General features: G+C 37.1%; 9 protein-coding genes across 15 annotated transcripts; 5 read left to right on the forward strand and 4 right to left on the reverse strand.

The window, feature by feature from the left end:
- Nucleotides 1-6,500: 6,500 nt before the first annotated feature.
- Nucleotides 6,501-7,763, forward strand: LOC307146675 (outer mitochondrial transmembrane helix translocase-like; the record flags this gene model as incomplete). Its single annotated transcript, XM_079850883.1, has 4 exons — nt 6,501-6,587; nt 6,704-6,725; nt 7,363-7,563; nt 7,675-7,763. 4 exons carry the CDS (start codon nt 6,501-6,503, stop codon nt 7,686-7,688), a joined length of 324 nt encoding a protein of 107 aa, XP_079707009.1. The 3' UTR covers nt 7,689-7,763.
- Nucleotides 7,764-15,170: 7,407 nt separating this feature from the next.
- Nucleotides 15,171-21,182, forward strand: LOC307146916 (outer mitochondrial transmembrane helix translocase). The gene is made up of 10 exons (XM_079851259.1): nt 15,171-15,364; nt 16,351-16,538; nt 17,791-17,889; nt 18,005-18,125; nt 18,216-18,416; nt 18,667-18,773; nt 18,877-18,966; nt 19,093-19,143; nt 19,221-19,345; nt 20,700-21,182. Exons 2-10 carry the CDS (start codon nt 16,365-16,367, stop codon nt 20,818-20,820), a joined length of 1,089 nt encoding a protein of 362 aa, XP_079707385.1. The 5' UTR covers nt 15,171-15,364; nt 16,351-16,364; the 3' UTR covers nt 20,821-21,182.
- Nucleotides 21,183-21,779: 597 nt separating this feature from the next.
- On the reverse strand, nt 21,780-29,996 carry papss2b (3'-phosphoadenosine 5'-phosphosulfate synthase 2b). Of its 2 annotated transcripts, XM_079851258.1 has the most exons (13): nt 29,773-29,996; nt 28,441-28,555; nt 28,013-28,248; nt 27,776-27,914; nt 27,135-27,253; nt 25,999-26,112; nt 25,589-25,700; nt 24,417-24,622; nt 24,180-24,315; nt 23,831-24,099; nt 23,486-23,715; nt 22,540-22,712; nt 21,780-21,868 (listed from the first exon to the last, which is right to left on the reverse strand). In XM_079851258.1, exons 1-12 carry the CDS (start codon nt 29,797-29,799, stop codon nt 22,571-22,573), a joined length of 1,845 nt encoding a protein of 614 aa, XP_079707384.1. In that variant the 5' UTR covers nt 29,800-29,996; the 3' UTR covers nt 21,780-21,868; nt 22,540-22,570. The 2 variants fall into 2 exon arrangements, with proteins under 2 accessions (XP_079707384.1, XP_079707383.1); XM_079851257.1 differs by lacking the exon at nt 21,780-21,868 and having other exon boundaries at nt 21,933-22,712.
- A 1,381-nt stretch (nt 29,997-31,377) lies between these two features.
- On the reverse strand, nt 31,378-36,089 carry minpp1b (multiple inositol-polyphosphate phosphatase 1b). The gene is made up of 5 exons (XM_079851591.1): nt 35,384-36,089; nt 34,608-34,802; nt 34,378-34,475; nt 34,028-34,158; nt 31,378-33,067 (listed from the first exon to the last, which is right to left on the reverse strand). Exons 1-5 carry the CDS (start codon nt 35,955-35,957, stop codon nt 32,689-32,691), a joined length of 1,377 nt encoding a protein of 458 aa, XP_079707717.1. The 5' UTR covers nt 35,958-36,089; the 3' UTR covers nt 31,378-32,688.
- A 13,155-nt stretch (nt 36,090-49,244) lies between these two features.
- On the forward strand, nt 49,245-68,937 carry cyth3a (cytohesin 3a). Its single transcript, XM_079851346.1, has 13 exons — nt 49,245-49,521; nt 58,258-58,340; nt 58,838-58,902; nt 59,000-59,066; nt 59,185-59,303; nt 60,252-60,332; nt 61,070-61,182; nt 61,747-61,895; nt 61,985-62,096; nt 64,016-64,092; nt 65,129-65,200; nt 65,651-65,805; nt 66,919-68,937. The coding sequence occupies exons 1-13, from the start codon at nt 49,497-49,499 to the stop codon at nt 66,989-66,991; spliced, it is 1,191 nt and encodes a 396-aa protein (XP_079707472.1). The 5' UTR covers nt 49,245-49,496; the 3' UTR covers nt 66,992-68,937.
- Nucleotides 68,938-70,379: 1,442 nt separating this feature from the next.
- On the reverse strand, nt 70,380-82,849 carry usp42 (ubiquitin specific peptidase 42). Of its 4 annotated transcripts, none has more exons than XM_079851342.1 (19): nt 82,753-82,849; nt 80,859-81,109; nt 80,522-80,731; nt 80,325-80,435; nt 79,897-79,996; nt 79,694-79,761; nt 79,422-79,492; nt 79,254-79,336; nt 78,871-78,982; nt 77,560-77,700; nt 77,371-77,471; nt 77,111-77,264; nt 76,365-77,003; nt 76,155-76,249; nt 74,696-75,628; nt 74,020-74,279; nt 71,309-71,478; nt 70,996-71,046; nt 70,380-70,875 (listed from the first exon to the last, which is right to left on the reverse strand). In XM_079851342.1, the coding sequence occupies exons 2-18, from the start codon at nt 81,097-81,099 to the stop codon at nt 71,026-71,028; spliced, it is 3,510 nt and encodes a 1,169-aa protein (XP_079707468.1). In that variant the 5' UTR covers nt 81,100-81,109; nt 82,753-82,849; the 3' UTR covers nt 70,380-70,875; nt 70,996-71,025. The 4 variants fall into 4 exon arrangements, with proteins under 4 accessions (XP_079707468.1, XP_079707470.1, XP_079707469.1 ...); XM_079851344.1 differs by lacking the exon at nt 82,753-82,849 and adding an exon at nt 82,594-82,611; XM_079851343.1 differs by lacking the exon at nt 82,753-82,849 and adding an exon at nt 82,037-82,056.
- A 1,475-nt stretch (nt 82,850-84,324) lies between these two features.
- On the reverse strand, nt 84,325-94,304 carry eif2ak1 (eukaryotic translation initiation factor 2-alpha kinase 1). The gene is made up of 15 exons (XM_079851347.1): nt 93,803-94,304; nt 93,005-93,172; nt 92,774-92,910; nt 92,601-92,638; nt 88,948-89,047; nt 88,784-88,864; nt 88,581-88,677; nt 88,373-88,433; nt 87,922-88,282; nt 87,738-87,834; nt 87,406-87,512; nt 85,645-85,774; nt 85,373-85,452; nt 84,979-85,212; nt 84,325-84,859 (listed from the first exon to the last, which is right to left on the reverse strand). Exons 1-15 carry the CDS (start codon nt 93,972-93,974, stop codon nt 84,740-84,742), a joined length of 1,983 nt encoding a protein of 660 aa, XP_079707473.1. The 5' UTR covers nt 93,975-94,304; the 3' UTR covers nt 84,325-84,739.
- A 411-nt stretch (nt 94,305-94,715) lies between these two features.
- pms2 (PMS1 homolog 2, mismatch repair system component) lies at nt 94,716-102,218 on the forward strand. The gene is made up of 16 exons (XM_079851411.1): nt 94,716-94,774; nt 94,909-94,990; nt 96,166-96,305; nt 96,390-96,476; nt 96,970-97,072; nt 97,235-97,418; nt 97,491-97,658; nt 97,826-97,923; nt 98,071-98,170; nt 98,262-98,346; nt 98,964-99,116; nt 99,196-100,036; nt 100,475-100,642; nt 100,728-100,828; nt 100,915-101,084; nt 101,268-102,218. The coding sequence occupies exons 2-16, from the start codon at nt 94,977-94,979 to the stop codon at nt 101,409-101,411; spliced, it is 2,556 nt and encodes an 851-aa protein (XP_079707537.1). The 5' UTR covers nt 94,716-94,774; nt 94,909-94,976; the 3' UTR covers nt 101,412-102,218.
- Nucleotides 102,219-102,390: 172 nt separating this feature from the next.
- On the forward strand, nt 102,391-110,694 carry rsph10b (radial spoke head 10 homolog B). Of its 3 annotated transcripts, none has more exons than XM_079852288.1 (18): nt 102,391-102,679; nt 102,768-102,843; nt 103,234-103,302; nt 103,437-103,610; nt 103,699-103,784; nt 103,879-103,999; nt 104,107-104,283; nt 104,356-104,488; nt 107,642-107,766; nt 107,863-108,052; nt 108,154-108,247; nt 108,329-108,408; nt 108,531-108,676; nt 108,759-108,866; nt 108,942-109,085; nt 109,891-109,945; nt 110,360-110,501; nt 110,580-110,694. In XM_079852288.1, exons 1-18 carry the CDS (start codon nt 102,426-102,428, stop codon nt 110,644-110,646), a joined length of 2,241 nt encoding a protein of 746 aa, XP_079708414.1. In that variant the 5' UTR covers nt 102,391-102,425; the 3' UTR covers nt 110,647-110,694. The 3 variants fall into 3 exon arrangements, with proteins under 3 accessions (XP_079708414.1, XP_079708415.1, XP_079708416.1); XM_079852289.1 differs by having other exon boundaries at nt 104,356-104,476; XM_079852290.1 differs by lacking the exon at nt 110,580-110,694 and having other exon boundaries at nt 110,338-110,399.
- The last annotated feature ends 4,342 nt before the right edge of the window (nt 110,695-115,036 follow it).

Here is a 115,036-nt window from a genome sequence, read left to right on the forward strand (position 1 = left end):
GGACACTATAGTACACTCACAGCCTTAAAGGGGGGGTGAAATGCTATTTCATGCATACTGAGTTTTTTACACTGGTAAAGAGTTGGATTCCCATGCTAAACATGGACAAAGTTTCAAAAACTAAGTTGTACGTTTGAAGGAGTATTTTTGTTCCAAAAATACTCCTTCCGGTTTGTCACAAGTTTCGGAAAGTTTTTTTCGAGTATGGCTCTGTCTTACGTAAGATAGAGCGGAATTTCCTTATATGGGTCCTAAGGGCACTTCTCCGGTAAGATCGCGGCCGCGCGCGCACTCGTAGACTAGAGCAAGAGAGTGAAAGCAGTTCACCATCAAAGCGCCCTGCCCGGCTTTTGGGAAGTCAATGTCACCAAAGAAGTGTGTTTTTGGTTGCCAGGGCAAGGCAACCCTGCACAGATTCCCAAAGAACCCAGCGTTAAGGGAATAGTGGATGGAGTTTGTTTTCCTGAGCATAAACGGAGTTGTGTAAGACTGTTGTTCCCTGCATTTCGACGATGATTGTTTTATAAACAAAGCCCAGATCGACGGATTTGCAGATCGTCTAATGCTTAAGGATCGAGCAGTCACAATGATAAAGGTTCGCGGTCGTGCGTTGGAACCGGACGGTGAGTAAAACTGTTTGTTGAACAAATGTCTCTGTGTGTTGTCACTAGCTTGGCGCGTTAGCACAGCTAAGCTTCGCCCACAGGGCCCGCCCCCAGCCGCTCGTTTTTTTCCGGAAAGACTCGGTACAGCCTATCTTTCTGTTAAAAATTTAATAAAACAAAATACTTTTTGGAGATATGAAGGATGCAATATTACTCTATAGGTACTCAAGATTAACAGGAGATTGAGTGAAAATGAGCATTTCACCCCCCCTTTAAATGTTATACTACAGCATATTCCAGTCAGTCACTCAACCTCTGTTATGATGCCTACTGTTTCACTGGAGGATAGAAATGTAGCAATTGCATTATTTGGGGAATTTTTAGAAATATATCTATTTCGGCTCTGCAAGGTTATTGAAGGCAACAGTCAGGCAGGATATGCTATTGCTTCCTACAATAATAGTTTATGTGATCTGCAAGCTTATTCACAAGGTTCAAAGCAAAATGAACTCATGTCTCACACTGCACACCACCCACAGGGACAGACTTGAGGTGCGTTCCATTCGACCGTAAGTTGATTGCGAAGTGGACTTCACAGGGTATTCCGCCATCTTAAGTGAAATTCCAGTCCGAAGGGAGTGAACCAATTCATTTCAAAGGGTACTGAGAACACCATAGGGAATAATGGAACATCGATACATCACTCTACAGGAAGTTGATCGCAGCTGTCATAGTCTGACCAGTCTGACTTCACGATGGAGCAGAGCCGTTGGAAGAGTTTTTAAATGGCTCTGTGACAGAGGAGTTTACAAATGCATTTGAGTATTCATAAACATTTTGTTGTTGTTATACAAACTAGAATATTTATGAATGGTTATGGCAATGAATGTTAAATGTGCATATTCTATATGTAAACAAAGTAAAAGTGTTGAGAAGCAGCTGAGGCTCATTATTGTTAGTACATTAAAGAAACAAGATGAGACCGCTACAATTATTAAAGGGGTGGTTGATTATGATTTCACTTTTCTAACTTTAGTTAGTGTGTAATGTTGCTGTTTGAGCATAAACAACATCTGCAAAGTTCCAACGCTCAAAGTTCAAAGCAAAGGAAGATATTTGCTTTTAAAGAAATCGTTTTTTAAGGGAGGGACTGGTAGGGACTACACAACATTCCTCCTGGGTTAGTGACATCACTAACCCTAAAATTTACATAAACCCTGCCCCCGGGAACTCGATTTATAGATTATCATGACAGAATATGCTAATCAATGACTAGAAGATATTAAACTCCACATCAGCTGCATAAATTCTTCAACTAACCATTCAGAAATGCCCTGTTGCTTTCTACATGTAGTCACTTCTTCTTGAGTCTCTCCATCATTGTCTGGCTCCGGTTTGAACATAAAAGGCTAAAAGTTTTTGACATTTTCAGTGCATGCCTGTGTGAGGTAAAAGGACACAAGCTGTTGAAGCTCTGCCCTCTGTGCCGGGAGCAGCAGCTCATTTGCATTTAAAGGGACAGACACAAAAACGGTGCGTTTTTGCTAACCCTCAAAAAGTGACAACTTTAACATGCTATATACAAATATATGTTGGGTATTTTGAACTAAAACTTCACATACACACTCTGGGGACATCAAAGACTTATTTTACATCTTGTAAAAAGGGCATTATACCACCCCTTTAATCAATCAACATTTTCAAATATGTCAAATATCAAAAATTTATTTTCAAATTGAATAAAAGTTACTGTACAGCTTCAAATCTGTTAATAGTCAATTAAGAGCTGCAATAGTCAATTAAATATACAAGTAGTCTATGTAATAATGTAGAGGATATTATGTGCTGATAAGGTGATTGTGCTCGCCCCAGGGTGTATATGTGTGGTATTTTATCATGAACGCACACACAGAAGATACACTCTAAAGGTTAAGATACAGGAAGATATGATGCATGTTCTTCTCTTAACTCCGCTTGTTAACTGTTCGGGAAGTTTGTAACTCGCCACCCAACGTCCTTTCCGACGTCACCAATAAGTTTGTCGCTGATTGGTTAGATCTCCTTAACAAATAAACATGTTTTAATTATATATATTAGATACATGATGTTTTTTTGTATATTATGTATATAAATGCTAGTGTGTTTTCTTTGTCTCTGCTTCTCCAGATTCAAGTGAGGATTAACCGATCAGCACTGGCTTTTTACTGGAAGTTAAAAATAATAAATAAATAAAAATTCTGTATTATGCAGGCCAGACTAGTAATTTGGTGAGGTCAATGTGTAAAGAAAGACTACGCGCCTGCGCACATATTCAAACACACATAGCCTACCTATAGACCAGGGTTCACCAATCTCGGTCCTGGAGGGCCACTGTCCTGCAGAGTTTAGCTCCAACCCCAATTAAACACACCTGAACCAGCTAATCAAGGTCTCATTAGGCATACTAGAAACTTTCAAACAGGTGTGTTGGAGCTGGTTGGAGCTAAACTCTGCAGGACAGCGGCCCTCCAGGACCGAGATTGGTGAACCCTGCTATAGACTAAACACATATGCATGTGCACACCGTCAGTTTTCACAGATTCACGTTTTTGAATTTTACACAGAGATGATAACGTTTTTCAAAATCTTTCAAAACTTGCACCTTGGAACCTATTTCAAAATGTGCATTCTCGGGCCACCAAATACCGTTGTCTTGCAAATGAACGGCCAGAACACATTAAAAGTTTTCTGTTTTCAGTTAAACCTGTTTTCGTGTAAGCGGACCCAAAGTTAATAACTTTTTTTAAACCAACATTTTCCCATTCAAGTAGCATGACTGAAAATACTAAAGTAGTAAACGAAATAATTAGTGCCAAGGTGGCCGCCTATAGTGAATAGACTTGCCTTGAAAAGGGACTATATCATGTAGACAAGTCATCACAGTTAAAGGCTATAGTTCGTGCTCTTGCACACACTTCTCTGCTTCTGTGGAAAATGACATAAACATTTCCTTATATTAAAAGCAGCATTACGAAAAAGTTTTCTTTGCTCAGTTTGGATTGTATGACAACCGGTTTTTCTTGTTTGAGGTGACAGTTGCTTGATAATAACTGAACTAGGCCTAATGTTTATTTCCTATAAATATAAAAAACTGGAACTCACTACAAGGGTATTTTTGTTTGTAAGAAAAAAAAAAAAAAAAAAGTGAGGCAAAATTGGCTCTTTAAATAAAGTTTATTTTGAAGGTTTTTTTTTTTTTTTTCTAACCACATACTGTAGCTTTTTATTAATAATGATAATTTTGTTTTTCTTTTGCAGGTAATTGTGAGAGGATGTTATTAAAAGATTCCATCTTTTTATTGCCTTAATTTAGAAAATCGCCTTTAAAGTTGTCCATTTATGTCCGCGATTGTGCTGCATTCATTCACAAAAATAAATGTTTTATATATTAGGAAATTTACAAAATATATTCATGGAACATGATCTTTACTTAATATCCTAATGGTTTTTGTCAGAAAAGAAAAATGGATAATTTTGACCCGTACAATGTATTGTTGGCTATTGCCACAAATATACCCGTGTGACTTGTGACTAGTTTTGTGATCCAGGGTCACATATCACTCACCCTCTCAATATCACTCACTTATTTTACAATAAAGTGGATGGTTGATGCTATTGATCTTACAAGAAAAAATAATAAAATTGAGGCACAAAACCAAAATATCCACGTCCAAGACTCCAAATATTATGCCAAGGAAGGGTTTGGTGAGTCTGTCAGTTTGTATAAGTACTTCTAAGTGTTAAATACAAATATGTTATGTCCTGCTCAGCTCTGAAATATACCGTTAGGTAGAAATTGTGCTTAATGAATACAATATCTATAAAATTATCTTTAAAAATCAATATCCAGTAATGATTCAGAAAATAACTCAATTAATTACTCAAAGCGTTTGGATCCTCAAATGTAGCCGCTTTTTATTTGATTATTTTCCTTGTCATATCATTCCATTATTTGCCACATGTTTATTAAATATAATACAAGTTTAAAAGACTTAAAATACTTTTTTTACAGTCATACTTAATGGATTATGTTGCAAGTATTAAGTATAACTTTTGACAATTCTTAGCATCACCAAAGGCTGGAGTTTAATAATGTGAAGTTTTGTTGCCCCCTCACAGTGTCAGGGTTCTGCCCTGACAGTCTTGGCTCTGTTCAATGTTTCTTTGTTTGTCTTGTGCCTGAGCACATGGCTTTGTCTTTGTTTGTGTTGACCATTTGCTCCTCTTGTACTGCCTCCTTGTTTCACTTTACCACACCCACTTGTTTAGTCCTTGGGTGCTTCTCATTTCTTATTTGTGCATCCTCGTTTTCTTTCCTCGCGTCTCAGCTCCACCCCCGAGGGAAGGCTGCAAGGAAAGAAAATGAGGACGGAGTAATCGAATGTAACTTTTTTTATTGGAATACTTGCATTTTGCTTTTATTGGAAAACATTGGAATACTTGATCACTCGAGCATCACTTCACTTCATCAGCAGCGCTCGAAGGATCTGCCCTTATGTTGTTGAAGTTTGTTTATTTAAGAAATTCATAATAGATAATAATAAAGAAAGATACCCTGTTGAAATATGTGAGATGTGTGGTTTATATAAACTGCAAAGGTAAAGTATAAATCAAAATTATTGTGACCGATGTGAAGGGGGAGGAGAATTTATACGTGCGTTTAAGTCGATAAAACTCTTTCGCAAAGGATACATCTGTGTATCCTCATGACTCCTCATCCTCCTCACTCCTCGATCCTCGACTCCTCGCGGTGCAATTAGAGAATTGCAATGTCCTTCAAGATGGCTGAGCTCGATCAGTTTCCGGGTCATAGGATGGAGGACGGAGGAGCAAGGAGACGAGGAGGGATATTGAGAAGCACCCCTTGTCTGGTCCTTGTTTCACTAATTGTGCTCACCTGATCCTCATGTGCTCTGATCCCTTTAAAAAAAGGTACAAAAGCTGTCACTGGGACAGTACCCTTCAAAAGGGTTCTAATATGTACCATTTAGGTACCAATATGTACACGTTTGGTACCAATATGTACCTTTGAGGGACTTATATGCACTCTTTAGGTACAAAGGTGTACCTTTTGAAAAGGTACCGCCACAGTGACAGATTTTGTACCTTTTTTTCTGAGAGTCTATATTGTGCTCCTTTCACTTGTGTCTTTGCTGGTTTGTTGCGTGTGTGAGATTTTTTGCTTGTCTATTGATCTTTTTTTTTTTTAGACAGTGTTTCCTGCCAGTTCTAGTTTTTGCATTTTATTCTTTTGAGTTTGCTGTAGTCTAGTTCTAGTCTTTTTCTCTAGTTTTCCTAAGCCTTATTTTTGGTCTCTATTTTTAATTCTTTTTTTAATTTCTTTTTTTCTCTGTTTGTAGTTCCAGTTATTTATTCTTAGTATTTTCCTTTTTGTTTATCATTGATTTATTTTCTATCTGCAGTTAAATTAGCTTAAATTATTAACTTAACTTAAATTATCTTTCTCTCTTGTTGTGTTCGTTCCTGTCCTCCATCCTGATCCACCCTGGCTGCTGCTCCCTAGACCAGGCAGTAAGACTGATACAGCTTCAGTTGCAGCTCAAAGTTTCCAGCCTCTGGTTCCTCAAACTACTGCCTGATTTCCAGTGTTGTTATTATCTGGTGCTACTCCATCTCTTTGGTTCTTCTGCCTATAGCTTTGCCCGGGTCGGATCTCATCGTGTCTTCCCTTTTTCCTGTTGACTGCCCTGTCCTACTGTTTGGATTATCCTCACTCCTAACCATCACTATTATGCCTTGTTTTGTCAAAATTAAATCCCTTGGTCATTCTGCATCTGGGTCCTCTTTCTCCATAAGACTGCCGTGACAAAGCCTGACACACAGGCAGAGAAACTCATGCGGCAGATTGGAGTGCAGAATGTGAAGCTTTCTGAATATGAGATGAGTATTGCAGCTCATCTTGTGGATACGTTGACTATGCAGGTAAGGAATGATGTCACCATCTGACTTTATTTACCAGTAGTTATTTGTCTCTAAAACAGTCAACTTTTGTTTTGTTAAGAGAATGCAAGTTACACAAATCATTTGTGTGTCCACAGATTACATGGCATGACATTGCAGGTCTGGATGAAGTCATAACTTAACTGAAAGACACTGTTATACTTCCGATCCAGAAGAGACATCTGTTTGAAGGATCTATGAAAGTTTTTCTATAAAGTGTTTCTAAGCTCAACTCCAGACTTTATTCTGAGGTGGTTTGCCTGTGAAGGATTCCAAATTTAAGAATCTATTTCAAATATGCTTCCTTGCATAACATCACGGTAAAGAATATTGTATTTAGTGTTTAAGGGTAAGATAATGATTCTGCTCAGCAAAGTTGCCTTTCCTGTTTTCTCCTTATTGTCTTTAATGGCTCTTGGAGTCCCAGTTTCACTCAGACTGATGGGATTAGCACACGAATGATTCGTCTATGCAATTTGCAATGCAATAGACTTATGCTGCTTGAATTAGGATTGGCCAGACCCTCAGTCTAGGGTGTGTTACCTAAACCTGTATACTCCTTTACATGCTTTGTTTGAATTTGTCTCCACCTTCAAAAGTCCCTCCTCCTAAAAAGCCTATAAGACACCATGAACAATTATGTACTTCAGACTGTTTGGAAGAAATGCAGCAACGTCCTCAAAGAATATAACTTCTTGAACGTATCCCAAACGTCTCCTGGTTTTGCTGAAAAAGTTTACAACACCTGTCATCTTAGGTGTGTTGCTGTATGGGCCTCCAGGCTGTGGGAAAACTCTTATAGCCAAAGCTACCGCCAAAGAGGCTGGATTCCGCTTCATCAACCTGCAGCCTTCCACTCTCACTGACAAATGGTACGGAGAGTCCCAGAAACTAGCCGCAGCCGTGTTTTCTCTGGCCATCAAGCTACAGCCCTCTGTTATCTTCATCGATGAGATTGGTAAATGCTTATGTTGATTTTTATGCTTCGCATTTCCTTCATCCACCCCTAATACTGACATTCCAGACGTTTGTAATTTCATGCTTTGCTTTTGCTGTTCACTGCAATTAGCTGCTCCACTCTGACTGACTGACTGAGTTACATTTTTGCACCAAAAAAGCTTCTTCCCGGTAGCTGCCAGAATTGATGGTGGCGAGGAACTGCCCCACAGGTATGATTGTCAGTGCATGATGGAATTCCACTGGAGTTGGTGCAGGATTTCTACACCTCACACACCTAAATGTATTTAAGGAAGTCTTGTAAACCTTGAAGTTAACCCAAACGTGTCCTTATGTCAGTATGGCCTCCAGTTTGGCCAAAATTGATGTTGCCATTATCACCCGTTTGTACAGGCTTCCAACTTGGGCTGCACGATTTGGGAAAATGTAATATTGCGATTATTGAGGTCAATATTGCGATTGTGACTTGCTTGGTTCTTAAGGAAGATGCACACTCACAGATTACTGATAATGCTGAAATGTGTATTTCTCAACTCAAGCTAGCAACAACTAGAAGTGCACAGTGTTTTCAAATTAAAATATTTTTACGAAATGAAATTTCTTTGCATTGCTGCAAATTTGTTATCTCAATAGTACAGCTAAATAAAATAATTAGAACAATAAATAAGAAAATTTGTATATTCATGAAAATAAGATATCTTGTCCAAACAGGGACATTTAAGCTGGATGTAACATACTTTATATTAATTCTTGAAAAGAAAACAGGATATAAAAGTGTGGTTCACTCAATCAAACCACTACAACTGTTGTCTGTCATTTAAGAAACAACAACTGGTACTTCCAAATCATCTTTTTAAAAAGTTCTACTTACTGTATCACTTGAGAGGTTCTTTGCCAAAAAACAAACATATCCACCTTGTCTGGTTTCAGGAGCGATGCTTCAATACAATATTACCACTAGTGCTAAAAGCTCTCTCTGATGCAGAGCTTGTTGCTTGTATGCTTGTATTTCTGTGCTAGTTTGCATAGCCTAGGGAAGTTTATTTTGTGAAACTTCCACCATTTCAGTGGATCTTCTCCGTGGTGTACACATGACATGTAAATGTAATCGTTGAGTTTCTCTAAACTGTACCAGCAGGTGGATTTTTCACATCCAGGCTATCCTTCTCCATTGCTGCAGTGCTTTGGGCTTCTGCTGGTGAATTTCCCGAAACAAATAAAAAATGCACATGTTTTAGAAATCTGTTACATGGAATTCTTATACCAGTTAAGTAAACACTGTGGTTTCACTCACTATCAACTCAGAGATGACTCGTTCCTTTAAGGTCTGGGTCTCTTCTGCAGAGATGTATTCTGTTTGGAACCTTGGGTCTAGGAATGTAGACATGTTTATCAGGTCCTGCGAGAATTCATATTTTTCATTGAGATAGTTCAGAATTTTTGATTTCAGTGATTTGGTCAGGCCAGTGTCCTCTACCTCTTCAGCCAGCACTGAGGTGTTCAAAAGATGCAGAGCAGGCTTAACACAAGATATGCTCACGTTCACCTGACAGGGCATCTGTGAAGTCCTGGAGTGGGCTGAGTGCCTTGTTCACAGATTCCAAGACTTCCACGTCCTTCCATGAGGGCAGTAGGAGTCTACTTTGCGGTCTGCAGAGAGAACCTTGGACAAAGCATTTTGCTGCTCCAGGACTCTGCTCATGAATCATTTTTCTCAGTGGAACCCCATCATGTTGAGCAGTCTGTCACCATGGCATGCTCTGGGAGGTTGCCCATGCAGCAACCTAGTGTCGGCCCAGATCCGGCCCACATCTGGTGCGTATGGAATCCATATGTTGCTGTCTGGGTGAGCTCTCTTTGTGCTTCCCTCAAGGCCACTCTCTTCTTCCACCTATGGGAGAAGTGGCCCACAATCTTCCTGCATATCCCAGTAGCCCTGTTAATGCATTGTGCATTCTTTCAGAGCATTTCCTGTGAATAAGACAAAACATTTACTAACTACAGTGACATAGCAAAACATTTAATGTTCACACTCTGATTAAATTACCAGTTCAACACTAATAGCACAAATCAGTAATACAAAATAACAACAAACACAGTTAATATTCATATCATGTTACCACTCTAAGCCTATGATTGTGCAGTAGGCAAATAGCTGTGGTAGATGTCATTTACACACAACCATCTCTTACAGAATTATGCTTCATGTTAATAATTACCCCTAAATACCCACTCTTAAAGGCACACTATGCAAGAATTGTACCTTAATATAACAGCTTCAAGGTCATTTCGGTGGTAAACAAACTCATAGTAGGGCGAATCATCCTGGTAGTAAAGCTTGGGGGGGACGCCGCTGGAAAAACCAGCAATGCAAGTTTGAGAGGAGCACCCCGACAAATCTCGCGAGAATCACAACTTGCTTTACGGCAACGACGTCACACACATCAACAACATATGAATCACAAAGACACTTGCGCGCATTTCAGACGTGATTCTTGGAAGACTTGACGATGGAAAAAACAAAGAAAGCACAGTCAGAAGAATGTAGGAAAAGGAAAAGAGAATCTGACCGCGTGAGGAACCGGACAAGAGTCCCACTCGGTCAGGCTTTCACTCGTTGGCACGAGCTAAAAAGCAGCACTGGATGCAACAGCGATGCTGACCTGGCGATCTTGTTGATGAACTAGTAAGTAAATCTCTTATTTGTAAACATTTTTTACGATGCTGTTCATTCATCCATTGTTGATAATTAGACCAGTGCAATAATTTCCACATATGTCTAGCTAGCTTTTGATTATCACAACTGTTAGCAGACTTGCAGACTCGCTTCTCTTACGTGTTTTTGCGTTGTTTTATTGCCTAGCTTGCCACACGAGCTAGTCTGCCAGCTGAACTCAGGTGTTGTGAGGTGTATTTATCACGTAGTCCTTTGTCTGGTTCCGATTTCTTATGGCGTGTGTACTGTGCTTATACAAACTTTAGCCGACTAACAGTGAACTTCCCGACTGTTACTTTACTTGAAATTGTGTTTTTTATGAGTCAATTAAATCTTTCCGAGTTATGGAACCCAGGAATTCATACCTAGTTTCACCCTGATTACCCTTGTTCAGTACTACTTATGTTGCTGAGAACATACTGACATGCCCGACGTTTCTATCCTACCGAACAGGTACCGGTGTACAGGGTGGGGGTGGGTATTTACGACAGTGCAAGTATTCCACAGCGACTCTAGGGGTCGCTGTTTGACAAAAACACAATTTCTACATAGTATGCCTTTAATATGCTTTGTGGCAAACAGAATTTTACACTGTTTTTAAAATTGTTATTCCTAAATCGACAGTACAACTACCCCAAAACGCCATGGCTAATTGCTGTCCTCTTAAAAGTATAATAGTATAAAATATTTTCTGCAGCCTAATAACAAAAGATGAAATCAATTTAACTTACCAATGGCCAGATGAAGTCTATGCCCACTGGAACCTAGACCACTGATTAAGCTCCACCGCTTTGACAATATTAGTGCCATTGTCTGTTGTGATAGTGACCTGATGCTCCTCACAGAAGTCCCATGCAGCCAGTGCCTCTCTCAAGCCCAGGGTTATGTTCTCTCCCGTGTGGTCGTCGGGGAATTAGGATGTTTGCAGGCAGCGGTTTTTCCTATTTTTTTTATTTATCACACAAGGGTGACAAGGAGCATGAATTTGTCCAGCCATGACTTCCTGTTCCACAAGAGTATAAATATGAAGAAACACAAAGGCCAAATTCCCTTAATCATTCATCACAATGAGTAAAACCAAAGAGTATAGTTCTGATGTGCATCAAAAGATTGTTGAGCGTCACAAAATAGAGAGTGTCTGTAAGAAAATAGCTAAAGCATTGAAAATACCCATTTCTACCATCAGGGCAATAATTAAAAAGTTCCAATCAACTAAAGATGTTACAAATCTGCCTGGAAGGGGATGTGTATCTATATCGTCCTAATGCAGGGGAGGAAAGTTTGAGTGGCTAAAGACTTTTTGGTTCTAATTGCAGAGATTAGTTGAGTCTTGGGGTAAGAAAACCTTTTAGAAAAATTTTATAAAACAGCACCTATATCACCACAAGTTCTTTGGGATGGTTTCAAGAAATATCCTCCTCGCTCATCCAAAAACAAACTCCAGCATAATCAATTGTCAGACACGACTGGAACTTCAAAAGGGACCGGATTCTGTGGTCAGATAAAAAATTTTTTTAAAAGAACTTTTTGACAGCAAACCCACTAGATGGTAGATCGGTGCAAACAGGGATAAAAAGAACCCTATGTCCATGGTTAAGTATACTGCAGGATATTTAATGTTGTGGGCCTATTTTTTTGCCCAGATACACGATATCATGGATTTTAGCAAATACCAACAGATAAAAAATCAAAACCTGACTGCTTCTGCTAGAAATCTTTTAATGGGCCATGGTTGGATCTTCTATCAAGACAATGATCTAAAACAAACATCAAAATCAACACAAAAATGTGTCACTGAGCAAAACAATGAAGCTTCTGCCATGACTGTTCCAGTTTCCTGACCTGAACACTACAGCAAATGAGTGGGACTGAACTGAACTGAAGAGAAGAAGCACCAACATGGAGTAGGTAATTTGATGGATCTGGAGAGATTCTGTATTAAGGAATGGTCTCTGATCTCTTGTCAGGTGTTCTCCAAACTCATCAGGCATTATAGAAGAATACTCAGAGCTGTTATCTTGGGGAAAGGACATTGCAATAATTGGGTTCCAATAATTGTGGCCAACGTGAACTAGAGAAAAACATTTAACCCACTTTCAATTATTTTACTTTAATGATAGGTAAGAATTTTGTGATTTTTTTTTTTTTTTTCAATTAAAGATCAAAAGGATAAACGATGCAGATTTATTTTCTCAGCTGCCTTTGCTCAAATTTACCAAGGGTGCATATATTAGTGGAGGGTTGTTAAGGTCTTCATGCAGAGACATGATCCTCTGTCGTGACATCTCTCTGTCTCCAGAGGGTCCCTGTAGAGCTCCTTGTCCTCTGTGCTCAGGGAGACATAATACAGGACCTTATACGCAGGCAACATTCTCTTTGTTGCAATGCTCACATCATATGCAGAGAGCCAGCGATGGGGCACAGACCTTAGAGGATTGGAGGCAGGGATGTGCATAACGATACACTTCCGTGAGGTACATCACCTAACAAAGTTAAAAAAACAAAACCTGTAGAACAACAATAGTGGTGATAGTGTATTTATATAGACTAGAGTTATCAAAAGTTAACAAGTAACAAATTAGATGTGTACATGTCAATGCATTTTTTACCTGGTATGGAGACCACTGATGATCTGTGTACAGATCTGCAAAAAAGCTGTTCAATAAAGTGGTTGAAGGGCTCTGCAAATTTTTTTTTTTTTTTTTTTTTTTGCTGCATTGTGTATGTGGTAGCAGGAGTCTCCAAGCAGTATTAGGCAGTGTGCTGCGAATCCTGGTCTCGAGACCGGTCTTCCTCTCATAACCTTGCCCATCATAAGGCTCACCAGATTTCTCCATGGTATTTCATGCTGCGTGAATAAGTTACAGTGACTTCTCCAAGCTGGCAGCATTCACCTTCTGGACTTCGAAGGACCCCAGGTGCTCTACCTCCTCCTTCTTTGCATCTTCATGGTGCTAGCAACATTTTCCAATAAAAAAACGTCCTTTTGGAAAAAGTACACCCCAAGCCATTCACCAACTTGTAGGAGGCTGTGGTGTGTGATAGCTTAATTTGTCCCAAGGCCATCTTATCAAGCACAAGACTCTGGGCCAATTCAACTATCACTGGAGGGATGGATATGGGAAAGGAATGTTCAGCGATCACACCAAGTACCATAGCTTAAAAGATAAATAATATAGTACATTACACATAAACATAATTTAATAGACCAATACACTTTCGCACAGTTTAGAAAGGTACATTACAGATTCCCTTAATGTAAATTAACAGGTGTCTCATAAGCCTACACTAACAAACCTAGCCTACCTCTGTATTAGCTATGCGATCTGATGTGCATATTTTACTTTAATTAAATATGGATATTTTTTCACAACCTTAAACAAACGCATCACCTCACTTCAGAGCCGTGTGGAGAACTTTTATGATGGATAGATGCACTTTTATGGACTTCATCAAAACAGAAACGGCCATTCACTGCCATTATAAAGCTTGGAAGAGCCAGGACATTTTTTAATATAACTCTGATTGTATTCATCTGAAAGAAGAATGTCATATACACCTGACTCATGAGGGTGAGTAAATCATGGGCTAATTTTCATTTTTGGGTGAACTATCCCTTTAAGAAAATATGTTAAATATGTTAAATATGTTAATTTATTAATATGTTATATGTAATAAGTAATATGTTTTAATATGTTAAAATCACAGTTCTGTCACTCTGTCACTATCAACTCTATCAGTTTGAATTGCCCGCCAAAGCACTTTCCTGGAACTATTTGAAGACTACGTGAATCACATGACGATCAAGCATTTTTTATTTCAGTTGATGCAACTCTCTCTCTATATATGGCTCTGGTTGAAGCTAAACTCTCCAGGAGCGAGTTTGGATATGGTTTTACAATATGAATAAAACAAGTTAATTTAAAAACATTATGTTTTGTTAAGCCAACTTAATCAATTTAAGTTCTTGTGCCACAAAAGTGCCTCAAAACCAGCAATAGTGCATATTAGTATGCTAAAAACATGTCTTGTTATCATGACAATGGAACTTAAATGAATTAAGTTGGCAACAAAACAATAAAACATTCTCCGACCTCCACCTTTTCAAACATGACAAAATTTGTTTCAACATAAAAGAGAAACCGACTAATTGAAATGTGGCCGTTCAGTTTTCATTTTCAATCAGCCAACACTCATTCAGCTATATCAGTCCCTCGCCAGCTCTGGCACAATGGCTGCATCCAAAAGCTTAAAAATGCTGCCTTCGTAAGATGCATTCCAAGGTTTTATTCCTTTATCTGATCGATTTTTGAAGGCAGCATAAATGTATCTTTCGCTGATATCCCACAATCCTGTGCTTTCCATTCTGTGACAGTTGAGTTAAAAAAAATAAAGATTGCTTCTGAAATTTGCTGTAAGTGGTCAGTCTGTGTGTAGATGTATATTTTTGACCAACGGTTTCCTCTTCTGATGCAATTTCTAGTGAGAAATTACTATTGAAGTAATGTGTTGTAATTAATTGTAATAGTAATTAAAAGTAATTAATTAAGAAACACAAGATTTTCTGTGTATCCTTGGTCCCTTTACCATTTTCCAACAGGATGCATAAAGCTGCCAAGTATAGCTCTGCCTCTGACATCATTAAAGGCATGGACTCCCTGAGGTGGTGCAAACCTAGGCTAATAGAATTCACCTCAACACGTTATTTTGATTAAAGATTACAAGGGCACAGATAAACCATTTATAATAAACACTGCAATATTCCATAAAAAAAAAAAAAAGATAAGAATTGTCCATTTTGATATCATTGGTGACTGTAACCAGGCAAGTAGGCAACAACGGCGCTCCAGACTCCTATCCAGTTGGTGGCGGTAATGCACCTAAGCTGCTTTGCCAAACGCCATTAAAATTTAGAAGAAGAAGAGGAAGACGACGAAGAAGAAGAAGAAGGTGGAGGAAAAATAGCCGAAAATGTGGTAGAAAAGGGACAAAAAGTCTGATTTCCGAAAGTAAATGAATCATTTTATTAAAAGGAAGCTATAGTTTTAAACAATATTTCCAAGACCCAATAGTAAAGACGCTTCTGGTAAGTGATCTGTTTGAGATGCAGGAAGGTCACAAGAACCTCATTTCAGTAACATCAGTTCTTCAGTGAAAATGAAAGTAAACTGCGCTGACACATCATCTGATTATTGTTATTACAAGTGAGATTTGACAGAAATGTGCCTACTTCGAGTATAGGACGCGTCTTTACTGTGTATCTATGTTCATTTAATACATGCTCCGGACAGAACGTGCCATTTCAAAACGTGCTGCTTTTTTAACAGTGTTTTCAGTTTTCAGTGTGTAATTTGGTAATTAAGCGCAAAGGTGTGAACACTTTATTGAATGTTTTGAGCACGGAGATGAGATTTTTGCTTCTGCCATCACACAGGGCCTGTCCTAATACCCACACTTGCTGTCTTTGCACTTGGCCTCTTGTCTACGTAACGTAAATGATGTGTTTCCTGTTTTTGGCCCAAGTGTTTGAGTGGGCGTGAAGACCCCAAGTGGGTGTATAACTTTTTTGATTTCCCGATTTCTTAGTGTTGTAAAGATACAAGTAGCGTTTTTACAGTGCTTTATTTACACATTTTGATTTTCCATACTTTGCACTTTAAAATGTCTTGTTTAGAAGTCCCTATGTACCAGAAGATACAATTAATTGAGGTGTTTCTAATTGAGTTATAAAAAGCTGTTCTGCAACAATACAGTGTGCAAACACACTGTGCTTTACAGCCAAATTATATGTAATATCTATTTAATTTAACTTACACTAAAAAGTATTGACGTCTCACAATTTCAGGCCACACGAGTTCCTTAAAGCGATGCATTATGGGATATTTAGCCTTTTTATGAGATTTAGCCTTTTGAGTATTGGGACAGGCCCATATTTTCATCTGAACAGCTTAATTTATTGTAGATGATTTTTTTTTTGTAGATGAAAGTTCATAAGTAAAAAGTAAAATAAATCTGTTTTTCAGAACCCCCTAGATTTTTAATTATACTATTTGTATTGTTTTTCTTTTGCAGGTAAATGTGAGAAGATGGTATTAAAAGAGATTCCAACAGACAATATTACTCGCCCTTTGGGCCGGAATGAGGTCATAGGTTTACTCTTCCGCCTCACAATATTTGGTGCCGTCACTTATTTTACAATAAAGTGGATGGTTGATGCTATTGATCCAACAAGAAAACAGAAAGTTGAGGCACAAAAACAGGTATGCAGTTTAATTTCAGGGAAATGTAAATTTGTGTGATTTCTAGACATAGAAAAGCAATGTAGCTGTTTAGATGCGGGTCCAAGTTTTAAGTATAACTTAAAGGAGAACTCTGGTCAATTTTAACATTGAGCTCATTTTTTTGTAAATTTGTAGTGCTGTCAGTACAGAGAACAACGACAAAAATCGGTGTTGCCTTAGGGCTGGGCGATATATCGCATGAGATTGTTATGCGCATCTCGTCAGTAAAGCCGGTTCCTTGATTATAGTAGTAAATCGCCATGACAAGCTGAGCCATATCGCATTAATTATCGCAGGTGATACGTCCTCGATAATTAATGCGATATGGCTCAGCTTGTCAGTTAACTACGGCACTGTGTTGTAAATGCCGCTCCATCTGAAAGCAGGTGATGGTGATTTACTACTAATCAAGGAACCGGCTTTACTGACGAGATGCGCATAACAATCTCATGCGATATATCGCCCAGCCCTATGTTGCCTACACCGTGTTATCCTCTTTTTAAAATTTGCACCCTGTTGACTTCAATGGGGCAAGTTTTAAACCTGCTTTTAGCCTCTTAACATCCTTGATGTGTCATTACAAGTGCACAGCCATTGTGAGTGATTCCTTCAGAGTGAACACGAGTGGATCTGACTGCAGTAGATGTGAAAGATATGAATAAAAGTGATGTTATTTCAGCCAGCGCACATACCTGTGTTTACATCCTGTTTTCGGTCGAAGTCCACAGTAAGCGATTGTCCAGTTCACGCGCATTGGTTTAGTTACCTATGATCACGCGCGTGAACTCGACAATCGACTACTTCGGACTTCGACCGAAAACATTATGTAAACACAGGTATGTGCGCTGGCTGAATAAACATCACTTTTATTAATATCTTTCACATCTACTGCAGTCAGATTCACCCGCGTTCACTCTGAAGGAATCACTCACAATGGCTGGGCACTTGTAATGACACATCAAGGATGTTAAGAGGCTAAAAGCAGGTTTAAAACTTGCCCCATTGAAGTCAACAGGGTGCAAATTTTAAAAAGAGGATAACACGGTGTAGGCAACACACAATTTTTGTCGTTGTTCTCTGTATTGACAGCACTCCAAATTTACAAAAAAATGAGCTCAATGTTAAAATTGACCGGAGTTCTCCTTTAAGTGCAGGTTTATAACTTTTGACAATCCTTAGCATCACCAAAGGCTGGAGTTTAATAATGTGAAGTTTTGTCGCCCCCTCACAGGCAGAGAAACTCATGCGGCAGATTGGAGTGCAGAATGTGAAGCTTTCTGAATATGAGATGAGTATTGCAGCTCATCTTGTGGATCCGTTGACTATGCAGGTGAGGAATGATGTCACCATCGGACTTTATTTACCAGTAGTTAATTGTCTCTTAAACAGTCTACTTTTGTTTTGTTAACATGTTACATTGTTACACAAATCATGTGTGTCCACAGATTACATGGCATGACATTGCAGGTCTGGATGAAGTCATAACTGAACTGAAAGACACTGTTATACTTCCGATCCAGAAGAGACATCTGTTTGAAGGATCCAGACTTCTTCAACCTCCCAAAGGCAGGCACTAGGATGAAAATTTTTCTAGAAAGTGTTTCTAAGCTCAACTCCACACTTTATTCTGAGGTGGTTTGCCTGTCATCTTCTCAGGTGTGTTGCTGTATGGGCCTCCAGGCTGTGGGAAAACTCTTATAGCCAAAGCTACCGCCAAAGAGGCTGGATTCCGCTTCATCAACCTGCAGCCTTCCACTCTCACTGACAAATGGTACGGAGAGTCCCAGAAACTAGCCGCAGCCGTGTTTTCTCTGGCCATCAAGCTACAGCCCTCTGTTATCTTCATCGATGAGATCGGTAAATGCTTATGTTGATTTTTATGCTTTATCCACCCCTAATATTGACATCCCAGTAGTTATCAATTTAAGCTATGCTTTTAAAGCTAGATCTCTTTAGCTTAATGGCACATTTATGAATCAGTAGAAGTCTACTTTTGAACCTAACTTGGTTCCTGTTGCTCCTTTGCAATCACATAATATGGCAATAAGTGGAAGATTCTGTATACTTGTCATTTTTTAAATGAACTTATATTGTCTTAATGTCTTAGATTCCTTCTTGAGGAATCGCTCAAGTTCAGATCATGAGGCCACTGCCATGATGAAGGCTCAGTTCATGAGCTTATGGGACGGGCTGGAAACTGACTACAACTGCCAGGTACAATTCCGCATCTTTGTGAGGTTTACTGCTTTGATCAGTGACTCAAGATCCAAGTCAGGTTCCTTTTCTATCTGATGTGTTGTGATTGTGTTTCACAAAGGTCATAATAATGGGAGCCACCAATCGGCCACAAGATCTTGATTCTGCTATACTCCGAAGGATGCCTACAAGATTCCACATCAATCAGCCCGTAAGTTCACTGATTTTAGCTCAAAATATGTTTGATGGTTTAAATGAAATGTTCAGTTTTACTGTTGAGTCATTAAACTCTGTAGTGATTCTTATAAATGATCATTTGTCATTTGTATGTATTTAGAATATAAAGCAGAGGAAAGACATATTGAAACTGATCCTGGAGAATGAAAATGTAAGTATTTATTCATTGGACTGTTGTTGCTATTGAAAGTTGCAAATGCTGAAAGAACATTTTCTCATTTTCTGAAGGTGGAGTCTGCCGTGGACTTTGGTGAAATTGCAAAAAAGACTGACGGCTTCTCAGGAAGTGACCTCAGAGAGATGTGCCGAGATGCTGCTCTGCTTTGTGTGCGTGACTTTGTGCACCAAGAAAGGTAAACACTTAAAGAGCTTCAGGCCTTGTCCACATTAATACATTTTCATTTGAAAACGCATTTTTTTCTCTCTGTTTTGGCCATCCGTCCACACTGAGACGGCGTTTTTGTCAACAAAAACTGAGCTCGCCCAAGTGGATAAATTTGAAGTGTTGTTGTGTGGAATGGGATAACGAAGGTATTTGAAAACAATGTCATATGTTTACTCATGTGATGCATATTGTACCCATAGATATCTATGGTTGTGCCTGCTATTCACTTTCATAGTGTTGCTAAAGAATATAAATGTTCCTTTGTATAATCGACAAATTACATTCCTGCAAAGATGACAGAAAATGTACTCGCAATTGCTTTCCTGCGGCAAAACATGAACAACTGCGTTTTAGACCAAACATGGAATGGTGATTTTGAGTGTGACCTGGATGCATCAGTGAGTGGTGGTGGGACATTCGTGCCAGAAGAATAGTATGAGAACTTGTCTGCTCTCTCTGTATCATCTTGTGAGCTTTTATTACGTTTTACATATGCGTAGTAAGGTAATTCAAGTGCTTTCAGACGTTTCAGTGTGGATGAGCAACTTTTGGAAAACGCTAGTGTGGACGGAGAGCGTTTCATTTCATTTTGAAATGAAAAAAACTTTTTCAAACGTATCCGGACGCTACATGTACAATGTACCTCAGACTCAAAAAAAGCACAGAACACAACAGGCTCTTTTTTTTATATATATATCTTTATCTTAAGTTTGAGACTTGTCACCTTTACATAATGTCTAGAGTCAATAGTTTACATTTGAAACTGTATGAAAATCAAGCATCTAGGTAAGCTCAGACAGGCCACGTCAGCCAAGCTCGCATCAGCTGATAGCCAGCTGTTCCTGACGTGTACCACTCCAGTTTCGACTTCTATCACAGCGGCCCATTTAAATTCCCATTCTTTCAGCATTTCCTCCATAGCATCGCTGCTCACAATCAAACTCCCTCCTCCAACCCCAACTCCACCCAACCGAACCTGTAATCAACCTGACTGTCATTTTGTTTTTCCGTACAGTTCACTACATTGCAAGCATTTTCTATCATGTATTTGTATTTCCACAACTCATGTAATTGAGAATTGTAATCATGTATGCATAAACTGGTTCTGCTCTGTAAACTCTGGGGTTTGACTTGCTGCTGTCCCCGCTCTGTCCAGGCATAGCTGCATGGACAGGCGTGGGAGTTTTGCCCAGAACAGAACCATACCGCCAACACTAACTGTGTGCTATACTTGTTATAAATTATATTTACTTGACAAAGTGGTCCTGACTGAACTTGCATTTGTGGTGCTCTGTTATTAATTTATTTCCATCCCATGACAGTCCAGTGGAAGACTTCATCCGCCCAATCAGGCAGGAAGACATGCAGAGGGCAATCGAGAAGATGAAGAAGTCCAAATCTGCAGGAGTGCAAGAGGCGTTTATGCACGTAGCACTGGACTGAATGTGATGCTGCTGTTTTAAAAAACATGGAACTAAATTTGGTCTGTTTTTCTTTTTTTGTGGCATATGTCATATGTTTTGTAAAAGGGGGAACTCAGGATTTATTAATGGTGGAATGGAGGCTTTTTTCTCTAATCATCTTTTTTTTGCACTGTAATTTCCATATTCTGTTTTTGCCATTCAATCAATGAGCCTTACCTCTTAAGTAAATGGTCACATTTGAGTCAATGGGACAGTTCATGAAAGATTGAACGATTTACATAAAACTCATTCTGCTTGTGTTCCAAGAATGAGATCCATTGTGTTTGTCTTTATAGGTTTGGTTTGGGTGGTGTTTGTTTTTTATGAAGATGGGCAACAGTGTAGTTACTTTTTCCAGTTATGCATAAGGCATCTAATTTCCACTGCAAGAATTATTTTTTACATCAACGGTATGTAACAATTTAGCTGATCTGTAAGAACAAAGTGTGTTTAGTAACAATTTTAACAACTCTCATCTGTTTGTTTTGCCCCAGTGATTGAATGATTTAAATTATAAACGCATAGACTTGTTGGCCTTTTACATTGAATAAAATGTTTAAGTGTTAAATTTAGCCCAGATTAAAGAGAGTGGGATGGCCTGTTGTATAAATATTTATTTGTGAAACATTAAATATACTTACTTGCACAAATATTTAGGGCAAGTGACAAGCCACTGCTGTTGTTATTTCTGGGGTTTGAATGGGCGATGGAGAATTAATAAGTGGAAAGAAACAGTTTTCTTCTGGAGAAACGGTTATGGATTGATGCACCATTTTAGAATGCTGGCAATACAAGGAACAATTGTATTTTTCAGTTATTAGGTTTCCTAATCCACAATAGTCCATTGCTCTATTCAATTTAAATCCGTTTAGAAGTCAGAATATATGTCAAATGTTTTGTTTACACTGTACAAGAATTGGATGACCAGCGTATTCTTTTAATTGCGTTTATTGGAATTACTGCCCGATGCACATTGTATCAAATGTTGTAAGAAAAGAAAGTGTAAATCTCGCAAGTCCATACATTTCCTGTAAGACAATAAATATGTTTAGGTTGGTCCAATAAGAAAATGGCAAGACAATAAATATGCTCTTGTTCCTTCACATTGGATTCCTCAAGAGTTTCATGTTTATGCATTCAGCACAAATCTTTCACATTCATACATCACTCTTTACAGTAACTCGTTCATTTGGGAATATAACAGTAATGCCACTTTTACATTAAGGCACATGGAAGTACAAAGAGATGGACGTGCAAGACAATACTGTGGTTATACTCTACTGCCAGTACTGAATGTTTTTAAATTCTTACAAAGAATGTTATAGAATTAAAATAGAACCTGTGTACAATGAGAACAAGACGTTCTCCACTGGTAAAAAAACTGCCAAGACAGGCACTTATCCAAATAAAATTCCAGTTGAGGTAGGCAAAATATTGGTCCTATTACTGTCAGGCATACTTTGATCAGACTATGTATATAACACATTTGAAACAGCAGTAGCTGTGTAGTTTGATCCATCTATGCTTTTATACTGGGCGATCTCAGGAACAAAATATACTGTATTTTAAAGAAATTTGCAGGGGATAAATATAGATAGCATTTATCTAAAAATGTGGTACATATGAGTCTAATAAACGTATTTATATATATATATAAAAAAAATCTCACTACAATGTAGGATTGTAGAATATAATGCACCTTTCTATAAACTGGACTGTATGTCTTGTGTTCACTGGTCCTTCTGCAGAGAACTATAGTATTCAACTAGGACTTTCCACGCTTTGGGGGCCATGAAACCATCAGGGGGGTTCTTTCCGCTGCGGGCAAGGCTCCTCATTTTGGTCCCTGAGATGAACTCAAATTCACCGTGTCTGAAAAACAGAAAATCTGTTGACTTGAGCTGATGTACAAATGTCTATAAATATCAATACTGTACTGATTTTAATACTTATTCTGATGAACAATAATGCACAAATAGAGTTCAAAATGAACGAAACAGAGAGCAGTCAAGCGACACGACAGGAATATTATTAGATGTCACTTTAAATAAACACAAATCTAAATGCGACAGTCTTTATAATGGGTTTATGTGATGATTGGGTAACATTTTATTTTATTTTACAGTGTCTTTGCTACATGTTACATGTACTTGCTATAATAGTATATTATGTTATACATCCAGAGTATATTATGCATACATACATGCATACATACATACATGCATACATACATGCATGTAACTAAACCTAATCCTAACCCTATAGTAAGTTAATGTTCTTAATTAATATTAGTCAGTACTTAAATGTATAATTACAATGTGTAACCAAGTATTATTGTAGGTTAGTTGTTATAAGATTGATCATGTTCTGTAATTATTGTAAAAAAAAAAAAAAAAAAAGAAACAGAACAGACAGAATTTAAAAATTATTTTAAAAATGATGGCTTTCAATACCAATATATTTGTTAAAGTTGTATATTTGTATAGTTAAAAAGCTGTGCATTAAACATTTAAAATATACTTCAGCTTGATTCTACATTAATTCGGGGGTTCGATGAATAAATATATTTATTATGGCAAATTTAAACTATTCACAGCCATAATATATAATATAATATAATAAAATGAAATGAAATATGTTCGCACCTTTCCTTGTCATAGAAGTCCATGGCCTTCTTAACTCTGTTGTATGCAGCAACTCTGAAGGGAATAATCTCAAGAGAGGTGAGGCCTGGTGCCATAGTCAGCACTTTTCCACCATGTGTGGGCTCATACAGGTCCTTCTTTGTCTCCGGGTGGGGCATACCTGCTGGATCTCGCCCTACAATGTAAAAGTTGGCCCCCGCGATCATCCTGGCCCGACAATGCCACTGTACCTATAAGAACGTTCAGAATTTTTGCCCTGTTCAGAATTGACTTGACTCACAATTTCAATTATTTGTATGAAAAAAGGTCTTATTAAACAGTCTTATTAAACAGCTAGAGTCTGACCTCTGTAGGCCCAGCATACATCATGGGTGAGGGGAAAATGGCCACAATTGTGTTTTCTGGATCCAGGACTCCTTCCTCTAGCACAGCAGCATGCTGTCTCATGCGCCAGTCCAGCGGTACGTCGTCATCTTTTGTCCAGCCACCCAGAGGGTGCAGAAGCAGCACGGGCTTCTTGTAGCCTCGCTCGAGCAGACGGCGCTTAGTGTCCTGCATCAGGAGCGCGTGGCCGTTGTGCACAGGATTACGCAGCTGGAATGCAAAAATGGCATCTGTGGGGAAAAGACACAATTGCAGAGGGTTTTGTCGCACTAGCAAATAATTATGGGAAGGATCCATGTTTCGCATTTACCTGCTCTCATTTCTTTAAATTTCTGTCTTAGTTCCCGCGGAGTGAGACGGTACTGGTCAAGACCGTCATTCCACCTAAGTCTCTCAAACACCTCCAGGTCTCCACCAGCCAGCCAATCACCACTCTCCATTATCATCTGTGCAAAGCATAAATGGTGTCATTTGATTGGCTGACTGTATTAGGAAGTATAATATACAACTGTTTTAAGAGCAATGTCACAGAGATGTGTCCTCTCACCTTAATGTGCGGATGTTGCGGGCATGTTGTCCCCCACTGCCTTGCGCATCTCTCTTCCTTACGATGCTCATAAAACTCAGGGTTGCGCATGATTGCCACTTTTTGACCTTTGAACTCCAGGGCAAAAGCAGTGTAACCGTCCAGCCTCTCCTTGTCGTCCTTGGATACGGGCAGCACAATGGGAACAGACAAGTTGATGATCCCACCTAAACATAAAAGATTATTAATATTACTATTTTTATTTTTAACAATAATATTATTATTATTTAATGTTATGTTGGATATTATTACATTCACTAAATATGCAATCTGAATAAGGTAAATGTAAATTATTAAGCATTACTAATTAGATGTAGATTATTATTAAATTTATATTCAATTTCAAGTTTATTAAATAAACCACCATTCAAAAGTTTGGGATCGGAAAGATTTTTAGTTTGTGAAAGAAGCCTCATGGTCACTGAGGCTGTATTTATTTAAACAAAAATACAGTAAAAACAGTAATACTGTGAAGTATTACAGTTTTTCTGAATTGCTAAAACACTAAATACCATTCTCTGAACCAAATTCTCAATAGCCTAAACAAATTTGTCACTAAAAAACATTTTGCACTGTAATGCATTTATGTTTCAAAACGTTAAACACAGGCAATTATATGATATAATTATAAATATATTGTATAATTATTTTGTATATATAAATACACACACATGCATGCATATATTTAAGAAAATGTGTTATTTATATATAAAATATTTATATATAATATAAATCATGTATAAATATATATATATATATATATATATACAGTATACATCCAAATATTTCTTAAATATATATATGTATATGTGTGCATTTATATAAACAAAATAATTATACACAGTACACACACATTATGTAAACACAAACTTTTATTTTGGATGGGATTAATTGCAGTCAATCGTTGCACAGCCCTAATTTAATTTAAAAAGAAATATTTTGTAATATTATAAATGTCTAAAAAAAATTAAGTATGTGTGTGTGTTTGTGTGCATTAAATTTACATATTCAAACACACACGTGTAAATATATAAATGTAATGTGTAAATTAAAAAATTCTCTTTGAAATACAGTAGATACACTATAAAACTATACATTTTTGAGGGTGATGATCAGTTTGAAAATGTCTTTACCATCAAGCAAAGTTCCAAAGTGCAAGACTTGCAGGAATTCTCTCTCCCTCATGAATCCCCTCAGTGGAGTCGCCCACCCCTCAGCCAGAACCTGCACCCACTGCAAATCCAGCTACAAGACCAACGAGAAACACACAAACAGCACTTTCATTTTATCTCATGACAAGAACGACAGTTTGCCACAAAATAACAACTATGAATTACGACAGTTCATTTTTTCTACAGTAGTTATTTCAGTAGCTCTTGCAGAACGTAAATTATGAAATAGATTTGGGTTTCCAAACACCAAGTTACAGTGAAAAGCTCTCAGTTAACTGAACTGTGAGGAAATGCCTGTGGTGTAACAAGCAGGGCAGTTGATTTCCACAGCAGTAGTAGGGCATGTGTGTGTTCATGAAGGGTTGCATTACCTCCGTGATGGCTACAGTGGGGAGTATATTGGCATCACTCAGCACCAGGTCCAGCTTGTTTTCAGGAACAAAGAGCTCATTCACTTCCTCTGTCACACCAGTGGGCACAATATCCTGTGAGAACAAATCATCTAGTCAGTGGCGTTTTAACGTCTCTCAAGAGAATACTGACAGTCTGTCAGCTGGCACAAAGAAAGGGACAACTGACAAAACACATTGGGCCCTATTTTAACGATCTGAAAAGCAAGTATCAAACGTAAAACGCAAGTAGCTTTGTGGGCGGATCTCGGGCGCTGTTGCTATTATACCGGCGGGATAAATGCCTCTTGCGCCTGACACAAATCTAAAATGGGTTGGTCTGAAGTAGCTACATTACTCATAGGTGTGGTTTGGGCGTCAACCAAATAAACCAATCAAAGCGTCATCTCACATTCCCTTTAAAAGCAGGCACCCTTGTTCCATGGCAGATTGCTATTATAACGGCGGATTTGCCAGGAGCGGTTCACAGCCGAGGAGACCGACGTTCCCATCAGGGCCGTAAAAGACAGAGAAGTGACATTGTATGGCGTTGGGAGAAACTCACCCAAATTAGCTTCGGTTAAACAGGCGTATAATAATTTGGGTGTAAATGTGTAAGCTAGATTTATGCCTATTTTTTCACATCTTCATGGACACCACAACGATTTCCCTTGTGTGGTAATATTTTTTTAATTATGTATGGTTTGCAAAAATGGGAACTGCTGCCTGCGTCTGTGTAGATGAGAGAAGCAAAGTGTATGCACGTTGTGCACACGCTACATCATGGCCAAGCATGCGCCCTTAAAATAGCATCTGAATAACGTGCCACTGACTTTAGACTAGGTTTTTCCTGGTCTGTGGCGGAATTATTTTCTGAAACTGCAAAATGGCACCAGGGAACGTTTGCGCCGGAACACGCCTCCTCTTTTCGCTGAATCACCCCCGGGAGCGCAAGTTCATTCCCTAATTTACCGACGTGCATCTGTGGAGGGAAAAGTCTGCTGTGCATCGGGTGCAAAATAGGAATGATACATGCATCGATGTACAAAGTCAATTGCGCTGGGTGCAAGATAGGGCCCATTATCTATTTAATGACCAGAAATGAAAGACTGACCCACCTGTTCCTTCAAGAGATCCACTAGCTGATGAATGCAGTCATTGACAGTGAGCTCTCCAGTCTTCAACACGAGCTCAGGGGCTTCAGGTTTCTCATAGTCAGAGTCTATTCCTGTAAAACCTACGTGAAGCAAAATGTAGTTGAAACATTTTCTAGATACTCTCAATTTAATCACATTATTGGCAAATGATTGCTCCGAATTAATAAAGAGATAGTTTACCCAAAAAGAAAATTCTGTCATCATTTACTCACCCTCAAGTAATTCCAAACCTGTATGAATTTCATTCTTCTGCTGAACACAAAAAAAGTTATGTTGAAGAATATGGGCAATCAAACATTTAATGAGCCCCATTGACTTCCATAGTATAGAAAAAAAATATTATGGAAGTCAATGAGGCCCATCAACTGTTCAGTTACAGACGTTCTTCTTTTGTGTTCAGCAGAAGAAAAAAATTCCTACAGGTTTGTAAATGATGATGGAATTTTCATTTTTGGGTGAACTATCCCTTTCAGAGTTTCACAGTTTTTACTGTGTGATGTTTTCAATGTTAAAATATTCTCTTCTATCCAAGATAAATATGATGAGACAGCTATAAACCATGCATTTATAGATTTATTTTAGCTGAATAATCTTCAAAATACCTTTAATCTCTCCAGCACGGGCCTTTTTATAAAGTCCTTTGACATCTCTGCTCTCACACACCTCCAGTGAGGCATTTATAAACACCTCAAAGAATGGCAGACCTGCATTCTCATGGATCTTCCTGGCATCGTTACGATCCTGTTGTGAGCACACGTAAAATCATCCTCTTAATGCATCCTGTTGCAGAAATTATTAAAAAATGTCATAAAATTTGGGAACCTCTGATATCACCAAACCTTTGTAAATGGAGAAATGAAACTAGTGATGCAAACCAGTCCGGCATCCGCAAACAGTTTGGCGACCTCAGCAATACGTCGAATGTTCTCTTCTCTGTCTGTGGCTGTGAAGCCCAAGTTCTTATTCAAGCCATGTCGAATGTTGTCACCGTCGAGCGAATAGCAAGGAATGGCATGGGAAACTAGATATTCCTCCAAAGCAAATCCAATTGTAGTCTTTCCAGCACCAGACAACCCTGTAGCGAAAAAATGTAAAATATTTTATGTGAGATCATTCAACCTAACATCTCTGTTCCATAGAAGAAAGGAAGTCATACAGGTCTGAACATGAGGGGGAGTTAATGATGAATTTTCATTTTTGAGTGAACTATTCTTTTAATTTGATCCATCTAATTTTCTCCTGGAAGTCTCACAGGAGAAATTCCCACCTGTCAGCCAAACAGTACATCCACGAAATCCAGCTCTGGTCCCAACCACTTGGCCACGCTTGCTTCTACTCACATGGTGAGCCTGATAAACAACATTGGTTGCTCTCTGCATGTCCTAAAGTGGATATACACGATATACATGATGTGAAAAGTAAGACTGAGAACAATTTGCAAATCTGAGCCTAAAGCACCATTTCCATCTTTACTGATAACAACAGTGTGTTTCTATAGGGACAATGGGTCAGATTCACAAAAGTGCTTGTAGGGATAGTAAACCCAAAATACAAATTCTGTCATCATTTACTCACCTTCATGCCATTACAAACCTAAAAGAACATATTTGAGAAAAGGATCAATGTTTTTTGTCCATACAATAGAAGTCATGGTCACCAAAACTGTTTGGTTACCAATATTCTTCAAAATATTTTCTTATATGTCCCACAGCAGGTTTGGAACAACATGAGTGCAAGTAAATGATGAAATCATGTTTATTTCTGAACAAGCGGTCCCTTTAATTTTAACTTCTATTATTACATTTTAACTTCAAACTTCAGGACTGAGGAGGGAGTGGCTTCGGAAAGAGAAATGAAGAAACAAAAAGGGCCATTCATGCAGGACCATGGAGAGGTGGCCAGTTGGATCAGAGCCATCTCTCTCTCTCTCTCTCTCTCTCTCTCTCTGCTCTTTGGATACACAGGAAATCCCAGCTTGATGCAAGTAACCCTGGGGTTTGTTAATTCCCATTGGTACACAGTGTCCCTTTGACTGAGGATATATGCAAAATCTGGCTTCATAGGAACTGTTACAAATAACATTAATCTTCCATGGGATTTGTGTGGTTATAGCCTATTGCAGAACCAGAAAACACTTCATGTAAAACAAAGACAGACATTCTAGTAAAAGACGTGACCCCTAACAAACAAATCCTAATCATAACATCAGCCATTCAAATGAATTTAAGCCCAATGTCAAATCAAGACAAGTTGATGAAAAGGATAAACCTGAATCATAACATCCTGCCACATCACCAAATGTTTTCAATATCCTTCCGAAAGCAAACACTCGTGTTATTTTAAGTGACTGTCACTCCATATTTATCCAAGTTCCCGAAGTTACACGGATCAGTCGAGCAACTCTTACTTTGTGTGAATGTAGCCTAAAGCCTTTCAAAATAAACTGTTTGTTTTTTTAAAACCAATACCAGTAATACAAAATACTTCTGATATATTTTTAAAGTCTGTTGAAATTTCGTAGTTCGTATCGAAGCAACTTTTAAAAGTTTAGCGAGAAAGAAACAAACGAAAGAAAAAGGCTGAACTTCAGCAAACGTACCGTTCTCTGTTTTTTCAACCCAGACATGATGTCACAACGCGAACACGCTGGTCAGAGCTTTCTAAAAAATGTGACCCTTTAAAGACTAACACAGAATACGAGAAAGTGAAGTTAGTGGAAGTCAGGATAAACTGGACACGTAGCACTCAGCGTTCTTCCTGAAATCCTCCCACTCATCAGCGTGCGCTGCTCACGTCACCATCACGACTACACACACTGACTGCATTGATTCTCAGTTACTACTCAACATCTCTCTCACAGCACACAAAGAGTAATATAACACAGATATAGGCTACATTAAGATATACACATTATTGAATTATTACTGCTGCTTTGATCTGGGGTTGACAACTTCCATCTCAATCTCAGCCAACCCACATGGACCCACTAAAAAGAAAAGGAAAACTTTAATAACAATAACAAACATTATTTAAAAAATAAAAAAACATTGCACCACATTAACATATAATGAATCATTTTTTAAAGAAATGTCAGTAACACTTTACAATATGGTTTAACAATACATTAGTTAACTACTTTAGTTAACATGAATTAAGAATGAACAAGACATACAGCATTCATTAAGCTAAATTAATGTTAATTTCAACATTTACTAATACATTATTAAAAACAAAAGTTGTGCTTGTTAACATTAGTTAGGCTAATGCACTGTGAATCAACATGAACAAACAATGAATGACTGTTAATAACATTGTTAATTCATGTTAGGTAATACATTAACTAATGTTAACTAATGAAAATAACTTATTGTAAAGTGTTACCAAAATGTATTTTCGAGAAAAAACCCTTTCAGTGTGTTTACAAAGTTTGAGTTGACTAGTGCAAATGCTATTTTGCATATTTTTAATTAACTACTAATATAATACCATTGAATTAATTACAAATTAAATGATCAGCATAACAATTTGAGTGAAATTCAGAATGTCTCAGTATTTGAGACATCCTGCTCCCTGGAGCAGCAGGAACTCCACAGGTTTGTGTGGTGATAATCATGTTAAACCTTTCTCTCTCTCTTTTTAAAATGTATTTTTACTTTTAGTTTTTTGTTTAAAAAAAAAATTAACCTAGGATCAGGTAATCCATCTTACTTTTGTGCTGGTTTTGATTGAATTGGATCACTCTGACTCAGATAAAAACTATTCCAGATCACCAAATCCGGATTACCGGACTACAGCTACTATGAAGAACTACCGGTAGAATAGCCAGTGCTTGGGTCACTGCGTTTTGATTTGAAGAGACAGAAAACAGCATAATAAAAAGAATAAAATTTTTTTTTTTTTTTTTAAACAGTCAGATCCCTCATCTGTCCCACAACAAATAAATAATAGAAAACAAATATACATGCAATATACATGCATTTGATGATTGTCTTCAAAATTAACATGATAATTATTGACAGTTAAAATTAAATATATTGCTTTTGTTTGACATTGAGCTGTTTGAGGGTTTATTTTATGAGGACAAAATAATTCGTTTTATAGCTTTAAAGATAGCTGAAGAATCGGAGGATCTGTTTCAGTAGCAAACTGTGTGTAGCTTCAAGAGGGCAACCATACAAAATGAAGAAAAACAACACACTTGTTTCATTTCATGTTATCATTTATAATTATTAATAATTTATGTTTATCATTTGATTACTTATTACATCTTTTAGAATGTTTCATGGAATGTTTGTCTTGATGAATAAGAGACTAGAGGGAATATCACAATTTCAAGGTTTTATGGGATGTCGTGAAGCAGTTTGGTTGTTGTATTTTTGCTGGTCAGACAAAGTCATTGTAATGGTTAAAAAATCATGTGCAAAACATATATGTTTTTAAAAAGTTTTATTTCTTTTGCTCCTGAAATCCACCCTTCTGCTGGGCCCAGTTGTTCAAAAGTAATCTGATCAGATTTCGTTTATCGGATTGAATCAAATCTTAAAAATGAGCTGAAATCAGGTTAGATCACAAAATCCAATCTTGTTTTTTTAGTTTGGATCAAACAATCAGTATGTGTTTTAACCCTTTAATAAGATTGCGATAACTTAGATTTTTTTCATGTATATCTTTTATTTTACCCTTGATTAATGTAACTGTTACAGTAATGAAGTAGAAGTAGACATTAGGATACCTATTAAGCCTTTCAGTACTTTGAATTAAAAGAGATTTTGGCACCATAGAATAATCCACAAAACAGCTGTCAATATCAAACAAAAATAATATAATTTTAAGTGTTTTTTAATCACTTTATATAAACTACATTGGCACAATGATCAGAGTTGAACCAGTCAAAAGTAGTTTCTATTAATTGCATCCCTATTGCATGCATATTTGTTTGTTTTTGTTGCTCATTGCAAGGCAAGCTTTTAAAAACTGCGACAAAAGTAAAATGCATTACCTGATCCTGGATAGCAATAAATGGGATAATTCTGATCCGGATTAAACTTTCTGAACAACTGGACCCTGGAATCAGGATAATCCTGATATTACTAAAAAATTGTAAACAACACATTTTGAAGGTTTGATCCAGATCAACACCAAGACTGGATTATGTGATGGAATCCAATTTCAGAATCCTTTTATTTTGGCAACCCATTTTCAAGATTTGATCTAACCTGATAGCCGTAATGACTTTTATAAAAACCTAACCGTTTTATTAAAATAAAAAAATTACAAAATTACAAATTATTTGGCACTGCATTTCTTTAGTACTTTGGCAAATAAAACAAGAAAGAACACAGAAATCATTCTTAAAGCACAAATGTACACCCCTTGGTAATTTGGTAGCATGTATAATAAATAAAACAATATTTGGATTTCCAACCACAGTATGAAAATAATAATAGAAGTGAAGATACAGTCATTGTAAGTGCACAGTAATTGATCCCTGTAATCCACTATTTAATAACCTGACTCACAATTCAGTGTTCCTGAGGTTTGATTGAGGCACATCACATTCCTTATTAAAATCACAGCCATGAAGGAGCTTTGAGTAATGCTTTCTGACTGTTTCATACAATGGAGCAGAATGATTCATGCTGGGAAAAGTCATGGGCTTCTCATTGAGAAACAACTGTACTCTAAATCCATCACTACATTCATACAGGACAAAGACTAAGTTCGCAGCATAAGGTACAATCTGACCGGAGCGGAACATGCGATTGTGCTGCGAAGAAAAATTCTCTGCAGTTAGAGGGTTTTCATCCTTGAAAAAGGCCAACAGAGAGAGCAGAGGCAGCAGGGTCTCACCATGACCAACCTGGATGGTGGCAGTCTTTTTTACCTCTCCAAATCTGTCAGATTACAGGAGACACAAGTGAACACAAACATCTTTAGCGTGTTTTATGGAGTATTGTAAGTGGACAAATACACCATAACTGACTGAGAACAGGTCCACATCTTAAAGGGATAGTTCACTTTGAAATTAAATTTTGGTATTTTTTAGCTTACCTCAAGGGCATCCAAGATGTAGGTGTCTTTTTTTCCGCAGTAGTTTCAATTTTGATATTTTTAGGTCAAACCGTTCTTGTCTGTCAGTCATATAATGCAGGTCTGTGGTCACTGTCTCAAAGAGCGTGCACAGATAAGTCCAAATTAAACAATTCCCCATCGTAAGTACACATTGATGGCCTAAGACACGAAACGAGCGGTTTGTGTGAGAAAACGAACAGTATTTATATCGTTTTTACCTCTTATACACAGCCACGTCCAAGTGATCAGAGGGCGCGCGCGCATCCTGGTGTGTGTCGTGTGCACAGACTGGTGCATAGACATATACACTAGATGTCGCCTTGGCTACGGCAGTTCATTGGAACGAATGTCTTTAAGGCGACATCTAGTGTATATATCTATGCACCAGTCTGTGCACACGACACACACCAGGATGCGCGCGCGCCCTCAGATCACTTGGACGTGGCTGTGTATAAGAGGTAATTAACGATATAAATACTGTTCGTTTTCTCACACAAACCGCTCGTTTCGTGTCTTAGGCCATCAATGTGTACTTACGATGGGGAATTGTTTAATTTGGACGATGGGGAATTGTTTTAATTTGGACTTCTCTGTGCACACTTTTTGAGACAGTGACCACAGACCTGCATTATATGACTGACAGACAAGAACGGTTTGACCTAAAAATATCAAAATTGAAACTACTGCGGAAAAAAAGACACCTACATCTTGGATGCCCTTGAGGTAAGCTAAAACATACCAAAATTTAATTTCAAAGTGAACTATCCCTTTAATCTCCTTACCTGTAGTCATTAACAGCCTTATCAAGACGCTTGAAAATATCATGAAAGAGAGGGCAGCTGGATTTACGGTTGATGTCATGTCCGTATCCCCTCTTCCAGTACTGTTTCAGGTCACTTTTATACTCCAGGACCTAACAAGAGGCCAAAAGAGAAACATGCATTTGGTCACCAAGGTAAATCCAGTTGTGAAACAGTGAATCAGGGCACTGATTTCCATACGTAACTACTAGACATTCTACGACCCCACAAACACCCCAGCTGACAGGGAATCCTAATACACTTTGAATCCTATTAACATCCATTAAATCCACTGAAAATGGAAGTTTTCAATTTCCAACCAACATACGTACTTGAGCGTCAGACTCATCCAGCAGATCGCACCATGGAGAGTTCTCCGACTTGATGGCAAACTCATAGGAGCACAAAAAGAAAACTGCCTCTGCCATATCTTGGGAGAAAATTTAAATCAATATCAGGAAGGATCTTTGTTATTGACTATTTTAATCTACAGATTAACATTAAGCAACTTCAGTGAACAGTAAGATAAAACTGCACACCGTAATTTAAAAAGCAAAATTACCTGGGGTGATTTGATTGAATGGAATCTGAAGGCGGTTGGATATTTTCATCCGTACTGCATCCATTTCTGCCGAAGATTTAAAGCGTTCTACCTCCTTCAAAGCTGTTTTATTGTTCTCAACACCTTCAACAAATCTCTCACAATGATCAAAGAATCTCATGAGTGAATCATCCACATAGTGTTTGTAATCCATATCTATAAAACAAGAAGTATGGTTAGTTGAATAACAGTTGAATGACCAAGGACCACTACTTCAACAATAAAGCTTGCAGGATCATCAACCACAGCTGGTGGAGAGTTGTTTACCTAGTATGCACAGATAACAACTTACACTTTATGGCAGATGTGCTGAGGATGTGTTTCAGTGTCTTTAAATGCCAGCTGTTTGGCCTAAAGGTGCTGTAGTTAAAGGGTTAGTTCACCCCAAAATGAAAATTCTGTCATTAATTACTCAGCCTCATGTTGTTCCAAACCCATAAGACCTTCGTTCATCTTCGGAACAGAAACGAAGATACTGTGATTTTCTTTCTTCTGTGGGACATAAAAGAAGATATTTATTATGTCTCAGTGTTTTTTTCTGTCCATACAATTGAAGTCAATGGTCGCCAAAACGGTTTAAAAATCTTGGGTGTTCCACAGAAGAAAGAAAGGCATAACGTTACAGGTTTGGAATGATATGAGGGTGATAAGAGAATTTTCATTTCTGGATGAACTTTTCATGAACAATGTTCAAGAAGCCAACAAAACAGCTAGTAAAGAAGGGACATTAAGCCTACCCTGAACATCCCAGAGTCTGTGCAGACCCTCTTGGAAAGCTTTAACACTATCAATACAGCGGTGCTTGGAGCTGGTGATGAACTCAATGCGGTTTGCGCGGAGGAGATCCTCAGAAATCAAGGTGGGGAATGACTGTGCCAGTCTCATCGCCAAATGCCTGTGGTCATCTCGCCCTTTATCCACCAGTCTGCCGTCCATGTCTTCAGTGTACCACATCTTCCATGTTTTAATGTTATTAAGCCAAGACGCTGAACCCGACGCGTCAGACACGACCAGATCAAACAGTCGCGCAATCTTTTTCACATTTTTTGTGGTTGGATAGCGTGTCCCGTGACGTATCACCGACACCATATGAATGGCACGGCAATCTGGAGAGGGGGGAACCAGCAGCGATCTGTTTACAAATAAAATGTCATCTAATAGATGTGGATTCACTTCCTCGTACCTGCCTTTTGTCCCAAAGTAATGCGCTATCGCCGGTATCGTTGGCCTGGCGAGTTTAGATAATGACAAACCAACCATAACGCTCAAAGAAGTGATGAGAAAGTTAATGAGGAAATAAGTTATTTTCATTTCTGGATGTGTGATACCTATTCCACCGAAAATACCCGTAGCCTGTTCACCTGTGCATTTCAATGAATAAAATCACCATACGCCCTGCCGACTATGATGACGCGCACTACATGTGAAGCCAGCCTCAAAAACGAGATACAAAACCTTCCGGGTCAAAACACAGCAGATCTAGGTAAATAATACACAACTGATAATATAAGGAAAGTGAATAATTGTAATAATTGTTTAATTTCAAAATGAGTACAATGGGGAACTATTATGTTTTAAAAGATTTCATTTAAAAAGTGTCTTGTGCTACACTAGATGGCGGTGTTGTGCATCACTTTAATGTAGTTTAACTGATGCAACCACAAATATCTTTTTACTTAAAAATATAATCAAAAGCCAAAGTTTTTATAGTCCTATTTACAGGGTAGGGCATAGGCTACAATTTTATGCTTGGAAATTCTCGCAGATAAAGACAACAACAAGCAAAAATTAACAAACAGTGCAAACATAAATCACAGACAATTGACGAACAAAACCACGTAAAGGCAGCTGCTTATGTATAAAGTGTGTGCAGTGCTGTATGTTCATGAATGTATAAGTTGTGTATAAAATAAGTTATGTAATTAAGCGTAGAATTAAAATGTAGAACTGAAGTAACATAGGCTAAATGAATGTCTTCTTGAGGTAGAGGCCTAGCCTAACTGAAGTGCAGACTGTAACACAAGATGAGATATGACTGGTTAAGTTTAAAGAGTGTGAAGGAGTCATAGATTTATATGTCAGAAAGAACAGTATGATTGAGCCGTCTTAAGGCATTGGGTTAGAAGCCGTCTTTGAATCTTGATGTACATGTGCTGATGGACCATATACGCTTTCCAGAATCCAGTGGGCAGAGAGGAGAAAAGTGATTGTGCAGGGTGACTAGAGGCCTTCTGATGTTTCCAATTTTTCTGAAACATTTTTAGAATAAATGTCCTATTATGTCCTAACATGTGTGCATATTATCTTTTGAGCTGCTTTCACCACCCTCTGCACAGCGTTCTTGCCCTCCAATGAGAATGGATTCAACATCACACCTGTAAACTTGGTCATGACTGCTGTGAACATATGAGCTTTCTTCATTTCTTCATTCTTCATTCTTCATTCCAAGTGATTATATTTATGGATTATCAGAGAGCTATACATGTGTTCACTGCAGTAGAAGATTTCCAGATGTGCATCATATAAATAGTAGCCTATGTTGTCATCAAGAGGTTAAACTGATTTTTTTTTTTTTTTTTTAAATATGAGATGACAAAATATACATCAAATTTAAGCACCCATGGTGGTTTAGATTTAATGTCACCATTACACCTTGAATGAAACTGAAACAACAAGCTTATGATGTGTTCACATCATAACTATTGTTATTTGGAAGAGATGGAAACCTATGACGTAGGAGTGGTTTGTGACTTGAATTTATGCGTTTCAGTGGCAATACTATCAATGCCGAAATGAGACTGCAGCAGTCAGGTGGTACAGGTCAGTGCTCTTTAAGTTATGTTCATTATTATTGTAATGTTATGTGCTTTGAGACATGAGGTAGTTTACTTGCAATGCCTTAGCCGTTGAACAAGCATCTGGATGCAATCTCAGGAAAAAAGTCATGATGGTTCCGTGAATCTATGGTGTTGAAGTTGCAATCAATTTCTTCCGTGTTGAATGAAGAAATTATGATGAACCTGCAGTGGTAATTTGACTCTGTTACTGTTGAGAAAGTTACACATGGCTTGATGTTTTGAGGCCTGCCAGAGCAGAAAGGAAGACAGGGAGGGGACATATGCGGGTGGGGTGCTGTTTAACCTCTGAGGGAGGTCACTCCTCCAGGGGGCCAGTGAACCAGATAGGAACTTAAACATTGGAGGGAAAGTTTACAACCCTTTGTCTTCGAGCTTGGTATTTTGCATATGTAACTGGATTAGTAGTTTGTGTCCCTTCATACTCAGATTTAATCTAACAAGAATGCAATGCATGCTATGAAGAGATGATGTACACCTCTTCCCTTCGGCCTAGCTCTGTCACCCGGCACTTTCAGGGAATACATGGATGCAGCTCTGGCTCCGCTGTGACTCCAGGGCATTCGCATATTAAATTAAATCAATGATTGATTGATATTAGCTCAATCAGCGCAGTTGACGTTTCGGCATCGAGATGCCGTCGTCACCCATATGAAAGAGTTGGGGTTAAGGCTGTACGGCAAGAAGAGTGTGCTTTCTCCGGCACAGAGGTCCACTTTTCATATCATTCTGATCCTTGCAGCCATAAACAAGATGAAACTAGGCCAGTCACTAAGGTCAAACAGTTTCAGACACTGTTGAGTCTGATGGCAGCAGTGTCCAACGTGATACCTTTTGGCCTGCTGTACATGAGACCCTTGCCGTGGTGGCTCAAGACCCCAAGGGGTTTTCACTGAGGGGGAACCCGCTCTGCATGATCAAGATTACATGCAGGTATCTTTGTACCTTAGTGAAGTGGAAAGAACCTTGGTTCTTGTCCCAGGGTCCCGTGCTGGGAGCTCCTTTTTATCATGTAACGCTTACGACGGATGCATCTCTCGTGGGCTGGGGAGCGATCATGAGCATTAGCATCATCTTTCTTGGCATGTAAGTTGCCTGGAAATGATGGCTGTCTTTCTAGTATTGAAACAGTTGCCATGGTGCACTCTCAGAAAAAAAGGTACAAAAGCTGTCACTGTGGCGGTACCTTTTCAAAAGGTACACCTTTGTACCTAAAGAGTGCATTTAAGTCCCTCAAAGGTACATATTGGTACCAAACATGTATATATTGATACCAAACGTGTACATATTAGTACCTAAATTGTACATATTAGAACCCTTTTGAAGGGTACTGTCCCAGTGACAGCTTTTGTACCTTTTTTGCAGATGTGGCCAAGGCTTTGTCTGTATGCTTTTTTCCTTGATCGATCTTGTTGAAACTAGCCCTACTACCTCCATGAGGCAACTATATGCCTTAAAGTGGAGAGTTCTCACTTCATGGGGCAGGAATTGCTAGTTAATTGCCCGGTTGGTTCAGTGCTGGAGTTCCTTAAGGATCGCTTTTATGCTGGGCTATCCCATCCATGCTAAGGTATTTGTGGTGACCATAGCTGCTTATCACGCACCTTGGGCGATGGATATCTTGGGAGACAGCCTCCGGTATCTTGTTTCCTTTATGGTGCACTGATGTTAAGACCTGCTATACATGCAAGAGTTCTGGGGATTTCTCACTCAGTAATCTTGCAGGCCTTTTACCCTCCTGCAAGATTACTTGCGGACCAAGGGAAACTCCAGGGTCTCAGGTGCTTGTGTCCTGACCTGTGCTTGACATAATTTACACTAGGACAGGCACTTGTCTTATACTTGACTTGACTTGTATTATCATTCCCATAGTGTCACTACTTCCAACGCAGCATGAGTTCCCTTGAAAGGGAACGTCTCAGGTTACAACTGTAATCATTCTTCCCTTAGAAGTGAGCGAGATGCTGCATTGCCCTGCCATACTTCCTGCATGCCTGTGAGCGACTTACTTCAGCCAATCAGAAGCTGACTATGTTTGGTCTGGGTATCATTTATAGCTTCTGTGGTACGCTATCACACATCACAGGACGAAGTTCCACCAATAGCCGCGTTCCACTGTCGGGCAAATAGTCCCAGGCCTGTAGCACCGAGCCCAAAACACACAGCGTTTCCACTGTGGGGCCAGAAGCTCTGCAGCGCTTCACTAAAACACGCCCATAACACGCCTCTCTGGAACAACGTCACACAAACCCATCATTTCACCACCAAAAAGTTTTATCAGAAAACTAATCAGAAAGAAATCACTGCAGCGTAATCGCAAAACAAACATGATAAAAGCGACCGTTTGCTGCCATTTTTGTTGTTTACTTGAATATTTAAACCCAAGAATCAATGTTTTACCACAGGTTTACAAAAAAAACTGATACATTGATCATAATGAATTAATTTGTGTCAAAATTGCACATTAGCCACACAGAAATAAAGTGGCTTACCGTTTCAAAAAAGAAAGTGGACAGACTTACTTATTTATTTACAGGACATCACATTTAGAAAGAATGATAATTTCTACAAATATGCCACCAAAAATACGACCTGAGGAGCTTTAGCACTCTCTCCCAGTAGGCTACAGTTATATTTTCAGTCAGAGAAACAGAGGAAGCTCCCGAAAAAAATGTGCTTTATTTTATGATAGTCCGGTATAAAGAGACGAGACATAGGCTACTGACAGATAAAATAAAACATGATTGTGGTAGCCTTTATGATTTGTCTGATTTCTTCAAGCGTTCATATTTACCATGTTTACTAATGATTAGTGTGCATAGTTTTTTGCATCGCATATAAATATTTCAACCTTATATGGTGATCAGAATCCACATCGGATCACAAACAGAAGGCATTCAAACATGAAAGTGTTTTGAGGTAAATGATTTTAAAAGTCTTTAATGCTGATGTTAGCTGACAGAATCATCCTGCGCTGCGCTGTCTCGACTCAGGTAAACTCCGCCTCTGTTCATAACCACTCCGCCTGTAGCCCGAGCTGGCCCGCTTTGGACCAAGGTATTCGGCGGGCCAGAAAACCTTGGCCGTTGGCCCCGATCAAGCCCCGGAAGTGACAGTCTCATTACACATACCAATATTTGTGTTATTTATTTATTCATTTATTTATTTAGAATATCTAAGCTATATTGAGAATTGCACAGCTTGAGCAGAAAGAGCTGAACATAGATAAACTGCCATTGTGTGATCAATTTAGTGTCTGTTCTAATGTCTTTTCTCAAATCTCGTATTGAAGGATTTTTCCCAGACATTTACTTTAGAAGTAACTTTACTCTATCACCCTGACCACATGTGTGTAGCAACAACCTCCCCTGGCCTGTCCACCAAAAGCAGGGCAACTCTGGCCTTTGATATGCACTGTCCTCGACTCTGTGGATCTCGAGGGCCAAAGCTGCACACCCCTGACCAAAATCCTTTGGCTAAAAAAATATTCAAACTCAACACTTCCCCTTAAAGCTACACTGTGTGATATTTTCCCCCATCTAGCGGTGAAATTGTATATGACTACCCAGTGAATATTAGTTTCTGTTCCTTTCAATTTCGAGGGTGTTTTAACTCCTACGGTGGCCGTATTATTCCAAGATTAACATGGCTTCCAGTTCGACTTCGTCCAATTGCGCCTTTAAAACTATTCATCACCTGTGATCCGTCGCAGCACAGATTTATGTTACAAGGTAAACAATACTTTTTCACCATTGACGTGAGGAAAAGTAACGCAAGTTATACTAGAGTTCGTTCTGGCATTATGCACAACCATGCTATGGTTAGACAAGCAACTATAAAACTTCGAATTTACACAAATAGGCTGAATTACCTGTCGAGAAGAAAGCAGGTAACTTCGGCGTCCGTTTTAAAATCTTTTCTCCTCATGAGCTCTTTCCATCTGGGAAAAGTTACTCCAATATTGACTTTGGTCTTGCTGATTTGCCTGTCGCGTTGATGTTTTAATTCTCTCTTTCGCTTCCTTGGCGACTCTGCTACATGTCCTCGAAAATAGGCGTGATCCTCCATCAGCAATCTTTCAAATCTGCCGGCAGTCGCGAGTAATCTCCCCCTCGCATTCGTCTCTGTGTCACTGAGTGTAAAGCGCGAAAGGCGAAGCTTGAATTTACAGGTATGTCCCTCTTTGGCTAATGTAGTTTCAAGATGGAGGGGCAACATGGCGACCGGCATTCGAACCCCTCACCCGTATGTACTTTCAATGGCAGATTATAAACTTACGAGAATACTTTATTACTTGAAAGAAGTAAATATACATTAATGAGCACATATATTTTTGAAAGAACTAAGTGTTTTTTGCTAAGAATCAACTAAAAAAATGACACAGTGTAGCTTTAATGTCTGCATGGGTACAAAACAGTATCTTAAAATGCTTTAAAATGAACCTGATTCATTTATGAAGACTCACCATCAGATGGAGTGAGTGACATCAATGACTGTCATGATACTACAGAATAGAATAACAGAAGGCGTTTGTTATTGGATACCAAATCCATTTGTTACCCCTTAAATAGGCATTTGTTACCCTTTATTGGATTCGAGTCTTCATCATTTTAAACTAATTTGTCAAAAATAGTTTTTTGGTGATCATTAGTCTCTCTTTATATAGCAGCATGGATTCTGTATTGCCTCTATCCTCAAAATGCTTTAAAGACAAAGACAATATTTAAGATAACTTCCCTTATGTTACTATAAAGATTTGTTTGTGGGTACCTGCACATAATTTAGAGAATAATAACACGTTAAATGATTGATCAGCTACTAATATTTTTGACACGTAATTGGGAGATATTAATAATAATTGATAATATTTTGCATCATTGTGTAACCATTTATGAATAAAGTTTCCTTTCACATAAATCATGTGTAATGTTTTAAAACTTCTCCTGGACATTTCACTGAAAACTGAAACAAACAAAGCGTATAATGTATAATTTATTTTTGACTGTGTGGAGATGCTTCCTTCTGAATTCTGTCATTCTGGGACAGAAACAGGAACCTCTGAGGCATGCATGACACAGATCTTTTCTGCCTTGTTCGCTTTGACATGCACTGCCAAGAAAAGAAGCACTTGGGTTGGAGCTGCCATTTGGGGAACTCTGGAATGTTAGCAGGTTCTGGAGTGGCCATGAGATAACATCTCAGGCAGCCATGAAGGGAACCTCTGGTGCAACAGTGACAAGAAACTGCTTTGACAAGAACCACTGGGACAGAATTGGCAGGAACTTTTGGGGTGGCTGGAGCGGCCATAACAAGAAGCTTTGGGACTGTAGAGACAAGTTTGTTTGTCTGTCTACACTTTTTTTTGTCTAAATTTAGTTAGTATTGTGCCATGTCAGGTTCATTCATTTTAGCCCAGTTAGGATATAACATGGTGTAACTCATCACTAAGTCCCAAACTACAACTTTATACCGCTAAAGGTGTCATACGTTGATTTGTCACAGACAAAATCAATTAGTGTCACCTCCAGGGTGTCCGTGTTCACTAATATGTTCTCCTGTTTGATGTCTCTATGGAGAACTCCATGGCTACAGCAGTTGTTGGCAGCCTCAACGACATGCCGCATCACATGCCGTGCGATCTCTTCAGTTAAGATGCATGTTTAACCTCTCCAAAAAGATAAAAAAGAGAAATCTGTCTTTATGGAGTGGATTTTTGATGTACAGAGCTCCAATAAATATATAAAAAAGCATTACCATCAGTAGATCTTATAAAAAGGTCCAGCCTCAGCGTCCTCCTACCTGCTCACTCTGCTCCACTATCTCACCCAACCAGCTCTTGGGTGAGAGATATTGAAGCAAACCTCCTTTTCTTTGTCACCCTCTTCTCCTCTCTCACATCTCCTCTACCCCTTTCATCACCAATACCAGCACTCCTCTCATCAAGCCGATGAGGATTTGGCATGTTGACGGTGGATTGTAGCGGTGTACGTGGATGGGAATTGTACACACACTTGCTAACTGCTGTTTTCTTTGCAGGAGAAACTCTTACCCATGACAATTACTTTCTGCAATGTTTCTCCAAACTACTCATAAAACTAATACTGGATTTTCAAGACTTTATATACGGGCTGCACATTCCACAACCATCAATTAACTCTTCGAATTCTCACTGCGACATCATAAGAGCTTGTGCGGAGCGGTCAAGTCTACATCATCAAATCTAAGAAATGAAATGAGCTTTTGGATTATGAAGCTTCCCTGCATTCCTGGAAGGCATGTTGAATAGTCTAACATAGAAAATCATTCCAGACCATCTTATTGTTGAGGCCAGTAATAGGAGGACTGAAACTAGTTTATGCAATTTTCAGTGAATATTTCTGAGGGTAAATCATTTTTGAGTTTCTGTATAGACCCATACCTTAAATTCTGAACAACAGAAAAGAAACCTTGTATTAAATATGAGAATAACTTTTGTCTTGAAACCTTTTAAATAGTGAGTCCATATGATTCGAGTCCATGATCACCTCTATATCTTTTTACTCTTTTGAGTTTCTCCAAATAATTTCAAAGCATTTTCTGTTTCAAACAGAAGTACTACAGACTTTACAATAAATATATTTTCCTTATTCTCATTGAAACTGCTAGTTTTGCCATTATAGGTATTTATTTCCTTGGAATGGTTCTCACATTCACATGAAGGCAACAGATATCTTTTGGTATCTGGAAGCTACAGGAGTCCAGTAAGACCGCCTGATGTCCAAAAATAACAAAAGCAGTTACAGCTTAGAAATTATAACAAGATAATGTTGTCCTGTATCTGACAACTGATTCAACTGAAGTTTGTAATCATTCTTTACCTACTATAATTACGTAGATGTAACATTTTTAAAAAATAGTTATGCGTTATTATTTCCTACATTGTAATATTATAATGTTTATATATAGGTACATTTATATATTTATAAAGGTATTAAAATGCTAAATCAAGCTGATAAGAATGGGAACAAGAATTCAATATCATGAGGATGTTAAAATATAAACTCACCATGATAAGCCACGAGAGAGTGTCTCACTGATTTGTATGATGGCACGATTGTATGTGGAGGTCTTTATGTAAACATTTATAAGAGTTATTATGTCCATTGTCTGTGCTATCAGCTCCTGCCAGCAAATGTGTGCAAGTGGCTCCCAGAGTATATGCAATGACATCCTCTTTCTTAAACTGCTGGTTTTACATAAAAGTTACAAATTAAACTATATTAGGAGGAATAAATTAAGTATTAAACATGTTTCTTTGTTTTGTTGATAATGACAACATGGCGACTGTAGTACGTCCGAATTACATTCATACTACACACATTCATACTATATGCGGTCGTGAAGTAATTACTCATTCAAAATAAGTACCTACTCAAGAGGGTATGCGTTTTCGGACTCAGCCATAGGGTGCTTCTCATTTCTTATTTGTGCATCCTCGTTTCCTTTCCTCGCTTCCTTTCCTCACGTCTTAGCCCCACCCCCTTATGCCTGCTACAGACTGTGCGATATCTGCAATTATAAGATCATTACAAATCACACAACATGGAATTAACAAACTTGGGTGCAATATGTATGTAGACTATACGATGATGACACCTATTGAATCATAGGCTACAATGCAAGTTTTGTATACAAGAATAAAACGTCATTAGCATACGCTAGTGGTAAACAAATAGAGCAAGATGAATTGCACTTTGGCAATTGTGTTTTTTATGCGGTGAAAAAGAGGAGGAAGCGAATAAGGAGAATATTGATACGGTCATTAGGAAATGAGGCCAACTCTGCATGCCAATTTGGTAAATTGAGCTTGAGGTAACTACTTGAAGTTTTAGCGCCATGTTGCGTTGATCAATATGCCATTTCATATTGCATTTTTATTGGCCAGTCAGTAGATATAGGTCGTAGCAGCAAACACACTTGACTGTGAGATGTTCATGCTAAATTTCTGACTCTCAGTCAGAAACTTTTCACAGGCTCTCTTTGGTCGCAAGACCGTGACAACGGCCATCATTGAACCTCTCTCACTATATGATGTAGGACCACCGTTTTGGAGCCACAACCACAGAAATTGCCACGATTGGTTATCTTTCGTCTTGGACAGCCCAAAATCGTACAATGTGTACTGGGCATTAGGATGCGAGGGTAGGACACACCTGTGTATCCTCGCTCATGGCTGCATCCAAAATCTTAGGTAGCTGACTTGTTGCCCTATAAGGCAATGACTTTGCAGGCAGCATTTGTGCACGAAGGTACCTCACAAAACTGATTTCAGACAGACTTCTAAGGCAGCGTAACAGTTTAATGATCTGCAGTAAAATAGAGAGAGCTTTGGTGATAACTAAGCAAATATTTAATTACTAGCTACAATAGTAATTTCTTACTAGAAATGACATCAAAAGTGGAAAACGTTAGTCAAAAACTTACATTTACTAAAAAACTGACCATGCAGCAATCGCTACTTTCAAACGCCATATGATGTTTCATTAACAAAGTTCGGGAGGAGCACGTTCAAATAATCAATCAATCAATCAATCAATCAATCAATCAATCAATCAATCAATCAATCAATCAATCAATCAATCAATCAACTCATCAAACAATTACCATGTCTACCCTATCAGCATGAGAGGAAGCATATATATATATATATATATATATATATATATATATATATATATATATATATATATATATATATATATATATTCTCTCTGTCAACTCACATAACTTCCTTGACAGTTTTCAGCATCCCTCCACCACCCCGACTCCTCACTCTTGGCTTGTTCTTTCACAGCCAGGAATAAGGGGGGAGTATTCTGGGTTCGGGCCGAATACCGAGCCCGGAGCCCTCTCCTCGGACAGCACGGCAAATACGCATTTATTCTATCTGACTTATTTGTAAGTGTGAACTCGTGAACTTTATTTTTTTAGCTCAACTGTTACAGAATGGAAAGCACAGGATTGTGGGATATCTAATGCAGCGAAGGATAAATCTATGCTGTCTTAAAAAAAATCGATCAGATGAAGGTATCTCTGGAGATAGGATATGAAGTTAAAGGGTTAGTTCACCCAAAAATGACAATTCTGTCAGTAATTACTCACCCTCATGTTGTTCCAACCCCATAAGACCTTCGTTCATCTTCGGAACACAAATTAAGATATTTTTGATGAAATCTGAGAGCTGTCTCACTCATCCATAGGCTGCTAGGTAATTGCATCTGCCAGCCCAGAAAAATTAGTAAAGACATTGTTAAAATAGTCCAAGTGACTACAGCAGTGGCTCAACCTTAAGTTTATCAAGCGACGAGAATACTTTTTGTGCATGCGAAAAATAAAAATAACAACTTTATTCAACTATTCATTTTCTTTGGGTGTAATTGTTTGCATCAGCGTCTGCAAACTCAAACATGTGTAAGTACCAATCTTTTATACAGTATTAGAATATGATTGGATAGATGCAAAGATAATAAGTGACGTTGTAATTGAGTCTTCCTGGCAGAACTTATGCTAAAGCTTTCATTTATTGTTCAGTTTCAACTTTACAACTTTGCAGAACGTTTACATTCACAAACAGCTATATTACACACTGCATGAAAGGGAATATTCTAAATGTGCAATTTGTACAAACCACTGTGCTCAAATACACTCATAATGTATTGACAAGTAAACTTTCATACTTAAAGCTGTACTCTGCAAGATTTTTTTGATCATATTCACTGAAACCGACACTATGCTCTGAAAAACCTGAAATTGTGAGTTATTTTGAATTTAAGTTGAAAGAATGTGAGGAATGTGCTTAAATTACTATTTATTATTTATTGATCAAATATAGTAATTTAAAGGTAAATAAAATAATAATAAAAAAATATCCCCCAAAAAAAAGTGCATTAAAAAAAAGATCAAAATGAAATATAATAAGCTTTCTAGACAAAAAAAAAAAAAAAGTATAACTTTAGGGCTTCGGGTCATTTTGACCCGCGAGGGAAAGATGTGTTACAAAGTGCGAGGGAAGGTCCACACATCACTGGTCGTGTTGATCACTACCGCTCAAGTTACCTGACTACCTACCTGTTCTGCTCACCTGTTGAGATCCCTGTTTGTCAGCCTTCGCCATCTTCTTCTTCAGCTTCACCGTCTTCAGTCACTTTGGTCCACCATGCACCTGCAAAGTACAAAGAGATTTAACCACAAGATAAGTCATTCAACCAAAACTCTCGGTGAAAGCTTACCTGTTTCTCCTGCTTGTTCTCTGCTTCCTGTAAATAAACCATCAGTGTGACTGCATACCTGTGTTGTCTCCTTCTGTCCGCTGACAATGCTATTGTAGACAGGCTAAACAGGTTCTCTACAAACAACCTGTTGTCAGCTGTTTTTTAAGAGATTGGCATTAATTAGTGTATTCAGCACCATAGCTCCATTATTAAACCAAATAAATGTGCATCTTTGTTTCGCAAGAGTGAACTGGGTGTTACAAGTGAAGTTCATGGGAGTTTTTTTTTTTTTTTGTCCTGGAAAAAAAGGAAGAAAACGCAAACAACATTATCTTCATGAGCTTCAGCGGATATCTGTTTCCCACACAGGATGTCATTCCCACCCTGAAGCCCCTGTTTTCCCTACACCTACTTCATAGTTGTTTCCTCACACACAGGGCCTGGCTGTGTGCTGCAGTCACAGAACATTACGTTCTGCTCTTTTAATTCTCATGCAGTAATATCATACATAACATATTCGGATGTGATCATTTAAATCATTAAAAGTCAGTTTAGGAGACACAGGGACAACACTTTTGAACTGAAGGTTTACAACAGTTCCTTAGACTGAATTATGCCAATAGCAAAACACAAAACCTGTTTGTTAAGAATTCCAAATAGTGGGGCATTCAAATCCATGTAAATGAAGTGAAATATCAGAGGTCGTTTTTGCTTCAAAGTGGCAATCCCCTTTTCAAGCTATTTGGATGTTGCAAGGTTTTTCGGAAAGCCATAACACTATGCACTTAAGATGGAATTCATGACAAAATGTAAGAACTGAAATTCATGACACAAAAGGTGAGAACTTGGAGAGACCATGACCTCAGCTTACCTGGGAAATTGTGTGACTAATACTAGCTGACAAGTTGTGTCCGGAAAACAGGCAAGTTCCTGTATTCCAGTCATTGTAGGGGCCTGGTATTCTTCACCTCTTGCTGACATCACTCTTGCATATAAAGCTCAGGATATTGCATATTACGTCATTAGGTCTTTTTCCAGGTCTCTTATATTCTTATTATAAGACATATTTAGTTTGAGACCATGTGGCAAAAATATATAGATATCCTAGATATTCATAAATAAATATGTTTCATTCATTAATTGTATTATATTATTCTTATTATGTAATATTAGTCATATTATATAATAATGAATAAAATAATGATCATATAATTAATATAAAATAAATATAAATCATGCCTTTCTCTCTTTCAACATCAACACATTAGAAATATAGAATGTTGAAATACATTCTTTTGTATTTTATTTTAATAGCAATATATATATATAATTCTTCTGACTTGCCCTCGAGACGTTTGCCTGACAGTGACATGGCTTATTTAGACTAGATGTAAAGACCAGGATGCAATCACTTATCAGTCATAATATATATTCATAGATTATGGTGATGGGCGGAGCCTCTATTCGTTGGCTAAATGAAGCTGTTTCTTCTCACAGTCTCTCTGTGGATGAAGGCGAATGGAAGCTGGCGTACAGCGGGCTGCATATTCATTTGTTTCACCAGGATTTATGTCCGTCTATGCAGCAATTTATGGATTGTGCGAATTAAATTTAATGCTGTCCCTCAACTGGGTTACGATGAGCTCAGTGTGTATCCTACTGTGATTTCATTTTGACCAGTGTGATAATATTAGGGTAGTAATCTATTACTGCAGGACGTTATTTACATCAAGTCTCTTCGCAGCATGAACATGGATGAAGATAACCGAGGTAAGGTTTCTGGGTTTTTTTAATTTTCTTTTCGTCTTTTTTTTTTTTTTTTTTTTTTTTTGCAAGCATAAGCAGCTGTCAGTCTCTGGTTTGTCTCAAAACCGAGTGAGCTGCCTATCTAGACAGCATTTTTGCGCGTAAGAGGCGCGTGCTGTTGATTGGAAACGCGCGTTGATGCCCAAACACTATATGCTACTCACACGATTTCCTCACTCTGAAGATAACCATTCATCAGCACTGAACGGGGTGTGTAGGAGAAAGTCAATTTTAATGTAATATTTTCTATTCTTACTTTTAATAGGCTTCTATCATCGACTGGATCATTAGTGATTATTTATACTTTAACAGTTTCTGCTTTGTATGAAAGATGTTTAATTTTTACTTGAAATTGCTAGTGTTCTTGTTGTTAATATGTTGTCACTGTGTTTGATAAGAATTTGAACATCACTTCAGTCTTATTCCGTTCATATGGCTGTCCATATGTAGGTCGTCAGTTGTTTGATGTGGAGATTCTTTGAAGTAGCTCGCGAGATGTTTATGAGTACAGCTGTGGTGCCAAGAGGGATAATTAGGCATTTAATTAGTCAAGTGCTCGTTTTTTATAGAGCTCTGCATAAATAACAAATTTATTAATTAGAAAATGCTACTTTTAGAATTGATCAGTATCACATGAGTACCATGCTGCACTGTAATATAACCAGCGGGGTTGACATTCAATACAACTAAACAACTGGGAGAGTGATGTTGCTTTATACAACAGTTCAACAAACAATAACTAAGTAACTTACATTTCAGACACACACACACACACACAAAAGGTTAATTATCTTCTCCACCAAAGAAAATGGTTCCAAAAGAAGCTACAACAATGAGCATTGCTTGTCACAATGTTTTTTTTTATTATTAAATCCACTCCAGTTTTTACATTTCGCCAATCAATACGCTCCATTTATAAACTTTTAACATAGGCTGCTTCCAAAAGCTGAACAATTATGCCTTCATGAAGGTATGAAGGCATCATGGCACGTCCAAATCCAATATTAGCTTCACTTCCTGTCTCCTAAAATATCTTCATCTGATCGATTTTTGAAGGGAGCATAGATGTATCCTTCGCTGCCTTTGATATCCCACAATCCTCTGCATACCATTCCTTAAAAGTTGAGCTTAAACAAATAAATATGGCATCTGAAAGTTGCGGTTGTTGGTCAGTTTGTGTGTACGTTTGTACGTTTTGTCCAACTTTTTCCACTTTTGATGTAATTTAGCAATTAAATATTTACTTATTTTATCACCAAAGCTCGCTCTATTTTGTTGTAGAACATTAAACTGTTACGCTGCCTTAGAATCTGAATATCAGAATACCCCCCATGGACATCCCCCACCCCTGGAACCACCACCAACCCCTGGAACCACCACCAACTCCAACCCCAACAGGCTATTATAAAGGGCGATTTCGGACAAAGCCAAATAAACCATAGTCCTGCCTAGTATACAGAAATAGCTTATACTACCATTATTGTTACAGTAATAATGTTATAACTATTACATGATGTTAGCACAAGTTAAAAGAGGAAATTAAAATAAAAAAGAAATTAAATTGAAATTAAAATGTAAATGACAGAAATATTCTGAAAGCTACTTTTCAGTATTTTTCAGTATTTTTCAGTATTCAAAAAAAATATTTTTATTCTAGAAATGTATTGTTCTTTATTTAGATATAAAATTTTAAACTTTGACCAATTAAATTTAACTTTACTACACTGATTGTAGCCACCTGGTCCATGGGATATTTTGTGATGATCATTTTGGAAAGATTTCAGAGCTTGCACATTTTGTCAATTTGAACACATTTTGGACAAGGACCAGTGGGCTTTCAGATATTTATCCAATAATTCTGCTTTCAATTAACTATATTACTGTGGATATAATGCTAGTGATTTAGTGTGAGGCTGTTACTCTGTGAGAGTTGTTTTGGTATATCAGTGTAAAAAAAAAAAGAACCAGAAACTAGACCTAAAAGCCAGACATCTCAAGCACCTTTGAGCATGCAGCCAGTTTCATTGCTATGCTGATTTACAGCTGTAATCACTTTATCTGACAAAGACCAATTGTAAATGTCTACAAGAACAAGAAAGCAAGAAGATAGAGGTACCATTAGCTCAGTAGGTCTTTCCAGTTCCTCTTGTATCATGATCCTGAAAACTTCAAAGCCTTGGACTCAATGGCTAGTTTGTCTTATCTTACCGTGGGAAAAACCAAATGGAAAACCATTTTCCATCAGTTTCTGTAACAGATGGTTGACTGCAAAGAAAGACCGCTAGGGCGTCAAGGAGAGCCCTCTTATCAGAACCACAAAATGATGTCCTTTTTACCTCTATATAGACTGAATTAATAATAAATTGTAAATGTGTTTAGCATTCTGGAACAAATATTTTTTCCGATTTTCTAGACTAATTTAAGTTGTAAAAGTTAGCAGGATTCAAATCAGAGGTGGACAAAGTACACAACTTCCTTACTTGAGTGAAAGTACAGATACTACTGGTCAAATATTACTCAGTTACAAGTAAAAGTTGTAAAGATTTTACTTAAGTAAAAGTACTGAAGTACTTGTTTTTAAAAGTATTTAAGTATCAAAATAAAAAGTAAATGTCAATGAATTGTTTTATTATTGTTGCATTGTTGAATGTAGTACTTACAGTACCTTATGCCTCTGAATCTGCCTGCCTACCCTCATATCAATATCGAATTTATTTCTAGAACACAGTTCCAGTAGTGGGATTGAATGTGAGATTGAATAAGTGCACTCAATAACGTCCACAATGGTTTTGGACACCCAAATGGCTGTCCCCTCAAATATTGCCCTATTTAAAGTTTTTGGGCTTTTAGCATGAATATGTTAGCCTTACTGTTATAAGCTAGTTTGCTCCAAAACAATGACAAAATTTGCATTTAAAAGACCAAACCCAACGTTGAAAATGAAAATCAGGTTGATGTCAGAATCCAACGTCAGATTGACGTTAATCTCCAACGTTGGACAGACGAGACGTTGTATTGTGGTTTTAAAACAACATCAGTCGGGTTCTAACATCAACTCGACTTTCATTTCCAACCAAAATCATCCCCTGACTGACGTTACTACTTTCTACTCAAGGACCTTGACAGAAATGTAGTGGAGTAAAAAGTACGATATTTGTCTTTCGAATGTAGTGAAGTTAAAGTAAAATGTTTCCTGAAAAATAATACTCAAGTAAAGTACAGATACTCAAAAAGTGTACTTAAGTACAGTACTCAAGTAAATGTACTTTGTTACTGTCCACCTCTGATTAAAATTTAGCATATTGTCTCTGAGCCCTCCCTCGCCCTAGCACCCCACAAATTTACAATATTAATCTGTGGTGAAATATGGAACTGCAGCGCTTGCTAATTGAGTCATTGGGGCAGATTTCAGAATGCCGCGCTTATTTTCACGTTTCCTTACGTAAACCCTACGTAAAACCCTGGTTTTCAGACCAAGACGATCAATCCACTTCAGGTATGTGTATAATAGTTTGCGAGTTATATAATCAGAATTACGGGATACAAACTAAACTTATATCTCGCAATTCTGATTTTATAACTCGCAAATTCTGACAATCTTTTTGTGAGCTATAAACTCGCAATTGCGAGAAATAAACTCGCAAATCTGACTTTTTTTCTCAGTATTGCGAGTTTATATCTCACAATTCTCACTTTATAACACACAATTGCAACTTTTTATCTCGCAATTCTGACTTTATAACTCGCAATTGCGACTTTATATCACGCAATTCTGAGATAAAGTCAGAATTGCGAGATGTAAACTCGCAATTGTGAGAAAAAAATCAGAATTGTGAGATAAAAAGTCGCAGTTACCTTTTTTATTTTTTATTCTGTGGCGGAAACAAGCTTCCATAGAATAGCCTTTAAAGGCCTACAGTTCTGTTCTGTTCTGTAGTTATGTTGAATAGATATGACTTTGTTTTCCTCACTGGAATTCCTCCACAACTTGCAAAATTCTAAAACAACATGAAAATGGCATTCTATGTGTTTGTCGTGCGTGTACTAAAGTCTGTCAGTCACCATTAGAGCGCCACCCTCAGGCTGAATAACTAACGCAAGGACATTACAATTCTGTCAAAAGTGCATCTGATGTGTTCAGCGATTAGAATATAAAGCTTTCAAAATGTTTATCATAAACTAGCGTTAAGACCAAGAATCTGCCCCACCTAAATTTACGGCCAGGAGCCGCTACTTCTAAGGACCAACAAAGGGACAGACTTTCTCAGACTGATTAAAGGAGAGACCGTGTGGCCTGGCACTCATTAACATTGTCTGTGTCTGATGGCACCGGTGTCTGGTCCAGGCTCTCCTGAGGAGCCGTCTGGCACCAGGGATGACACAGGCAGTGGTCAAAACCTCATCAATGGTGTGACTGCACCAGCAGAGATCTGAAGGACACCGTGCCTGGCAAATCTGCTTAAGGTCAAGACAATGTCAGCCATGTTATTATTATCAAAAACATTGTATTTTTTCATTTCACTGCTGTATAAGATCAGTTCTGATTTCTGATAGATCTGAGATGTCATGCTCCACAAGATTTGATGTTTATGTTTGTTGTCGATTGAGATTTTGATATGAGGTTTAATCTGTGAATATTACAGACTTTAAGATGATGTTAAACATTTATCATGTGGTTGCATCCTGATTATTGTCATTGGATGAAGAAGGAGAGAGAGCTTTTAGCGTTCAGTGTTTGTTGTCTTCTAAGTGCCACATGTGGAATTGATTTGAAGAAAGTCTGGAGGGCCTTCCAAGACGTTTTATGAGCTCTAGCACCAGTTGAACGGTGGTGAAATGAGTGGATGGTGAATTATTGTTATTGAATGCAAATATTTTCATATTTTAATCAAAAATGTGAAAGTGGAAAGTTAAAAACCTAAATAACTTTTTTGATGGGGTTGTCAAACCCTTTTGTCCCAGCAGGAGATTTAAAAACAAACTGCCAGTAGTACAAAAGAGCCTTGTCCAGTTTTCCACCCACTGAGTCAGGACCGTCCCAAAGCCCCATCTCTTTCATGTCAGGAATGTTGGATTCGCCAGCCGTGCATTCTTGGGCATTACGTCTTTATCATTTGCAGGTTTTGTTAATGCAGAAAGAGACATTGAAGGGGATGTGGGTTTTAGAGACAGATTTGGTCTATTGTATAATATTTTATTTAAAACATTTTTTAATACTGTTTAAAAGTTTGGGGTCGGTAAGATTTTTTTAATGTTTTGGAGAGAAATTTCTTATGACTGCATTACCAAGGCTGCATTTATTTTATCGAAATTACAGTTAAAAAAAATTACAATGTAAAATATTTCTTTAATTTAAAATACCTTTTAAACTAGGTACATTTAAAAAGAAAACTTAATTTATGCCTGTGATGGCATCTTGCAGATTTGGTGCTCATTTCTTTTTATCATCAATGTTTAAAACAGTTGTGCTGCTAAATATATTTGTGGAAACCGTGAAACTTCTTTTTAAGATTGTTAAATGAATAGGAAGTTTAAAAGAACAGCATTTATTTGAGAAATCATTTTTTGTACAATGTAAAAGTCTTCACTGTCACTTTTGATCATTTTAATGCGTACTTGCTGAATAAAAGTATTCATTTCTTTCAAAAAAGAAAATCTCACTCACCTATAACTTTTGAACAGTATTTCGAAAGTATTTTATAAAGTGGAAAAACCCATAAAACAAACGTCCAGGATTGTTGGTTTTACATTAGAACTGTTGCCTGGCTTTATCCAATAAAGACTCACCCTAAAACTGTGAATATAGAAGCAGATGTTGTGGGTATATCCCAAATGTTTCTTTGCTAATACTGTTATTTGATAAATACACATTCGGGGGGCTCTAAGAGGATAAAGAGAAGCGCACACTGTTCAGAAAGCAACTTTTTTCTCTTTTGAATAGAGATAAGCTCTCTGCCCATTCCATCTGTCTCACTGGTTAACCGTGATGTAAGTATCCTTCTTGTTCTTAAAAACAGGGTATTAAGTGTACAGTTAAATGGGATAAGAAACAATCTAACATGTCTATCAGGCTCATATATGATAATCTCTGAAACTTGGTAGCTGGTTATTATCAGCTATATTACTGTAATATTTTCATGATCACTGACAGATGCATTAACTAGCAATGAAGAAAATGGACCAACATATAGCCCAAATAAGCCTTTACAGGCGCTTTGTGCATTTTTATCTATAGGCTAGTGACTGGGACACATCTATGTGTGGCACACACTTCCTGTCCTGTGGGTCCTGGTCTGAGTGTGTGGTTGATATCAATGGGTAAGCCTGGATTTGGAGCAGCTGGCCTTCTGTGCGGCTATTGCGAATAAGGATAAGATATAGTTAGAGGGATTGAGGCCAGTGTGTTTATTAAAGGGGTGTTAGAGGCCAGGATGCAAAGCATCCTGCAAACCCTTAATATCCACATTTACACCCAGAACGTCAACATGAATCCAATTCATCTTTTCCTAAAATCGTATACTAGCGTTCAAAAGTTTGGGGTCAGTGAGATGATTTTACTTTTTTTTCATGATTTTACTTTTTTGTAATCAAATGTGACAGTAAATACATTTATCAAATAATAAATACGATTTCTATGAAAAATAAATACTGTTCTTTTGAATTTTTTATTCACTGAAAAATCCTGAATTTTGTTTAATCAGTTTCCGTAAAACATATTTAGCAGCTCAACTGTTTTAAACATTGATAAATGTTTCTTGAGCTCCAAATCAGCATATTACAATGATTTCTAAAGGATCGTATTACTCTTAAGACTGGAGTAATGGCTGCTAAAAAATCTGCTTTGTCAGAACTGGAATAAATTACATTTTAAAATATATTAAAATGGAATAATATTTTAAATTGTAATATTTTTTCACAGAATTACTGTCAGCGTAGGTTGCAGCAGGGATGAAAAAAAGAGCTGGATTTAGTTGCAGCAAGTTGATTTATTACCAAACTTAAAAGAAACAAAATACTCAGGAGGAATAATAAAATGCCAAACATTGGAACAGAACAAACAACAATATAATGAATAGAACGGACAATGAACTTAACAAACACAGGGTATAAATACACAGAAAAACTAATCAACGTAATGAACATCAGGTGCAAGTTGCAACACATGATCAAATCAATGAAAAACAGAAAACAGAACTAAAACACGTGCAAACACACCCAAAACAAACTTAAATAAATCAAATTAATGCAGCCTTGTTAAAAGATAAAAAGGTTATTTTTTCAAATAAATCTTACTGAACCCATACTTAGTTTATATGTGATTTTCAGTTGAATTTTGTCTAATTTAGGTAATGCTGAATTCCAATACACTGCAGTCTTTTTCACAAACAGCTGTAATTGTTTCCAAGCAAAGTGTCACTCATGCTGATGGAATGAATCTTTGAATTGACAGTTTTGCATGCAGTCGACATTCCTGTTTTTCCCACAAGACAAGGTGCAAGGTGATGATGTCATCACTAATGACGGATGTTTTAGCATTTCTTTTTTTTTTTCTTCTTTTTTTTTTAATTCAACGTAAGATTTATATATGGAAAGCAGCTTGATAATCTTTAAATAATGCCTTCCATATAATGCTTTAATGAAGACAAACTAATTTTCACCATGAGCCTCAGGCAAATGTGGCTTAATTTCATTAGAAGGGAATTTACTTCTGTTCTAGTGATTTTTGCCAACTCCACAGGCAAGTTATAGGCACATAATGTTCATATCTGGAAGGAATATTCTATTTTTACCCCATTTATTCTATACTAGTTATTTTGACCATATCCAGACCCTGTTGCGTAATGAACAAATGGCTCCTCATTAAGATTTAGTATGGCTTTTACATAATAATAAAAGAATGAAAAAAGACCATTGCACTCAATATAAAAGCTCAGATTGACTGCAATGAATCACCCTATAATGTTATTGTTAAGGTTGAACCTTGATTCATGCACTCATTCTCAACTTCCCCTCCATTGTCATGAGGCAGAACCAGACAACCGCAGGAAATTCCCCCCTGCCCCTCTTATTAGCCCGTCTCTTGTCTAATCCTGCTGCGCCCGGGGTACAATTACATAATGCACTCATAGTGTCCACATTTACAAGTACTAAGCCACAAGCAATCACTCTCCTACTTGTGAAAGTTTATAAAAAATGATGGTTAATTGTCTGTTGTGAGTTTAGTATCTGAAGCATCTGAAACCTCCACAAATGAGATATGTAACACCAGCAGATGAGTATGTGATCACTCTTCTGTGTTTCAGTGGACACTATAATGTTGTAAAGTTGGAATGGCTTATAGTCTCTTATTTAGATGCAGGACCACTTTCATCATGGAAGGCTGTCTTGAACATTTGAGGTCGTACCATAGGTGTCCTGGAGAAGTGAAGTACTTAGGCTATGTAAAACACTAGTTTTTCCAGCCCAAATGAAAAGCTTCCTTCTTGAGTTGCTTCTCGGTTTGGGGCTGCAAGTCAAGGCTATAGTTGAATTAACATTATTTATGAGGATAAATGTGCTCTAGATTTGTATGTCTTATACAGCACTTTGGGATTTGAGTTTAGGTTAGGGATATGGCTATACAGCTTTAGATTCTTTGAATCTTTTTTTGGTTATTATTATTAGATGAACTATTTTAATGTCACATTTGTCTCTCAACAGTACCTGAAGATCTTTCACTTGAAGAGAGAGATGAACTGTCCAACATTAGACGAAGGAAAAAGGAGTTGCTAGATGACATTGAGGTATCAGCTTTAATGTAGTCATTGTCATTAGGATATCTCAGTGATTGACATTTATCATGTCACCTTCCAGCCTGATCTCACGGCAATTCGTACGAATTCTACGAGGTGGCTAATTCGTACGAATTCATACGACCTCACTCGTACGAATTCGTACGATTTTTGCTAAATCGTACATATTTTACGAATTGCCAGTTCGTATGAATTCATACGAATGACGTACCCCTGACCCCGCCCCTAAACCTACCCATCAAGTGGGTTTAGACAAATTAGGCACTTTTTTATATAGTACGAATTTGTACGAATTGGTCGTGAGATAGCGTTGCACCTTCACCACAAGTTCCCACGAATGGGGGCTGGATGTCATTTGTGGCGTGGTGGAATGCGTTTTATTTTACATTACATTAAGTATGAGATTATTAAGAAAGATTTTTGATCGATTTGATTCACTTTAGAACCAGTGCTATAACTTGAGTTACGACTTGTTCTGATTCTTTCAGAGGTTAAAGTTTGAGATCTCAGAAGTCATGACAGAGATTGAGAATTTAACATGTGTCAGGGAGACGTAAGTTTCTTCTTGTTCTTACAGATTACAAAGAGTTGTTTAGTATTGAGACAAAGATAGCATTAGTTCATATTTGTTATTTTACATCACATTGCAGCAAAAGCACTCAGAGGAACAAGCAGATTGCTGTTGGAAGAAAGAAATTCAATATGGATCCTAAAAAGGTATTATGGTTGTTTTTTCTTTATTTACCTTGCCATAATAAATGATGTCTTGGGTCATGTATTGTTTTGAGCTTAAGCAAACATCATGAAGTGGTTAACACCTCAAACATCATTGCAGGGAATCCAATTTCTTTTGGAGAATGATCTTCTGCAACACACACCTGGGGACATCGCTCAGTTCCTCTATAAAGGCGAAGGCTTAAACAAAACTGTCATAGGAGATTATTTAGGGGAACGGTAAGTCACATCGCACTCGCTCACATGGCACAGTCTTTGTGTAAAATATATGTGTGATGTTAGATAAGGCCTTTCCATAAAAGATCCTGCTCTCAGTCTCAGGAAATGACTTCCCCTATTTGAAACAGCTGAGAATGACCACATGTCCAAAACAATATTTAGCATATCACCCAGACAGCGTGAAGGCGCCTTATCTCGCCCTTACCGATATATCTCAACACATGATTAGATATATAACATTATTATTGCCTCGAAACAGCGACCCAGTGCTACATCTGTCAATCAAGTCAAATGAAGGTATGATTGTAGCCATAAAGGTTTGCAACAACTTAGATGCTTAACGTCACCCCCTGAGGCATGCTTTACTGAATATGTAGACAGAGTAAGCTTGAACTACAGTGCAATAGTTGTTAGATATAAAAATAGCCTTGTCTACATAGGCATCCTGTCCAAGTTGATAACCGTTGTCTTGGCTATGCTCTAGCCTGAAGCTCAGTTGCACAGTCATCCATTTCGTTTGCTACTAGAAAGTAAGGTCATAAAACAAAGCAATTACTAAATAATTGTATTTACGAGGAGGAGCTGGAAGCTGTAATTATTGTGTTTCTGATTAGAGTTTGGAGACGTGGTTCTGTCTTAGCTTGTGTAATCAGGCTTTTCATTACACTTTATGTTCCTATCACTGCTTTTTAAAGACCTTTAAATATTTTCAAATGATGATTTTTATATCCAAAAACCAAACATGGTCATACATGATTGTTCTTGTGCACATTTTGTATTTGGTGTGAAACCCGTTGTTGTAGAAAACAGAAAAGAAGCAAATGAAAAGCGATCTCTTTTGATTGACTTCAGATAAAAATAAGCGAGTGTGTATCTCTGGAGACGGAGCTAAGAGCAAATGAGGAAATAACTACTGATGATTTAACATTTTCTTCTCATTATTTTTAGGGATGACTTCAACATTAAGGTTTTGCAGGCATTTGTGGAGCTTCATGAGTTTGCTGACCTCAACCTGGTGCAAGCGTTGAGGTGAGACAGCTGTTTTGTCCACCTTTAATGTGAGCATCATCTTTTAAGATCTGCATTGTATTTAAATATCCAGAACTTATGTCATTTGTCATTGACACGGAGCACGTTTTTGTGGTTAAAAAAGCAGGTCAGTAAAACAAAAACATGCAAGGTCTTGAGACTCTTTTTTAATTTTTTTAAGATGAACTAATTTGAATTTAAGCGTTATGTTTTTAGAATAGCGTTTCATGCACAAGATTCTGCAAAAGATGTGAACACAATGGTCAAGCAAAGCCGTGTATCTCATGTTTACATAGACAAACAATGGAAAACGCACAATGAGATGGAAAATCATTCTGTGTGCACGGCCCCTAAGAAGTTTTTGTTTGAAGTTATGAAAATTGTATTTCTGAATGTTCAAAACGTTTAGGTTTTTAAATGTTTAAAACACTTTTTTTCCTTGGTTATCTAAATTTTACAGAAAATGTTAACTGAACATTCAGTTTTATCATTTTGCAAACGCTATTAAGTGGTAAAATATTATTAAAGACTAGAAAACTTTGAATGAATGTTCAAATCACAAAGAAAAATTAAAGGAGACAAAATAGTCCATGATTAGAGCATAATGTGATTAGAGCCAATTATTGTCCTTGTGTTACTCTATGCAAATAAAATCATACATACTTTCATGAATTCCTTGAGAGAAAGGTCCATCAAATATTATAATTTGAAGTGTCATTTCCATCTCTCCCTGTCAGGCAGTTTTTGTGGAGTTTCAGACTTCCCGGTGAAGCACAGAAGATAGACCGAATGATGGAGGCCTTTGCTGCTCGATATTGCCAGTGTAACCCAGGTGTCTTTCAGTCCACAGGTACAGTATGACTTCTATCAGCAGTAAGCTTGACTTCTAACTGAACCCCTCATTTTGGCCCATCGTTGGACTAAAGCTTTTACTCAGCCTTATAAAAAAGCCTCATTCCCAAAATATTTCATATATAATATTAAAACTGTATAGTTTGCATGCCGGGTCCAATCTCTTGAAGTGCAGCACACTCCACACAAAATCTGCTCCACTGAAGGCAGAGCTTTATAACAGCAGGGATAAATGTCAGCAATGTTGAAACACACTGTGCTTAAACAAAGCGCAAAATGATTATTTATTTATAAACAGAGTCTGTGAATGTCCAAAGCATTAATATCTTTCTTTCAGCATGGAGTCATGCATAAAGATGCAGAAACATTAAAAAGTGGCCTGTATGTTGCATCAAACTCTCTGCTTTCAGAATGTATCATTTTGGCAGTCAACTAATAAAAAATTCAAACAAGAAAAAAAGACGGTTGCATGCTCTTCATATCTTTCCATACATGCTCCTTTTAATTTGCCAATCTGGACCTATTGAGCTGACCGACTAATCCGAGTTTCTTCTCTCCACAGACACTTGCTACGTTCTCTCGTTCTCCGTCATCATGCTCAACACCAGCCTCCACAACCCTAATGTCAGAGACAAGCCCACAGTGGAAAGGTTCATCTGCATGAATCGGGGAATCAACGAGGGAGGAGATCTGCCCGAGGAGCTGCTCAGAGTGAGTCTCTGCCTCATACTGTGATGGAGAGAGTTGCAAGTTATTTAATGATAGAACATGCATTTACATATTGTCTTTTTTTCCCACAGAATTTATATGAGAGCATTAAGAATGAGCCTTTCAAAATTCCTGAAGATGATGGGAATGATCTAACTCATACATTCTTTAATCCAGACAGAGAGGGATGGTTGCTAAAACTAGGTTTGTCTATCTATCTATCTATCTATCTATCTATCTATCTATCTATCTATCTATCTATCTATCTATCTATCTATCTATCTATCTATCTATCTATCTATCTATCTATCTATCTATCTATCTATCTATCTATCTATCTATCTATCTATGTCTGTCAAAAGTTATCTATCTGCCTTTCTATCATCTGTCTGTCTGTCTGTCTGTCTGTCTGTCTGTCTATATTTCTATCTATAATTCTTTTGTGGTTTTTTCATACTTGAGTTCCCCCTGTTTTCTTTATACATTCTAAAAAGTGTTGGCTTGTTTCAACCCATGTTTGGGTCAAATATGGACAAAACCAACCGTTGGTTAAATGTTTTAAATTTTAAACCCAATGGTTGGGTTCGTCCATATTTGACCCAAGCATTTTTTAGAGTGTGGATTGAATTTATACTGGTATTATCCAGCATCTCACTGTGTTGATCAGGTAAAGATCCCTTAATCTTTATATGAGATTAAGGGATCATATCTTTATATGATCATAACATACTTCTTGACAGGCTGGAAAACTGGGTGGGGCTTTCTGGGATAGTCCTAAAATGGTTCAGGTCATACTTAGATGGGAGAGGTTATTATGTGAGTATAGGAGACCATAAGTCTGAGTGGACATCCATGACATGCGGAGTCCCTCAAGGCTCAATTCTTGCGCCACTCCTGTTCAACCTGTATATGCTCCCAATGAGCCAAATAATGAGAAAGAACCAAATTGCTTACCACAGCTATGCAGACGACACACAGCTCTACTTAGCCCTATCGCCTAACGATTACAGCCCCATTGACTCCCTGTGCCAATGCATCGATGAAGTGAACAGCTGGATGTGCCAAAACTTTCTTCAGTTAAACAAAGACAAAACTGAAGTCATTGCGTTTGGAAACAAAGATGAAGTTCTCAAGGTGAACGCATACCTTCACTCTAGGGGTCAAACAACAAAAAATCAAGTCAGGAACCTTGGTGTGACACTAGAGTCAGACCTTAGTTTCAGTAGTCATGTCAAAGCAATAACTAAATCAGCATACTATCATCTGAAAAATATTGCAAGAATTAAATGCTTTGTTTCCAGACAAGACTTAGAGAAACTTGTGCATGCTTTCATCACCAGGTGGATTATTGTAACGGACTCCTCACTGGCCTTCCCAAAAAGACCATAAGACAGTTGCAGCTCATACAGAACGCTGCCGCCAGGATTCTGAGCAGAACCAGAAAATATGAACATATCACACCAGTCCTCAGGTCTTTACACTGGCTCCCAGTTAAATTTAGGATTGATTTTAAAGTATTATTACTGGTATATAAATCATTCAATGGCCTAGGACCTCAATATATTGCAGATATGCTCACTGAATATAAACCCAACAGATTACTCAGATCACTAGGATCATATCAGCTAGAAATACCAAGGGTTCACTCTAAGCATGGCGAGTCTGCTTTTAGCTATTATGCCAGCCGCAACTGGAACCAGCTTCCAGAGGAGATCAGACGTGCTCCTACAGTAGTCACATTCAAATCCAGACTCAAAACACATCTGTTTAGCTGTGCATTTACTGAATGAGCACTGTGCCAATGTTCGTCCGACTGTACTGTACTGTATTTTATTTTTTTATTTTTCTAAACTGTTTTAATTATTCTTATTTCTTTTTATTATTTTTAATTTCTTCTATGTAAAGCACTTTGAATTGCCATTGTGTATGAAATGTGCTATATAAATAAACTTGCCTTGCCTTGCCTTAATATAATCAAATCTTTTGGTAACTGTTAGTTGGCATGAAACAGGGACTATACTAATTCCATGTCATGCCATGATTTATTTACAGTGTAAAGGTTCTGCCACTACGTAAGCCCTTAATTTTTATTTATTTATTATTATCTGTATTTGAACTTGCAGGGGGAAGAGTGAAGACCTGGAAGAGGAGGTGGTTCATTTTGACGGATAACTGTCTATATTACTTTGAATATACAACAGTAAGTAGAGCTGCTTGATGTTTCCTGTTTGGGAAATAAATAGATTTAAGATTTATCAAGAAAATGTAACACAGCAAGATATGAGTGAAAAGAAGGAAGGTCATAGAAAAGCAGAAGTCAGGGAGAAAAAGAGTGAGTAAACAGCAAATAAGCGATTTGTTCAGTGTCTTAGCAGACTCCAGCATTCTCAAAGCACATTCACTAAAAAAAAAAAGACAAAACAAGCTCTACATCAGGGATGTTTTGACCTGAACAAACTGGCTATAGTTTAAATTAAGACTCAATGATATGACTTGACAGGCACTTTCTTCACTTAGTTTCAGTTGGGATTAAAGGAATAATTCACTTAAAAATGAGAATTCTGTCATCATTTACTCAACCTCAAGTTGTTTCAAATCTGTATTAATTTCCTTCTTCTGCTGAACACAAAAGAAGATATTTTGAAGAATGTTGGTAACCGGACAGTTGATGTACTCCATTGACTTCCATTGTATTTTCTTTTTCCTACAATGGAAGTCAATTTGGTCCATCAACTGTCTGGTTACCGACATTCTTCAAAATATCTTCCTTTGTGTTCAGCAGAAGAAAGAAATTCATACAGGTTCTATATTCTAAACTCCTTTTAGAGCATTTGATTGGGCAAAAATATGTGCAGTGCAGGATGAGTCATCAGTAAATGCATGTTAAATGTGTACACATGTAATTTTGCCTGTTTATGAGTACATTGGCATATACATGACCTCAAAGTTAACACGCATGGACTAAAACTAGAAAAACACTCAAAGCAACAACCTCCCCGCTGTGTCATCTCATCAGCAAAGTGGAAGGAAATAATGCATTCTTTCCTTAGCTATGTGCCAGATTTAGACCAAGAGACAGACAGTTGTTGCTTAATGTGCACATAGTTCCCTCACTTTTTTAATCATGCTTTTACATCTCATTTAGGGAAACATATTGCAGATTAAGTCCTATGACCAATTGCTTTAATAACAAACAAACACAGAGGATTTAAGGTCTATAACTCATGTGTTCACAGGACAAAGAGCCTCGGGGGATCATTCCACTGGAGAATCTTAGTATAAGAGAGGTGGAGGAACCAAGAAAACCAGTATGTTCCTCTTCAAGCGCTTGGTTAAACTATATTCTTAAGGTAGTCTTTAAAGGGATAGTTCACCCAAAAATGAAAATTCTATCATCATTTACTCACCCTAAAGGTGTTCTAATTCTGCTGAACACAAAAGAAGATATTTTGAAGAATATGGGTAACCAAACAGCTGATGGACCCTATTGACTTAAAAAAAAAAAAAAAAACTATGGAAGTCAGTGGGGTCTCATCAACTGTTTGGTTACAGACATTCTTTAAAGTATCTTCTTTTGTGTTCAGCAGAAGAAAGAAACTCATACAGATGTGTAACAACTTGAGGGTGAGGAAATGATGACAGATTTTTCATTTTTGGGTGAACTATCCCTTTAAGAAGAATCCTAATTTTAGTCCCCTTAAGATAGTCAATAAGAAATGAAGAAGTAAAAGTGACCATTTAATGCTTTGACCTTTCAGAATTGCTTTGAGCTTTACAATTCAAGTCATAAGGGGCAAGTAATTAAGGCATGCAAGACGGAGGCTGACGGGAAGGTGGTGGAGGGGAATCACGTTGTCTACAGAATATCCGCACCTACGCTGGAAGAGAAGGAAGAGTGGATCAAATCCATCAAGTAAGGCTTTACCGTGTCAGGCCTCATTATTCTCTTCTCAGATAACCGATGTGTGTCGGTTGTAGGTCATCTTCACACACACACAGATGCTCAGAAAGGGGCATCGACTTCTCTTATCAAAGAACATCGCCGTCATGCAGATAAGATGAAGCGAGTGTTTCCAGTGTTTTAGACCTTGGCTTGTGCACTGCAGAAATATTTTTCTTTGTTTTCCAGCAGAAATGCTTAAAATAAGATCTAGGATAGACATAGGATATTAAGACTTGCTTTCAGACAATATATTTTGAATTTATTTCTTAATTTGTGCACAAATATTACACAATTTAGTGAGGTTCATTCCTATTATATATATATATATTATATATATTATTATTTTATTATATATAGATTGATTGAATGAGTGGATAGATAAATCAATCAATCAGTTCATTAAATGAATTCACTGAAAACTCATAATATCACAATTTGAATTATTAATTCAATTTGTCTTGCTTTAAGGATGTTTTTACTGGAAAACAAGACAAACAATAGGGCTGAGAAAATGATTTTACACAGTGTGGTGGGTATACAAACATCACACTAAAGGGCTGACAAGACTAAAATGACCCACGTCCTATCAAGGTTAAATGTTTTTTCCTGAGGATAGATCAGCATTTATCACTGGAGAAAGGGAAGCCAAAGACCACTTAACCTCGTGCTGTTGGCCATGGCTCTGGTTTTGTTTTCCTGCTTGGTCTAAAACAGACTTGTTTTAAATGAAATGACGTATGTTCAGGTCTTATAGTATATAGTGACATGAAGGCCATTTGTGTACTATTATTGAAGATCTGTGACTTTATAGGCGTCTAGTTAACACATGTCCTCTGACTCAACTGGGATTGTGGAACTGTTCTGTGGTCAGTTTAGCCTTGTTTTACAGCAAAAGCTGCCTCAGCATGTACTGTGGGACTATCGGGAACTCTGGGCCACCCAAATCCTAAAGAACCTCTTTTTTTTAACTTTTTGTAATCAGGTTCACTGCTTCCGGAAACGTATTGTTTTATATGGATGTGTACTTTTATTAATAACATGATTCGTTTGTATAATTCTTATTTAACTGTTGTCATCCTACAGGGCAAGCATTAGCAGGGATCCTTTCTACGACATGCTGGCTACTAGAAAACGGCGAGTGGCTGCTAAAAAGTGAGCCGTGGACCTAACGTCGTGGTTTCAAGGATCACTCTTTAAATGTAAACCTTCACATGGGGTCCTGCATCCTTCAGAAGGTGACAAATAGTCAGAGGCAAGAGCTCTCTGAGGATAAAGAAGGACTAGATTTAAAAAATGTTGGTGTCTGTAAAGGTCATGTGCTAATCTAAAGGGTATGTACTTAATGTTTATCTCCAAATGAATTGTATTGGGAGTACAATGATGGTAATGGATGCAATTATATGCTGAATTTGTGCTTGTCAAAAAGAACTTTAAGAGACTGACTTTGCCACAATATCTGCCTAATTTCACGTGAGGGTCCAATATAGAGAGAGTAGCGCCCCCTGATGCCTACATGGGAACTTTACTGTCTACTATCACAAATTTCCAGGTATAGTTATGTGGAGATGTTCTCAAAGCAAGTCTAAATTTAAGATCTGGCAAGGAGTAGATGGCCAAGAAATGGATGTAATATACCAAACTACTGGTGATGTCAATTCCACTCATGTTTTTTTGTGTACTTTAGGAGGTAGTCTATAAATGTAGTAAAAAGATCCATTATGGCAGGGAATCATGCCGAGTATAGTTTTTTTGTGCTATCATATAATATCAAATTTCATTCATTGTCTTAATTGTATCAGTAGTTTTAAATGGTTTTATGTTTGTTTTATGTCATGCCATAGTCATCAAAATCAGCAGGACTGGTTGCATGAATTGGAAGAGAAAATGATCAAGCTTTTTTTCATATTATATTTATTATGGTTTAAGGTCCTTAATATAAAATACTGAAGAAAAAAAAAAAAAAATTCAGATGTTCTTATTATGCTAATTATTTGATGCCTTTTCAAGAATACAAACACCTGTTTGTATTCACTTTTTGATTTAAATTGTTGCGGATTTAAGTTAACATATTTTGTTGTATTTATGTAATATTGCCAATCTGTTATATTAATCGATTTTTTGGTTTTGTTGCTTTATGTTTGTAAATAACACACACACACTAACCGTAAACCTACCCATCACATTTTACATTTTCAAAAAACATCTCTTAGTAGGACTTATAAGCTAATTTCCTTATGGGGACCAAAAAATGTCCCCACAAGGACAAAGATTTCTGGTATGACCATCCTTGTGACATTTTGTCCCCCCAACATAGGGAATACCTCAACCAAACATAAACACACACAAACGAAGTAACATCACAAAAGCCATAGTTCAACTTTTTTTGGAAACTCCATGGATTTAAAACTGATGTATATGCAATTTTTTAATGCAGCTAATCAGCTTTTGAGCTTTTAAGTGAAGACTGATAACTCTGTAAACCTGAAACTCATTATTACTATGGTTTATTGCAGAGCATAAAGGAAACACTCATCACACTGATTCTGCTGTCCACTGTTAGAACATGAATCCATATGATACACATTAAATCAACTATTCTTTCTCTATAATTTCAGCTAGTAAACACAGTTGCCTGTTATCATCACTGTCCAGTTCCATGTAGGGCAGCAATGCTAATCATAGTGAAATAAAGAGAATATGATTTATGACACATCAATTCTACAAACAGTTACGCTTCCTTTTCTAATTTTACCTGTTAGCGATAAGCCATAATGATATGCAACCAAACCCATCTGAAATTTAAGGCTTAAAATTGAATACCTGTATTATTATATGTTTTTTTTAATAGGCATATGTAATGTTGTATTATTACAAAAATGTAACAAGTAAAATGTCCTCACTTATATTCTGCTTAACATTTTTTTATGGTAAATATGCAGCATGCTCTTAATACTGTATTTCAGAACTCTCTGTATGTGTCAGTAAATCAGAATTCAGATATCCTAGATGGAACATACAGGTCTCAGTCCTGTCAATCAAGCCACATGACCTCAACTCATGACCTCAAGAACTGACCTAATAAAACATTTTATGTTGAGATTCAAACAAAGGTCTGCTTCCTGTATTCTGCTTTCCTGCATCTCAGCAGGTTCATCTCACTAAAACAGCTGTGGCAGAAAGGGGTCAGGAGGATTCTGGGCTGGTTTACCGTCCCTGCTGACAGATACTGCAATTACACAAGTGACGTAAGGAGAAAATTTGGTGTATTGACCCATTTACATTTTGTTCATTTTGAACAAAACAAAAAACGTTACATAGTTACATAGTGAACCTTTAATATTTGTACAGTTATTAAAAATGGGGGAAAAAAAAACCTTTACTGTTTATCCTCAGCCTTGTATTCAAAATATTTACAAAAAATCTAAAGTTAAATAATTGAAGATGAATTATAAAGCATTATTTTCTAAAATACATGTTACAAGAATTGGCAACCCCTTCCTTGAATACTTTGATCTAAGATAATTTCTCCATACAGAATATATCACGAAGAGGATAAACAGCTTGTTTTGCTCATATTTATAAAGGACGGCAATATTAATGGAGGGTGCTGTTAAAAAAAAAAAAAAAAAAAAAAATCACGTAGTTAGGAAGCCATCTTGCATTAGTTTAGTAGCAATAAGATTAACAGTTTTGCATGTTATTGCTTTGCAAGTACTGTGCACTCTAATCTATTTATGATTTGTGTGGTTTTATACTAAGCTGCTTTCAGTATGTTTTGCCCATAAGCATAACTGTATTGAGATGTAAATAAATTATAAATGAAATAGCCTGGTTTGCTGGTGTATAGGGTAGATGTATAAAAAATGTGAAAAACTGCATTCTATGTAGCTAAAACAAAAACCACAGCACCTTAATATCAATCGAAACGTTTTTCACACAAAACAGAAATCCCACAAGTCATTCTTTATGTGTAAAAAGGAAACCCCATCTTTTACAAAACCAAACACTTCTCATCGTCACATACATGTTCATTCACTCCAACAAAATATTGTAAACGTAGTGAGAGAAAATATTACAATTTCAGACATTAAGGCTGTTTCCTCTCACTCAACATATTGTACACTGTATACATTTACTTTGACATGCTACAGTCAAATGAAGAAGCTGAATATAACCATTGTCACGTCTTTTTCATTTCGCTGAAGGAAAAAATAAACACATCGACAAACATTCAGAGAACATGGTCTACATTACGAGTGGCTTTACAGAAAGTGTCTCTATTGAACTCCTGATACAGGACCAAAAACAAACAACTGATAGTACAGTTCAACTTAAATTCACAGTATTATCATGACTAAAATCAAAGTGGATTCAAGAAAACTAAACAGCGAGAATTAAAAACAAAAAAAGATGCAATGAACTTGCATTCTAGATAGGTGTGATTGAGGAATTTCAGAGAGTAATACAGTGAGATGCTTAAAAAAAGGAGAGGTACAAGAGACAGCAAAGCAAACATCTTATGTCCTCAAGTGTGTCCAGGTTAACTGTGATGTAAGTGCACATGTAGCAATAGCAAAGGCTGCTCCTTTGAGACAGTTCTCTCAACAGATATGTGAAAATGGTGACATCATAACTTGAAGTCAAAAGACAAGCAGTCTTTCTCCGCCGATGCAGCATATAAATGTTCTTGTCGTTCCCAGGTTAGTATCCTTAAAGGGAGCGCTTGTCTCATCTTCACAAGTGAGAAAATCCTGAGTCTGTATGTCTGAGCAGCAATTCTGATGTTAAGCTCCAGGCTTTTTTTTTTTTTTAATCGCATATATTAACTTTATATATAATTTGTTTTTCGTGATCAAAGTTCATTTATGTACAGTGTACTAAAAAATCCATAGCCTTAAAAATAAAAAGACAAAATAATGCAACTTTAAAAATCGTTTCGTGGTAAAAATACAGTATGTTCTAAATGTTAAGCACCAATGTCAGGAACTTTAGCTGTAGATTTCCTGTCTTTCACATGCTTGCATGGGTGGTTTCCAGAGTCTTAAAAAACAAACAAACAAACAAAAAAAAAACAGAAAGGGAACGAGACAATTAGAGCTGAGCTTATTTTGTACAAACTCTTACATAAGAAAAAAAAAATTTGTTCAAACAATTTCTTACCTTAAGTGTGATCAAGAAATCAATTTCCCTTTAATGTGGACGTGTGACTTCCTGTGAAAACCAGAGATCAGTCAGATTTGTAAAAAAAAAAAACATTTGATATAAATATAAATAAATAATATATATATATATATATTTTTTTCATATTTAATTAATATTTAAATATACATTTTACAAATACTATAATTACTTTAAGATTATTACATTTATTACAATGTTATTCTTTTTTTTAGAAATAAGGCTACATTTGCTTAGAATACTGTATTTTTGTGTTTGAGTTATCATAAAATGTCCTCTCAGACAGTTTACTCACTTCAACATCTGAAAGGGTCCTGTGATAGACACCGTCTACATCTCCATGTCCATTTGAGAGTGTCTTTGTGCTGTTGACAGTGGTAGCATGAACAAAATGTTTGTATTTCACATCTTTTTCTATCCCAGTATGACAAAGATCAGGTTCACTTCCACTGTAACAGCCATTAGCTGAAAAAAAAAAAAAAAAAAAAAAAAAAAAATTGCACAAAGAACATTAGTTCATTTTTTTCCCCAATTGACATTTATGTAAAGTCATGCCAAGATCAAAAGTGTACATGTGTGACAGGATGTATGTGAGGCTGGAGAGGGTTTCTGAGAAAAAATAATTGTAAATTGTAGTCAATCACTAGCAAACCAATTGAACCAAAGAGATGCTGAATGCATCAGAGCCTACCGGAACATTTCAGTCAGCACAAGTCAGCTATCTGAAAGAGACTGCTCAACTTGGACCCATGCAATGTCAAGTCAAGAAGCCTCTGCTCTCAAAAATAATCGAAATCAAAAATGAGGTTTACCAAACACCAGGTGAACATTGTCCTCATGAAGGACACACCCTAGATTTGCCATTTCTGCATTTAACCAGATAAATCATATTACTCAAAAGGCCCTGTTTGTATAATAATAATGCATATCTTAAAAAAGTATTTTTATGGCAAATAAAGACAGCGTTGTTTATTTGTAATATTAAGAACAAAGTGATTAATTTAAATATTTCAATGAAAATGAAGCACCTCGCTTACATTTACAATTATCATTACTGCAAAGTAATGCAAAATGTAAATGTTATAAAATTGTATATTTAAATTGTACTTAGCATTGTTTATTAAATAAGAAAAAATGAAAAATGCATCTCTAACATTTGAGAATAATGACAACAACATTAATAATAATAATAATAATAATAATAATAACCATTGGGGAAAATGGGAATCCACAAAAACCCTTATATTAATTGCAATGATAATTTGGGGGAAAATGTTTAGTTGTCATAAAAACATGGTCACAATGCAAATTTAATGATTCTTTAATCATTTCTTTGTTCTCTTTTGAATTAGTCACTAAATGTGACCCGAATGTGTAAAAAAACGTTATAACTAGAAGTATGCTTCACATGTACACTTATCTGATGCTCAATAGACTAATGTTTAAGGACAATTTACAGAATTTGTTAATGTCAAAACCAGATGCCTAAGCTATTAACAATAGGGGCTTTTACACCAAAGGAACCTTTTCATAGTTCCTAGAACTATTGGTGGAAGTTCCCGGATTTTGGCGTGTTCGCACCGCAGGAACTAGGAACGATTTTAGTTCTAGGAACTCCTTTTGGAGGAACTAATTTAGCTCCTACTTCAGAGTAGGGTCTTCCAGTGACGTTAGTATACGCTGATTGGCCGAACGTACTCGAAACACCAGCACTCGCCATTTTTAAAAAGTCTGAGTAAACATACAGATTATAGCCTATATATTTATTCCACAAACTAACACTATGAACATAGAAAACAGTGATAGATGGACCTCTCAACCTTTACACTAAGGAGAAAATCCAACACAACAGTAGCCGCTTTCCGACCAAGTAGTTACAGGAACTTAGTTATAGGAACTGTCCACTTCTAAACAGTTCTAAGAACTACTCTCCCCCAAACTCGGTTTCGCTGTTTGCGTTCGCACTGGCCAAGTGGCCATAGGAACTGGTAGGAGGGATAAGGGAGTGACACAAGCACGGTGACTTTTATTTTGACAGCACGACAGACCTTTATTTTGACGGCGCTGAGAACGCCAGAGCAAACAATGCTCGCATTCTCTGTGTTCATTAGTTAGCGATCTGTCTAACAGTACTATTTAACATGTTATTAGATAGAATTGTTATAGAAAGTACACAGTATATAAAAAAAAAGGTCATTAGCCTATGCCGTGTGGTTGATGTCCAGTGTTGCTAGCTGAGCAGAAATACATAATCATGTTTGACTTGGTTCCCTCAAAGTTGCGTTGGATTTTCTCTTCAGCATAAAGGTTTAGAGGCCCATCTATCACTGTTTTCCATGTTTGTATCTAGTTTCTGGAGTAAATATATAGGCTATAATCTGTGTGTTTACATACAGCGGTTTTAAAAATGGCAGATGCTGGTGTTTTGCGTGCGTTCGGTCATCAGCGTACACTAACGTCACGGGTAGTTCCTATAGTGCTGGTTTAGACCCTACTCTGAAGTAGGAGCTAAATTAGTTCCTCCAAATGGAGTTCCTAGAACTAAAATCATTCCTAGACGGCGTGTTCGCACCGCAGGAACATACGGGTACTTTAGCCAATAGTTCTAGGAACTGTGAAAAGGTTACTCCGGTCGGAAAGCGGCTTTTGAGGGGACCTAGAGAAACATGATTATGTATTTCTGCTCAGCTAGCAGCACTGGACATCAACCACACGGCATACGCTAATACCTTTTCATATACTGTCTACTTTCGTATACCAGTTCTATCTAATAGCGTTAGACAGATCGTAAACTAATGAAGACGGAGGATGTAATTGCTGTGTGCTCAGTCGTTCTCAGCGCCATCAAAATAAAGGTCACAACAAGCGTGGCTTACGTCACTTCAGAGTTCCTACGGTGCGAATGCAACCAGGAAAACGTCCCTAGGGGAATCATTAGTTCTCGGGGAACCACTCTGGTGGCTAGTTCCTAGAACTACCCAGTGCGAAAGCCCCTAAATAATGCACCTTTTTGTCCATTGAGCTGTTGCTGGTCCTCCATATGGTCTCGGTGGACATCGTTGAGAGACTCAGAGCTGTGGTGCTGACTTCCTCTCTCTGCACCATTCCTAGCTCTAGTATCATGCTCTTCCCGCCTCAGAGCGATGTCTCTCCCAGTGTGTGGCCTCTCCTCATCCTCCCTCCTCCTCTTTTTCTTTTTCTTCTTCTTCTTATGTCTCTTGGAGCTGCTATCCTCATTTCCCTCTGATGTATCCCTCTCTGAGTGCCTGTAAGCAGAAAGTCACAATGATCAACTAGTCTTTTTATAGTCTTCCCCCACCCCCCAATGCTTTAAATTTAAAAGCAAAATTTAAATGGTCAATGACAAATAAGTACATTTTTAATTTTCAAATATTAATAAGCAGCGAAGCAGTTGTTAAAATATTTTATAAGAAATAATATAAGACTATTTAAGACATTTTTCCAAGAATTTGCCTTTTACAAATTATTTTAATATTATTTTCCTTATTATTATTATTATTATTATTATTATATAATGAGAAAAAAAAAAGATTTTAAAAAAGGAAATTAAAAAGATTTTAAAATTATTATCATTTAAAATTTTAAGTAGGTGCATTTTCAAAACATTGACTAAATCAATAGATCGAAAATCAAAAGAAAGGAGTAGCAAAGTATGACTCGCCTGTGTTTGTCTTTGTTTCTCTTTTTCTTTTTAGATTTCTTCGCTCTGCATTCATCAGAACTTTCTCTTGCATCAAGCGACGGACTCCGTTTCCGCTTGTTATGTCCGGACAGTGGGCTGAGAGAGTGGGAAGATGAGGGTCTGCTTTTTGAACTGTTCACTGTATGGGCCGTTCTTCCATGGGCACCTTCCACCCCACGATTGCTGTGACTGGAATATCCATCCCTGTTATGGTGTCCAGAAGGACGATAAGATTCACTCACAAACCTCCTATCTCTACTCCAGTTGCGTTCCTCTCTGGGTCTTCTTTGGGAGTGGTGGTGCTCTCTACGATGGTATGAGAATCTGTCCCAGTGTCTCTCTACCTCACGATCTCTGTGATGCCGGTCTCTACTGGAGGAGCGCTCTCTGATGGGACGGCTATCTCGATGACTGTACCCATAGCGGCTCCGGCTTCTTTCGCTGTATTCCCTGTGGTGCCTGTACCGGTCCCTGTCCTTCAGGGGTGAAGAAAAGTGTGGCCGGTCTGAAATTGTATTCCCGTCCTCACCCACCCTCTGTCCATCTCCAGAGCCAAACTTGTCAAAGTGTGATGGTTTTGACTCTTTGCTTTCCCCTTCACTGCACCTGAACACCTCCTTTAACCTGTGTGGACTTGTGTGACCATCACCGATATGGAGGTTGAGACTGTTGTTGGCCTGATGGTCTGACGTGCCAGCCGCTGTATGGGTGGCATGGCTCGGAATCGACTCAACTTTTGAAGCTGTCTGGCAATGAAGGTCAGTGTCTGCAGTCTTTGAGACCAATGAGGCATTAGATGAAGGTGCAGACTCTACATGCACTCCAGACTGAGATAAAGCGTCCAAAGGAGGGTTCATCCTTTTGTTTGAAGGTGAGGAGCATGGTTGGTCATCAGTACTCGGCGGTTTGGAACTGTTGTATGAATAAAGAAAACCCAAAGAAAGTTTATTCCATCAGAAACTTGATAATATTAAAAACAAATAGTCAGTGATTTAACAATATTACAATTTTTGCTGATACAATTAATTTAGGTTGTGGCCGATAACTGATAAATGGCCGATATTTAAATTTCATAGTATTTATCTAAAATTTTAATTAAAATGTAATTCTACAGGCAGTGTTATTGTTAGCTAAAATGAAAACTTAAAAATCATATTCTTTAATGTAACAAAAGCTGATTAAATATTAGATGATATTTAAATTGGTAATTGGAAAAGTATCAAAGGCAATTAACTGAAATAAAATAAGCTGTAGTTGAAGTACTAAAATGACAAAAACTGAAATAAAAAAGTAAAGCAAAGCTAATTAAAAATATTTAAAAAAGGACAAAAACGAAATGTGACAAAAGCACTAATTACTAAAACAAACTAACATTAAATATTACTATAATAACCATGGCTACAAGTGAATTTATGCTTCATAACTGTGCACATCTCACCTTGATTCACTGTTTTCACATTTTAAGCTGAATTGCAGTCCTGAACTATCAGACGCATTAGAAATCTGGGATGAAGAATGTGAAGTGCCCATAACCTAAAAATAATGATAAATAGAAATACTTCAATAAAGAAATATCCAGATTAAAATATGAAGCCTGTATAAATAATATACTGTAACATGCCACTAAATAAAAGTTGAAATTTTTTACCTTATCAGTATGATTAAAACCATTGGCTTTGGGAAGGCCATTCTGGGATTTATGAGCAGGTTCTGATCCAATTTCACACACATGAAAGCCATTAGATCCGTTTGTCTTCGAGGTAAGCTGAGGCAGTGAACTGGAATTGTGGGATTGGGCATCATCCTTTACCCCATTCCCATTGTTTATCACGGGAGCAAGATGAGGCTTAGCTAATCCATTCTCCAAGGCTCCAGCCTCTTGGTCGGATTCTTCAGATGATTCCTGACCATAAGGAACCAAGAAAGAAGCTCCAGAGTGAGTTCCATTGACCTGCTTGACCTGTGGGAAGCCTGAGGTAGACATTGAGGTGCTAGAGGATGTGGGCTGAGGGTGAGAGGCTGACGACAAAGAGCAATTAGGGCTTGACTGAGTCTGAGCAGGTCTCACAGGCTTGCCCTGACCAATGAGAAACGTCAACTTTGGCCTCTTGGATGAGTCGGGAATGCCCGTGGGCCGAACAAGCGAAGTAGAAGAGGACGCGGATGCAGAAGAGGATGTATGAGATAGGCCAGATCCTATTTTGGTCACACCACAGAAATTTCTGTTGGGTTTGGAGCAACCATGGTATTCTTTTGAAGAACCATTCCCATTAATGTATGCCGAGTTCTGTAAAGTACACAAAAAAGTTACCAGGTGAAGAGAAGAAACAAACCTAGATGATCAGTTCAGGGCTGATTTGTTGTTTGTCTGAATGTGTTACTGTCTTGCAGTACCTTGAGCATATGAGGTGGCAGCTGAGGACCAATGAAGGATGTGGAGGTGTACTGAGGCCCATTCATCTTGATTGGAATGGATGGTCGTGGAGATGACTGGCCTGGAGTATGGTTCATCTGGCTAAAGTCACTTCCATTTTTCACATCAGGTGACCTGAATTAAAATAGGCATTTTTCTGAAGAGACTTCCCAGAAACACCCTTCAGTCCCAGAAATACAAATGATCCATATGAATCATGAGAAGTGAATTAAACCTTTACCTAATGTAGAACAGTAAGTATGCTTGCTGATTAAGCACTGTTCTAATATCGCTGAGAGATACAGAGGAGTCGTTCATCTGATACCACTGCCCATTGCTAGCCTAGAACAGAGGATCATATTATTTCACACATAAATGATGTTGTAAGCACATAATAAAAGAGGATGCAGGTCAATACATGACAACTAACCTTAATGTAGCAGTAGTAGTGTCCAGCGTGGCAACTAAAACCAGAATGAACCAGCACAGCATATAGAGCATAGATTTGTGGCTCCCCATGAGACTGAGACATGAAAGACCGCAAATCTAGATACTCTGTGTATCTTACATCCTGTGAAGGAGGCATGAGAATGATACCAATTATGGCTGCCGAAGTTAATGCATTAACTGATGGCAATTTAATGCTGTTAAATTGTCAATTTAAACACATTGACCTAGTCCTATTAAAGATCCTGCATCAAGGTGGCATCTCAAAAATATGGATGATTGTAGGGCTGTCACGATTCCTCAAATAAATTCAAGTCGTGACGAGTAACCTGCAAAATACCGGAAGTGGCGCATTCCACAAACAAGTATCCATGAAACGCATTAGTAGACCATTTTCATAGGCTGCACGATGTACTAAAACCATACTATAGTATAGTGCTACTGTGAATTCACAAAGGCTGCAATTCAGTTAAATAAATGTATGCGCTGCAGGATTAATATATGTACTTTAATTACATGCGTGTAGGTTACGTGCATCTCAGAGCAGCTCCGTTCACAATGCTGCTTCACATGAACTGTTATCATTTATGCAGGAAGCACGTCTCACACTCCATCTCTGCATATGCTGTGAGTTTGGGTTGCTTATAACGTTAATCTGGGAAAACAATGTGCACTATTTCATCAGATTTGTAAGGTAAATCATTTATAAACCTGCAAACTGTTCATCGCCATTTCAAAATAAAAGTTTAAACCCTCGTTTGCATGTTTTGATGTCCACATGTTCTTGTTCAAGAAATGACAGTGGCTGTAGCATTTCTATTATAAAGAAGTGAACAAATATAAAAGATTAAGTGAAAATTTTAATTAAATGTAATTTGGTCAATATTAAACAAGGTTTAGATCTGCTGAAAAATGTAACACCAGGCCGTTGGCACCCTCTGCGTGTCGTACATAAGATGATTATTTATATTATTATGTGTATTATGCATTTTAGTATTATACAGTGTTGTTCTATAAAACCATATGATTACTTGCTTTTGATACTTTATTTGAACCAAATATTATTGCCTCATTGTTATTATATGTCTTTTTAGTCATTTTAAAGGTCTTTGCGTCGGTCTATTTTTACTACAAAAAAATAAATAAATTCGGATTACTTGATTAATCATCAAATAATCGACTGATTACTCGTTTTCCAAAATAATCATTAGTGACAGCCCTAGATCTAGTCATACCAGTTTGTCCAGGATCTTATGCATTTTCAGAATTATCTACTAAACTTTTGTGTGAGTACCTTTGTTATTTTTCCTCCATTAAAGTTGGTAAACCGCTTCAGTGAGACAGTGAGAACATTAGAACTGCGATGAATGGTGAATCTCTTTGATGCAGTAACCATTTTCTTACATCTACCAAGACAAAAGAGGATTACTGTAAACATGAGTGAAAGTGTAAAAATATAAACACAATACTATTCCAATCCACACTGACAAATTCCATAAAGGAAAAACAAAAATTTGTCAAAAGAGGTTAAAACTGAAAGAAGGCCCTTTTCAAGAGTGTGCAACACATGAATACAAATTTATGGTAAATGTATATGCAAAATTGAATTGTGGTTACATTTTTGGCAAATATAATGATGTGGTATTAATATGCACATAAAATGCAATAAAAACTTACTTGGAGCATTTATAAGCATTGTCCCCATCAAGTTGCTCAGGCTTAACAAATTGCTCAAATGCCTTCATGAGTGTCTGAGCCGTCTGAAAATAAAGATAAAAATGATCAAAACTCTAAAATTGAAGAAAACTTTCTTCAAGATAATTACTGACGAAAAGTTTCAGTCACCTTTATCTCCAGTGAAATATCCAGGAAAGGGTCAAAAGTATCCGAAACTGCTTTGCAATTCAAACATTTGACTGTGAAAAAAAGAAATGTGCATTAACAACTGTAGCAACAGATGGAGAAAGCTGGAACACAGATTCAATATTCCATCCTTCCACAAATTCTAAATTTAAAGATGCCTTTTTGTAGACAATTGTCATAGCAAGTGTAATTCAGAAAGGATAAAATTAAACTTATAAAACCAACTCACAGCAAACGAGAATCTGATGACCTACCTCTGGATCTCAGATAACCCCCAAATATCTGATGTACAAAAGTGGTTGCCTGAGTTTGCCTGTCCAGTCTGACAAAAGGAAAATAATGCAGTATTGAACTGGATAAAGTTATGCACTCATTACAGTTAATGAACTGATGGATGAGGAATGTTTGTTTCATGCCTTTTAAAACTGGCCAACAAAACTGCATTGTGTGAACTCACTTGTTTCCAGGGAGGCAGGACTTTTGCATAGCATCCACTGTGTACCTCAAGAACTCATGGGCATCTTCTTGGCTTCCAAATCTGAAATGCTTTCCTATCCCTGAGGATAAGAACAAAAGGTCAGTGGACAATGCTATAAATACTTTAGCATTTAGAATGGTAAGACCATTCCTTAGAACTTAACTCCAACAAAAAACACTGTGGCTACTTGTTTTTTTTTAAAGGAACGGTTTAACCTTGATAATGATACTTCCTTAACACTCAACTCTTATCTAGAATTAATTGTGTTCTGGGACCATATTTGGAATTGTACATTTTTGGAGTTTGCTTTTTATGTAGCACTTTAAAAGTACATTTAGCAGGTAAATAGTAATTCTGTCAGACGATGTCAAACAACTGTCAAAGCAAATGTTAATCTTAGCACTCACGTTTCAATTCATTAAGAACACTAATGGGCTTTATGACATTTCCAGAGTTGGCGAACACTTGGATGATGTGATTCTGCATGGTACACATCATGCAAAACCCAGGCTCATGACCTGCGTGGAAAGAGAAAGCATGTACAACATCAGAACAAACTTACAACAAGTATTACATGCAATCTTGAAAAATCTTTCACATTTACATGTTTTGGAATGCTCTCTGGTCAGCATGTAGTTGGCAAGGGGAGCCGTGTAGGTCAGACACTGCAGGGTAGAGTTCAGGAAACACGTGTTGCCCAGGTTATGGAGACCTGCTCCAATGCGGTGGCCCTGGTTCCATTTCAAGCAGAGCCGCTCTGGGGAAAACAGGACCTTTTGAGGAAGAGCAATGCCATCCCCACTGTTCATCACCACTGCATGATACAAAAGAAGAAAAACAGACATACATAACACATCAAGAATACAACATAACCTATTGTTGTATTTTAAAAGCGGTGCTACGGCAGCATTTAAACATCAACAGTAAAGACAAGCACTTGCCTTGCTCTCGGGGCCTTTCGACTTGGAGTGCTGTGCTATTACTACCATTCACAGTCGCTCCAATGGTCGGGGCCATACAGGCAGTCTTGGCTCTTGAAAGCTCAGTGGCAGAAGGGCCAACACTCCAGCTCGAACTACTGCTCTCCATGTCTCTCGAGGAGAAAGGTGTCAGGGAGCTGGAGTGCTTGCACCGCACTGACTCCAGGTCAGATTTCTCTGGAGGTTTGTCAACTATGGTCATTATTCATTTTCTGTGAAAAAACAGACATGTGTGTCAACTCAATAATTTTTTGACAAGAAAGGCAGATTTTGCATTTGAATTTGTGCCTTTTAAAACCACTTCACATGCAAATAAAGCTAGTCTTAGTGTCAAATGCAACAGGTAGGCTACCTGAAAGGAAAGCAAATCACTCACTAGCAAAAAGTTGCTTTGCTACTGAGATGTGAATTATCTCTAAAGTGTTAACTGCTGACTTTACCTTTCTCTAATAAAATATATAGTTTTAAACACAAACAGATATATTCATCAAACTAATGTCAAACGTGTAACAAATTTTAAACAGGTTAGAACAATAAAATAATCAATTGACCAAATATACATTAATCGTTAATGTAACAGTACACTTAGTAAATGCGTGTTACTATGTAGGCTATTATATCATTAATTGTAATCTTTTGGCTCAGTTTACGTTTTTTGATCAAATATTGCCTTTCAGGACCGTGACTTTTTTGCCAGCGTTTAAAGTCAATATTGTTTAAATCAATATCAACATAAAAACTACACCACTTTATGAAAAACAGACAGATAACTTCGTAATAAGTAAATGCTTTGCAAAAAGACCCAAAGTCACTAGGAAAGCGTAAAAGACAACGAGTTAATGTCTGAGACATCGCGCCAAAGTGAAAGTACCACAAACATAAGTGAACGCTGAATTTCAAACACAATACTCGGCCCTTATTACGCAAAACAATTATCTATATTTCTTTCCTTGTGGACAGTCAATCAAGCATTGATCGAATAAGCTAAATATATATTGGTGTAGTAGCCGGTGTGTGTCGATCTATTGAGCTGAGCGTCAGAATGGGCCCGTGGCCTTGGCTAGTGCATGATAGCTACAGTTTACAGTAAACTCTCGTATCAACACATTCCACGCTAAAACCACAGCAAATGTGTGTACCTTCAATTAAGACGTGACTCTACGACACTCAAAACACAGTTTAACAACTACAGTGGCTGTTCCGTGTGTGATTCTGTATGAGGAAATGATCCTGTAGTACACACTCTCTCCGCACGTCCACCAACTGCTAACGTTATCTAGCGTGCTCGGCTAAAGGCTTCGAATGCGAGTTAGGCCTCTGCCGCACGTTATTTAAACACGAAATACTAACAATAAATGTATTTTTCGTATTATTTAAACCATGTAAAATGCCTGTGAGGGAAATTTGAATGGCTAGCTGCCTTTTTTGTTGGCGCGAGAATTTCTGAATGGTTTAAAGACCGCTGTGTTGTAGCTACAAACGCCATGGTAACGGCTAAACGTAACAATACCGATGGAAGGCGGCATGAACATGGTCACGCACTTCCAGAAGCCTGTCTGTGAATGAAGATAATATTGATATATGTGGTGTGTCCCTTCACAAACATCAACAACACAAAATCACCCATTTTAATTAGCTAAAATTCGACTTTTATCGGAAACAGGTAGAAAGGAGGGGCATGGTATTTAAAATTCACCGGTGCCGTGGCCGAGAAGGCAACGCCGCCGTAAGACTCATTGCGAAACCCGGTGTTTTCAATTTCGTGCCACGCAATAAACGCAACCACACAACACGCGCTCTCCAAAAATAACCTGCAACATTCATATATCATATCCAATTCAAATAATGCACGTACCTGCAAATTTATGATTAATTTAAATGAGTTCATCCATTCTAAAATCCAAAGAGCGTCCGGCGGTGAACAATGACGTAGTTTCCCCACGGGTCCATCCGGGTACTTTCGTAATGTCAGCCAACCCAGTGTTGTGTGGATGTGGCCTTACTGAAGGGCCGTCAAAACAGTTGAATATCTTTGTTGCTGTCAACTCGTCGACAAGGAAAGCATTACCACTTTTACAACATCGATTTAAGCAGTTCCCGTGGATAAATGCTGAGAAGTTGTGTTTCGTACACATGTATAATATTGTAGAGGCATATTTTAATGTCTAATAGTGTGTAATGCGTGGTGGTGGATCGTACGGTAGGCTATGGCATATCAACATCTATTCTTTTTTTTCTTATGCAAACCTCATTGTATGTTAGATAAAGTAAGTTAAAGTTAACAGTTTGTAAACATTACTATATTTAATGTTTTTGAAAGAAGTCTATTATGGTCATAAAGCCTGCATTTATTTGATCAAAATTACAGAAAAATGGTAGTATTGTGAAACATTATTACAATTTAAAATAATGGTTTTCCATTTAAATATATTTTAAAATAGTATTTATTTCTGTGATGCAAAGCTTAATTTTCATCAGTCATTACTCCAGTCTTCAGTGTCCAGTGATCCTTCATAAATCATTCTAATATGCTGATTTATTATCAATGTTGGAAACAGTTGTGCTGCTTAATATTTTGTTATATCCGTGATACTTTCTTCATAATTCTTTGATGAATAAAAAGTTAAAAAAAGAACAACATGCATTTAAAATAGAAATTTCTGTTACAAATATACACTACCGTTCAAAAATTTAGGGTCAGTAATTTTTTTTCTTCCTTTTTTTGAAAGAAATTAATACTTTTAATCAGCAAGGATGTGTTAAATTGATTACAATTTTTACAAGTTATTTTTAAACTTTTTTTTTCATTAATGAATCCTGAAAAAGTATCACAGGTTCCAAAAAAATATCAAGCAGCACAACTGTTTCCAACATTGATAACAAATCAGCAAATTAGAATCATTTCTGAAGGATCATGTGACACTAAAGACTAGATTAATGGCTGATGAAAAATTCAGAATATTTTAAAGTATATTAAAATAGAAAACCATTCTTTTAAATTGTAATAATATTCATAATATTACTGTTTTTTTAAAAAAAAAATGTTTCCAAAATTTTGACGGTACTGTATCTGTGAGTGTGTATGTGTATATGTATGTATGTGTATGTATATATATTTATATATATATACACACACACACTGACATGTTACTACATAAATATATTAGGACTGTCAAACGATTAATCGCATCCAAAATAAAAGTTTGTGTTTACATAATTTATGTCTGTGTACGGAGTATAATTATTTTCTATATATAAATACACACACATGCATATATATATTTAAGAAAATGTTTTATATATAAAATATTTATATATAATATAAATATATATACACAGTATATACATGCAAATATTTCTTAAATATATACATGCATGTGTGCGTATTTATATATAGAAAATAATACACCGTACACACACATGTATTATGTAAAAACAAACTTTTATTTTGGATGCGATTAATCGCGATCGTTTAACAGCCCTAAAATATATATAACATTACTATAATACTTATGACCTCATTACATTTTAAACAAATTAATAATACATTTCAGTCCTATCATTTGCAGCTTTATCCATATATTTAAAACTTGCAATCATTGTAATATTATGAAATGTAATATTGATAATACAAAAGTGTAAGGCTATTTTGAGGAACTATTTACTCAATGGAGACTAATGCACTATTGGCAAGGGACTTTACTTTACAGATCTTTTGTAACATTAAATATGGCACTCATTTATATACATAGTTGCACTCACACATACAACCATTTCCAAACAACAATTTACATAATTTACAAGTATTGAGGACTTATAGCAGTACAATAGAGCTACTATTATTATGTCTTTTCTGGACTGTGTATTGCATTTTGAGAGATCTGTAGCTCACTGATCTGTCTCCTGAGCTGAACAATTTCTTCTTCTTGCTCATCAATCTTGCGCTTTAAATTGTGGATAACCTACAATAAAGAATGAAAACACATGTTTTTTTTTTTACAGTTACAAGTTCCAAAGGATAACTAAAATGAGGCTATATGTAGATCACATTTGTTTTGTTCAACATTAAAACCACACATACCATTTCACTGGTGCTGAAGAGGTCACTCTGAAGTAACTGAGATGCACTTGGTCGCATTGAGGGATCAGAGCTGGTCAGCAGACTGATATACTTGGCCAAAAGTGGCCAGTTGTTAGACAGTGTATTAGGGATCTTGCTCTGACGTAGTTCTCCAAGTGTGTGCGCACGCTCCATCTCAGTCCCAAATGGCTGGAATAACTCAAACGCAATCACTCCTATACTGTACATATCCGACTGTATAAATGAAACAAATACTGAGCATCAAGTTCTACCACCACATTTTTAGTATGTGCCTAAGATGAAACAGTCAAACATTGAAATACAGCACATAAAACAACAGAAACAAATGGATAGACATTGCATTATAACAGTTTGTAGCTTCACAGTGCCCTACCTTTGAATCATAGTGAGAACCCTCAAGTTGTTCTGGGGCAGCGTAAACAAAAGTTCCCACTCCACTAGTGTGAGCTGAGTCTGAAAAGTGCGATAGGAGATTGTTTAGACCAAGGTTGCATTAATTCAGAGCTGCCATTTAATGTTACCTGCTATTAAATCAGCAGTAGTTTTGCAACAAACAGAAAAATAAGAATATTCAAAATATTTTTTTTTAAAGAATTTGTAATAACTAAAATAATGGTCATTTGCTCTTGTGAATAGTTCTGTCACCTGTGTTTACACCTGCTTGAGAGCTGGAGGGCAGCTGCTCATGCTCGTCCGTTATAATGTTTTGGCAAGCCAAGCCAAAGTCCCCAATCTTCACATGGTACTCAGGTCCATGTAGGAAAATGTTTCTTGGCTGTAAATAAACAAATATAAATTTTAATTGGCAACAAACAAACATTATAAATACACAGTGAGTTTGAGCAACTTAATAGAGTAGTTTAAACCGAGATACTAGCACTAACTTTTTAATTGAACTAAATAAATAATGTGGAGCCGTCCTATAATGTGCAGTTCAAGTACAGATTTTACATTATAAATTATTTTATTTATTTAAAGGGTAACTCTCGCCAAAATGCAACCTTGGTTCTTTTTGTTAATCTACCCGAGGCAAACTTTCATTTAAAAGCATAATTAGAATGGAAACACCACTTTTAAGTTTGACCGTATTTTCGTTTTAGGTTAAAATGCCTTGTGAATGGGAGTGAATGGGGCGTTTTTATGATAGCATAAAAAAAAAAATCACTATTTTTAAAACACTAAGGAGGCTCGATACAACATGAAACTTTGCTCGAAGTATCACCAGAGGCTCTACACATGAACTCGAGCTTTGAGAACATTGTTTGTGTACACAGAGTTTACTAAAAAGAAAGATTTTGAACAACTCACTGTAGCTGTGTCCGCCGGCATTTTGTCAGTCAAAAATAGTCAATGTCCGAATGCGAATAAACGGACTCTGAATTTTAGTATTGTTTCTTATATGAGGATCCTTTTTCAAATACAAGGTCAATATTGATTTTCACTAACGAGAAAACAACAAATCATCCGTGAATTTATATGGAACTAAGCTTTAGGAGCTTTCCATCTTTACTCTCCTCCCTGTTACGGACATCGACTATTTTTGACTGACAAAAAACTCAGTGAGTTGTTCAAAATCTTTCTTTTTAGTAAACTCTTTGTACACAAACAATGTTCTCAAAGCTCGAGTTCATGTGTAGAGCCCCTGGTGATACTTCGAGCAAAGTTTCATGTTGTGTCGAACCTTCTTAGTGTTTTAAAAATAGCGATTTTTGATGCTATCATAAAAGTGCCTCATTCACTCCCATTCACAAGGCATTTAACCTAAAACAAAAATACGGTCAAACTTAAAAGTGGTGTTTCCATCCTAATTATGCTTTTAAACGAAAGTTACACAGATAGAACATCCACAGTAATACATATCCAAAATTAACAGTTTTAACATATTAATCACTGATGAGAATTATATTTGTTTAAGAAATCCATAGGTGACTGTGTGTTCTAGCCTTTTGAAAAATACGTGTGAAGATCCAAAGGGGATTCAGGGGTATTACGAGAACTATCAAACCTTCCTGTGACAAACAGATAAAGAGTGTGTTTGTAAGGGATAAGGAAATTGTTGGTCAAATTGACTGCAACTCATTATTAGGGCCCAATGGTCATTTAATTTTTAAATTCTGTTAAATGTTATGCTGGCTATAAACTGTTATGAGGCCACTGATGTAGGTCTAATTTTCAGTAAAATGAATAAAGTAATTGTTAAGTGTGATTTATTATTAAGTATAACCTCAAAAGCTCAAGTTTGCACATTGTTGTGCCACACCTGCCCAATATCTGTTATCAAAACTCTAGGCCTCCTATCATTTAAACAAATGCTACAGTTTTTATGCCAACAAGCCATATATGAACTAGAAAAATGTAAGGTGCACAATACCAAGTTATGTAAACCAACAAAATAGATACACATACCTTTAGGTCTCTGTGCATAATACCACGGGAATGAATGTACTCCACTCCTTCAAGAATTTTCTTTAAAATCTTCAATGCGTGTTCACAATCTAATGACTCACAAGGATCTGTGGATGAATGTATTGGTTAAAAATTGCTCAAAATAACAATATAATTATAAGCTGTAATCAAAACATCTAGCTCTGCAAATCAGCTTTTCTTGTCTTTCCGGTTTAGTAAGGGTGTATTTAAGTGTATGAGACATAGTACCTATTAAATTGCATCTAAAGAAGGAAGTATAAATGCATAAATACTGTAAAATATAGTAACTCGTATGAATAAAGTGATCTCACCTACTGACGTGGTTCTTGAGTTTCTTTCTTGTATCCAGTCTTTCAGAGATCGCTCACAAAGCTGCATTTGTATATAAAGCATTAAGTGGAACTGAACCTATAGACAGGAACAAGCATAAACATAATATAAACATTATAAAAGATTACAATTAAATTGATGGTTTACATTCAGTGGACTGTATACCTCTTGCGCCTGCTTTTCGGACCATTCAGTAGTGTCCATATCAATGTAAGAGTTATTGTTATTGTTCAGTTCCAGTCTGTTTTGACTGAGGTCGTCCTCTGAGAGTGTTGAGCTGTCCCTTTTAGCTGCAGGGCATTTGCTCACCATAGAACGAGGCTTTCCCAGAAACACACATGGAACAAAGTTCTGTGGGTTGCGGACATTTTTGGGGCAAACAGCATGTCCCATCTCTTCTTTTGAAGTTGAGGGTTTCACTGACATGCTTTCTAGTGCAGCCTGGTTTTCTTTGGCTTCTGCTTGTTCCGAATGTTCAAAAACAATGGACGATCCATTGCTGCTGTTAGTGTTTTCCTGCGTGCACCTGAAGCAAGATGCATTTTCAAATATACAATTGTAAACGTGTTACAATAAGTTATTTGTGTAGGAATTTTTTTTTTTCAAACCTTCTTACCCATCTTTCTGTGATGGTTTCTCTAATGCTGGAAACGTTTGTGAAACGAGGGATTTGGGATCTAGTGAGATAAACCGAACATTTGACAAGTTTGTACCATTTTTGCATGATTCCAGAAATACTGAATATAAGCAAAATATTATTTAAATGGGTCTATATCTCCTAATGTAACCAATGTTATTTAGAACACATCATTAGAACAATGTACTTTTCACGGCAGGCTGAACGTGCTCCATCCATGCAGTGTGATAGCCAACAATATTGGAATGCTGAAGGCTGGAGAGCACTTTAACCTCTCGAAGAACCTGCGAGGAGATTAAAAAAAGACATGATATGACATACAATAGCTAAATCATACGGATGTGGGGGGTACATCAGAACAATAGTAACTGAATCTGTGACATACTTTACCTTCATACAGTCGTCTCTTGTTACTTTCTTGATTAGGATTTTTTTCACAGCATATTCCTGACCATCAAGCTTGTTTGTGACCTAAAATAGGTGTTTTTAGTACGCACCTTTCAACAATATGTGGTTTCCATCTTTGGAGCATAATATAATTAACTTTTTCTCACCTTAAACACTTTGCCATAGGCTCCTTTACCCAGTGTTGCGATTTCTTCAAATTCACTAAGGTAACGAGATGTCTGTGCTTGGAAAAGACCATCTTTGGTTCTAGGATAGAAAAGCATTTCTCAATTATTTGAAATGTTATAATACTATACACTGTCGTTTAAAAGTTTGGGGGTCATTACGATTTTTAAAAATGAAGAATGCATTAGATTGACCAAAGGTGAAAGTAAAAGCATTTATAATGTTACAAATGATTATTTCGGTTTCAAATAAATGCTGTTCTTTTGAACATTCTATTCATCAAAGAATCCTCAAAGATATCACGATTTCCACAAAATATAAAGCAAACTGTTTTCAACATTGAACATTATTATGATAATAATAATAAGAAATGATTCTTGAGCACCAAATCAGCATATTAGAATGATTTCTGAAGAATCATTGAAGGACACTGAAGACTGGAGTAATGACTGCAGAAAATTCAGCTTTGCCGTCACAAGACTCAATAAGATTTTAAAATATATTAAATTAGAAAAGTTATTTTAAATTGTAATAATATTTCATAATATTTCTCATATTATGGAGCTTATAATATGACAAAATGATTTGAATTTGAATTGTGTAAATTTGAATTATTGACAAGTGTAATTAACAAAATTGAATATTATGTGGGATTTTAAATAGTTCTGAATTAGATTTTTTAAATGAATATTGAACATTTGAAATTTAACGAATTTAAATGTTTTTTGGCTGAATTTTAAAGACATGTATTTTCAAACAGCTATTTTTTTGTTCTGAATTCTTAGACTGCAAATATTCAGTTTTAAAAAATACAGATTCAAGTTTTCAAGATGAAGAAGGAATTTGGAACTTCAAATTCAGTTTTCTAAAATTCAAACCGCAGAAAATTCAGATCGTACAGAAAAGTAGGTCACAGGTCATCCACAGGGAAGAGTAGAGGATCTCAGAAAAGTCAAACGGAGCATTTTAGCTGCACTGCAGTAGTTTTCTAGCCTGACTACGTCAGACTTCTTACTTCCGCTCAATTTCATTTCGCTTCTGTACTCAGTCTGAGACAGCGTAATAGCTTTCAGTTTTCCTCCGGCCTGAAAACAGCCGGCCAATCAACGAACAGAGGGCGGGCTGAGAGCCGTGACGTAGACACTGATTGTACCGTGGATGCGTAGATTTACTTCACATAATCTGCAAAAGTCGTTCACAGCCATGTTCACTCTGGTATTTTGCTCGATGGTTTTGTTTTCGCATCATACATGTGTTTACAGTGGAAGTTAGATGCGGCTGAGCATGCGCATAACACACGCCATAACCAAACGTTATGTGAGTGGCTTACGGGTAACCAATGATTTTAAACTTCAGACAAGTGCCCCCCGCGAGAAAGAAAACGCTTTTCAATTATGCCATGCCAGACTCTGTCTACGAAGCAAAGCGAAGTAGCAGAGTTTGGTATTACCAGGCTAGTAGTTTTCTGCTGCAAACGAAAAGAATCCGTGTATCATTCGTTCAGTTGTTTTTTGATTTAATATTAAGAATAGAAAAAAGAGAAAACAGCTTGAATATTAGATTTCAAATATTCTAATAATAGTGTTCCGCTGCTGCAGTTGCACGGATTCTTAACACGTTTATTGCAACTACGTAGTAAAAATGTATATACATTTCATCTTTTTCTCATCAAACAACCAGACAATGACTCGACACAACCCGTACCGGGGAAGAGCCTAGACAGGGCTATCTTCTGTGTAGATATGAATTCACCTACACTTTGCATCAGTTGGGTATGGCAGGATAGGCTAAATGACGGCTGTCATGGCCTGCATGGTCGCCCAGTAAGTTAAAAAAGAATTTAAGGTATAAATCAATATAATTAGTAGTCAATTAAACATTTTAAACACTAATACTAAAAGGAAAGAATAATGCATTGACTTGGGTAGCCTATATAGGCCTAACATACACGCATGAACTGTCAGTCAGACTGACTATCAAAGATATTAAAATACATAATCTTCTGAGTTTTATGATGTAGGCCTTGTGTTTTATTTTTAAAACAAAATTTCCAAGGACCCTCAACTAATAACAGTGATTAAGCCCAAAATGAATGTGGGTGGGGTAATGAACACAATATGTATTTTTTTCCCCAAATGGTCTCTGCATTTTGTAATAATACAGCAACATTTTTTTAACTGATCGTATTTGCCAGAAAATAAGTTGCATGCACCAGAGTGCAAGTTACACCGGATCATCTCCAAGTTGAGAGAGAAACGTGCGGGCGTCACATCGTCATAAAAACCAGCAGAATAACTTTTTATATGTTTGGTTGACTGTGTTTTATTTTGATAATGAACATGCGATGTGAAGTTAGCAATGCCAGAACTGATAGGCTACTATGTTGTGTGAGCGTGCGATGCAGCGCCATCACTTGGATTTGTTCCACAGCAGGGAGAAATAACTTAATACTCTGTCATTTAATCATACAGATAATATGACATCATTCGAAATGGCTACAAAATGTCATGCCTTTGAAAAATAAATAAAACAACATGATGCGCTGCTTTAGCGCGTCTCGGTTTCCTTAAAGATCTTTCTGGCGCACACCAAAAATGAACCAAAATACAGCGAATAGCCTTCTTGGCGTGCCTACTTTTGAAAGTCAACATTTATATTATTTGACGTTAAATGCATTATATATGCGTAAGTCACTTTGGAATAAATTACAGCGTGTTTCATGATAAAAAACATGACTTTACAGTCCGGAAAATAGGCTACGGTAGGTTATAGCAAATGATTTCACGGACCCCCTGGCACTTCTTTGCTGGTCTAAACAGAAGAAAGCCCTGTCTAGGCTCTTCCGTTGTGTCGAGCCATTCGTTAGTCTAGTAGTTTGATGAGAAAATAAGTTCCGTAAGCTCATTGCAACTGCAGCAGTGGACGACTAGCCTATTATTAGAATATTAGAAATCTCAATTTTCTCATTTTTCTACTCTTAATATTAAATCAAAAAACGACTGAACGAATGATACACGGATTCTCTTGAACCACCACCACTTTTGCGGCAGAAAACTACTGCAGTGCAGCCAAAATGCTCTGTTCGACTTTTCTGAGATCCTCTACTCTTCCCTGTGGATGACCTGTGACCTACTTTTCTGTACGATCTGAATTTTCTGCGGTTTGAATTTTAGAAAACTGAATTTGAAGTTCCGAATTCCTTCTTCATCTTGAAAACTTGAATCTGTATTTTTTAAAACTGAATATTTGCAGTCTAAGAATTCAGAACAAAAAAATAGCTGTTTGAAAATACGTCTTTAAAATTCAGCCAAAAAAACATTTCAATTCGTTAAATTTCAAATGTTCAATATTCATTTAAAGAAATCAAATTCAGAACTATTTAAAATTCCACATAATATTCCATTTTGTTAGATCACACTTGTCAATGATTCAAATTTACACTATTCAAATTCAAATCATTTTGTCATATTATAAGCTCCATATTTTTTATGTATTTTTGATCAAAAAAATGCAGCCTTGGTAAGCATAAGATACTTCTTTCAAAAAATCTGACCCCATTCTGACAGACCCTGAACTTTTGAACAGTATTACAAAGCAATGTAAGTGGAGGTGCTACAAGTGTAAATGTTTTCACCTTAGACTCTGGCCTTCTGTACTCAAATATCTATGTTCCTGCAAAATCCAAAAGATGAAAAGGTAGGGCAAAATAAGAATTTTGTTTTCTTTTGGTTTTGTTGATGAAAGCAACAGCTGGACAGAAATCACACACACAAAAAATGACATTGATGATGAATTAAGTAGTATTACCTGTGGGAAAAGCGATGAGCTGGTCGCATGCAGGAGCTCTGTGAACGCCCGGTTATGCTGTAGTCGGACTGTGCTGAACTCATCACTGATAGCCAGTGGAGAGAGGAGGTTCATGGCTGCTAAATGCTGGCCCATCACTGAAACAACAGAGGCATTTGAGAACATACATTTTAAGACAACTAGTAAATGAACAAATTTTGCCTTTTATAAGCCAATATCAATGACGCTAACCTTTAAACAGCATTCGTGAGCGAATGGGATCACTCTCGTAAACAAAGCACAAGTGTTCCAGTAGAGATCCCAGCAGCAGTTGGTTGGGAATGGCAGAGGCAAATTCCTGGATCGACGGATACTGTTTCCCCGCCAGCAACACCTCACAGTTATTGTCTGAGTCTGAGGCTGCATTTATATGAAAAATACAAAGGGTGGTGAATACTAAAATCTTTGACTATTTTTGAATATAAAACATATTATATATATATATATATATATATATATATATATATATATATATATATATATCTGACCAAAATGAGTCTAAAACAACTTAGATTGGGGTGTCTTACCTTCAGCAATAACTTTGGCAATTAAGGCCATAATGTCATTTTCCTCTGAATCCATTTATACACCAAACATTTACTGTACTCTCTTAACAGCTGAGCAAATATAAATATACCAATGCTGCATCTTGTGTGTACATCAGGGGTGGGTAAGGTCTAAGTCACTTATCAGCTTGAAACAGTTTCAAGTTACCCCCCACACACCCCTAAGAAGCCACACAGATGAAATATTAAAACTGCATTATTACATTTGAGTCATTTGGACATACTACTTTGACAATTTATGCACCTGATGTTTACAGTCTCTAACATCCAAAAAAAGTCAATATTAATCAAAGAACTAACACCAATTTTTACAGACGCCCTGTTTTGTTTTAAGAGCCCCAGACTCTAACCATGACTACTCTGATAACAGTGCAATGACATGAATAAAAGGGGCTGTACAATATTGCCGTTGGAGTGCACTCACTGTCAAATTGGACGTCATCCTCCGTATCTGTCAGGCTGAACATTCCTCTTTTAGGTCTTCTGTCTTGAGTGAAAAGGCCCCGTCGGACATGAAGGCTACGGCTTCTCAGATGGGAAACTACACCGCTACTCGAACTTTCTTCTGCCATGAGCGTCTCTGTTTTGCGAAACATGACGTTTTTCTGAAAGACACTTCAGTGCATCACATTCATTAGACCTATTCAGAAAGGGTCAACTTTCTAAAAGCCAACCCTTTGGATCGGGAAAACCCCCACTAACAAGTTTTAAAACTGGCCGAATAAAAATATCATCGTAAACTGACAGTTGCCTGCCATGTTTCAAGGGACAGGAGTAAGGAAGTATCTCAAAATTGTATTCATATATGATAAATAAAGAAATACATAATGCATCAAACTGTTAATCGAATATACGCTTGGTTAATGGATTGTAGATTTAACATACTTGGATCTCTATACAGACAATGACATTAACAATTTTGTTGTGTCAGTGTCAGTTTCGGCTATTATCAGATTTGAAATTTTCACACAGTCCCTACCCAGACAACCACGTGCAGGATGATGAAATGTTTCAAAATAAAACGTTAAAATTGGTACTTTGGTTTTGTTACAAAGCATCGCAATGATACATCAATAAAATTAACTGATTAATAAATTAGGAGAAATGGAGAATATATATATATATATATATATAACCGTTTTTTGGAACATTTGTTTCCACATAGACTTCACAGAGGAGAGACGCATTAAGTTAAAGATTAACTTGGCATAACAAAGTAATAAAAAAATAAAGATGAATATAACAGCCGACGGTACAAATTTGTACAGTAGCATTGACAGTAGGCAACAGTTGATCACATGTCACGGACGCAAAACGTGCTAAACCGATGGTTTGCGTCACGCCGTAGGCGGGAACGTGTTCAGACTGAGCAGCATAGAGCGACCCACTTATGCGCGTGCGTTGATTGTTATATGATTTGAATAGTTTGTAGTTTATCATAGCTTTTTTTCTTGACGAATAATTGGTTTTTCACACTGAGCAATGAAAACACATTCAATTGCTGCTCCTTGTTTCTTCTGAATACCGCAGGGAGCAAAAGCTATCAAAATAGCCACAATGCAAAGTTAAGCGTCTGTAACCATACTGTTACAGAAAGGATGTCAGATTCGTGGTAAGTTTTTAAAGCTTTGCATGTTCTGTTTCCAATAGGTTGCTACACTATAACAACGAGAAATAACACTAGACTAGACAAGTGAAATGATCCGCTATCAGGGTTGGGCAAAGATACATCAAAATGTATTTTAAAATAAAACACCAAATACCTTCATTTTAATTGTATCAAAATAAACTACAAAATACAGCAGCCACAAAATGTATCAAAATAAACTACTGTATTTTTGTATTTTAAAATGACTAAAACGTACTTTTACAAGGGAGCATAAAATTTCTCTGCAAACCTTCTACCAATTGGCCTATTTAATCACCTTCACCATTACACTGACTCAGTTGATGAAGTAAACAATGTTTGATAGCAACAGCTTTTCTCTGCCAAGTCATGCAATAAATCTGACATATGTAACCAGTAAACAGATCAAATTGTCACATATCCCTGTGATCTCCCAGATGACAATTTGCGAATGACATAGTTGTATCCTTATTTAGTTACTTGGTGTTTGGTAAGGAAGGGACTATTTTGCATTATCAATACCGACTCAATGACATCTGATAGCCCCTGTATTCATTGCAACTTTATTTTATTTTTCATGCACAACCGACGTAGGCTGAAAGTAGCAAGCTTAACTGTGGGGCTGTTGCTCGGTATAATAGTTTTCAAGAACATTATGTAAATTGGTACACTATTTATAGAACACTACTACTAAAACGAACACCAAAACTTAACATGAACTGTTAAAAATTATAGCAATTTATGCAAAAGAAAAAAAAATGATGGAAAACTGGCAAGCCTGCACATTTCTTACCTTGACCACCCTCTTCCATATGGAATTATGGATACATTTTCTGTTCTTATCTCAACATGTCTGGGCAAACTACTGATTAGGCTCCAATCAGAGGCCGCACTTTTATGATGTCATCATGTAGACTTCTTACAAAGTATTACAAAAATACAGAACACTAAAGTATTTTGATACAACATATGAAGCCATTTTCATCAACCCTATCAAATACAAATTACAAAATCCTATTTTATATTTGAAATACATGTATCATAAATACTGCTCATCCCTGTCTGCTATATTGGAAACACTGTTTACTACAGTATTGTACAGTACTGTTTACTAATGTTTCATGCTGTTTGCTCTCATAGTCTGTATTTTAAAATCCTAGCACGGATTCTTCTGGAGCCATAAAGGCAATAGACAAACAGTCTGTGCATCAGATCTGCTCTGGACAGGTGGTGCTGAGTCTGGCCACAGCTGTGAAGGAGCTGGTGGAGAACAGCATTGATGCTGGTGCCACTAATGTTGGTGAGCTCAAGGGATGACAGCATGAGGATAATGCTTGCGCTTGAGATAATGCTACATTTGGTCAATTGTTTTGTTTTCATACAGATGTCAAGCTAAAAGACAGTGGAACAGAGTTGGTGGAAGTGTCAGACAATGGAAAAGGTGTTGAGGAGCAAAACTTTGAGGGACTAAGTAAGTTGCCTTTTTCTGAACATTGGACATAACAGAGTCTGGCATGCTTAGATTACCAGTCAAAAGTTTATTAAAATTAAGAGTTTTTTTTTTTATATATAGATAATATATAATACAATTTTATATATATATAATAAAGGTGACCGTAAAGAAATTTATAGTGTTAGATATGAATATTTTTAAATAAATGCTAAGCTTAAAATATTTAAGCAGCAAAACGGTTTCGAACATTGATAATAAGAAATGTTTCTTGAGCACTAAATCAGCATATTAGAAGGATTTCTGAAGGATCATGTGACACCGAAGACTGGAGTAATGGCTGCTGAAAGCTTTCCATCAAAAGTTTTCCATCACAGGAATAAATTACATTTTAAAATATGTCACATTTTTAATAGCAATAATATTCCACTTCTTTTAAAAACATTTTAAAGTCTTAATGATTCCAGACTTTTGACGGGTAGTGTACCTATCTGTGTCTTCTCCACATCTGCAGCTTTAAAACATCACACCTCTAAATTAAGAGATTTTTCCGACCTGATACACGTGGAGACGTTTGGGTTCCGCGGTGAAGCTCTCAGCTCACTTTGTGCTCTTAGGTAACACTTTACTTTGTATGCGTCTTCTTAATTCTTACAGTATGAGCATTACATAATACGTGATGATTATAGCACAATGATGATCTCTCCATTGATCATGTACTGATATGTTTGATTAAACTCTCTAGTGCTTCCTTAATATACACTGTTCAATATCCGCAGTGATCTTAGTGTCGTGACCTGTCATGAGAGCGCTCAGATCGGAGCTCGTCTGGTGTATGACCACAATGGTCGTCTCACTGAGCGTGTGCCGCATCCCCGTCAGCATGGCACTACCGTCACTCTTCAGAAGCTCTTCTCCACGTTACCTGTTCGACACAAGGAGTTCCAGCGCAACATCAAAAAGGTCTGCTGGGATATATATGGGTGCATGGGTTTGTCTCCATGTTTAGGAAGGAATTAAATAGTTTCTTCACAGGATTATTCCAAGATGATTTTCGTCTTGCAATCCTACTGCATCATCTCCACTGGTGTGCGTATTACATGCACTAACCAGATGGGACAAGGCAAGCGCACCACTGTACTGTGCACCAGCGGCAGTAACAGCATGAGAGACAACATTGGAGCTGTGTTTGGACCTAAACAGGTGAGAAGAACCGATTTTCTTGTGGATATTTTAAGAGGATAAATTCCTAAACCAAAATTGACCAACATATAACACACTATCACATTATTCTAACAAAGTACCTGCATTATTGTTTGTCCCTGTTGTTTGAGAGTAACATACTATGTCACATTTTTATTTGTCCTCAGCTACAAAGTTTGATTCCCTTCCAACAAATATCTCCCAATGAATCCATTAAGGAAGACTATGGTCTCTGTGGGGTAGATGTTCCAAAAGACCTTTTCATGTAAGTTATTCTGTGTAAACATATTCATTTGTGGGTCTATCTACGATTGACTTATAATCAGTTTGGCGCAAATCAGGTAATGAAAACCATATTATAACTTGGATATTCCTGTGTAAAGTGATGTTTATTGGTATTATTGCATTCTAGCATCGAAGGGTTTGTGTCACAAGGGGATCATGGTGTTGGTCGAAGTGCTACTGACAGACAGTTCTTCTTTATCAATAAAAGACCCTGTGATCCAGTAAAGGTGTGGTCTTTTTATTTAAGTATTATTGCGTTTATAATATAATTATATGTAATAAGTATGATGTGTTCATATTTTTTTGAAATATTTGCAGGTCTCCAAGCTTGTGAATGAGGTTTATCACATGTACAATCGACATCAATACCCATTTGTCGCTCTAAACATCACTGTCGCTTCAGGTAAGACTTAAAAATTAAGAATTGAAATTAGTGTACTGTATATAGTGTACTGTATATAATATAATATAATATATCATATATGATGATTGCAAATAAGTGAATACTCTACTGTTCAAAAGTTTGGGTAATTAGGCATTAAAAGTATTAGGTATTTAAAGAAATAAATACTTTTATTCAGCAAGAGGAATTACATTTTAAATGTCTTTACTGTCACTTTTGACAGGTGTTGCAAAAAATTATATTTTAAATAAACTCGTTGTTCTAAACTTTCTCTCCATCAAAGAATCACATTAATACTAAAAATAAATGTTTCTTGAGCACCAAATCAGCATATAAGAATGATTTCTGGATCATGTGACACTGAAGACTGGAGTAATGCCTGCTGAAAATTCAGCCTTGCGATCACGGAAATAAATTACATTTTAAAATAGAATATATAAAATATATATATATTTAACAATTTACTGTATTTCTGTACTTTTGAAAATATTTAAATAGTCATTCAGAAACCTTTAAACGGTAGTTTATATAATACAAAGTTATGTAGAATATAAATGCTTAATGAAGTATTTTTAAACATGTTTAATCCTGTGTTTTGATTCTTTGTTTCACTTTAGACTGTGTCGACGTGAATGTCACTCCAGACAAACGTCAAATCCTTCTACAAGAGGAAAAACTCTTGCTGGCCATTCTAAAAAGCTCACTCATTGCTATGTTTGAGATTGGTGTCAATAAAATAAGTCTCAATCACATTTCTCCAGCAATTACAGGTAAAGTACTTCAGACCTTTTAGGACCGCTCATGTGTTGTCTTGAAGTGTCATTACATATGTTGATGTTGCTCTTGAAGGCCTAGGTAGACCAACTAAGACAAGCACTGGTACAGAAGATTGTGAAACCGTTTCAGCCTCTGAAGCTCTTCCAGATGAAGGGCCCCCAAAGACTTCCATCAATCTAGCAGGACTTAAACAAGCATTTTCAAACCATCAGGCTCCAGGAATTGGGTCAAAGCAGTCTAGTCATAAAGCTGTTTGTGCTGGTCCTTCTCAGAAGAATATGTTTTCCTTTGTGAGCTCCTCTAAAAAAGTTACTGACATGAGGCCGCCTTTAAAATCCTCTCCAAGTTTTGCGGCTGTTACTTCCATTAAATCGACTGTTTGTTTAGCTAAATATAAAAGCACCTTTGATAGTGATGCTGATGATTCTTGGGCTGCAAACCAAAGTTCTGCAAAAGATGATCCAGAGATTCTACTTGAAAACAATTCAGAAAACAAGTCAGTTTTACACCCTATTATATATGAAACTGATGTTAAAGCTGAGACTATTGATGAACCTGTAAATGATAAGTTCTGGAGTCACGAACCTTTGATGCCAGAAACAAAGTCTGAACAACACCAGGAAAGAATCTTAAGTCCTGAAGCTAAAAGAGCTAGACGTGAAGATGAACCTCCAGCATGTTTGGTGAACTCCAAAAACAAGAATTCCTCCCAGGAATTGGATTCACCTGTCAGCACACAGAAGAAAACTGTGCTTTTGCAGTTTTCTCTGCAGGAACTTTCTAAAAGGATACAGAGGCTGCAGGCTCAGAAGACAGAGAACAATGATCAAGAGCTAAAATATAGACGGTTCAGGGCGAAGATTAACCCTGGAGAAAACCATAGTGCTGAGGACGAGCTTAAGAAAGAAATAAGGTTAGACTGATCTTTTTAGTTAGAGCTCCTAAAGAGATAGTTCACCTAAAAATGAAACTTCTATCATCATTTTCTTTCCCTCATGTTGTTCCAAACCTGTATGACTCACTTTGTTCTGTTGAAGAAAAAAAAAATGTAAAGAATGTTTTTTTAAAAAAAAAGAATTTTAAAGAACCAAACCCTTTTGGTGAACATTGACTTGCATTGTTTTTTTTCCCCCTACAATAGAAGTCAATTGGAACCGAAACTGTTTGGTTACCATAATTTTTCAAAATATGTTCTGCAGAAGATAGAAATGCTTACTGGTTTGTAACAACCTGAGAATGAGTAAATTATAACAGAATTTTTATTTTTGGGTTTACTATCCCTTTGAAATACTGCAATCATCATGTTTATGAGTTTATATGCCATTTAAAAGGTTTCAACTTTTCTTTACAGCAAAGATATGTTCAAGGATATGGAAATCATTGGTCAGTTCAACCTGGGTTTTATTATCACCAAGCTGAAATCTGACCTTTTCATAATCGACCAGCATGCCACAGATGAAAAGTACAATTTTGAGATGCTCCAACAGAATACGGTTTTAAAGGGACAGAGGCTCATAGTGTAAGTCACAATCTGCACAGATAAGTGGAACTGGGAGCTGGTATTTATTTTAAAGCTAACTTATATTTTCTTTCTCCATATGCAGTCCACAAAATCTCCACCTCCCGGCTATCAGTGAAACTGTGCTCATGGAAAACCTTGAAATCTTCAGAAAGAATGGTTTTGACTTCCTCATTGATGAGGATGGTGGGTTATCTACTGTAGTAGATTTTCAGGATCGTATCTGGTACATATTCCTTCAAATTAATGTGGTATGGTGGTGTGTTTATCAGCTCAGGTTATGGAGAGGGTGAAGCTGGTGTCTTTACCTACAAGTAAGAATTGGACCTTTGGCCCAAGTGACATTGAAGAACTCATCTTCATGCTTAGCGACAGTCCAGGAATCATGTGTCGACCTTCTCGAGTTAGGCAAATGTTTGCATCCAGGGCTTGTCGCAAATCGGTGAGGGCAGCTAACTTTTCTTCCCGTCAGGAATATTTTGCAACCCTGTTCTAATCCACCTGTATGAACCCACATAAAAACCTGTAAAGGAAGATCAGAGTCTGTGATTGAGCCGTTGCATATTTGTGTTCTTTTTGTTAAGTTTTTATATAAACAGTTTGTTCTGTTTTTCTGTTTACACAGGTGATGGTTGGCACTGCCCTCAACATCAGTGAAATGAAGAAACTTGTGCTTCACATGGGTGAAATTGAACAGCCCTGGAATTGTCCACATGGTAGACCCACCATGAGACACCTTGCTAATCTGGATATGGTTTCTCCTGACTGAAACACTTTATTTTTTGCCTGTGAATTTTATATTGACTGCTAAACACTATTGTTTTAATTACGGATTTTATTATTATTTGTATTTTTTATAATAAAGTATCTTTTTCATGTTTTTTAATGTGTTTGAGCTCCTAATTCTTTATCTAACTGTAATGTCACTTTTTTTTGGAGGCTTTGTATTTTTTATTTCTTAAAAATTAGTAAACATTTTAAAGGTGCAAATATATAACCCCTAGTGCTTGTATAGAATATGAATAATTAATTTAAAGGGATAGTTCACACACACAAAAAAATGAAAATTGTCATGGTTTACCCACCCTAATGTCATTCCAAACCTGCAAGACTTTTTTGTCTTATGTGGAACATAAGGTACTTTGAGAAATAAATTATTGTTTTGTTTATCCGTACAGTGGAAGTAAATGGTCTCCAAAACTATTTGGTTAACAGTTTTCCTCAGGAAAAAAAAAAGTTATTTTGTAACACTTTACAATAAGGTCTCATTTGTTAACATTGGTTAATGTATTAACTAACAATGAGCAATACATTTGTTACAGTATTTATTCATTTTAGTTTAAAAAATACAGTTTATTGTTTGTTCATGTCAGTTCACAATGCATTAACTAATGTTAACAAATACAACACTTGATTTTAATAATGTTTTAGTAAATGTTGAAATTAACGTTAAGATTAATAAATGCTTTAGAAGTATTGTTCATTCTTGTAAAGTGTTACTGTAATTTTTTGATGAACTGTCCTTTTAATATGTGCATGTACAGAAGCTGACTTTCAAAAATAAAACTACTGTGAGAAATATTATTTGGAGTCTAAAAAAATGACCGATTAGCCTCGGTCCCTTATCATATTTTACATTAAACGAGACTCTATATATTTTTTGACCCTTCTAACTTGCCGTACTGTAACATTGCTTAGCAACCGGTAGTGTGTTACTATGTACACCCCACAGGGATGTTAACTAGTTGGTGAACTAGCGAACAATTCTGACTCTCTACCGGCGATGGCTAATAAAGGACAAAAAATAAGTTCTAACAGATCTACGCCAGAACCAACGTTAAGTAAAGTGTTAGGACAGTCCTCCACGTCCAGTTTAGTGTCGGAGTCCGTCACAGAGCCTGACGATGGACAAGACTCCTCGAGCTCTGCTGTGTGTTCCTCCTCTGCAGTGTCTCGGCACACGAACGAGCATCGACCAAACAATGAACATGATCAGTGCCGTAAAGTTCCCATTCTTCACCATATAATCGTGGAAAGGTTAGACATTCTTGCGAAATGATAACACTCAGATTGGTTGACAAATAAAATAGGTGTTTGTAGTGTTTGGGATCTTTTTTTCCCTCAGATATGAGGGTGAAAAGTGTGGAGAAATGTTTCATGGAAAAGGTGTCGCTTACTTTCAAGGTGGCCACATTTACAAGGTGAGTGATGAACGATAACTTAGGGGTTTTCGACCTTTAGATCCTGTATAAAAATGTAAATCAAATTTAAATGCACTAACGTTACATTTTTTATTAAGAACATTGCCAACATTACTACTGTACATTATATATTACTTAACAGATCTTTTGTTATATTTAAAAAAATATATATATATAACGTTTTATATATATATATATATATATATATATATATATATGAATGTTGTAAGGGAGGAAAGATGGAAAGATGAACATTTAGAAATAATTTCAATATATAGGCTATCCCCTGGCCTGAAATATGATACCTTCAGTCTCCAGTAGACTACAAATTCTGCTTGAAAACCTTAAATAAACATTATTTCATTATTCCTACCATTTTGCATTCATTAGGGTAGTTTTTCACATGGGTTGATGCATGGCTCTGGTGAATATATCTGGTCAGACGGTATAAAGTATCAGGTATGTAAAGAGTTCATGGAAGTCAAAAATTTACAGGAAGATTTACATTAGCTAGGATTTGATAAGTCACATAATACCCCAGTGTTTTGATTGGAGACATTAATTATTCATAGCGAAATTAACTGTTGTGGCAGGGTGATTTTAAATTAAATGTTCCCATGGGACATGGGACTTACACCTGGCTAGATGGCAGCACTTATGAGGGGGAGTTACACCAAGGTGTCCGTCATGGTGTCGGGGTGTTCAAATGTTTCAAAACCTCTACTGTGTACAGAGGTCAGTGGTATCTGGGCAAAAGACAAGGGCAGGTATGTGCATACACACATCTATTGTCTCAACTTTCCTCACATGTATTTAATAATAAATATCTTGAGTGGTGTCCTGTGATGATGACAGGGTGTAATGTACTATAACCAAGCATCCACATCATGGTACAAAGGAGACTGGGTGAACAACAGCAGAGAGGGTTGGGGAAAGCGGTGGTGTGTGATAGTAATCATTTCTTTATAAATATATATATTTTTTTATATAAATTAATATTTGAAGAAAATATAAATATATTTGTTTCCCATTAAGTTACCCATCTGGCAATGTGTATGAAGGACAATGGAGGAACAATGTCCGACATGGAGAAGGAACAATGAGATGGGTTCAGTTGGATCAGCAATACAGTGGACAGTGGTTAAATGGCATCCAGGTCTGTCATTTACTAACTTTGCCCTTATTTTTAGGGTCATTTCTTACATTATGATTTTGTATAATTTTGTAATGAAAATTTTAGCAGAAGTTTCTTACTTAATGTAGGATGGAAAAGGAACGCACACATGGTTCTGTAAAAGAGTTCCATGTTCTCAGTACCCTCGTATGAACGAGTACATGGGAGAATTTGTTCAAGGCATGCGTCATGGTCAAGGACAGTTCTTATATGCCAGTGGGGCTGTGTATAGTGGAGAGTGGAAACATGACAAAAAACATGGACAGGTAAACCACCTTTCAAACTATTGAGATGTGAGATGGTTGTGTGATTCCAACTCTACAGATGGTCTTTTGCAGGGGAAATACACTTTTCAAAATGGACGGGTATATGAAGGGGAGTTTAATAAGGACTGCATGGCTGAATTTCCTGCATTTACTCCTGGCCTAAGTGGGATTACGACTCCTTTTCCAGATGAGAGTAAAGTATTAAGTAATATTCATGACCAGAATTAAATATTTAGAATTAAATATCATTAGCTCTCTGGAATGTAAAAAATATATACAATGTATAATTTTTACATTTATTATAAAATAATATATATATACAGTCATGGTCAAAATTGATGGTACCCCTGATAAATATGATAAAAAAATGGCTGTAAAAAATAAATCTGCATCGTTTATCCTTTTGATCTTTCCTTCAAAAAATTCGCAAAAATCTAACCTTTCATTGAAGTAAAAGAATTGAAATTGGGGGTAAATCACATTATGAAATAAATGTTTTTCTCCAAAACACGCTGGCCATAATTGTTGGCACCCCTAGAATTTTTTATGAGAAAAATATCTCTGAAGTATATTCCCATTATATTACATTTTTAAGCACACCAGAGTGACTAGGAACAGGAAATTGTCCAGCTATGACTTCTTGTTTCACAGGAGTTTAAATATGAGGAAACACAAAGGCCAAATTCCCTTAATCATCCATCACAATGAGTAAAACCAAAGAATATAGTTCTGATGCGCAGCAAAAGATTGTTGAGCTTCACAAAATAGAAAGTGGCTGTAAGAAAATATCTAAAGAATTGAAAATCCCCATTTTGACCATCAGGGCAATAATTAAGAAGTTATAATCAACTAAAGATGTTACGAATCTGCCAGGAAGAGGACGTGTGTCTATATTGTCTTAATGGACGGTGAGGAGGATAGTTTGAGTTGCCAAAGACGCTCCAAGGATTACAGATGGAGAATTGCAGAGATTAGTTGAGTCTTGGGGTCAGAAAGCCTAAAAAAAAATTATCAAACAACCCCTACATCCCCACATGTTGTTTGGGAGGTTTTCAAGAAAAATCATCCTCACTCCTCCAAAAGTAAACTCTAGCATATTCAGTGGTCAGACACGACTGGATCTTCAAAAGGGACCGGATTCTGTGGTCAGATGAAACAAAAAAGGGGATTTTTGGCAGCAAACCCACCAGATGTGTTTGGTGCAAACAGGGATGAAGAGTACCCCATGCCTACGGTTAAATATACTGCTGGATCTTATATTCTGTGGGCCTATTTATTTGCTGGAGGTCCTGGACATCTTGTTCAGATACATGGTATTATGGATTCTATCAAATATCAACAGATAAAAAATCAAAACCTGACCGTCTCTGCTAGAAATCTTATAATGGGCCTGGTTGGATCTTCCATCAGGACAACGGTCCAAAACAAACATCAACATCAAAATCAACACAAAAATGGGCAACTGAGCACAAAATGAAGCTTCTGCCATGACCGTCCCAGTCCCCTAAACTGAACCATATAGAAAATGAGTGGGCTGAACTGAAGAGAAGAAGCACCAACATGGATCTGGGAATCTGAAGGATCTGGAGAGATTCTGTATGGAGGAATGGTCTCTGATCTCTTGTCAGGTGTTCTCCAAACTCATCAGGCATTATAGGAGAAAACTCAGATCTGTTATCTTGGCAAAAGGAGGTTCCAGAAAGTGTTTAATAACAGGGTGCCAACAATTATGGCCAGCGTGTTTTGGAGAAAAACATTTATTTCATAATGTGATTTACCCCCCACTTTCAATTCTTTTACTTCAATGAAAGGTTAGGATTTTGTGAATTTTTTGAAGGAAAGATCAAAAGGATAAACAATGCAGATTTATTTTTTACAGCCATTTTTTATCATATTTATCAGGAGTGCCATCAATTTTGGCCATGACTGTATATATATATACAGTATATATATATATATATATATATATATATATATATATATATATATATATATATATATATACTCTTGCCTATATACATTTATTATTTCATATATTAAATTATTATTCAGTTTCCTGTTCTTAGCTGAGTGGCACCTAGTGTGGTCTTCTGCTGCTGTAGCTCGTTCTGCTTCGATGTTTGACGTGTTGTGCATTCAGAGATGCTCTTTTGCAGACCTCGGTTGTAACAAGAGGTTATTTGAGTTAGCCTACTCTTGCCTTTCTATCAGCTCAAACCAGTCTGGCCATTCTCCTCTGACCTCTGGCACCAACAAGGCATTTTCGTCTACGGAAATGCCACTCACCGGATATTTTCTCTTTTTTCTGAGATTGAGTTGCTGCCATGTGATTGGCTGATAATATATTTGCGTTAACGAGCAGTTGAACAGGTGTACCTAATAAAGTAGCCAGTGAGTGTACAGTTGTAATCAAAATTACAACTGCCAGAAGCTGTATGGTGCTTGGTTAAACATCTCGTTTGCATCAGGTCATAACAGCAAAAGGGTGTTCTACTAAGTATTAAAGATGCTTACCATAAAGGGGTTGAATAATTGTGAGACTGCAAAAGTAATTAAAAGTTGCATTTTCAGTTGAATTTGTGGAAATCACTTGAAACATTTGTTGTGTTGAGCTATTTCAATTACTTTTGTTTGATTTGTTCATTGCAAACAGCTGAAAGTCTGTAAATTTTGCCAATAAACCTGATTTGCAATGGGGGTTGAATAATTTTGATTACAATTGTGTATTAAATTATAATTATACAAAAAACTCCAAGACAGCTTAAATTCATAAATACAGAAAAAGATGATTGCATTCATAACAAAACATTACTAATTAGTCATTGTCATTCAATTCTTAAACTACTAAGTCATTCAATCAATTTCGATAAAACCTCATCTATTAGCCAGTTATATAATTTTAACTATTAACAAGCTTACATTAAGGTATGAAACAGAAAACAGTATGTCACAGAGAAAACCATATGTTTAAGTAAGCAAAGCATAAAAGTGCATCTAATCAAACAAGCTATAGTGCTGGTTAAATAAATCTAATTTGACAGTTCCATCAAATGACCTGAAACACTCTCACATTGGCCATCCTCGTTGATCCCTGAATAAAAAAAGGTTAACTCTAATGAGCAATGAATGTCCATTTATGCATTTATGTGGTAAATAGCATGGCAATGTACCGTAAACAGTCATTCTAAATAATAATATATAAAAAAAACCTTTAGAGAGAGTTAACTTATCAGACTTTTTTGACAGTGTACTATAAAAACTGTTTACTTAATTTCATGTCCCTTACAGTATGTCAAGAGGTTTTATTTATTATTATTTTTACTTATAGTGTTTCTAATAGTTTATCTCTGTTAATTAGATGATTCATCCAAAAGATCTTCACAGTCAAGCACAAACTCACCACTCGGATCTGACATGGTTTTGAACATCAATACTCTGTTAGACCGAGTCCCTGAGGACCACAGAGATCAAGAACTCAAACAGGTTTTTGTCCTTATTTGAAATGAATCCTAAGGTAAATCCAGAGCCAAATGTGTGTTGGTGTGCTGTGTAAGTATTATTTTATTTCCATCTGTGCAGGTGGAGTTTGCAGTGCTGAGACACATTGGTTTGTTAAGGGAGATATATAGCTTCTACAGCAGCCTTGGACATGAGAAATCTCCAGACAAAATATTCCCCCTGACCTACCTGCAGTTCTCTCGATTTCTCATGGACTGTAAAGTTCACCAGCACGGAATCACGCAAGCGCAAATAGATCATCTCATCACTGGTAATGTCTTTGAGCATAATTATGGTTTGTGATGTTTTCTCTTTATATCAAATAAACTATTTGTAATCAAAGTTTTGCTTGTTGTCACTGTCTGAATCCAGATCAGGTTTATTCTCCTTTCACTGCCATTCTACCGAGAGAGTGTATCAGCTATATTATCGTTGTAGCATATCATATTTGCCACGAAGATATTGAGTGAGTATTTTCCTACAATGATAGGATTTTTTATGTTCTTGAAAGTTTCCATCTAGTCACAGATCACTTGTCATGTTACAGGTCCTCTAATAACATACTCGCAGCATGTTTTTCAAAGCTCATGAGGCAAAACATCATTCCCAATGCAAAGAATGTGAAAGGTAGAAAGATACACATTATATTATGATTGTATTATTACAAATTTTCTTGAATGTCCCTGTTAAACATAGACTATTATTATTTATTAATTATTAAATATTAAAAATGTATTTCTTTATTTTAGGCTCTCTGTTCTGTCACCCTGTCCATGCTTCAGTTGCATGTCACTACTCAGACAGATGCTGGGAAATTTACCAGGCCCTGTGTAAAGCAAATTCTGTCCAGCCTGACCAAACCTTGACTGCAAGGCAATTTGTCTGGTTGCTTAAGGTAACAGGCCTCTTACTTTCATCTAGTCTCAACTTTCTAAGAATTATTCACACATAATTCTTATGCATAGTCCTGTTCACAGGACCTCTCTTTATATGACAGCGAGCTAACCGTGTCCAAAGTGTTAGAGATCCTCTATGTGGACAGTTCTGCAATTCATGATGGAATCTACAGCAACCTGGACCTGGAGGTCAGTAGCTGAACTCATGTTTTTTTTTTGGTTGATATTACTTTGATTTGATATGACAAATTATTTTGGTTGTAGATGAGCTTTCTGGAGTTCTTTGAGGCATTGTTGGGCTGTGCTGAGGTGAAAGGCCAGAGAATCCTAACTGATGTTGAGAGCCAGACTGACACAAGTCATTGGGACGACACCACGCAGAATATTACAGAGCCAAGTTCACTTCAAGTCAGTGCCTGTTTTTTCAATTTTTAAGAATTAAATCTCAGCCATTTTCTCTCATTTTGGCAGTACAAAGTCTCTTGAGATTTGTAGATACCACTCAGTATCACATTCCATTGGATATTATCTTAGCTGGGGTGAAACCTAACCAGACTGTCTCTATAGCTTGTTTGCATATGACGTCATGTCACTGCGTTGCCATTGCGCGAAATGCAGATGGAGGGCAGGAAGTGATTTGATACATTTAGGAAGCACTATAACAAACTCAAAATGCCGATGTTTTGCGTCGTTTATGGTTGCTCAAATCGATCAAACCACGAGGAGTTTTTATCGTGTACCAAAAGTTGTTGTTCATAAGGGGGACAAATGCAAGAAATTGACCGAAAAACGCAAAAATGGCTTGCAAACCTACGTCTGCGGTCGGGAGGAGCCGAATCGGAAAACGCCTGTGTGTGCAGTGATCATTTCGTCAAAGGTGAGTTAATACAACTTATGTGGATGTTTGTGTAACGTACATTTTCCAAACTTTGTAAAGTTAAAGTAATTGTTTCTTCTTTTCTTTGAGTTTGTAAGTTAACGTTACCCCTGTACCAAATCTTGCCTGTAACGTTACAGGCAAATCAACATATGTTTAAATTTTTTGTTATATTTTTCTCTTGTAATAGCGTCTAAAGTAGTACAGTTCGGACTTTACTCCATCTCGTCCATTCCACTCTTCACTTCCTGCCCTCCATCTGAATTTCGCGCGTCATCACAATCACGTGACTGCAAACCACCTATTAAGGTGCTCTTATCTTTTGAAATGTTTCAGTTATCCCTATCTGAGGAGATGGAGCAAAGACAAAGTCCTGTGCTTGCTTTCAAAGGTTTGACTTCACAAATGCAATTCATAATGGAAAATGTGGCCTGTCCTTGTTACTATATCTGTGGTTCTCAACTAGGAGGTTTCAGCAAACTTCCAAAGGGGCTTTAAGGTGACTTAAAATAAGACAAAATAAAGATCAAGGGTTGTACTATTCTGGAGGTTGTTTGAAACGCTGTATTGCTAGCACTTACATTATTGCCTTAGCTTTTATTCCTCATTTGGAAGTAGTTTATTTTATTTTAGATAAAAGCATATGCTACATGAATAAATGTAAATGTGCTTCCCACATCTTTGGAAAACCATATGAGGTAGCCTAATTTAAAAGTGTCACCTGGAAAATTCATGTAAATGAATAAAATCTTAGTTCTGCCTCTGATGATTTATCCCTAATAGTGGGCTAATTTCATATCCTCAGAGAAGGACTGGATGCAGAAAACACAGCAGTTCTTCACTCAGATCTTCTTCCCTGCATATGAGCACAGCGTGAAGCTGGAGGAGGAGAGACTCAAGCTGAGAGAAAAGAACAGAAGTGGTCTTGCAGATGCTGACAAAGCAAGGTATTTAAAAAAAAATCCCCTAGATTCAAAGAAATGGTTTTTGAAGCCCATATTTTTATAATTTACAATTCTTTTCAGACATACAGAACAGCTGGAGGCTGAGGAGAGACAAGACGAAGATGGAAAGAGAGTTTCCAAACAATAATGTTAATCACTCGCCCCCTTCTCCCATGACCCATGTGACCTCTACCACGTCTGGCATTCAAAACAATCAGTCACCAGCGGGAATAAGATAAAGTAAATTCACAGAATGGAATTCTGCTGAAATTCACAGATTTTTTTTTGCTTCGTTAAAAACACTGTGAATGCCAATAAAATAAGGGGAAAAAACATCCACATTCAAAGAGTGAGTGGATGTGCTTTTATTTGTTTGTGGGAGGAGTGAACATGATCAGGTCACGCTACACACTGATGGTTTCACTCTCTCCTTCTGCTCTGGGGTGAACAGCAACAGATTATCTGACATCTGAAACACAAGGTTATGGACAAATTAAAAATGAAAATGCTGACAACTCTCAGAAAGTGTGATAGAGTAGTGGTTCCCCCAGTCATGGAAAACAAAATGATGGTTTCAAGGGTTAAAAAACTAAAAATTACTAAAAAATCTTTAGGATTTAAGATTTTATTCATAAAAATCAAGTCATAATCATTTCTGTAGTAATTGTTTTACTAGTTGCACATCTATAAAATATTTTATTGGATCAAAATTGCTGAATCAGATCCAAATTCTGAGTGAATTTCCATGACTGGAAAACAGTGGGAACCCTATTGAAAGACAGAAGAAATGACAGTTAATAAAGGAAAGATGTAAATCCACCTGACTGGTCCCGGGTGTAAACACCATTCTGGGAAGAACTGAGACAGGAGTGCAAGAGAGAGAAGTGAGTGCCCACGTGCCCCCCAACAAACCATATAATGTGAGCATTAATAACATTATGATGTGATATGAGGGACATAAACTACCTGTAGGTGTTGCCAAGACATCAAGACGACGCTCCTCGGCCGGAGACACAGGACTCTCCATCTCAGCATCCTCCACCCCAAGGGAAAACCTCTCTGCTGCAAGACCTGGAGACATGCCGTCTCTCACTGATGGCTGCAGGTAACGCTCAAAGTCCAAACCAGTAGCATCCTGGGAAAAATACATCAGAACATGATCCATAAACTCAAGTAAAAGAAAAAAAACCCTCTCCTGACTAATAGTAGGATTTAGGGATGCAGAATAAAGGTTAGCTACACTATGTAACTTTTTGACCCATGTTAAACCGCATGGTTAACATGAAAGTTTTTTTACACAAGGCCCCAGTTCTCATCCAAAAGTCTCAGTACTGTCAGATCTAAATGTGGGAGATATGAGCAAAATTATTTCACTATAATGATATACCGTAGTTATTTCTGCTTTAAATAAGGTTATTATATCAAATTTGAGACCATTGAAATTTCATTATTCTTGTCACCAATCTTGTTTCTCCATATTTCATATATTTGCAATAATGTTTACTATTGGTCAACCTTTACATCTGTCTGTGGGTTTTGCAAATATATAACCAATGAAACATATAAAAAGCAGCTTGTGACTAAACCTCGTATCTCCACTGGATCCTCAAACTGTCAGTAAAACCTCATAACTCCACCTCTAGTGAATGAAGTGGAGTACACATTTGGACCGTATGCTTATTTGCAATGCAAGGGTAAGTAAGAACTGGTGTTTTGAATAAGTACAGTGTTTTCTTTACTCAAGAATCACTACATTTATAAAGGCTAATGTCTTGTGTATTCGAGGACCAGAGAAGAGGGTCTCAGTCAAGCATTTGTTGAGTCATAGCCAGTACAGTCTTAAATAGCCTCTGCATAGCACTTCATCTTTAAAGGTAGGGTAGGCATAGTTAAAAGCATGAGATCCCACCCTCCCTTCAAGAGCACTCTTTAAAGGCACGCCTTGAAAACACATGAACACACACAGCAGAGTTTGCAAAGCATCACGTGATGGCGTTAAACTACCTCATGTCTCAAAGCAAATAAACAACTTGAAGAGCACTGACCTGTACCACCTGACTGCTGCAGATTCATTTTCATGTTGATAGGGTTGCCATTGAAACGAATAAATTCAAGTCACAAACCGCTCAGAGTATAACATAATGGGTTTCCATCTCTTCCAAATGACAGTTATTACATGAACACAGCATAAGCTTGTTGTGCGCTGATGATGTGTGATGTCAGCACGAGGGTGCGTGGAGGTATGAAAATGGTCACCGTGATTTTGCCAAGTGAGACATGTTCCTGGATCAGCATATTTTGTTGATCCTGGAATAACATGCCTGTCCCAAAATGTAGTCCTTACCCTATCCCTACCCCTAAACCTAACCCTACCCATAACTTTTCCCTAAAATCAGAGGGAAATGATAGGTGAATAACACTGATGTCGAAGCACCTCACCCTGGTTCTAAGCCTAAACTTGACATAAACTGTAAACTTGTCCCTCAAATCTGATTGGTTGATTGGAAAGTTGTTCCAGGATCAACAAAGATGTTGATACAGGAACATGTGGTACTTGGTGAAATCACGTTCACCTATGAAAATACATGCGTTGACAACAGGAAGGACATCATAACATCGCATTCGGACCGAACGCAATTAGAAGAACATTTTATAGTCCTACACCTTCCACAGACACACACACACAAATACATTTAGACCACTTAACTTAGTGATTGCTATCAGTATGTGAAGAGACTTTCAATTACTGTAGCATAACAAAAAAATGCTTCTGGAACAAATTGCCTACCCTGCCTTGATTTTGGCAAAATTACAAAAAACTGAGCGCCCACATAACTCTCACAGGCTATAAAAAGTTTACTGTATATATAGTTGATGAAAACGTAATATGCACTGCCTCAGATGTGGCCGTTCTAATGACTGACCAAACACAATCTCTGGTCAAAAACCTTGTAACTACATTTGAGCTTGATTTTGGTAAAATGTTAATATGACAGCACATGCAATTGTCTGAACAAATTAAAAAAAAAAAAAACACTACATCAACTTTGACAACACCATGTTTAATTATTTTTAAAAAGTGTTTCATTCTGAAAAGTAGTGTTTTTGGAGATACAAGGTTTCCACCCGACAGTGACGGTATTACTAATTAGACGGTATGTTCTAATTAGTTGTGATTGTGCCATTTTCACTTTCAGTAAAAGCTTGCATCAAACCTAGTTAGGATACTGTGTTAGACTTTGTTGAGTTTAGACAACTTTCAATTTAATACCAGCCAAAACTAAAGCCTTACTCCTCCGGGATAGAGGTATCATCAAATCGTGACTCCCACAGCTCAGAAAATCCAGTCAAATGCTTAGTCTCGCTGGCCATCACTGCCCTTTTGAAACATGTACAGTGAAACAACATACACTACCGTTCAAACTTTTAGGGTCAGCAAGACTTTTAAAAAGAAATTAGGTAACTTGTATTCAGAAAGGATTCATTAAATTGATCAAAAGTGACAGTAAAGACATTTGTTACAAAAGATTTCCATTTCAAATAAATGCGGTTCTTTAGAACTTTCTCCTCAAAGAATCTTGAAAAATGCATCGTGGGTGTGATTGAGTTTTAATTGACTAAACCTTTTCAGTAAAATATGATAAAAAACAATTCACAGTCGGCATCACTTTCAACTGGATTTTCCAGCAGATCAACAGTCTTAAAAATCTTGGGTTGTGGTGATGGGCAGAGACTCGCTCTGAAAAATATTTTGTTCTCACATCCTTAACCATTCTGTTATACTCTAATAGCAGCTCCTTCATGCTAATATAATGTATTTTAAGTCCAGATTTTTTCCAACTGCGTTGTGCATTCAGCCTTCCTATATTCCCTTTTCAAGCAGCGAGTACTGTTATTGAGTCAAGGCTATCATTTCTCATGTCTGGGAAAACCCAGACAACTTCCGGCAAATTCAGATTTGCTCGAGAAGTAGTCTGGCAAAGAGCTCATTCAAGCCCATTTCCATGGCCTAGAAATCACAGCATCAATCAGAAACGTTGAGGCGGGCTTTACACAATGACGATCGCTCTGATTGGTTTTAGGTCTATCCAATTGCGCCCAGAGGCATTTGAGCGACGTCCGTTCAACTTTTAAATGCATTATTATATTCAAATTGCAAACACATGAGGACAGTCTCCATGAAAGACCCACGACTGGCAGATGAACGTGCTACTACATTTCTCTCAGAAACGGTAGGAAATTAAATTAGATTTAATAGAGGATTTGAACTGTGACACGATGATTGACAGGGCAGTTTACGTGACAGGATGCACGCGACAGATCAGTCCGATAAAGATGACGAAGTAGTATGTCCCAAAGCTTGCCTACTTTTTTGCTACACATTCAAAAGTAAATACATTTTCTTCACAAAAAGAGTACATACTTTTATGGCTTAGTGTAACTTAGGCGAATTGGGACGCAGCTTTACACGATGACGATCGCTCTTGACGAGGCATTTGAGCGACGTCCGTTGGTGACGCCCCTTTGGAAATGATTTG

Source organism: Squalius cephalus (genome assembly GCF_949319135.1).
Source record: "Squalius cephalus genome assembly, chromosome: 19".
Lineage (NCBI taxonomy): Eukaryota > Metazoa > Chordata > Actinopteri > Cypriniformes > Leuciscidae > Squalius > Squalius cephalus.

What these genes read in the sequence shown, in the direction of transcription:
- pms2 (XM_079851411.1), top strand. An exon ending in AAACATCACTGTCGCTTCAG is followed by an intron (nt 98,347 to 98,963) that starts GTAAGACTTAAA and finishes GTTTCACTTTAG; the next exon opens with ACTGTGTCGACGTGAATGTC. An exon ending in CCAGGGCTTGTCGCAAATCG is followed by an intron (nt 101,085 to 101,267) that starts GTGAGGGCAGCT and finishes CTGTTTACACAG; the next exon opens with GTGATGGTTGGCACTGCCCT.
- papss2b (XM_079851258.1), bottom strand. Translation starts at nt 29,799, where the DNA reads ATGTCTGGGTTGAAAAAACAGAGAACG. An exon ending in CCGTGCTGGAGAGATTAAAG is followed by an intron (nt 27,254 to 27,775) that starts GTATTTTGAAGA and finishes TGCTTCACGTAG; the next exon opens with GTTTTACAGGAATAGACTCT. An exon ending in TGTATGCTGGGCCTACAGAG is followed by an intron (nt 23,716 to 23,830) that starts GTCAGACTCTAG and finishes ACGTTCTTATAG; the next exon opens with GTACAGTGGCATTGTCGGGC.
- cyth3a (XM_079851346.1), top strand. Translation starts at nt 49,497, where the DNA reads ATGAACATGGATGAAGATAACCGAG. An exon ending in CATGGATGAAGATAACCGAG is followed by an intron (nt 49,522 to 58,257) that starts GTAAGGTTTCTG and finishes GTCTCTCAACAG; the next exon opens with TACCTGAAGATCTTTCACTT. An exon ending in TTAACATGTGTCAGGGAGAC is followed by an intron (nt 58,903 to 58,999) that starts GTAAGTTTCTTC and finishes ATCACATTGCAG; the next exon opens with CAAAAGCACTCAGAGGAACA.
- minpp1b (XM_079851591.1), bottom strand. Translation starts at nt 35,957, where the DNA reads ATGAAAATAACTTATTTCCTCATTAACTTTCTCATCACTTCTTTGAGC. An exon ending in CAGACTCTGGGATGTTCAGG is followed by an intron (nt 34,803 to 35,383) that starts GTAGGCTTAATG and finishes CTTGTTTTATAG; the next exon opens with ATATGGATTACAAACACTAT. An exon ending in ATTCAATCAAATCACCCCAG is followed by an intron (nt 34,476 to 34,607) that starts GTAATTTTGCTT and finishes TTTTCTCCCAAG; the next exon opens with ATATGGCAGAGGCAGTTTTC.
- rsph10b (XM_079852288.1), top strand. Translation starts at nt 102,426, where the DNA reads ATGGCTAATAAAGGACAAAAAATAAGTTCTAACAGATCTACGCCAGAA. An exon ending in AGATGAGAGTAAAGTATTAA is followed by an intron (nt 104,489 to 107,641) that starts GTAATATTCATG and finishes TCTGTTAATTAG; the next exon opens with ATGATTCATCCAAAAGATCT. An exon ending in ACAGCAACCTGGACCTGGAG is followed by an intron (nt 108,867 to 108,941) that starts GTCAGTAGCTGA and finishes TTTTGGTTGTAG; the next exon opens with ATGAGCTTTCTGGAGTTCTT.
- usp42 (XM_079851342.1), bottom strand. Translation starts at nt 81,099, where the DNA reads ATGACCATAGTTGACAAACCTCCAGAGAAATCTGACCTGGAGTCAGTG. An exon ending in CGAAAGGCCCCGAGAGCAAG is followed by an intron (nt 80,732 to 80,858) that starts GCAAGTGCTTGT and finishes TGTATCATGCAG; the next exon opens with TGGTGATGAACAGTGGGGAT. An exon ending in TCCTGCCTCCCTGGAAACAA is followed by an intron (nt 79,762 to 79,896) that starts GTGAGTTCACAC and finishes TCCTTTTGTCAG; the next exon opens with ACTGGACAGGCAAACTCAGG.
- eif2ak1 (XM_079851347.1), bottom strand. Translation starts at nt 93,974, where the DNA reads ATGTTTCGCAAAACAGAGACGCTCATGGCAGAAGAAAGTTCGAGTAGC. An exon ending in CTCACGAATGCTGTTTAAAG is followed by an intron (nt 92,911 to 93,004) that starts GTTAGCGTCATT and finishes CTGTTGTTTCAG; the next exon opens with TGATGGGCCAGCATTTAGCA. An exon ending in TCTTCAGCACCAGTGAAATG is followed by an intron (nt 84,860 to 84,978) that starts GTATGTGTGGTT and finishes TCTTTATTGTAG; the next exon opens with GTTATCCACAATTTAAAGCG.
- LOC307146916 (XM_079851259.1), top strand. Translation starts at nt 16,365, where the DNA reads ATGGTATTAAAAGAGATTCCAACAGACAATATTACTCGCCCTTTGGGC. An exon ending in TATCTTCATCGATGAGATCG is followed by an intron (nt 18,417 to 18,666) that starts GTAAATGCTTAT and finishes TTAATGTCTTAG; the next exon opens with ATTCCTTCTTGAGGAATCGC. An exon ending in TGATCCTGGAGAATGAAAAT is followed by an intron (nt 19,144 to 19,220) that starts GTAAGTATTTAT and finishes CATTTTCTGAAG; the next exon opens with GTGGAGTCTGCCGTGGACTT.